Consider the following 144,179-nt stretch of genomic DNA (forward strand, 5'->3'; position numbering starts at 1 on the left):
CAAAATAAAACTGAAAGAGTTCATTAGATCCAGACCACTGTTATATGAGATGTTAAAAGGACTGGTTTAGAAAAAGGAGGATCAAAGCTATGAACACTAAAATGAAAACCGCATCACAAAAAACAACAACAGAAGCTAGGGAATTGAAACAAAGGCAAACTAAATAGGCAATGAGAGTGTAAAAGAACTATAGGTATGGGGAGCATATTGGGGGGAGGTCAGCAGGGAAGGGAAAGGGGGAGAGGGAGGGAGATGGTATAGGAATTAAGAAACATCGTAGGAGGGAATGGAATAGACAGAGAGAGGTTGAGAAGAACTATATGCACAACCAATGGACATGGACTTAAAGGGGGGGACAAGGGGAGGGAGGGGGGCCACCAGGTGGAGGGGAGCAGAGGGAAGGGAAATTGGAACAAATGTAACACTGTAATCAATAAAGTACATTTAAAAAAATAAATAAAAATAAATACTTTAAAATATATCTGTCTTTTATGGCACTTCAAGGTTTAGTTTTCCTTTCTTCATAAACTTGCAGTAAGTTTGTTTTTTCCTGATTAAAATGTGGATTACTTTTCTTTCAGAATTTACCTATAAGCTTCTGATATCTGTGTAAATCTAACCTCTGTAAAATTTCAGTGGTGCAAACAATTCCTTCTCCCTTAAATCTCAATCTTCTACAGCATGCATAATATATATTGCATACAAAAGAGGGAAATAATAAACTTAATTAATAATATCATTTCCCATAATTTGTCTATAACATGGTGACCTGAACTCTGGTGATGCTGAAAGTGGTAAAATTGCCAACGTTTTTTTTCCCCTCATCTTCAACTTCAGTGTCAGGTATTTATTTTGACATTGTCCTTTTCTTTATACCCAGTAGAATTCACCATCATTTTGAATATTGATAAATGGTGTTGCTTATATAAAATGATTAGAAGAAAGAGAACAGTTCTGGAAACATGCATATTAATTTCAGAAAAAAGGCAATATAAACCAGAGGTAGTAGAAAAAAATCAGAGAATAAAACAGGAAGAGAAATAATTATCAAACTGTCAGATGCAAGTTTTAGAACACAGAAACACGTCAAGATATGGTGGGGTTGAGGAGGGGCAGGGAAATGACTTGCTAATGCAAAACTCACATGAATACATAATTGAGAATAGGGAAAAATTAAGGTTACACAGAAAGAAGTGGTTATGACAGTATTTCTTTTTTAAGTCAAATAATAGTTTTATTACATATTTTATATTATTATGTAGCATTGATTCATCAAACTAATCCGTAGATTAAGCTAAAACTGGACAGTCAAGACTTGTGAAGATATATAAGAATTTTTCTTTACAAAACACACTATCATCTCATCACATTTGTTAAATGTTTATTTGTAAGCCTTTGGAAACATTAATTTGATAGCACAAAATTATTTATTTACTTACTTATTATTGAATTTATTGTGGTGATAGATAGATTAAAAAGTTGTGGCATATTTACACATTGGAATACTACTCAGCTGCAAAAAAAGAGAAGAGAGTCTTATCTTATGGAACAGCATGGATGGACCTAGAGAGCATTATGCTGAGTGATATAAGCCAAAGATAAAAAGACAAGAACCATATGATTTCATTTATATATGGAATCTGATGAACAAAATAAACTAACAAACAAAATAGAAACAGACTCATAGATACACAGAAAAGATTGTTAGTTGCCAGAAGGGATGGGGGTTGGGGGCTGAGTGAAAAAGATACAAGAATTAAGGGGAAAAAAAAGTCATAAACAGACAACAGTATGGTGATTACCAGAGAGAAAGGGGATGGGAGGAAATAGAGGAGGGTAACTGTGGAGAAAAATGGTGATGGAAGGCTTGACTCTGGTTGGTGAACACAATTTAGTATACAGATAATGACAGTGTTTCAGTGTTTCAAATGAGTATTTGAGCCTATTTAAATGGGCTGTTAAATGTATAACCATATCCTACAAAACATTGTTACTTTTTCATTTTGTTTCAGATAATGCTTTTAAATACTAACAAATCTCTTAAATTCTTTCAGAACTGAAATTCCAAAATTCCAATATTATGAGATGTAAGTATAACCGTAAGTTCTACTAATAGGTCTAAACCTAAAATGCAAATGTGGTTTCTGTATTTTGAGAGAGTATTTGTCTTACATATATCTAGGCCTGACCTCTTGATAAGTTGTACATTGACAAGGACCAACCAGTCTAAGAGATAAATAAGCTTTCAAATCTTATTGATTAGAATAATTTATTTTGAAATAACTCAAAACAATAGCATTAGCCAAGTTCCTTTGTTATGTGTAAGATAAAAAACAAAATGCAACAATAGAAATTTCCACTTGGAGAATTTTGTAGGTACATACAAGGTGGAAAAATTCACATCTTTCTACACAGTATATATTTTCTTGTGAACAGGAAGTAAATATATCCCTCTAACTAACTAGAGTTCCTGGGAAAGGACAAAGGTATACAAAAGGTTTTTTTTTTTTAGAATATGAAGCCATAAATGTTAGTCATTAATAATAGCTTTTCTTTTCATGTGCTATTTAGGATCAGTACTTATTTTTGAAATGTCTTTTAAGTTTATATTTCCATAGAAATGTCCTAGATTTCATGGAAATATTTTATGTTTGACAGTAAGAACCCTGTCTTGCTTTTTTAGTTCTGAACCATGATATTTGTGTTATTAAATATATATTTTTGAATGATTAAAGGGTGAATAAAAAAATCCATAAATGCTAAATAATAATTCCAGTCAAAACATAAAATACTCTAATCAAAACACAAATATAACAATAATATTTGTTGTGTATGGCTTTACTCTTAGTATATGTAATCTTTGCCTAAACCTTCATACTCATATGATAATCCAAAGAATTTGAAATTTGAAAATAGCGGTGATTTTCAAATGCATTTTTGATGTTTTCAATATAATAATAAAAGTGAATATTTCCTTTACATTTTTACTTTAATTGTACATATTTTAATACTTTGAGTATTAAATATTTTGAAAAAAAAGTCTATTATATCATTATGACTCAGTATCTCTTCAAGTTAAGGCCAAAAGACTTGCAAACACAGAGCTGTACATTAAGCCAATGGTTCCCAAACTTCAAGGAGCATAGAAATTAACCAGAGAGCAGGTAAAAAAGTCAAAATTACTAAACTCCTCCAGTAGAGATTTTGGTTCAGGATGTCTAGAATACTGTGATTTCCCAAGCATACAGATTACTTTCTGATGCAGGTGATACCTGAACTTATTATAAAATATACTGTACTGGAGATAAATTACATGACAGCAGGTACTGTGTCATAATTTGGTCCTCCCAAGAGTTGACCTAAGATTAGGATTCAAGTGAAAGCAGTTTATTTGGGAAATTCAGATTACACCGATAGAGGAGAAGAAACTAAATGCAGTACAGGGAAGGAATAAGAATTGATAAAGGCAATACTACTAGAGAGTGGCCAGCAGAACCTTAATCCCTATTATCCTACCAGAAGGGAAAGGAGCTGAGGTATTTATATACTAAATCAAAAGAGTCATTGGTAAAGACTGATCCAAAGAGATGTTAATTTCTCACCACTTTCTGCCTGCCTGGAGAGGGTGCTGGACTCTCTGCAGTTCTGGCACAAATGCTTTTCAGCACAGATGCAGAGTGGCAGGTGGGAGTCACACAGTGCACCTAGTAATGATATCTGATCATCATGGACCAGGCACTGACAGTGTCTACCACAGATTGTGTCTATATGTTTTATACCTCTCTCTTGAGTGTCTGAAATATAGTAGGAAATATGTATTTTCAAATAAATGAGCAATAAATAAATAAAAAATGAAAGCCACACAACTAGTAAGTGTTTTGCATTATGTTAAAATAAAACATGATGAGTGATTAAGGCAAAATTCTAAATTCTGAGTGCCATGGAATTCAGGGTAGTGAAATTTAAAGAATTTTTCCTCTTAGCTGATTGATCATTATCTTAATGGGCACTACAGGGTCTCTGTTCTAAGTTGGCACATCCTCCTATCACCCATGCCCTTTAGAAAATACCTTCAGGAATATTTTATCTAGAATTATTTTTAAGGATTTTATGGAAAGCTTTATGTTACAACACAAATGATGGCTCCTGGTGTATACCCTTCTGATTAAATATTAATTTATTTTATCATTTTTAATGATTTTAATATCCACATTGTTTAAATCACCATGAAGGCAAATAGGGAATAGCTAGGAATATCTTAGTCTCAAAAACAATTCAAATAAGTCTATATCTAATTGGCAGATATTTGTTACAATAATGTCTTGTCAATATTCACATGCTCACATTTTGTTACGCATACAGACACACACGTTCACATCCCTGATTAAGACCCATGCCATCGAATTCCTTGAAGGTGCTGATTCAAGTAGAAAATGAGATGGCTTTTCAGATTCTCTGTCTTATTTATGTGTTTCAGATTTCCTATTTATATCTAAAGAAATTGAGGTCATAAACCTTGGAGGTTAAAAATACTGAATATCTGAAATAGCTCACATCCTACTTGGAAATGGGGGGGAGAGAAATGAATAAGAAAGTAATTATGCTTTATGAAATGTGCGGGTTAGAACTCAAAGTCTCAAAAATACCAACAAGCTAATACAGAGGTGGCAATTAGTAAAGTTGCATATATGTTCATGGCAAATGGAGAAAGAAGTAAACTCTATGAACTAGACAATACATGTCATGCCCAACATCATTGAAATAAAATGCTTGTGCCTATATAAGTTCACCTTCACACAAACTACACACATCTACATACACATCTTATGTAGGCTGAATAATCCTTTACTATAACCAAGTTTCAACCTTAACTTTGTATAAAATGTTCTCTCCCTTAAACAATGCACTCACATAGTTTTAATTTGATATTACACCCTTAAATTGTAGTAATTCAATTATTTTGAATTTTCTGTTAGTTTTCCATTCTATCTATCATATAGTTAAAAATCTTCTCCTTGCCACATGTCAGAAAGTTTTAAGGAGAGTGCAGTTGGACAAAATCTGGAGCCATGAAGTTGCTTACATAAATTACTTATAGCTTAAATACTATACAGTGAAATATAAAGTGCATTATAGGATCTTATAGTCCAGTAACAGGGTAAGGAAAGTATAAATGAATTCTCCAGAGTGTGGTGAGACTCACTTAAAATGTAGAATACATGAGAGTGGGAACCCAATGGACATTACTTAGACATCTGCTGGAATAAATATTATGCACATATTTAATAAAATTTTAGCACCTTTTTCTTAGCAATGTTATCTTTACAAGATTTTCTTTTTTAATCAAACCACTTTGCAAAGCTATTGTGACTATCAATGGACATTTTGTTTAAAGCCTTTAGTAAAATGCATGACACATTATAAGTATTCAATAAACATTGCTTTCTGCTATTTTGTTAACATTATTATTATGCCCACCCAAAACCAGTGGAATCAAACTTGGGGATAATATTCAGAGAGCACTTAGCAGAAGATGAAAAATAATAATAATAGTTGACATTTATTAAAATAACAAAATGTTCCAAGAATTGTACGAAGTACAAAACTCATTTAATCCTGTCAGCAATTCTATTCCATTTCCAATAGTACAAATGAAGAACCCAGTCCTCTGAGATACAAAACATCTTTCTCAAAGTCCCACAGGTAGGAATGGCAGGGCTGGCATTTAACCCAAGGAATCTAGTGTTAGAGAGAGACTCTTAACCAATATACTATGCTGTCTTTTGATAACAAAAATAACCATCTAAATAGAAACAAGTGCCACATAAGGCAGTTAGAAAAGAAATGGATGAAAAAATTAAATGTGTGTATATATATATATTCCTTAGTCATATTTGGCTCATGACTTCACTATAAAGAGAAAAGAAAACTTAAAAATTAAATACTAGAATTTTTTATGCCAGTGGTACAAGTGCTACATTAATAAATGTGTGACTAATTTATGGCTAAATAATTTGTATAGTTTTTATACTACTGAGCATGTTCTGTCACTACAATTAAACTTTATTTTATTTTGCTTTACTATAAAAATAAAGCAAATAGATACACTAAATCAGTAAATATATATCACATACCATGTCTGTATAATACATATATAATAAATATAATTTCTGAAGTTTAAAAAGTTCATGTCCAGTGTTAATTTAATTATCTACTACATTGCATAGTTACTGACAATCACAATCAGTATTCTGATATGCTGCTAGAGAACTATCTATTCCTTATTTATAAGATGGTATATTCTCCTTCACTGTAGGGTGTATTTATGTTTCCATGTACTTCCCCATGGTTATTCTGCCCTTCTTTGTCCTCAATACCCTCTTCTAAATAATCACACAAAATAAGCAAGCACACACAGAACCCAACAACAAAAAATCATATGTAGGGAGCATTTTTTTGTTGGTTTTACTTATAGTATGCAATTGCACTTTAGATTCACATAGTTAAGTCAGTTGCCTAATCTGAATCTTTATTATAAAACCACATAAAAACTTACATTATGTAAATCATATTTAATTAACTTTATCATATTTACTAACAACCAAAATGAATACATTGTTAGGCAATATATTTTTCTCAGACATGGACATTTGATCACACAACACCTTAGTGGTCTGACTAAAGGCACTAAGCAAATTTGGGGCTGAAACAGGACACAGCCCAGGATGTCAGATGCCTGGCCTACTTCTCATCTCCTCAGGCCACAGGCTGAAAGCTGTAATGATATGCATTGCCACACCCATGACATGAATACTTAAAGCAAAAGATGCTCTTGTGGGGCCACACACTGTTTAAAGCAGTTTTATCTATTCTGAAATGAACAAAGAGAAGATGGGCTCTAGTCCCATGGGAGCCATGTTTCCTAATGTTTCCATTAGAAATAAACTACATTCAACTCTCCATAGCAACATTATTATGAACACGATTTTATGTGGAAAAATTACTACTATATTTCAGTTACATTGTGGGTTAAATAGGTTTTTGTGAGCTGCACTGCAGATATTATCACCTCCTATATTGTTGCTATAGAAAAATGAAATCTGAGTCTACGCTAAAAATTGAAAAAAATTGATCAACAAGGGAAATATCTCTAGTAAAGTCATTTTAATTCTTCTTACATGAAAATTTAACTATGACTGCTTTGAGACAAATGGATACTTTCTTGCATTAAGTGTTCCATATGCATATTTATCTCCATAACTTATCTATTAAAATATTATTTTCAATGTATTAGGCAGAAATAGGAAATGGCTAATACTTGACTATTTTGTACCTATAAAACTGGCAGTTTTACATAGTGTAATTTAATGCACAGATATGAAGCAACTTAACTCTATTCATTATTGTAAGCCTAAACAGAGCCAGTCATATTATTATACACTACTTTAAACATTTTGCTTAATTTTATTTTCATTTAATCATGATTTATTTAATATCTGTTGTATACCAAGCATATACTTTTTGTTTTTTTGCATAAAGGCAAAACACATTTTTATTTGATTTATAAAATATAGAAAGACATAAACAATAAATGTCATTAATAGTTGAAGAAATATGGCTGTCAATTTTGTATCTTTTTCTGGTTTAGAAATATATGTGTTTAAAAATTATATCAATAAATATGCTGCTATTTTAATTTATATTACATTTTCCTGTGTTATGAACTGCTATTAGCATAAAAACATTTCAATAACTGATAGCAATGCATGGTTATATCCAAACAATCTAATTATACTCCTGTGTTTGGATAGTTGGTTGTTTCTAATTTCTCTATGCAACATTATAAAATGAATACATATATAAATGCATGCATCTCGGATTCTAATCATAAGAAAATATTTTCTTTGAAATGGATATTTTGGATTAAAAAATCTATTTTACTTATTTATTAAACTTGAAATATTTATTGTAAAACTTCCAAAATGTACAGAAGTATGTGACTATGGAAGAAAAGTCAGAGAGATGCAGCACTGAAACAGTTCTGGCTTTGAAAGCCGAGAACGGGCTCTTTGGATCTCTGAGATTTTCAAGATTTTGCTAAGGTCTATACTGAGCATCTCATGCTTGAGAATGTTGTAGTTACTCTTGAGGGAGGCAGCTTTCCAGCAAGTGCCATACCAATAGATTATCTAACTTGTGAAAAGCACTTTCAAGTCAAGTGCAGAAATAGCCCACCTATCCACCAGGAGCGTTTCAAAATGTTTAGTCTGCTTATACTAAGCACAGTAATCCGAGGGGTATTTCTGAAGTCTTTGCTAATACTCTTGTCCTCATAATAGGTGACACAATGCCCCCTGCATTGTATTCAAAGATGGTTTTTTATTTTGTCATCACCAGCTCTCTTTTGCTAAGAGGCATAGACCTTTTTCCTATCATTCCAGGCCTTAAGTTCGTGAAGAAGTAACACAGCCTACTTGGTCTTCTTGTAACCTTCCATTTCATCTTCAACCAGCAAAGGAAGATCAGGAATTTCCTCAATAGCATGACTTTCAGACTTGACCAGCACTGGTAAGGAGGTTGAGGTAGCCAGAGCAGAGCAGGTGGTGTATTGCTGCTGTGTTGTGTTCACTTTGTGATACCAATGGTGCCAGGCTTTGGTTAGTGCAAACATGTGACCCCGACAACGCCACTTACCAAAGCACGCTAACTTTGTGACATTTTGTTATAGCACAATAATTTGTCACAGTAATTTTTGCGTAATACATTAGCTTATATATTGACTTTTTGATAGACATTTGTGTTTATTCTAAATCTACAGGTAATAAATAAAGTTGCTATAAACATTAGCTTACCACTCTTGTATGAATATATATTTTTGTTTCTCTTGGTTGAATTTATAGAAACTGTAATCACCCATTTCTATGGTAGTTGAGTGTTTAATTCATGAAAATACTAAACAATGTGCAAAAGTTTCTGTAGAATTTTAGGATTCCAACAAAATATATCAGAGCTCCAATTGCTTCATGTCCTAACACTTGATCTTGTCAGACATTTATCATTTTAATAATATTAATTAGAGTGAAGTGTTATATCAGTTTTTAAATAGTTTTAATGAAATATAATTTGCATAACATAAAACTCACTCATTTTAAATGTACAGTTTCATTTTTTGTACATTCACAAAGATGTACAAGCATCATTACATTCAATTTAGAACATTTGTGTTACTCCAAAAAAGAAACTCTGTACCTATTAGCAGTCATTCCCAATGTGTCCCCAATCCTCCCCTCTCTACCACCTAACCACAGACAATAACTGTCTCTATAGATTTGTTGATTCTGGATGTTTTGTATAAATGGAATTATGCAATATATGGCTTTTTGTGACTTGTTTCTTTCACTTAGAATAATATTTTCAATTTTTATCCATGCTGTAGCATAGGTCACTATTTTATTTATGTTTACTGTTGAGTAACATTCCATTGTGTGGATACACCTTATTTATCCATTTACCAGTGATAAACTTTGGGTTGTTTCAAATTTTAGACTATTATAAATAATGCTGCTATGAATATTTGTGAATAAGTTTTTTCATGGATGCATGTTTTCATTAATCTTGTACATATAAGTGACTGCACCATTTCCCATTCCCATCAACAATGAATGAAGTTCTAAATTCTCCATATGATTTTCAATACTTATCACTATGTGTGTTTTTTATGACAGACTTTCTATTTGGGTGTGAAGCAATATCTCATTGTGATGATGGTTTACATTACTCTATTCATTAATGATCTTTAATTATATTTGTATGTACTTACATGCCATTCTTTTATCTTATTTGGAAAAATGTCTATATGTTTGCCCACTTTTTATTTGGGTTACTTGTATTGTTATGGCTGAGTTGTAAAATTTATTTATTTTGGCTACAAGTTCTTTGTCGTATATATTATTTGCAAATGTTTTCTACCATTAACTAGGCTGTGTTTCATTTTCTTTATTTTCTAATTTAAAGCAAAATGTTTTTCATTATGATGAAGTAAAATTTATCTTCTTTATTGTCATGTTTTTTGTAGTGCTGTATTTTTAGAGTAAATTTTAAAATCGGTAGATGTGAGTCCCCCCAAATTGTCCTCTGTTCTCAGGAATGTTCCACTATTCTTTGTCCTTTGGATTTTGACATAAAATTCAGAATCATATTGTCAATTCTAAAAAAATAAATCATATAAAATTTGATAGGCATTGTCTCAAATCTATAGTTGAATTTCAGGACTATTGCCATCTTAAGAATATTATCTTTTGAATAATGAACATTTAATATCTTTTATTATATTTAAGTAGTATTTAATATCTTCAGTAATATTTCACTGTTTCCAGTGTGCAAATTTTTTTCTTTTTCGCTTAATTTATTTGTAAACATTTTATGTTTATGCTACTGTAAAAGGAATTGATTTCTTAATTTTATTTTTAGATTATTGATAGTGTATAGAAATATGATTGGTTTTTGCATACTCATATACTGACAGCTTTCTGAACTTATTAGTTCTAATAGTTTTTATTGGATTTGCAAGGATTTTCTATGTTCAAGATCATGTCATATACAAAAAGATATTACTCCTTCTAAATTTTTATGGTTTTTTTTAAATTTGTTTGATTGCTCTTCTAATATCTCTCATATTTATTTATGTCTTACTTTTAAAAATATTTTCTTTCTCCTTGTTTTGAATTTAGTTTCTTAAGATAAAAGATAAAAGTTTATTGACTTGAAATGATTTTTTTCAAATGTAGATGTTTAATAATATGAATTTCTCTCTGAACACTTCTGTATCTCAAAGCTTTGGTTTGTCACATGTTTGTTTTCAATCACCTGAGAGTATTTTCTAAATTCTATTATTTTTTGATCTTTCGGTTGTTGAATTTTAACTCTTCTGTGAATGTTCCACTGTTTCTTCTGTTCTTTGTTTCTAATTAATTTTATTTGTTTGAAGTACATACTTTTCTAATTTTTTTGTTTTAAATGTATTAAGGCTTATCTATTACTTAAAATATGGTGTCTAATGGAAAATGTTCCAAATGTTCGTACTCTTGAGAAGAGTGTTTTGTCTTGCTTTGCGGTGAAGTGTTTTATGTTTGTTTCTTTAGTATTGCCAATTTTTCTATAACTTACTCATCTTCTCTGTTATATGTGCTATTGAAAGTGGGTTAGTAAAGATTTCTGTTGTTGATCTGAATATTTCTGCTTTCATTTTCTCAGTTTTGCTTCATGTATTTGTGGGGGGAGCTATATTTTTAGTTTATGTATGTTTCTTATTATTGTACATATCTCATGAATTGACATGTATACTATCATAAAATGTCCTTAATTTCTAGAAATACATTTTTTATTTGATATCTATTTAGAGTGATATTAGTATAGCTGCTCCAACTTTGATATGGTCATTGTTTGCATGAACATTTTCCCCATTTTTTTCTTTCAACTTACTTGTGTCTTTAAATCTAAAATATGTCCCTAGCAGACAAAATATAGTTGGACCTTGCTTTTCCATCCAGTCTGTCAGTCCTCACCTTTGATTACATTGTTTAATTCACTCACATTTCATGCTATTATTGATACAATCAGATTTATATCTGCTATTTGACATTTTTTATTTCTTGTCTTTGATCTTCCTCACTTCTTTCTTTATTGCTTTATTTCATTGAGACAATACTTCTTAGTGTAGCATTTTAGTTGATTTCATGATTTCTCCCAATATTGTTTGTATTAATTTTTTAGTGATTGCTCTAGAGCAGCGGTCCACAGACTTCTGGGGTTGAGGACCTGTACTGGTTTGCGGCCTGTTAAGTACCAGACCCTAAGCAAGACCTCTGCCTCCTTTCTCCCTCCCCCACCCCGCCTTCCTCTTCCAACTGAAATTCAGTCCCTGGTGCCTAAAAGGTTGGGAACTGCTGCTCTAGAGCACACAATATTTACCTTAACTTATCAAATTATAATAAATTAATTCCAGCAGGCTATATAAATTTTATTCATTTACAGATTTATTCCCCTTTCCCCTTTTTGTGCTAATTTTGTTATACATTTACATCTACATATATTACAAACCCCCAAAACTCTGCCATAATTATTACCTTGTGTAATGTTACATCTTTTGAAGAAGCTAAGAGGAAAAAGTTAGAAAATAAATATTTGCAGATTTGATTATACTAATTTCTTCTTTAACATTTCTAGTTCTTTAACAATGTTTCTGTGAATTCAAGTTAATTATCTGGTGTCACTTTCTTACTCTAATATAGCTTTGTTCCCACCTACCTCCTTTGTGCTTTTATATATTTATACACACACTATTTTATAGAATTGTTTTTAAATTAATTGAGAAAAGAAAGAAGAAACATGCCATTATACTGTCTTTTTAAATCACCTTCTCATTACTTTTACAAGTGCTTTTCATTTTCATGTGGGTTTCAATTACTTTCTGTTATCACTAGGTTTTGGCCTAAAGAAGTTTCTTTGATATATTTTGTAAAGCAATTCTGCTAGAAACAATCTCTTATTCTCAAAATCCAGTAATGTTGGTACTTTCCTTCATTTTTATTTTGAGAGAAGTGAAAATTTATATGTAGTTGTAAGAAATTATACAGGAAGTTTTTGTGTTCCCTTTACCAATTTTTTCCCAATGACTGCATCTTATAAAACTATAGTACAATATCAAAATTAGATGCTGATATTGATATAGTCAAAACACAGATGAATTTTTACACCATAAATTTTCCTCATTTGTCTTTATATAGTTACTTGCCCTCACCTCCTCATTAAAATCTTACAAACACTAACCGTTTTATAAGTTTGTAATTTCAAGCTTAAGTGGAATTACTCAATATTTAATCTTTTGAAAACTTCTTTAAGGTGGCCTTTTCTCTACACCAAAATATTCTGGAATTTACTCCAGGCTGTTGTCTGTATCAACTCTAAATAGTAATTCATAGTATAGACATGCTACAGTTTGTTTAACTATTTAAAGTTGGAAGACAGCTAAATTGCTTCCAGGTTTTTTTTTTTTGTTTGTTTGTTTTTTTTGTACAATGAATAATGCTGCTGTAAGCATTTTTTGTCATGAAAATTTCAGCATTCTTTGGGATAAATGCTCAGGACTCCTATTGCTAGGTTGTATGATAGTACTGTGATTTCTTAAGACATTTCCACAGTAATGATGCATTTTACATTCCCTTCAAAAAAGTAAGTGTAACGTGATTTTTCCTGATTTTTAGCATCATTTTGTGTTATTGTTTTATCTATTAAAAATTATATGTATCTAATTTTCTGGAATATACAAAAATGTGTTCACCAACTGCACTGTAATTTTAGATTTGGCATTTATGTTTTCATTTCATTATAATCTACCATTTTGTCTATGTCCCATTTTTATAAATAAAGTTTTATTGGAAAACAGCTGTACCCATTTATTTACAAATTGTTTATAGTATTCTGTATGTCACAAAGGCAGAGTTGAGTAATTACAACAGAAACCTCTGACCAACAAAGTAAAATATTTACAGAAACAATATGCCAACCCCTGCTTTACATTTTACCTTTGAAATGCAATATCTTTTTTTAAAGATCCTGTTTATTTATATAGAGGGAAGAGAAGGGTGAGAGAAGTGATGGAAAGAAACATCCATGTGAGACAGAAACATCAATGGGTTGCGTCTCCCATGCCCCCAACTGTGAACCAGGCCTGCAACCCAGGCATACGCCCTGACTAGGAATCAAACTGGACACTGTTCACTTTGCAGTGCAACACCCAACCAACTCAACAAACTAAGCCATGCTATTCAGGGCATTCCTTAAAAGATTTTATGCAATACTTTTTGTATAGTATAATATTCTCTGTAAATTATCCCTACAGAGGGACTGGTTCCAAAACAGAAAATTAAAGTAGCTGCTTTCAGATATTATAAAATTCCTCCCTGAATCTATAAAACTAAAACAGTGTTAAAAGAAAATAATTTGGATTTCTTTTGTAATTTTTTTATGTCACATATCAAGTAATAGGTGAAGTATGAAAACAAAAATGAAATCAAAGTTTGAAACAGTCATGGAGGCATCTTTAGCTTTTTACCAAGAGATTTTTTTCCTCAATTAGTTTACCCAGGATTTATGTGAGAGAGTATTCAAATCTTTACTAGGCTCTGATTAGGAGTCACAGAGTAGCACTGTTCTGCCCTAATGTGATGAAATCCAAGCTGGAAATAATTGAAGTTTTGATTCTCATGATGAATGTAGAAATTGATAAGTTTCTGTTTCCCTAGGGTCCAAAGTCTATTCTTCTTCTGACACAGGTGAATAACATTTCTCTTTTACCTACTTTTTCAGGTATAATTCCCACATATTTCAGTTTAGGGAACATATTGGCTATAAATATTACCATTTTCTAGATTCTAATGCTATATTTTTTAATTCAAGTTAAAAATGAAAAGAAATCTCAACTTCACTAACCATTAAAGAGATGCAGATGAAAACCACGAAGAGATGTCACCTCACACCCCCAAAAATAATATTATCAATAAATCAGCAAACCACAAGTGCTAGTGAGCATATGAAGGAAAGGGAACCCAAATGCACTGTTGGTGGGAATTCAGACTGGTGCAGCCACTTATAAAACAATAAGGATCTCTTTAAAAAAAAAAAAAGTGGAACTGCCTTTTGACCCAGTGACCCAGGGATTCCCTGTTGGGAATGTACCCTAAGAATCCGAAAATCCCAACCAAAAAGAATTTATGCACCCCTATGTTCATAGCAGCAGTATTTACAATAGCCAAGTGCTAGAAACAGCCTAAATGTCCATCAGCACATGAGTGGGTATAGAAACTGTGGTACATTTACACAATTGAATATGACACAGCAGAAGAAAGAAGGAACTCCTGCTGTTTGTGGCAGCATGGGTGGAACTGGATAATATTTACTAAGTGAAATAAGCCAGTTAGTGAAAGACAAATACCATATGATCTGACTTGTAAGAGGAATCTAATGAACAAAATAAAAACAGAGGCATTGAAACATAAAACAGACTGACAGCTGTAAGAAGGGAGGGGAAGGCAGTGGCTAACTGAAAGAAGGTAAAGGTATTAGTCAAAGAACATACATGAAGGACCTCTGGACATGAACAACAGCATGAGGATTGACTATGGAAGTGGGAGGTAGGCTGGGTAGGAGGACACAAAGGCAGAAACTTGGAACAACTGTAATAGCACAAATAATAAAATATTTAAACAACACCAAAAAATAAAATAAAGTAAAAAGAAAATTAGTTAATGTACACAAATATAAATGTGTAACAAGTAAAGAAGATGATATGGATAGCTGCTACAATCCTTTTTCTATAAATGGCTATGAAGTTGTAGTTGATATTTTTAACTCTTTTATTCCATAGCCATTTCATTTTCTCTCAAGTCAGCATTTTACGTTATTGTAATTCTTCAACTGAAGATTTGGAATCATCCATGACTTTTTCCCCATTGATTTATGATTAAATTTTATCATTTGACATGGAAGAAATAAACATCGCAAAGTAAAAAATGTGTTTATACTTATAAAGAGAATATTGGAGTAAGCAGAAGGATAATACATTTTTAGATTATTGTAGTCCCAGAAGTCAGCATATTTTTTAATTTTATTTTTATTCATTTATTTTTAGTTAAATTTTCTGGGGCAATATTAGCAAATAAAAATATAGGTACACTTCAAGTGTACATTCGATGACACATCATCTGTATATTGTATTTTAAATTGTTATTTTTTAATTTCAGTTGACATATAATATTATTTTATATTAGTCCCAGGTGCACATCACAGTGATTAGACAACTATATAATTTACAAAGTAATCTTCCTGATAATTCAAGTATCCACCTAGCACCATACATAGATATTATAATATTATTGACTACATTCCATTGCTGTACTTTACATTCCTGTGGTTATTTTGGAACTCTCAATTTACACTTCTTAAGCCCTCCCCCTTTTTCACCCAACCTCTTTTCTGTGTTCCATTCAAAAAATCCTTGAGAGAGAGGAAAAGTGGGGGGAGGAGAGGGAAACAGAGAGAAAGTAGCTGCCACTTTTTTGAAGGATAAAACCACAACAAAGGGACTCACATAACCCACACAAAGAACATTCCTGCAGCACCTAGCTCAAGTGATCAGGCAGACTGTACCATTGAGCCACACAGGACACCTACTACATAAGGTCACCCTACAAAGCTAGAAAGATGTAGCAGAAACAAACACAGAGAGGTAGCCCAAATGGGAGTAAAAGAAAGATGCCCTAAATTAAAGTACTCTAGGTAAATCTTTAGGAAAAAAGACTTAAGTAAAATGGAGACAAACAATCTATAGAGTTCAAAACAGTGATTATAATAATGCCCAAGGAACTTAAGGGAAGAATAGATAAAATCAGTGAGAACTTAAACAAAGAGATAATAAGCATGAAAAAGGACATGGAAACCATAAAAAATAACCAATCAGAAATGAACAATACAATATCTGAAGTGAAGAATATACTAGAAGGAATAAAGACTAAGTTAGATGAAGCAGAGGACCGAGCCAATTATTTGGAAGACAAGGTAGCAGAGAACACACAATCAGAGCAGCAGAAAGAAAAAAAAACTTTAAAAAAGTGAGGATAGACTTCCGGCCAAGATGGAGGCTTAGACTGACACACTCTGTCTCCCTCAACAACTAAGAAAGAATACAACTACCTCAAAACCAAACATAACCAGAAATTCCAGAAAATAAAAATACATGGAAGCCCAATGTATGAAGTTATAAACCAGCAGTGCTCGTCTGGACGGGTAGAAGGGGCGACTGGAGCAAAAAAGTGGGCGGTGCTGTCTGTGCTAGCAGAAGGTATAGCTGTGGGTCTGTGAGAAACACCAGGGGAGCAATCCTGGCTGCAGTCGAGACCCGTCAGCTCACGATTCCAATGCGGAAGAAGGCAAACCTCCTGCCTCGGGCGGAGAGGCCCAGAGGGTGTAGAGACGGAGGAAGAGACTCCTGGTAGCAGAGAGTAACAGCAGGAATCCATCTTGGACCCCTGCCCCCACACAAAGCGCCACAGACCAGTGAAATAGGTCGCTGGTTGCTGGTCATCGGGTAGTGACGATTGCATGTGGCTCTGCTCACTACAGCCCTCCCAGAAGGCAAAGGTAAACAGAAAAATGTCAGGATGAAGCAGACCAGTGATGCAGCTCACCAGGCAGCAGATGAGGGACCTAGCTGATGAGCAAATAGGAAAACTTTCTGAGGCTCATTTCAGAGCTATAGTCATAAGGCAGCTTACAGAATTAACAAAAGATTTGGAACAAGATGGAGAAGGAAAGAAAGCTAGTCATACTGAAATGAACGAAAAATATATGAGACAAGTGGTGAGGAAATGAAAACCAGAGATCAAATCAACAAATCAGAACATAGGGAAGGAACAAACAGTCAACCAGTGCAGAAAGAGGAAACAAAAAGTGAGAAATACGAGGAGAGTCTCAGAAACCTCTGGCACAGCTATAAGCGAATGAACATTCGAATTAGAGGATTACCAGAGGACGAAGAAGAAGAACTAGAAATTGAAAAATTATGTGGAAAAATAATGAAGCAGAACTTCCTGAACTTGGGGAAGGAAATAGACTTACAGGTCCAGGAAGCACAGAGAGTTCCAGGAAAACTGGACCCAGGGAGAAACACTCTAAGACACATTATAATCAAATTGTCAAAAATTAAAGATAAAGAGAGAATCTTAAAAGCAGCAAGAGAGAAGTAAAGAATTATGTACAAAGGGGTCCCAATTAGACTGTCAGCTGATTTCTCAAAGGAGACCCTGCAGGCAAGAAGGGACTGGCAAGAAATATTCAAAGGAATGAAAATCAAAAACCTACACCCATGAATACTCTATCCAGTGAAGCTGTCATTCAGAATAGAAGGGCAGAGAAAGTGCTTCCAGGACAAAGTAAAACTGAAGGAGTTCATTAGATCCAAACCACTATTACATGATATGTTAAAGGGACTGGTTTAGAAGAAGGGGGATCAAAATTATGAACATTAAAATGAAAACAGCATCGCAACAACCAACAACAGACAATAGGGGATCAAAACAAAGGCAAACTAAGTAGGTAACAAGAGTGGGAAAAAGAATTATAGGTATGGGGAAGATATTGGGGGAAGGTCAGCAGGGAGGGGGAAGGGTGAAAGGGAGGGAGATGGTACAGGAATTAAGAAGCATAGTAGGAGGGAATGGAGTGCAAAGGAAGAGGTTGAGAATAACTATATACACAACCAATGGACATGGACTAAAAGGGGAGGACAACTGGAGGGAGGGGTGTCACTGGGTGGAGGCGAGCAGAGGGAAAAGAAATTGGGACAACTGTAACAGTATAATCAATAAAACACATTTAAAAAAATAGTGAGGATAGTTAAGGGACCTTTGGAACAACAAGAAGTATAAAAATATCTGCATCAAAAGGGTTCCAGAAAGAGAAGAGAATAAGAAATCAGAAAACTATTTAAATAAAAAATGACTGAAAATGTCCCTAACCTAGTGAAGAGAAATGACATACCAGTCCAGGGAGTGCATAGAGACCCAAATTCGATGAACCTACAGGGGCCCACACCCAGACACATCATAATTAAAATGGCAAAGGTTAAAGTAGCAAGAGAATGACAGTTACCTAGAAGGTTGCTTGCATAAGGCTTTTCATCTGATTTCTCAAAAGAAACATTTTAGGCCAGAAAAAATTGGCTTGAAACATTCAAAGTGATGAATAGCATGGACATACAACCAAGGCTACTCTATCCAGCAAGGTTATCACTTAAAATTGAAGGGGAGATAAAAAGATCTTCAACAAGAAAAATCTAAAGATGTTAATTATGACAAAACCTATATTACAAGGAATGCTACAAGGGCTTTTTTAGAAAAAGTAAGAAAAAAAAAGAGGAATACAATTTTAAAGAATAAAATGGCAATAAATATACACCTATCAAAAATCACCTTAAAGATAAATAGCTTCAATACTCCAATCAAAGCACATGGAGTAGCTCAAGAGAAGAAAATAACACCCATCTATATGTTATGTACAAGAGATCCACCTCAGAATGAAAGACACACACAGACTAAAAGTTAAAAAATTGGAAAAAGATATTTAATGAAACTAGAAATGAAAAAAACAACTGAGGTAGCAATACCTATATCAGACAGAATAGATTTTCAAACAAAGTCTCTGATGTAAGATGAAGAAGGACACTACATAATGATAAAGGGAGCAATCCAACAAGAGGACATAACCCTTTTAGTCATGTATGCACCCAATATAGGAACACCTAAATAAATAAAGCAAATCTTGATGAATGTAAGGGGAGAGATTGAGAGTAATATAGTCATAGTAGGAGATTTAACACCCCATTGACACCAATGAATATATATATATTTTAGGCAGAAAATCCACAAAGAAATTGCAACCTTAAATGACATGCTAGATCAGAGGGATTTAATTGATTTCTTCAGAATATTTCATTCAAAGCAGAAGAATATACATTCATTTCAAGTGTATATGAATTATTTTTTTAGGATAGACCACATGTTAGGATAAGCCTCAATAAACTTAAGAAGACTGAAATCATATCAAACATCTTCTCTGACCATAATGATATGAAACAAGATATCAATCACACACACACACACAACCTGAAAAACAAACAAAGATATGAAGGCTAAATAGCATGATACTAAACACTGAAGAGTTTAACAATGAGATCAAGGAAGAAATCAAAACATGTTTTGAAAGAAATGAAAATGAAAATGCAACCCAATATCCATGAAACAAACAAAAAAATAATAATAAGGATTTTTAAGAGGGAATTTTATAGCATTACAAGCCTACTTCAAGAAACAAGAAAAACCTAAATAAATAACCTAAATTGACATGTAAAGGAACTAGAAAGAGAACAACAAACAAAACCCAGAGTTAGCATTAGAAAAAAATAATAAAAGTCAGAGCAGAAATAAACAAAGTAGAGTCTAAAAAATAAAACAATACAAAAGATCAATAAATTTAAGAGATAGTTCACTGGAAAGATAAAAAAGATTGACAAACGTTTAACCAGACTCATTAAGAAAAAAAAAATAGGACTTCCGGCCAAGATGGAGGCATAAACAGACATGATGCATCTTCCTCCACAACTAAGAAGGAATAAAACTACCTCAAAACTAGAAATAACCAGAAGTTCCAGAAAATCAAAATACACGGAAGTCTAGCGAACAAAGATATAAAGAAGAAATACTCATCCAGACAGGTAGGAGGGGCAGAGCCAGGGTGGAGAAGACGCGGTGTGGTGGTGGCAGCTGTGGCAGCAACAGCGGCAGGGCAGCAGAAAGCACAGTCACATGCTTTAAAAAGCAGGGACACCTGGAGAGCAATCCCAGCTCCTCAACAGACCTCACAACTCACAGTCTCAGCACCTGGGAAAATCAAGCCTCATTGCTTCTGACTGTGCAGACCAGTGGGGATTGGGGTGGAGGCGGACACTTCAGGTCTAGCAGAGTCCACTTGTTTAAAGGGCCCCCACAGTCCTAGAATGTCCGCAGACCCACCTGCTCTGGAAATGATGGCCAGGACAGCAGCTAGAGGGGCGCCAGTCCAGTGCAGAAGAGGGAGAGGTGATTGGAAAAGGAGCAAGTGCTGGACTGGTGGCATTGTTCCCTCTCGGACCTTCCCCCACATACAACGCCACAACATGGTTAAACAGGTCATCCTGTACAGACGAATCCCTAAGGCTCCGCCCTTACAACATAACAAGAGCGACAGCTCTACCTGGGATGCATAGGCAAACAAACACAGAAGCCTGTCAGAATAAGAAGACAGAGAAGTATGGCCCAAAAGGGGGAATGGATCAAGGTTCCAGTGGGAAAACTAAGCGATGAGGAGATAGCCAACCTAACAGATGAGGAGATAGCCAACCTAAGAGACACAGAATTCAAACACTATTGATAAAGATGCTCACAGGCTTGACATATATGCTTGAGTATGGCAAACGCGTAAGAGAAGAAGTGAAGGCTATGCTAAGTGAAACAAAGGAAAATCCACACAAAACCAACGGTGAAGGGAAAGAAACCAGGGTTCAAATCAATGATTTGGAACATAAGGAAGAAAAAAACCATCAACCAGTACAGAAGGGGGAAGCGAGAATTGAGAAAAAATGAGGAAAACTCCCCAAATTTTGCAAAGGAGATGAATATACAGGTCTAGGAAGCATGGAACGTCCCGGGTGAGCTGGACCCAGAGGGAACCATACAAGGATGCATCATGATTGAGATGCCAAAGGTGAAAGATAAAGACAGAGTTCTGCGGGCAGGAAGAGAGAGGCAGAGAGTTGCCTGCCAGGGAGTGCCTATAGAACTATCAGCTGATTTCTCAGAGAACAGTTTGCAGTCAGGAAGGGACTGGCAAGCAGTATTTAATGTGATGAAAAGCAACCTACAACCAAGATTACTCTACCCAGCAAAGCTATCATTTGGTATGAAGGGGCAGATGAAGTGCTTCTCAGACAAGATGAAGCTAAAGAAGTTCATTATCACCAAGCCACTATTATATGAAATGTCAAAGCGACTTACTTAAGAAAAAGAAGATCAAAACTATGAACACTAAAATGACAACAAACTCACAAGTGTCAACAATTGAATCTAAAGAATAAAAACAGAATCCAACTAAGCAAACCAGAATAGAAACAGAATCATAGGTATGGGGATCAATTGGAGGGTTATCAGCTGGGAGGGAGGAGGGGGAGAAATGGGGAAATGGTGCAGGAACTAAGAAGCTTAATCGGTTGGTACAAAATATACAGGGGGAAGTTAAGAATAATACAGGAAAGGGTGAAGCCAAAGAACTTATATGCATGACCCATGGACATGAATTAGGGGGGTGGGATTGCTGGAGGGAAGAGGGTTACTGGGCAGAGGGGAGCAAAGGGGAAAAAAAACTGGGACTACTGTAACAACATAATCAATAAAGTATACTTAAAGAAAAATAGGATCCAAATAAATACAATCAGAAGTGAAAGAGAAGTAACAACTCACACCACAGAACTAAAAATGATTGTTAGAAAATATATGCTAACAAATTTGACAATCTGGATGAAATAGAGAAATTCCAAGAAACATACAATCTTCCAAAACTTCATCAACAAGAATGAGAAAATCTGACTAGATCAAATACAACTGATGAAATTGAAGTAGTAATAAAAAACTCCAAACAAAAAGTTGTCCTTACCAAAAGTCTTCAAAGGTGAATTTCACCAACCAAGCATTCAAAGAACTAATATTTATCCTTCTCAAGTTATTCCAAAAAAAAAAAAAAACCAAAAAAAAATCCAGGAGGAGAGACAATTCTCAAGCTCATTTTATGAGGCCATCATTGTGCTAATTATAAAATCAGATAGGGACACTACAAAGAAAGAGAATTATGTTAATATCCCTGATGAACATAGAGGTTAAAATCTTCAACAAAATATTAGCAAACCGAATCCAGCAATACATTAGAGAGATTATACGCCGTGACCAAGTGGGATTTATTCTGGGCTCTGGTGAGCCAGGCTGGGGAGCCCAGAGTGAGGTTGAAGCCCCTCAATCCTTAGCCAACTTTACAGCTGAGATAACTCTGAAATTCTGTACTGCCTCATGTGGCTGCAAGGCCAGCACATTTTGTGCCTCTGTCCTTCCTACCACTCTGGATGTGGCTTCTTCTGTAATCCTTGGTTATAAGACTTCTGTACTGCTAGTCTTCATTTGGTTATTCAGATTGTTTGTTCCATAATGTCATTGTATTCTCATTTAGTCCTGGGAGGAGATGAATGTTCCTTCCACCAATGCCGCTGCCATCTTGCATCCCCCAGGATCTGTGTGTCTTCTGTGGTGAGCTGTCTGTCCAGATCTTATGCCCATTTTTTAATGGGGTTGTTTGCTTTCCTACTGTTGAAGATTAAAAGTTTCCTTTTCCATATTTGGATACCAGTTCCTTATCAGATCTGTGTCTTGAAAACACTTTATCTGAGTCTGTGTCTTATGTTAAAATCAGTCTGAATACTGACATCCACAAATATGTCCTCCCCTCCCCTCTTTCCTGCTCCCCCTACCATCAGGGGTTTCTTTCTCTTCCACTAGGGGGGCCCTGACGCGTTCCCACCTAAATGACCTATATTCTCTGCTCTGGGTAAGGGGTCCTGTTTCTGGGCAGGCAATTGCTATTTCACTGACTGTAACTCACCTGACAGACTCTGACCAAGTGGACTCACCTGACCTGATACTGAAGGAGATGAGGACTCCCTCCCTTTCCCACGCTGAGCAGAGCCCCACCCACCAGATCTGGATGTGCTGGATATGAGGGCTGAGGACTGACACAGGGCTGGGGCAGAGGTCCCTGCTGGAGAACCTCCGTGCTTCAAGTTCTGCGGCCTGCCAAAGCCTGGAGCCTGATGCTCTGACGTTCTGTCGCCTTCTGTGAGGCCCCTTGAAAGGTCCCTTCTCACACAGGGTAATGGGTCCTGCTGTGGTAACTGGGATCTTCACATGGATAGAGCACATTCACAATGGTCCTTATGAAAGGCAGAGCCTCCCTACATCTGCTTTCCTGACAGAGAGGAAGGGGGTCTGTGCTTGGAGGGAGAGGGAGCAGGCCCGAATGTGCAGGATGGAACTCTCTTGTGTCCTGGATGGGTGGGCCAGGCTGCTGGGCTCAACTGAGTTATGGAGTAGGGTGGGCTAATGTGGGCTAGGGGTACAAGGGTAGGAGGTGTTACATGAAGCAGGGCATGGGCAGGATGGATGGGACCTTCCTGCTGGGTGTGTCACTCCCAGATACTTCATCTCTTTCACTCCCAGCCCCTCCTCCTCCTCTCTCCCTGAGGTATTGGCCCCAGGTCTTGGAAACCCTGCTGTCCCAAACAAGGCTCAAGTGCCCAAGGTGACCTGAGATGTAGAAAACTGTGCCCCAAAACATAAAATTGTGTTTATGTTAGACCAAGAATCTCCACTTCTAGGGACGTTTCCTAAATAAAGAAAGATATATGAACACATATGTTTCCCTCTGCATAATGATGGGAGTGAAAACTTGGAAGTGGCTCATGTTCCCCAGTAGGGGCTTTGGGAATTTTTATGTAGGGGGGGCAGAAAATACCGAGGAGGAAGAGGATGTCAAAAATTTAGACCTCATCTCCCAAAAAAGATAAGAGATTTGCTAGTCCCACCCCGAAGTGACCATCATGTGTGGTTTAGTGGGTGTCTTTCAGATTCTGCCTCTTTTATTCTGTTTGTTGGTCTCTTGTCACAAGAAGAATAATTTTCACATATGTATGTCTGCCTGTGGAAATTACATGTATGTGGTCTAACAGGTGGGACCCGGGATGCACACATTTGTTCCACACATATTACACAGAGGACACCTGCGGTCTCCATGTATCAGTACGTAGAGACTCCTGCGCCCACTTTAGCAGCTGTCCAGCGTCCTTCCTCCATGTGGACCAGGACTAGGGGACCCCATTCCTTCTCCATGGACACTAGTGTTTTCCCCAATTCCCAGCAATTACATCAGTGCTCTGATGGGTAATCTTGAAAACACATCTTTGGACAATTGTGCAAGAATTTCTGTGAGGTAAACTAGGGTGACCACTGCCAGGAAAAGGTGAGCAGCTGCAGGCCTTAGACGGGACTGGCACATTGTCGTCCCAGAGGAAGGGCCTTTCCCCCTTCACTCCAGGGGATCTGCTGGGCCTCTAATTCCTCACTTTGTCCCCAGGACTAGACTGCCTGTCTGATGATGACAGTGCTCTGTCCTCAGTGTTTGCAGTGTGTGTTCCCCCACTGGGGAGGTCGGGCATCTCTGATATGCAGAGACGTGGGCACCACCTGCCAATGGAAGTGTCTGTTTGCTATAGGTTCCTTTAGATAACACAGACTTCCAAGAGTTTGCTGCACCGCAGAAAGGCTAAACCTTATCTGCCTAGGCTTTGAGGGATGCTTCCCAGCTTGTGGTTTGTCTTCCCCAATGTCTGCATCTTCCTCATTACTGTTTTGTGCGCAGGAGGAGACAGCCGCTGCCTGACTGGCTTCTGACCCTGCAGTCACACTTTGGACAGTGGTATACCCTGAGATTGTACCAAAGGGCTTCTTTTTTACATCTGATCTCTAATCCACCTGGGATTTTCCTTTCAAAAAACAAAAATGTGTAAGCAAAAGGAAAAAAAAAAAGGCAACCCATGTAACATCTCTGATAATGGATCAGAGACACTGAGCACATCAGGGGTTGCCAGGGGCAGGAGGGGTGAGTAAGAACTTCTGGTGTGGGGTTTCCTTTCAGGGAGACGGAACATCCTGCAGCTACACAGTGGTGATGTCTGCACAGGGCTGATACAATTTACATTATAAACAATACCTTTTAGGAAGTATTTAAATTTAATAATGGGAGTAGAAGAGCCAGTTAAATGAAATGGCCCTGGACCATTACCCAGGAACCAGGGAAAGTTTGAAAAAGGATTCTTCCAGAATGTAACATCTCTGTTACATGCGTGCGCCGAGTTACTTGTTATCCAAGCGTAGCTGCTGCTCCTTCCCATTTATCGTCAAGGACTTGAGCTGGCCGTCTTCCTCAACCTCCACCCTTTCCTGGCCGTTCTCCACAATTCTCTTTGTAGTGATTTTTCTGCCGTTAACAATCTTGGTGGAAGTTGACACGGACTTGAAGTTGCCCATCCCACTACCACCACACGTGGTGGAAGCGAATGAAGTGAGGCCCCCGTGACCGAGTGGCCCCAAAAAGAAAATTCAGCTATCAAAAGAAGAAAACCCTCCTCCGAATGATGGAAATCCACCGAAGGCAGAGAAGAACGAGCCTGCACCGCGGCTCCTCCCACGCGAGCCCCGCCGAGGCCCAAAGAACTCGTCGAAGGGGCCTTCAAAGAAGTCGAACAGAAATGGATCCCGTCCACCAAAGAATACCCTGAACGTGAAGCCAAACTCGCTGAACGAGTCGTCGAAGTGAGTGCCACCTCCACCTCCATTCAATCCCTCTTTGCCATATTTGTCATAGATGTCCCGCTTTATAGCATCTGACAGCACCTGGTAGGCCTCGGCCACCTGCTTGAACTTCCTCTCCGCCTCCTCTTTGTTGTCGGGGTTCTTATCCAGGTGCCACTTCAGGGCCAGTTTCCGGTACGCCTTCTTAATGTCCTCGGTGGAGGCATGTCTCTGCACACCTAGCATTTCATAGTAACCCACCACGGTGACAGGCTGCGGGGACGCGTCCGAAGTCGCGGAGCCGGCGGTGGGAAGGCCCGGCGGACGGCACAGCGGACGGCACGGTCTCCTCGGCTCCTGTGCGGCGGGGCCGGCGGCGGGAAGGTCCGGCGGACGGAGCGGTCTCCTCGGCTCCTGCGTGGCAGGGCCGCTGGCGGGAAGGTCCGGCGGAGCCACCACGGTGACAGGCTGCGGGGACGCGTCTGAAGTCGCGGAGCCGGCGGTGGGAAGGCCCGGCGGATGGCGCAGCGGACTGCGCGGTCTCCTCGGCTCCTGCGCGGCGGGGCCGGCGGCGGGAAGGTCCGGGGGACCCACCATGGTGACAGGCTGCGGGGACGCGTCCGAAGTCGCGGAGCCGGCGGTGTGAAGGCCTGGCGGACGGCGCAGCGGACGGCGCAGCGGATGGAGCAGCGGATGGCGCGGTCTGCTCGGCTCCGGCGCGGCGCGGCCAGTGGCGGGAAGGTCCGGCGGACCCACCACGGTGACAGGCTGCGGGGATTCATCTGAATTCGCGGAGCCGGCGGCGGGAAGGTCCGGCGGACGGCGCAGTCTCCTCGGCTCCTGCGCGGCGGGGTCGGCGGCGGGAAGGTCCAGCGGACCCACCACGGTGACAGGCTGCGGGGACGCGTTCAAAGTCGCGGAGCCCGTGGTGGGAAGGCCCGGCGGACGGCACAGCGGACGGCGCGGTCTCCTCGGCTCCTGCGCGGCGGGGCCGGCGGCAGGAATGTCCGGCGGACGGAGCGGTCTCCTTGGCTCCTGCGCGGCGGCGCTGGCGGCAGGAAGGGCCGGCGGACGGAGCGGTCTCCTCCGCTCCTGCTCGGCGGGGCTGGCGGCTGGAATGCCCGGCGGACGGAGCGGTGTTCTCGGCTCCTGCGTGGCTGGGCCGGCGGCGAGAAGGTCCAGCGGACCCACCACGGTGACAGGCTGCGGGGACTCGTCTGAAGTCGCGGAGCCGGCGGTGGGAAGGCCCGGCGGATGGTGCAGCGGACGGCGCAGAGGAGGGCGCGGTCTGCTGGGCTCCTGCGGGGCGGGGCCGGTGGCGTGAAGGTCCGGGGGACCCCCCACGGTGACAGGCTGCGGGGACTCGTCTGAAGTCGCAGATCCGGCGGCGGGAAGGTCCGGTGGACGGCACAGCGGACGGGGCGGTCTCCTCGGCTCCTGCGCGGCGGGGCCGGTGGCGGGAAGGTCCGGCAGACCCACCACGGTGACAGGCTGCGGGGATGCGTCCGAAGTCGCGGAGCCGGCGGTGGGAAGGCCCGGCGGACGGCACAGCGGACGGGGCGGTCTCCTCGGCTCCTGCGCGGAAGGGCCGGCGGCGAGAAGGTCCAGCAGACCCACCAAGGTGACAGGCTGCGGGGACTCGTCTGAAGTCGCGGAGCCGGAGGTGGGAAGGCCCGGCGGACAGAGCGGTTTCCTCGGCTCTTGCGCGGCAGCGGCTCCTTGGGCTTTCCTTTCTCCCCTCTGCAACAACAAACCTTTTATTAAGTATTTAAATTTAATAATGGGAGTAGAAGAGCCAGTTAAATGATAATGACCTCTACATATGGCCCTGTACCATTACCCAGGAACCAGGGAAAGTTTGAAAAAGGATTCTTTCAGTATGTAGAGGGGGCCTTGCTCAGGTCTGGGATGCTACCAAGGCCGGGTGATGGAGGCTTCCAGTAGTGGATCAGCCTATTAGACTGTCCCTGCATTGAGGTCTCCTGGATGCACTTCAGGTTTCGAAATTGGGGTCTGGCTCAGCTTCCTGGGCTTCTGATAAAGTGCAAACAAACAAAATGTCACCCACATGCCTGCATTTCCATAAATCCTCCAAAGAAGGATTATAACCTGAGACTTCCAGTAGGCAAAGCCTGGGACAATACCCTGACACCCTCCGTCAGACAGTCCAGCACACAGGTGGCCTGAGGCCAGGCTTTGCTCCGGGCCAGCTTCCGCAGATGCTCCCTGTGTGTCTGGAACTGCACCGAACCCTCCACATAAGCTGGCCAGTACTACTCCCACAACCTATCCCAGTCTCCCTCAATTCCTCACCGTTGGGCAAAGACTCCTAAGACTAAAGTTCTCTTAATGTAGGTACCACATTCCAGGTGACAGTCAGAAATAATAGACTTATAGTGGAATGTAGCTGACCTCAATATAGGTGTTCTTTTCAGGCCATACACAGGCCCTGGTTGCCCATACTGCTGGGAGGTGACAAGCACAGCAGGGGCACTAGCGCCTCAATATTGGTACTCACCAGGTTGTCATTCATTAAGTCGTCGCTAGCTTTTCCGATGTCCGGATGGAGACTTTGCGTTGGATCTGGAGCTGTGAGAGGACAAAGTTCACACACAGACATTTTGAATGACCCACCAACAAAACTAAAGAGCCAGCATTACCAGAGAATACACACTCACAACCAAACCTGGAAACCCTTCCTGCAGCCATTCCAGCACATGTGTGTTCAGAGGCCATTTCTCCCTCCAGGCCAGCCACAGTTGGTGGTCCCTGTGTGTCTGACACACAACTCTCAACACAAGCTGGCCTGTAACTACTCCCGCAACGCAACCCAGTCTCCCTCAATTCCTCACCCTTGGGCACAGATGCCTTACACTCCAGCTCATCTGACCGAGGTCTCTTCATGTCACTACCACGGTCAGGATGACAGTTGGTGGTATTCGTCTTATCCTGTAATGTAAAAAGTTTATAAATGTTGCAAAAGGTCTATGAAAAGTCATAATAATAAAAAGAAAAGTTATGGAAGTTTTAAACCTGGGAAAAGGAAACCTCAGCTGCTTGGGTTCTGATTTTATAAAAGCATACCTTCATCTGTTCTACTGTGGAATTCTCTGAATCTGTTTTTAACCAATAAGACCTAGAAAAGGTTATCTGTAAACCAGTTGGCAAAAATTCCTTTTGCCACAAAGGACCCAGGAAGGGTCATTCAGGGCTGCTAAGTGCTCCAGCCTGGGCAAGTGAACATGTCTCTGCCAAGGGCGTGTCTCTCTAGGAGGCCAGTGGACATCCTGGAAAGAGAGGGCCTAGCTGCCTTTGTTTTGAATGATTGCTCTGTTTATGCTCTGAAAGAAAAAACTGAGGTTTCCCAGGGAAATTTAAAACTTCACATGAATAAAAGGGAACCAGAAAAAATGGAAAACATAAAAATACAGTTTTATGAAAACTCTATACAAAGTTTGTTAAAGGTTTATAAAAGTTCTAAAGAATTGTATAGTTTCAGTAACAGAAAGTATAATGAATGAAAATGCAGTTTTAAAAAGACAAGGATTTTCCTTCACGCTTGTATATTTTTCTCCTTACCTGAACTCTCCAGTATTTATCATTCTAAAGAAGTAAAAAGTGACATAAGGTTCCTTTGCATAAAACTAAGAAGACCAGTTGCTAATGGTGGTTTTTGTCAGCAGAGGCTTTGACTAGAATGTCATGCCTGAAGAAGGTTGTTACCAGAAAGCCCTAAGGAACTAAACTTCACTTTTAAAGCTAAGAAAAGCCAAGAAGGAAAAAGCCTGGCACCTTGGTTAGTTGTGCAGTTCATGGCAATCTTTCCAGGGAAGGAACGAAGGTTGCTTTCCTAAAAAATGCCTAGAAGAAACCTTAAGGCACAATGAAAAACCCAAAGGGCTTGGAAAAAAACAGGTGATTACAGGCAAGGCTAAATAGCAGGTGTGTGGCTCAGCTTCTGTGCCCTGATGGGCAAACTACAGGTCAACATAAAAGTTCCCTAAGTAAATGCCCAGCAAAATAAACTTAAAAACCATATGTAATCAATCATTGCTCTTGTTGTGTTTATGCAAATAAACAGGCTAAATTAAAACTGGACTTACTGCAGTCCCTTTACTAACAAGGAGGGTAATCTTAAGGAGAAAAATCATGACTCAAGGAAAATCACAATGCTCAGTAATAAATTATAAACTAGTACAGCTGTCTATAAAGTTTGTTTTCACTTAAAAGTGAAACCACGTCTGTGACATTATCAGAAATGCTTAATTTACAGGCAAGAAGAATGTCAAGTGCCTTACAACTAAATGTCGTCCCAATAAGACAGCATCTTCAATTTAGAGACTGGTTTGTGAACTGTGTTGTGTAAATTAACATATGTGTTCTTTCTGTTTTCATAGGGCATAAGCCTATAATCTCATTACCTGAGTAATTGTTTGTACATATAGGCCTCACTCAAGAAGCCCACCTGCATTGCCGCCTCCTCAGACTCAACGGTTTGGCTGAACTAAGTGGTTGGGTTGGTAAAGTATAGGGTAGTCTATAGGCTTCGTTTTGAAACTGATTTCTCTTTTCTATCCTAATGGCTTGGACAAAAAGGTCCAAAGGTCTAAGAGGGGGGAAATCCTAAAATATTCCCCTCAGCCCAAGCTAAGTATGGTGGGTAAAAGGGTTTTGGACAGGTGTGACATGCCCTGCACACCTTCCTCCAGAAAGCCATTTCTTTTCCTAATGTGGGACATTGAAAATTAATTTCTGCCTTATGTCATATAGTAGCTGTAGGTTGAATTATGTCTTTTAACCCTGTTGCCAAATCTGTTGCCTCCAGAACACGACAAGGATGCCAGCTTGTCCAACAGTGTCAGCCCTTGGAAACCAAGCACGCCTCTGCCCAGGACAGCTAACCGACCTGGACTCTGCAAAATTCTTCCCCATGTGGGAAGGCCACCCTCCCCTCCACCCCCACTCTTATTAGAAAGCCCTAGACCCAAGGGTAGGTAGGACGACGACCATGTTCAGCTTGAAGCAGCTAGAAAAGCACGAGACCTTGGCCCATTGTCCTCTATAAAATAAAGGGTCTTAAGTCTAAGAAGGGGAATTATACAGGGGCTTCATTCCATAAGGGCCTAGAAGAGTTTTGGTCCTAAGGTCACAATATCATCCTTTAAACACCTAGGACTCAAGGATTTGAACCCCCAAATAAAACCAGTGGGGAATGTTAAAGGGTATTTCTTAGATGTCCAGCCAGTAGGGTAATCAGTTGAACCTGGGTCTCGGGAACCAGACCCCCTCAGTTGCATGCTCCGACCAAGCAGAACAAGGAACTTAACCTAACTGTTATTCCTTTGAGCAGTGACCTATTCCTTTGAGCAATGACCTGGAAAATAGTGGAAAATTTTTGTCTGTACAAGCTGTATCTCTGTCCAAGTTCATGCACCCGAAATGCTTTATAAATCCCCCAATCCCTAACGTCGGGGCTGTCCACCTAAGTCAGGCTTGTGGATGGGTGGGCAGTCACTAGCCAGCTAATAAAGGCTCTTTAAATTCTAATTTGATTGTCTCCAACCATTTGGTTCTCGCACTTGCTCCACAATAACACACACACACACACACACACACACACACACTTACACACACACGAGGTTGACATAGATCAGCCCAGGTGGGATCTGAGTGGTGGCCTGGCCCAAAGAAAACCACCCTGAGCGTTTCTGTGTTACCTGTGAGTTCTTCTTTGAAACAGTCCAAAGCCTTCTGCGCTGAGTTTGGATCCTGCGGTGGCAGCGGCGGTCCAAACTCATATTCCTGCCTTTTTGAGGTTTTGGCGTCAAGGAATTGGGAGACAACAAAGGGACATGTTGTCTGTCCCAACTCTGTAGCCAAAGTGAGTCAGCTAGGGGCAGCTTTAGAATTTTGCTGTCTCACTACCGGGGTTCCAAGTTGTTTTGGTCTATGACTTCAAGAAGTGAGGTCACTGTCTGGGTCCCCTACCCTGAGGGACTACTCAGACAAGAGATGTGACTTTACTTCCTGATAAGTCCAGGGACCCTGCCTGAATATCCCTCTCTTGTACCTGCTCTGGTTTTAGCAACAGCAGCAGCAGAGCTGTGTCTTAGAAATGTCTCAGGACCACGTCTAGAGCCACTTGTTAAACCTGTACAGCCTCTCCTACCAGAATTTGTTTTCTTCCACCCCTATAACTTTTTCTTACTTTGATTTTTCTTTATTTTCTTTTGGTGTGATTTATTATTACAATTTATTATAAATTATAAATAAGTTTTATTTTTGATATTTTTTAAATTGTATTTTATTAATTAGGCTATTACAGTCGTTCTGGTTTTTCCCACTTTACATCCTCTCTATCCAACACTCCACACTTCCTCAGGCAGTCCCTAACCATTGTTCATGTCCATGGGTCATGCACAAGTTCTTTGTCTACTCCATGTTCTACACGGTCATTTACAGCCCCATGGTTACTCTGTCAATACTTATTTGTATTTCTTAATCCCCTACCTCTTCACGCATTCCCTCAAACGCCCCTCACATCTGGCAACCACCAGAACGTTATCTGGATCCTTAATTCAATCTCTGCTTTCCTTGTTTGCTACGTTTGTTTTTTAGATTCAGTTGTTAACAAATTTGTATTTTTTGCCTTTCTATTGCTCATAGTTTTGATCTTCTTTTTCTTAAAGAAGTTTCTTTAACATTTCTTCTAATAATTGTTTGGTGATTATGAACCCCTCGTTTTTTTTAATTTTCTGCGAGGCTCTTTATCTGCCCTTGAATTCAAAATGATAGCTTTGCTGGGTAGAGCAGTTTTGGCTGTAGATTCCTCCTTTTTGTGACTTCGGATATTTCTTACCAATACCTTCTCGTCTGCAAAGTTTCTTTAGAGAAATTAGCTGACAGTCTAGTGGGAATTCCCCTGTGGGTAATTAAACTCCTTTCTCCCTTTCTCTTTTTACTTTTAAGAGTCTTGCTTTATCTTTAACCTTTGGTATTTTAATTATGACGTGTCTTAGAGTGGGCACTTTGCATACAACTCTCTGTGCTTCTGGGACTTGCGTGTCTATTTCCTTCACCAAATCAGGGAACTTCCCACTTATTATTTTTTCAAATAGTTTCCAATTTCTTGCTCATTCTCTTCTTCTGAAACCACTATGATGTGAATATTAGATCTCTTAAAGTTGTTCCAGAAGCTATCCTCACTTTTTTGGTTTCTTTCTCATCTTGTTCTGATTGGTTGTTTTTTGCTTCCTTGTATTCCATATCATTGATTTCATTTTAGGCTACATCACTCTACTGTGGTTTCCCTGTAAATTGTGTGTTATTTCAATTAGTGTATCCTTCATTTCTGACTGGATCATTTGTATGCTTTTGAGGTTCTCACTATGTTCCTTGAGCATCATTATAACAAGTGTTTTGAACTCTGCATCTATAGATTGTTTATTTCCATTTAATTTAGCTCTTTTTTCTGGAGTTTTGCTCTGTTCTTTTTGGGACAATGTTTTTTGTTTTTTGTTTTTGTCTCCTCATTTTCACAGCCTCCCTGCATTTGTTTCCATGGATTAGGTAGCTACTATGATTCCCTGTTTGGGTAGTGTGGCCAAATGTGTAGGTGTCCTGTTGGGTCCAGTGGCACAGCCTCCCCTATCCCCAAGCTTGGTCCTCAAGGTATGCCCTTTGTTTGCACCCAGTACAACCTCCTCTTGTAGTTGAAACTTGTTTGCTGTTGATGGATCAATGGGAAAGATTTATGAAGGCCAGTCCACTGCAAGGATCGACTGTGACAACTTAACACCAACATCTGCCCTCTATGGGGGATCAGGTGTGCAAGGGCAGGGTGGTGGTGCTCCAACATGGTCTGTAGCTCTCCACTGGGTACACTGGCCCTGGGACTTCCTGGGGGGTGCAGGCCAAGTTAAGTCCTCACCTGTGTTTTTCCCAGGCCCTCCCTGAGCTATAAAACAATATGAGATGGTTGATACTTGTCCTGGGCTTGGAAATTCCCAGGCAAACCAAACTGTGAATCTAGGCTGGCTGCTGCTAGTGGGAGGCCTGGGGCTCACTGAGGCCAGCTCTTGCTTGTTTGAGATGATTTAGGAAATTGTCAAGCATATGCCAAGACCAACCATTCATATCAAAAATCAGCTTGGGTGGGCCCATAATTTATGCTGGGCAGAGTCTCTGGGGATCTTGAAAGCAGATCTAACAATGTTAGCCAGGTTGGAATCTCTGATACGGCACCAGCCCACTGGCCCTGTGCGTGGAGGGCCCAGAAAATGGATCATGACCTCTGCTCACCCTGATGCTAGACGACTCAGTTTCTCCCTGTATATCAATGGTGCCTTTCAAGCCGCGACTGCGGTGCTGGAGCCCAGAGGAAGCGAGTCCCAGTAAGTTAGTCTATGTGTGCATTCTTTAAGAGGAAATGCTTGAAGTTTCTTCCACCAACTCAATTCTTATTGGTTTCTACAGCCAGAACTTATGGGGTCTTAGTTCCCTGGCCCTGGCACACTGGGCTGGGGGTCCTGGTGTAGAGCTGGGACTCCTCACTCCTGAGATATCCCTCCCTGGTTTTTATCCACCACCCGTCATTGAGGGGTCTCTGTGCCCCTCCTACCAGTCTGGATGGCTGTGGTTTCTTTAACTGTGTAGCTGTCAGACTTCCTTTCAACTTGATTTCTGATGGCTCCGAGTGATGGTTGTTCTATATTTTAGTTGTAATTTTGTTGTGCTTGTTTGAAGAGGCAAGTCATGTCTGCCTGTGCTGTCATCTTGATTGAAAGTCATATTTTAAATTGTGCCATTCCTGAGCATGACGTACATTACTCATGTGGTGCAAGCATCATCACCACTATCTAGTTGCGGGTGTACATCACCCCAAAAGAAAACTCTTCCCCCAAAATACTAACTCCTCATTCTTTCCAACCATAACTATCTGTCTCTTACTCTTTACCTCTTCTGGATATTTTCTATGAATGGACTCTTATAATAGGTGAGTTTTTTGTCTGCTCACACATATTTTTTTAATCTAACAAAGCATTTTTGTTATTCTTAAAGGAATTGCCATTATATTACAGAACAGATATAATACAAAAGAAGTCCTTTAAGTACATGTGTGCATAATCTTGTAGCTGAAACTAGTTTGCTAAGTGTGATCCAGGACTTGACCCAGTCAAGACTATTCCAAAATATTTACAAAGACAGATGACCCCAAGCTCATGTTACAAGGCCAGCATTATCCTAATTCTAAAATAATATGAAGTCACTAGAAATAAAAATATTACAGGGAAATATTTCTAATGAACCAACAAGGGGGGACCCCAAAATACAAGAATTTATTTCTAAAAGTTGTGTATTTATTCTTACACATTTCATCTTCAGTCACCTTCAAAGTACATTCTAGTTGATGTAATACATGTATCAAGATGTATTATCTGCTGCTCAACAAAGTTTTTGAACTCATCCATTTTGATGTCTTTAATGCTTCTGTCATTTTTTGTCTCATGTCTTCCACACTGGTAACATATTTCCATTTGAGGATTTTTGCTCATCCAGGGAAACAAAGAAAAGTCTCTCAGGTTGAAATCAAGTGAATATGAAAGGTGGAACAGGGGTAATGCTGTTTTGGTCAAAAACTGCTGACCACTCAGCACAGTGTGGGCTGGTGTGCACGTAAACCACATATCATGAGATGGGAGAAAAAATCGAAAGACCTTCAAAATTGTTTTTTTCCTGAAACCGAATTCAGCCTCTAACAACAATGCCAGCTGGTACACGGATATAGATGGGTTCCTAGAACACTCCCGTAGTGAAAGAAACCTGTAACATAAGGGGTCTTCCTGCCAAAAGATAATTACATCTGTTGGTGTCCCCCTAGTAGATGTTCAAAACCTCAACAAAATATTAGTATTGTGTTACAGAAACACATTTAAAAATTATACACCCTAAGAGGGATATATTCCAGGGGTGCATGGTTGTATGAATCCACAAATCAATAACAGATGACATACCACATAACAAGGTGCTTCAGATATTTCATGGTACAGGAGGGACTAGGAAAAGGATTGAGAAATTCTACAAGAAGCAGTGACGGTTCTCACTCTCTCTTTCAATGACTCTCTCTCTCCATTTCACTCTGTCTTCTTTCTCTTTTCTCCAGGACTGAATGAATTCCTATTTCTTTCCTATTTTCTCTCAATACATAGTCATTTCATCTGCCTTTTTTCCCTGTACTCAATAAAGAATCAGGTTGGCCCAGCTATAGTGATGATCTAGCTCTGGTCAAATCAATACTTACCAGGGTTTTAAGAGCACACATATCCTCAAGAGATGCTAAAGGAACAGACTCAGAGAACACATGTGAATCAAGTAGAGAAGTGAATAAAATACCTATGTAATACACAGTGATAGGCCATGTCTTTAATATGTATTAGCTTACAAAACACACATTTATAATACTAATTAAAAATATAAACGAATAATTATACATATCTATAGCTACATAAAGAGAAAGAAATAAAATAAATCATGGCGAGTTACAGATGAACTCATAATAAAAAATAATCTTAAAGAATAATGAAATGGGTTCTTAGAAAGATTGAGAGACTTCCAGCCAAGATGGAGGTGTAGACAGACATGCTGCATCTCCCTCCACAACTAAGAAGAAATACAACTACCTCAAAACTAGAAATAACCAGAAATTCCAGAAAATCAAACTGCATGGAAGTCCAGCAAACAAAGATATAAAGAAGAAATACTCATCCAGACAGGTAGGAAGGGTGGAGCCGGGGTGGAGAGAACGCAGTGTGGTGGCAACAACAATGGGGGCAGTGACAGGCCATCAGAAAATGCAGTCACACATTTTAAAGTTAGGAGGAACATCTGGGGAGTGTTCCCAGCTACTCACTGGACCTAGCAGCTCACGGTCCCAGCACAGGGGAAAATCAAGCCTCATTGCTTTTGACTGTGCAGATGAGTGGGGGTTGGGCTGGAGGCAGAAACTGCCAGTCTCTCCCTAGAGTCTTCTTGTTTAAAGGGCCCTCACAGTCCTAGAATGTCCGCAGACCCACTCACTCTGGGAACGATGGCCAGGGCAGCAGCTAGAAGAGTGCCAGTTCAGTGCAGAAGTGGGAGAGGTGCCTGGATAAGGGGTGAGCACTAGGCAGGCAGCATTGTTCCCTCCCAGACACCTCCCCCACATACAGCACCACAACGTGGTGAAACAGGTCGCCCTGTACTGATGAATCTCTAAGGCTCCGCCCCTTACAACACAACAGGAGCGACAGCTCTACCTGCAACGTGGAGGCAAACAAACAAAGGAGCCTGTCAGAATGAGGAGACAGAGAAGTATTGCTCAAAGGGGGGAAGAGATCAAGGTTCCAGTGGAAGAACTAAGAGAGGAGGAGATAGACAACCCAACAGATGAGGAGATAGACAACCTAAGAGACACAGAATTCAAACACTATTGATAAAGATGCTCACAGGCTTGAGAGACATGCTTGAGTATGCATGGAAAGCACATAAGAGAAGAAGTGAAGGCTATTCTAAGTGAAATGATGGAAAATGCACACAAAACCAGTGGTGAAGGCCAGAAAACCGGGATTCAAATCAATGACTTGGAACATAAGGGGGAAAAAAAAAAAACAGTGCAGAATGAGGAAGCAAGAATTGAAAATAATGAGGAAAACTTCCCAAATTTTGTGAAGGACATGGACTTACAGGTCTGGGGAGCACACAGGGTCCCGGGTGAGGTGGACCCAGAGAGGACCACACCAGGATGCATCATGACTGAGATGTCAAAGGTGAAAGATAAAGACAGAGTCCTGGGGGCAGCAAAAGAGAGGTGGAGAGTTGCCTACAGGAGAATGCCTATAGGACTATCAGCCGATTTATCAGAGGACACTTTGCAGGCAGGAAGGGACTGGAAAGCAGTATTCAATGTGATGAAAGGCAACCTGCAACCAGAATTACTCTATCCAGCAAAACTATCATTTAGATGAAGTGCTTCCCAGACAAGGTAAAGCTAAAGGACTTCATCGTCACCAAGCCACTATTATATGAAATGTCAAAGAGACTTACTAAGGAAAAAGAAGATCAAAACTATGAACAGTAAAATGACAACAAACTCAAAACTATTAACAACTGAATCTAAAAAATAAAAACAGAATCCAACTAAGCAAACCAGAATAGGAACAGAATCAAAGGTATGGGGATCATTTGGAGGGTTATCAGCTGGGAGTGGGGAGGGAGAGAAATGGGGACATAGTACAGGGATTAAGAAGCATAATTGGTTGATACAAAATAAACAGGGGAAATTAAGAATAACATAGGAAAGGGTGAAGCCGAAGAATTTATATGCACAACCCATGGACATGAACCTGGTGGGGTGGGTTTGCTGGATGAAAATAGGGTACTGGGTGGAGGAGAGAGAAGGGGAAAAATTGGAACTACTGTAACAACATAATAAAATATACTTAACAAAAAGGAAAGTTTGAAATCAGACCTTTTTTGATGTTAATTTTTCCTATCTATCAACACAGGAAAGACTTCCACTTATTTGTATCTTCTTCAATTTCTTTCTTTGGTGTCTTATAAATTTCTGAGTAGAGGTTTTTACATACTTGGTTAAAGTTATTCCTAATATTTTATCGTTGTGGATACAATTGTAAATGGGATTGCGTTCTTAGTTTCCCTTTCTGAGAGTTCATTATTGGTATATAAAATTGCAATAGATTTAATTTTTTTATCCTGGTACTTTACTGAATCCATTTATCAGTTCTCGTAGTTACTAGGTGTAATTTTTAGGCTTCTCTAAACAAAGTATTATATAATGGGCAAATAATGAGGTTTACCTCTTCTATTCCATTTGGATGCCTGTTATTTCTTCCTTTCTAATTCCTATGGCTATGACTTCTATGCTGAATAAGAGTGATGAAATGGAGATCCCTATCTTGTTCCTGATCTTAAGGGAAGCACTTTTAGATTTTGCCTATTGAGTATGATGTTAGCTGTGGGTTTGTCATATATGGCCTTTATTATGTTGAAGTATGTCCACTCTATTCTTACTTTTCTGAGAATTTTTAACTTAAATTGGTGCTTGATTTTACAAATGCTTTTTGCGTTATTATTGAAATGATCATTTGACTTTCATGCTTCATTTTGCTGATGCGGTGTATCACATTTGTTGATGTGTAGATACTGTATCAAACTTGCATCTGAGAATAAATCCCAAGGAACAATAAGAGTAGGTGTGACATAGTTTGGCTGTTTATGAGCCAAGATCTTAGAAACTAACAGCAGTGGTGTTGATCGGTAGAATGGTGGGCACATATGAGGATGTCTGTCTAGCAAGGTTCCTTCCAGAACAACCCCTCTTTCACTTGACCCACGTGATCATTATGGAGATACCATCTCGAAGTCATGAGACCATATCCATATGACTATATTGAAAATGTGCAAGGATAGGAAGCTCAGTCAAGTGTCACCACAAAATCCCTGGTAATCATTATCTGGGTATAGCTACTTTTCCCCTTTGGGTGTCTGTACTACAAGATGAAACCTGTTTTTGCTTATATGTCTATTTGAAATGAAGAAAGTGGATTCGCAAGAAATGTAGAGACAATATGACTGATAAGAATACATGTCATTCCAAACAGGCTCTGGCAAGAGAGGGAAGGCTGAGGAGGCAAAGGCAGCAGATGTGATCTGGATGGCATGGATAGCCCAGCAGAGGAGACACCAGGGGAATCCATCTGTAAGCAGGTTATCTTACAGGTTCTTCAAGATACATCTGTACATTTATAATGAATTTCTCTCACTTTATGAAGCAAAATATTGTTGAGTTTATCTTAGTTACCAACAACGAGAGTAGAATTTCCACAATGAGAAAGAAAACCAGAATATAAAACTTCTCAGACCAAATAATGTATCCTATGGGCACTTTCAATCTCTCTCTTAATAAAGAGATGATTGTGGTCCCTTATGTTAATTTGTGTCTTAATTATGGCCCTACTCACATGGTCTGTAAAATTATTTTGAATGGACATAGTCCATATTGAACATGCCTGACTACATTGAAGAGGTAGTTCTGTTAAATAAATTTATTTTAAATGAATAATGTGTATATGGATAATGTATAAAATAAAAACAAAAATGCCACATTCAAAAATTTTCAATAAAACCTATGTTCAATATAAACTGAAGATTGTAGGAAAATTAGCCCATGATGAACCTAGAAAATTCTTGCAAAATGTGAAATAACTTGCCCATTTTTTTCTGTTTTATAATCATGCCTAACCAAGTCAACTAGAGCTATCAATAAAGTCATTAAAAGAGAAATTGAACTGAATTGATCCAAAAGTATTAGTCATGAAAATAATTCCACTGTTTCTGTGAGTGAGTATGTATGCCATATCCTTATAAATTTTCAATCTCTGTTAATGTTTTGGATCCTAAACACTAAGTCTGGAATATTCAAAAATTATCATTGTTCATAGACAAGTTCAAATATGTTCATTAGGACATATTTTCCAAAACTATTTGTTAAATGTAATGTAAGAAATAATATAGTCTTCTTTTGAAGGGTTATTACTATAAAGCAGTCATGTATGTTCATTACCATGCAAAATATTTGTATTTGTTTTTTTTAATGAAATATGTTATTAGCAACCTTCATTCAATCTGATAGAAATTTTGTAGGTCTTATTCATATAGTAGGATAAAAGCATTTTATTATTTCCATCAAATATTAAACCTTAATCAGAGTTCAGGATTTGTTTCTTACTCACAGGAGTCAGATGCATACAACTTCAAGGCACATGTGATGAGTAGGAGCCAATTTTTCCAAAACTCTAATTTTCAAGAAGAGTTACAGATTTTCAATGAGTCAGAAAGTAGAAGTGAAGAAAAGGTGAGAAAGGAGTTGATGTGCAACACATTAGTTTTCTAAGCAGACCTAGTTAGTTTTCACAGATTCTCAACTTCTTGATAGTTTTATCAATCACCAGTACCCAGGTCCTGCAAAAGACCCCAGTTAGTATTTACAAACCATTCAATCCTCACTTGAGTGGGCCATATAAAGTACATGTCAAAGAACCATTAGTGTTCTGTCATGAGAACTCCCTTGGATAAAAGCCAAAAGTCACATGTTATTTATTGCTTAGTTGAATGATGCTTGCTTATAGTCTTAGATTTAACCAGGTCCCTGTAGTAGGATGACCAATGTTCTCATAAATATGTTCACATAATAATCCCTTGATTTTGTGTTACCTTATTTAGGAAACTAGTGTTTGGCAATTTGACTCTGGTAGAGATCTTTAGATGACTCTGGATGATCCTGTGTGCCCTCAATGCTTACAAGTATACTTACAAGTATATTTACAAGGGAAAGCAGAGGGAGATTAGACAGCCACCCAAAGGAGATGGCAAAGTGAAGGTAGAGGTAGAAATGAGTGATCTGGCCACAAGCCCAGAAATGCTGTCCCACAATATGGAAAGAAACAAGAAAAAGGATTCTCTTGTAGAGCTTTAGAAGAAGTGTTGTCCTGGTGATACCTTGATTAGGACTCTGGCCTCCAGGAATGTGTGAGAATATATTTCTGTTGTTTCTTGCCATTGTGTTTGTTGTAATTTATTACAATATCTACAGAACTCCAGTACAGCCCCTACACTACTTTTGATACATGAACATTTCTTTTTTCAGTATCTTGAGATAAAATTGGTGCACGGGAATTCAGTAGAATGGTTCCATAAAACAAAAATTGCTAAACCAAAAAACCATGACCTTTTTTTAAGTAGAGCAGTAATTAAATGGAATTCTTGAATAAGTATGTAAATATGCATACTTATAGTTATGTGTGTGTATAAATATGTATATAAGTATTAAATACTTTCTCACAAGGAGCGTAAGTGGACTCATTAATTTTAAAGTCAAATCAGATTAAGAAATAATGTCTTCAGAATTTTTAATCTCTCTGTAACTACATCATTTTATACCAATTAGAAGAGAAATTATAAAGTGACCTGATAAATTTAGAGATATTTTTTCCTTTTTATTTCTCAATATATTTTAGACTTAACAGGTGTTGCAGTAGCATAAGTAAAACAATCTAGTCTTGGCACCTAAGTGCTCAGCAGTTAAGAGGAGTTGTATGCTCTAGGATGCTTGAAAGAAGGGATTCACCTGAAATAGACATTCCCAATGGTAGCATGTTGGCCATATAGTTAAGCATCAGGCAGATTATATTCCATATATGCATATACACAGGGTCTCTGATATGTTACAAAACAGCATTTCAAAACACTCAAGTGTATCACTTTTTTCATCTGCGTAGATGTCATGTATGCTCTTTTTGTTGAGAGTCCTTTGCTTCTATATTGTGAAGAGAAAGACAAAAAGTTAGGTCTATTATATCAAAGCAAGGATGACGGCCTAATCTTAATAGTCCTCTACCAGACAAACCAATTGGTGGCATGCCTTTCCCTGAATGTACACATAGCTTCAAGCACATAACTTAAAACTTTTAAAACCTTCATTTCATGATGGTGGGTAGTCAGAGAAAAGACAAGAAAAAAAAAATAAAGAAAAATAGCAAAGTCTTTATTTTTTGTTTTAACCTTAATGCAGATACCACCTAAGCAGACAAAAATTCCCACATTATTAACAGACTAAGAACTCTGAGTAGGCAAGCATGTACTGAAGATAAAATAGTAAAGAAACAAAACATAATTTCTAAAAATAAACAAACACTTACTTTCAAGTTTTTATATCCTATCTTCCTATTAAGCTATAACAAGTGTAAAGTATAACAGAGTTTTATTTTTGAGAAAATGACTTAGGAGAATATAGGATTTTAACACAAAGAAATTTCCATAAATTGATGAATCAAACTTTTTGTTATTTTTTAAAAGACAATTCCAATAGAAAAACAAAATTTCTCATTAGTTGTTTATGTGATTTAAACTACAAAGATTACAGAAATTATTTAGACAGTGGAAAATACTAACTTTTTAACTATTGTAATATGATTATGAAACCCTGATGTAGCTGTACAATGAAATGAGTACTGCTTTTCTAGCCATGACTTGTTAGGTTATAATTTTCAAGGACACTCTAGCTAAAATGAAGGTTCCTTTTTACAAAGAATACTAGATGTATAGTTATCAGATAAAATGGAGGCCATCTAATTGTTCTGAATTTCAAATAAGTGATAAATAATTTTAGGCATAACTATGTCCCAAGTATTGAACTACTATGCTATAAAGGGTGGTGCAAAAGTGTATCCACACTTTAATAGCTGGTAACTTGCTGAATTTTGTTTGTTTGTTTTAGATTTAACCATTGAGAAATAACAGCTGAAACAAGATTAAGTTTTGAACGAAGAAAGTTTATTCTGAAGTATACTGGAAGTATGAAAATGCAGTAGAAGTGCAGAGAAAGGACTGGCAGTACGGTGCAGTTTATTCGTGTGTGGATTAACTGGCCCTTTCTTTCTTGCAGGTACTATCACTGGTACCACTTACTTGAATGTACTGCAAGAATCAGCCATGCCACGTATTCATGAAGATTTTCATGATCAAAATGTTTATTTCTAACATTATGGAGCGTCTCCTCATTACCATTGTGAAGTAAGGGCCTGTCTTAATGAGAACCCGCCAAACAGATGAACTGGGTAAAGATGTCCTGTAGGATACCCTACGCGTTCACCAGACCTCACATGACTAGACTTTTTCCTTTGTGAATTTCTCAAGAATAATCATTATGCTAAAAAACCTAAAGTCATCAATAAATTACAGGTAGCCACTGAAAGAGAATGTGCCCATATACCAAATGAAATGATTCTTGATGTTTGTGTTTTTGTTATTTCGCATTGCCAGCAATGTCTAGACCAGAATTGTTATCAGTTTGAAAACAAGCACTAAGTATAAAAAAGTACATTTATGTAGTTTATTGTGAACATTGAAAGGGACTTTATTATCATTAGAATTGTGGATATATTTTCTTTTTTGGCGACCTGTATTTGTACTAAAAACTTGATTTGTCGTTTATCTGAATTTCAAATGAAACTGGGTGTCCTGTATTTTTATTTTCTAAATCTGCCAACATTAACAAGGTATTTTAGATATTTCAAGATACAGGAGGGGACTAGGAAAAGGATTTGGAAATTCTACAGGAAGCAGTGATGGTTCTCACTCTCTCCTTCAATGACTCTCTCTCTCCATTTCACTTTGTCTTTCTCTTTTCTCCAGAACTGAATGAGTTCCTATTTCTTTCTCATTTTCTCTTTATACAGAGTAATTTCATCTGCCTTTTGTTTTTCCTGTACTCAATAAAGAATCAGGTTGGCCTAGTTTTAGTAATGATCTAGCTCTGGTCAAATCAATACTCATCAGGGTTTTAAGACCACAGATATCCTCAAGAGATGCTGAAGGAAAAGGCTCAGAGAAGACATGTGAATCAAGTAGAGAAGTGAATCAAATGTCTGTGTAATCCACAGTGATAAGCCATGTTTTTAAAGTGTATTAGCTTACAAAACACACATTTATAATACTAATTGAAAATACATATATACAAAGACATCTACACTATAAAATATAACTCTATTTTTTCTCTACATAAACATATATACATATGCAAACACAACTATAATCACGCAAAAAAAAAAACACAGTGCCAAAAGAATTCCCAAAAATGGTTGTTGCTATGATTAAAATTAATTTTATCTTTTATATTTTCTACTTGCCACATTTTCTACAAATAACCCATTATTTACATAATGAATTGTAGTATTAAGTAACAGATAAGAGGAAGTTAAACATGTTTCTAAAAATTATGAATGCTGGAAGAGATGGTTATTAAACCAATGCTTAAACATTATTTTTTCTAAATATGAACTACAAGTTGCTCAATCGAATGAGCTCAAAAATTTTGCTCCAGATTATAATATTCTGAAGTCTAAAATTTTTTGAAAAGACTCAATATATTTTTAAAAGCTCTTAAAATTTGCTTCAAAATATATTTTGAAGTGTAAAAAACAAGATATTTTAAAAGTAACAGTGGAAAATTGAGACATTTAAGCAAAAATACATTACTTTGAGTTGTCTTTTAACTTAATTTCTATATCTTTTACAACTATAAAGTAGGACCCAGCATCTATTACTCAGCACAACATTTTAAAAAAGCTACAAAATATTTAATGTCATAGAAGATAATGAGTCTTTAAAGTTTTTATTATCTGTACAACAGTCTTAATAAGTATATTTGTTATCAACTTTAGGAACATCTATAGTTTTAATTTACTTTTTGTTAATATGTATAAATATGGCATTCATAAATTTTATAGTCAAAATATTGAAAACAATAAGATAACAATTACTAGTGATATTATATATGTTACTGTTATTAAAAATTATAAAAATACTTGTCAGTTTTTTTTCTTAATCCCTTTACATTTTCACCCAGCCCCCAAAAGCCCTCCCTTCTGATAGATGTCATTCTGTTCTCGATATCGTTGAGTCTGTTTCTATTTGTTCATTTGTTTATTAGGTTCCATATATAAGTGAAATTATATGGTATTTGTCTTCCTTTGATTGGCTTCTTTTACTTAGCGTAACACTCTCCCAGTCCACTTATGTATTGCAATATGTAAGATTTCCTTCTTTTTCATGGCCGAGTATTATTAGTACTACATAGTTTTTTAAAAAATATGTTTTATTGATGTTTTTGTTACAGTTGTCCCAATTTCCCTTCCTTCTGCTCCCCTCCACCCGGTGGCCCCCCTTCCTCCAGTTGTCCCCCCCTTTTAGTCCACGTCCATTGGTTGTGCATATAGTTCTCAATCTCTTCCTTTCTATTTCATTCCCTCCTACTATGCTTCTTAATTCCTGTACCATCTCCCTCCCTCTCCCCCTCCCCCCTCCTTATTGACCTCTCCCCAGTATGTTCCCTACACCTATAGTTCTTGTTCTGCTCTTGTTGCCTTTTTAGTTTGCCTTTGTTTTGATTCCTTAGCTTCTGTTGTTGTTTCTTCTGATACAGTTTTCATTTTAATGTTCATAGTTTTGATCCTTCTTCTTCTAAATCAGTCCCTTTAGCATCTCGTATAACAGTGGTTTGGATATAATGAACTCCTTCAGTTTTACTTTGTCCTGGAAACACTTTCTCTACCCTTCTATTCTGAATCACAGCTTTGCTGGATAGAGTAATCATGGCTGTAGGTTTTTGATTTTCATTACTTTGAATATTGCTTACCAGTCCCTTCTTGCATACAGGGTCTCCTTTGAGAAATCAGCTGGTAGTCTAATTGGGACTCCTTTGTACATAATTCTTTTCTTCTCTCTTGCTTCTTTTAAGATTCTCTTTTTATCTTTAGTTTTTGACAATCTGATTTTCTGCTTTTTGGTCAGCTGCATGATTAGTATTTCAATCATGATTCCTGTCCTCCTGACCATTTTCATTTATCTTTTCTTCTTGGGTGGGGCTGTCACACCTCCTATGCTATAGGGGCGGAGCCCGTGCACTTGTCACTACCATGAGACCCTTCTCACCATACTGTGGCGCTTTGTGTGTGTTGGGTGGTCCGAGATGTATTTTTGCTGTACTCTCTGTTGAGAGACCGGGAGCCTCCTCCTCCAACCCCATACCCTCTGGGCCTCACAGTCCGAGGCTGCCTTCCCTGGGGGTTGGAATTGCGAGCTGAGGGATTCAGTCTGCAGCCAGGAGTGGTCCCTGGGTGCTTTTCTCCTCCCCTTAAATACGGGTGTCTGTGCTTATGGTCTGTCACTGCAGCTGCCACAGCCAGTACAACTTGATCTCTCCGCCTCCGCTTCGCCCCTCCTACCCGTCAGGGCAAGCACCACGTTGAACCTCCACGTAGCTTTATTTTCTGGAACTTCTGATTATTTCTGGTTTTGTGGTAGTTATAGTCCTTCTTAGTTGTGGAGGGAGACAGAGTGTGTCAGTCTAAGCCTCTGTCTTGGCCAGAAGTCTATTAACTGCTTCTAAGGTCTCTCATTGGTGAATATATTCTCCCATTCAGTGGGTTATCTTTTCATTTTGTTGATGGTTTCCTGTGTGTGCTAAAGCATTTTAGTTTGAAGTAGTCCCCTTTCTTTATATTTTATTTTGTTTCCCTTGCCCAAGGATATATGTCAAAAATATTGCTGCAAAAACATCTTAGATTTTACTGTCTATGTTTTTTTTATAAGTTTTTTTATAGTTTTGAACCTTAGCTATAAATCTTTAAACCACTTTTTTATTTTTGTTCATGGTATAGGCAGGTGTTCTGGTTTCCTTTTTTGAATCTATCTATGCAAATTTCCCAACATTGTTTAATGAATAGACTCTTTTACCCCATTGTATGTTCTTGCCTATGTTGTCAAAGATTAATCAACTATAAAAGTGTGGGTTTATTTATGAGCTCTCGAGTCTGTTCCACTGATTGATATGTTTGTTTTTATGCATGACCATGTTTTTTTGATTACTTTGACCTTGTATTTAGTACATATTCCATATCAGGCAGTGTGATTTCTTCAACTTTGTTCTTCATTCTCAAGATTATTGTGGCTATTTGGGATCTTTTGTGGTTCCCTAAAAATTTTTGGAATATTTGCTCTGGTCTGTGAAATATGCCAGTGGTATCTTGATAAAAATTGCATTGAATCTATACATTGCTCTGGATGGTATGGATATTTTAATAATGTTAATTCTTCCTATTAATGAACACAGTATCTGCTACAACCTATTTGTATCTTCATTAATTTCCCCCAGTGTCTTATAATTTCTTGAATACAGGTTTTTTTCCATCCTTGGTTAATTTTTACTTTTTTTGTTTTTGTTTTTTGGTACAAATATAAATGGGATTTTTTTTAGTTCCCCTTTCTGATAATTCCTTATGGCATATGAAAATGCAACTGATTTCTGGATATTTTATGTTGAGTTACTTTATTGAATCCATGTATCAGTTCCAGTAGTTTCTAGGTTAAATGTTTAGGGTTCTCGATATACAATACCATGTAATATGCAAATAATGACAATTTCAGTTCTTCCACTCTAATTGGGATGCCTTTTATTCTTTCCTCTTATATAATTGCTGTGGTTTGTAGGGAACCTCTCCTTGTGGTTTAGGGAATTGTAGGCCTGAGCATGGCCTGCCACCAGCATTCCGGCTGTGCTTATCTTTAAGTCTCAACATAAGGCTGCACGTGGAACATAACTGAAAGCCACTCGGAGAGTTTCCTTGGGAATTGGATTTAAAGAATGCTTATTATGCTTTATAACTTGCTCTGTTTATCTTTTAATATAACATAAGCAATATCTAGCAAGAAATGTAAGAAACTTTGCACCTAATGCCAGTGTGGCATCAAGATGTTTGATAGACCCTGACACAGACTAGTCACTGTGCCTCTCTATACTGGTACATGTAATCTGTTATTGTCACCTGTAATCCAAATGCCTAAAAGCTATTGATGATTCATGAATTTTGACCTTGTATGTCTTATGTGTATCCTCCTCAATAAAAGGCATGAGGGAAGAAGGTCTAATTGCTATTTTCCACTATAGAGGCAGACACTTTCCTTCCCTCAGACATAATAAAGTGTCCTAGGTAAAGTTTGTTCTGCTGTTGTCATGAAGACTCTGCTGGACAGAGTAGCTTCCAACCGAGCCTAGGGTTTGTGAGGCACATCTGCCTCAGTGGTTAGAACTTCTAGTATTATGTTGAGAAAGAGTAGTGAGGGGACATCCCTGACTTGTTCCTGATATTAAGGGAACCAGTATTAGTGTTTGTCCACTCAGTATGATATTGACTGAAGAGCTGTCATAGACGAACTTTATTATGTCAAAGTATGCCTCCATCATTGACAGTTCGCTGTGAGTGTTACCATAAATTGATGCTAAATTTTACAATATGCTTTTTCTGCAATTACTGAAATAATCATTTGACTTTTATGTTTCATTTTATTTATGTGTTATATCATCCATTATCGATTTGTGGATTTATACCATCATGCACCTCCAGAATACATCCCATTTAGGGTGTAAAGTTTTATAATGTGTTTCTTTAACAGATTACTAATATTTTGTTGAGGATTTGAACATCTACTAGGAGAACACCAAATGATGTAGTTATCTTTTGGTGGGCAGATCCCTTATGCTACAGGCTTCTTTCACTACAGGAGTGTTCTAGGAAACCATCTATATTAGTGTACCAACTGACATTTTGTTAGAGACTGAATTCAGTTTCAGTAAAAAAAAATTTTGAAGGTCTGTCAATTTTTTCTCCCATTTCATGATGTATGATTTACATGCACACCTACACACACTGCGCTGAGTAGTCAGCAATTTTTTGACCAAAACAGCATGACCCCTGTTCTTACCTTCCCTATTCACCTGATCTTACCCTGAGAGATTTTTCTTTGTTTTCTGGATGAACAAAAATCCTCAAATGGAAATATTTTGCCAATGTGGAATATGTGAAACAAAAAAATGGCAGAAGCACTAAAAGGCATCAAAATGGATGAGTTGAAAAACTGTTGAGCAGCAAATAATACATCTTGTTACATGTATTACATCAGATAGAGTACTTTTAAGGTAACTGAAGATGAAATGTGTAAGAATAAATACTGAAATTTTGTAAGTAAATTCTTGTATTTTTGGGTCCCCCCTCATTGATCCATCAGAAATATTGCCCTATAATTTTTTTTTCTAGTGTTTTCATCTGATTTTAGAATTAGGATAATGCTGGCATTGTAAAATGAATGGGGTCATCTGTCCTTATGAATTTTTTGGAATAGTCTTGACTGGGTCAGGTCCTGGGTGACACTTAGCAAAGGAGTCTCTGACATAAGATTACACACACATGTACTTAATGAACTTCTTTTACATTACATCTTCTTTGTAATATATATGGAAATCCCTTTAAAGATAACAAAAATGTTATTTTTGATTAAAAAAAACACAAATATTTGTGAGCAGACAAAAAATTCCCCTATTATAAGATTCCATTCAAAGAAAATATCCAGAATAGGTAAAAGGTAAGAGAGAGAGAGCACATCATGGGATGCTAAGGTTGGAAAGAATGAGGAATTAGTATTTGGGGTGCAGGGTTTTCTTTTAGGGTGATGTAGCCCTGCAACTAGATAGTGGTGTTGTTGCTTGAACCACATGGGTAATGTACATCATGCCCAGGAATGGCACAATTTAAAATATGACTTCCAATCAAGATGACAGCACGCAGGCAGACATGGCTTGCCTCTTCACACAAGCACATCAACATTACAACTAAAATATAGAACAACCATCACTCGGAGCCATCAGAAATCAAGTTCAAAGGAAGTCTGACAACTATGAAATTAAAGAAACCACATTTATCCAGACTGGTAGGAGGGGTGCAGAGATCCCTCAACTATGGGTGGTGAGGGAGGAATATCTCAGGAGTGAGGAGTCCCAGCTGTACACCAGGACCCCCAGCCTAGTGTGCCAGGGCCAGGAAGCTAAGACCCCATAAGTTATGGCTGTAGAAACCAATAAGAATTGAGTTGGTGGAAGAAACTTCTGTAGCATCAAGAAGTTCTTCTTAAAGAATGCATACACAGACTAACTTACTGGGACTCACTTCCTCTGGGCTTCAGCACCAGAGTCGCAGCTTGAAAGGCACCATTGATATACAGGGAGAAACTGAGTTGTTTAGCATCAGGGTGAGGAGAGGCCATGATCCATTTTCTGCCCCCCCCCCTCCACAGGGCCAGTGGGCAGGTGCCATATCGGAGATTCCAACCTGGCTAACATTGTTAGATCTGCTTTCGAGATACCCAGAGACTCTGCCCAGCATAATTTATGGGCCCACCCAAGCTGCTTTTTGATATGAATGGTTGGTCTTGGCACACGCTTGACAATTTCCTAAATTCTCTCAAACAAGCAAGAGCTGGCCTCAGTGAGCCCCAGGCCTCCCACTAGCAGCAGCCAGTCTAGATTCACAGTATGGCTTTGCCTGGGAATCTCCAAGCCCAGGACAAGTATCAACTATCTCAGATTGTTTTATAGCTCAGGCAGGGTAGGCCTGGGAAAAACACAGGTGGGGACTGACCATGTCCTGCACCACCCAGGATGCCCCAGGGCCAGTGCAGCCAGTGGACAACTAAAGATCACGCTGGAGCAATGCCACCCTGCCCTTGCACACCTAATCCCCCATGGAGGGCAGACATTGGTGCTAAGTGGTCACAGTCAATCCTTGCAGTGGAATGGCCTTGAAAAATCCCTCCCACTTATCTGCCAACAGCAACCAAGATCCAACTACAAAAGGAGGGTGCACTCATCTCACACAAAGGGCATACCTCGAGTACCCAGCTTGGGGTTTGGGAAGGCTGTGCCACTGGACCCAATAGGACATCTACACATTTGGCCACACTACCAAAACAGGGAATCATAGTAGCTACCTATTCCATAGAAACAAACGCAGGGAGGCTGTGAAAATGAGGAGACAAAGAAACATTGGCCAAAAAAGAAAAGAAAAAAAAACTCCGGAAAAAACAGCTAAATGAAATGGAAATAAACAATCTAGAGATGCAGAGTTCAAAACACTCGTTATAAGGATGCTCAAGGAACATAGTGAGGACCTCAAGAGCATACAAATGATCCAGTCAGAAATGAAGGATACACTAATTGAACTAACACACAATTTACAGGGAAACCACAGTAGAGTGATGCAGCCTAAAATTAAATCAATGATATGGAATATAAAGAAGCAAAAAACAACCAATCAGAACAAGATGAAAAAGAATCCAAAAAAGTGAGGATAGCTTCTGGAACAACTTTAAGTGATCTAATATTCACATCATAGTGGTTTCAGAAGAAGAGAACGAGCAAGAAATTGGAAACTATTTGAAAAAATAATGAGTGGAAAATTCCCTGATTTGGTGAAGGAAATAGACATAAAGTCCCAGAAGTGCACAGAGTTGTGTGCAAAGTGTCCACTCTAAGACACATTATAATTAAAATGCCAAAGGTTAAAGATAAAGCAAGACTCTTAAAAGTAAAAAGAGAAAAGGAGAAAGGAGTTTAGTTACCCACAGGGGAATTCCCACTAGACTGTCAGCTAATTTCTCTAAAGAAATTTTGAAGACTAGAAGTTACTGGTAAGAAATATCCGAAGTCATGAAAAGGAGGAATCTACAGCCAAAACTGCTCTACCCAGCAAAGCTATCATTTTGAATTGAAGGGCAGATAAAGAGCCTCCCAGAAAAGAAAAAAACCAAGGGGTTCATAATCACCAAACAATTATTATAAGAAATGTTAAAGGGCTTTCTTTAAGAAAAAGAAGATCAAAACTATGAGCAATAGAAAGGCAAAAAATACAAATTTGTCAACAACTGAATCTAAAGAACAAATGAAGCAAACAAGAAGAGCAGAGACTGAATCATGGATACAGATAGCATTCTGGTGGTTGCCAGATGTGAGGGGGGTTTGAGGGAATGCGTGAAGATGTGGGGGATTAAGAAATACAAATAGGTAGTCACAGAGTAACCATGGGGCTGTAAATTACTGTGTAGGACATGGAGTAGACAAAGAACTTGTGCGTGACCCATGGACATGAACAATGGTTAGGGATTGCCTGAGGAAGTGTGGGGTGTTGGATAGAGAGGAGGTAAAGATGGAAAAGTCAGAACAACTGTAATAGCCTAATTAATACAATATAATTTTAAAAATATCAAGAATAAAATTCATTTATAATTTATAATAAATTGTAATAATAAATCACACCAAAAGAAAATTAAAAAAAATCAAAATAAGAAAAAGTTATAGGGTTAGAAGAAAACAAATTCTGGTAGGAGAGGGTGTACAGATTCAACAAATGGCTCCAGACATGACCCTGAGATATTTCTAAGAGACAGCTCCGCTGCTGTTGCAAAAACCAGGGCAGGTTTGAGGGAGGGATATTCAGGCAAGGTCCCTGGACTTATCAGGAAGTAAAGTCATGGCTCTTGTCTGTGTAGTCCCTCAGGGTAGGGGACCCAGGCAGTGATCTCACTTCTTGAAGTCATAGATCAAAAAAACTTGAAACCCCAGTAGCCAGACAGCCAAATTTTAAAGCTGGCCCTAGCTGGCTCACTTTGGCTAGAGAGTTTGAAAAGACAAGATGTCCCTTTGTTGTCTCCCAATTTCGCGATGCCACAACCTCAAAAAGGTAGGAATATGAGTTTGGCCTGCCGCTGCCACCGCAGGATCCAAACTCAGCCCAGAAGGCTTTGGCCTTTTTCAAAGCAAAACTCAGATGTAACACAGAAAGGCTCAGGGTGATTTTCTTTGGGCCAGGTCACCACTCAGATCCCACCTGGGCTGATCTACGTCAACTTTGTGTGTGTGTGTAAGTGTGCATGTGTGTGTGTGAGTGTGTAAGGGGTTCATGGGGCAAGCCCTGCCCTGAGTGGGAGGAGGAGAGAAGCCTGGTTGGCTGATCATGTTTACACCCCAGATCAAGGTGGGCAGAGTTAATGTGGAGTGTGGGTGGCATCCTCTGCCTGAGGTTTACCCTGAACTCTCAAGGAGAATCTCATTTCCCCTGGGTGAAGATATCTGCAGACACAGGGATGAGCCTGATTCTCAAACAGAAGGTCCAGCGGGCAGAAGCCCCAGTGACTAGGGCCAGGCAGGGCTTGAGGACTCCCAACCAGCTACTGGTCACTGTCATTGCAAAGTTCAACCCAAGTATTAGAGCAACAACATGTGGTCATTGAAGACTCCCACTTGGCCTCCACCAGTGACAGGGAGGTCTGTCAGACCACCAATGACCAGTACAGAAAAATCGTGCCTGACAACACCCAGAGACATGTGGAAGCTAAAAACATAGAAAACCAAAGACAACTACCCCAAATCTACCCAGGCTCCAACAGAAGCTGAGCCTTTCTGACGGTAATATGGAATATGTTGCTAAAGTTAACGTAATCTGGTCCAGTGAGTTGGAGTCCAAGAAGTTAGACCCTATTGGTGAGAAAGTGGAGAAGATCGGGGTAGGAAGGTGATGAAATTGCAGGAAAATTCATGAGGAGAAGTTGGTGTGATACAGACAGTGGCACATTCAGAATTGGACCACAAGAAAAGATTAGGCCTAAGACAAATCATCTGCTAGTGTGTCAGACAACAGAGAGGGCATCCTGGCGTGTGTCCTGGGCTACAGCTTTTGAGGGAAATGTTTCCAGAAGTCTCCCAAGTCCACAGAAATGTGACTGGTGTTGAAAGGAACCTGAAACAAGGTGCCTATGTTCTTGGAACTTGGCCAAATGATCTGGAGTCCCCAAATTCAGAGTTCTTAGTTGGTCAGTTGGGGAAGAACATGGAGGGCGCTGAAAGGAGTTGCAGGGAATCTATGGGGAGGAGTCAGTGCCAAACACACAGGGGCCACCAACTGTTGCTAGCCTAGAGGGAGGGATGGCCTCGGACCACACCTCTGCTGGAATGTCTGCAGGGAGGGTGTCCAGGTCTGGTTCTGTGTGTGGTTTCTTTGGCAGTGCTGGTGGTTTTGTTTTGATGATGAGTAATTCAAAATGTCTGTGTGTGATCTTTCACTTCTAACAACTCCAGATACAGTCTTCAACAGCCCAAAAGCTGTTGAAGCCACCTACATTCCACTACAAGTCGACTATCTCCAACTGTCATTCGGACCATGGTACCCACATTAAGAGAACTCGGTTAGATGAGCTGGAGTGTAAGGCATCTGTGCGTAAGGGTGAGGAATTGAGGAAGACTGGGATGGGTTGTGGGAGTAGTTACAGGCCAACTTACGTGAAGACTTGCGTGCCAGACACAGAGTTAGCACCAACTGTGGCTGTCCTGGAGGGAGGGATGACCTCTGACCAAACATCTGCTGGAATGTCTGCAGGGAGAGTTTCCGGGTTTGGTTGTAAGTGTGGCTTCTCTGGCAGTGCTGGCTGTTTACTTTGGGTGGTGGGTCATTCAAAATGTCTGTGTCACTTTCTCCTCTCACAGCTCCAGATAGAGCCCCAAAGCTCCAGCTTGACAATGGAGAACCTAGCAATGACCTAATCAATGACCACCTGGTGGACACCAATATTGAGGCCCTTAGCACCCCTGCAGTGCCTGTCATCTCCCAGCTGTCTGGGAAACCAGGGCCAGTGCATGGCCAGGAAAGAACACCTCTATTGAAGCCAGCTATATTCCACTGTAAGTCGACTATCTCCTACTGTCACCTGGAATGTGGTACCCTCTTTAAGAGAACCTGGTCAGATGAAGTGGAGTCTAAGGAGTCTGTGACTGAGGGTGAGGAATTGAGGGAGACTGAGATGGGTTTTGGGAGTACTTACAGGCCAGCTTATGTGGAGAATTCTGTTCCAGACACACAGGGAGCACCTCCTGAAGCTGGCCCAGGAGAAAAGCCAGTCCTCAGACCACCTGTGTGCTGGACTGTCTGACAGAGGTTGTCCTGGTTATTGTCCCAGGCTTCAGTTGCCTAGAAGACTCAGGCTGCATTCCTTCTTTGGAAGGTTAATGGAAATGCAGGCATGTGGGTCACATTTTTTTTTTTTTTTGAACTTTATCAGAAGCTCAGGAAGCTCAGCAAACCCCCTGCTTCTAAACCTGTAGTACATCGAGAAGAACTCCATGCAGGGACAGTCTAATAGGCTGATCCTCCACTAAAAGTCTCCACTGACTGGCCTGAGTAGCATCCCACACCTGACTATGGCCCCACCATATCTTCTGGAAGAATGCTTCTTCAAACTTACCCTGGTTCCTGATACAAAGAGAAGGTTCACTGGGTAATACATCAGAGACATTTGTAGAGCTGATTATCATTCAACTAGCTCTCCTACTCCCATGGCTAAATTTAAATATTAAATAAAAGATACTGTTTATAGTGTAAACTGTGCCATTCTTGTATATGAAGTACCTTCATGATGTTGTGCAAGCATCACCACTGTTTATCTGCAGGATGTTCCGTCTCCTCGAAAGGAAACCCTGCACTAGAAGTTCTTACTCGCCAGTCCTGCCCCCGGTAACCACTGACGTACTCACTTTCTCTGATCCATTATCCATGATGGACATTTCCTATAAATGGGGTATTACAATAGGTGCCTTTTTGTCTTTGCTTACACATTTTTGTTATTTGAAAGGAAAATCCCAGGTGGATTAGAGATCAGATCTAAAAAAGAAACCCTTTGCGTATGTGCACAATCTCAGGTAGAGACCACTGTGCTATGCTGACTGCAGGGCCAGAAGCCAGTCAGGCAGCGGCTGTCTCCTCCTGCACACAGAACAATAATGAGAAAGATGTAGAAATCGAGGAAGACAAAATACAAGCTGAGAAGCATCCCTCACAGCCCAGGCAGAGAATGTTTAGCCTCCCTGTGGTGCAGAAAACTCTGAAAGCCCATGTTATCTAGAGGGACTCAGAGTAAACACAGATGCTTCCATTGGGAGGTGGTGCCCACATCTCTGCATGTCAGAGATGCCCGACCTCCCCAGTGGGGGCACACACACTGCAAACATTGGGGACAGAGCACTGTCACTATCAGACTTGTAGGCTAGTCCTGGGAACAAAGTGAGGAAGCAGAGGCCCAGCAGATCCCCTGGAGGGAAGGGGAAAGGCTCTCCTTTTGGAGAACAGTGTGCAGGACCCGTCAAAGGCCCACAGGTGCTCCCCTTTACCTGGCAGTGCTCAGGCTGGGATGTTACCCCACAGAAATTCTTATCCTATTGTCCAAGGATGTATTTTTGAGACTACCTACAAGAGCACTGATATAATTTCTGGGAATTGGAAAAAACACTAGTGTCCATGGAGAAGGGATGGGACTCACTAATCCTGATGCACATGGAGGAGGAAAGCAGGAGAGCTGCTAAAGTGGGTGCAGAAGTCTCTATGTGCTGACACATAAAGACTGCAGGGGTCCTCTGTGTAATATGTGTGGAACAACTGTGTGCATCCAGGGTCCTTCCTGTTAGCCCATATACATGTGATTTCCACAGGCAGACATACATGTATGAAAATTATTCTTCCTGTGACAGAGATAGACAAACAGAATGAGAGAGGCAGAGCTTGAGAGAGTCCCACCAAACCTCTCATAATGATTACCTCTGGGGCAGGACTTGCATATTTATTTTCTTTTCCTTGAGGTGACATACAAATTTTTTATAATGCATGTATGACTTCTATAGTTTGAAGAATTGAGTAAAAAGGAAAAAAGACTCATGAACATGGGCAACAGCCTGGTGATTGCTGGGGAGAGGAGTATAAGGGAACTAAATGATGATGGAAAAAATACAATAAAGATTAAATAAACTAGAAAAATATTAAAGTCATATATTCAATGTTATCCATTTATCACTCATTTTTGCAGTAAAGTACATGATTTAGTTTATAATTTTTAAAGGATTTGTGACAAAAATTAAGATTAGTTATAGTGCAATAATGAATTCTAAAGCAACTCAGGATCAAGACAAGAACAAAATCCTTCCAGGGGGAGAGCCAGGACAGGCTTTGTCACCATTCCAGTCTTGTGTTTGTGTGTGCATGTTGTATGTCCTATTGATCTCCTGCTCTCTATTTCCACCTCCACACATGTTCTGACATACATTTTTTTTTCTTCAAGTAGTAGAGCTTAACTGGTATCTGTTTCCAACTGGGCTCTGTTCCAGTCTTTCTGCACATGCTGACCAAGAGGTCTCTTCAAACACAAACCTGATCATATATCACTTTTATAAAAAAGGAAAAAGATTCCAATGTTTTCCAGAGGTTTCAGAATAATATTCATCTAGTTTATCCACACTGTACTTCTATCATTTGTGCCTTATCTCATACCACTTGATCCATCAACTTTTGACCCAGCCATAAACAATGATTTGCAGATTATGCATTTCATGAGATCACTTACCACCAGCACGGCTGTTAACATTATTTGGAATACACTATCCAAATACAACACACAATTTGTGCCCAAATAACTTCAATTCATCCCTAAAAACTAAGCTTTTATTCTCGGTGAAGTCTCCATTGATCCTCAGCTCTTCCCCTCTAGTGTTTCTACCCTGTGATCCAATAATTCTCCACATATACATTTATCATAATGTGGCTTATATTAAACTGTTATGTTTAATTTCCTTTTTGACTCCAGCTACTAGATGTTAGGCTGCTGATGACTAAAACTGTGTTTAAATAGTCCTTATAATTTTAATGTCAGGCCAACTCTGGGCTTTTAAAGTTTCCTAGTAAATGCTCATTTGATAAAAATAATAATCAAATTGTTAAATGAACCTTTAAAAGTAAGACATTAATATAGCACATATGGCATCATCTTTTCTCTTTTTCTAATTAAAATGACTATGCACACAGAAGTTAACCCAATAATTTACTAGAAATAAAAAAATAAATAAATGGCATGAAAATATAGTGACATATTTCATCACATGTATTTTTCAAGTGTATAATCCTAACTTATTGCTCTCTCAGAAGCTTAATTGTGTCTTCAAAGCTTTGTCAAGGACCAAGAAATAACGTTAATTCTAATGTTTGCAAATATCTGATATTACACCTAGTTTTTTGATCTTGCCTTTTTAAATTACAATTTTATTTGAACTTACATGTATTTATACAATACCTAAACTCAGAAAGCCCCAGTTTAGTAAACTGCTCTGGATTTTGAGTCTTGGCTGAGTTAAAAAATGCTCTATTGGAGAGATATTCATGGCTAAAAATAGTACACTGGCAGTTTAAATGAGAAGTAAAAACTTTGGTTTCACACCAGTGGAAAGAAGCTTCTCAGGCAAGGTGACTCTGAAGGAGGAGTATGAGAAATGGATGGAGGAGATAAAAACATAGGCTGTAAGTCCCAAAATATGATTTCTAATACAACTATTGAGGCTGTTAGTAATTGCAGTTACAAACATATTTATAAAAGAAGTACTAATACACAAAGATAGACACATTAAATTGCCCCAGCTATGACAAACTGCAGCACTCATACATCGTATACTCTTCCTATTGAAATACTATAAGCAGCCTTGTCCCCCAAATACTTTGTCCCCAGTTAAATACATTAGTAATTTATAACATCAGAATACTTCATTATTGCCTTGGAAAACTTAAAGTTTCAATACAAAAAAGTCATAGTATTTTATTTTTGCATCTTTTTTTCCCCCTGATAACTTTATTTTATTTAAACTTTATCCCATGCTAATCCACTTTTAAGAATTTATTTTCTTTTATCACTTCTAAAAGGAATTATGTTTTACTATGGGTAGCTGGAAAGTGGCTGCAAGGCAAAGGCTTATGTACTATGCACTAGATTCCAGTGAAGTGCAATTCCAGAGAGCAGAAATGAAGGCAAAGGGGATTGACACAGCAAAGAAGAAAAGTCAATTCAAGCATCAATTATTGATATAAATTGTGACTGGTTATTCAATGTTGCATGATCATATTCAGAAAGGCCACACACACAACTTTTGCTTTGGGCAGTCTTTGGAGTTCAGGGAAGAACTCACACAAAGCTGAACACAGTAGCCATGTGCCCAGATGTAGGAAGTGACAGCAGAGAAATTATTTTGTATAATAGAGATCTATGATGTTGAGATTATCTGATGTGGCTGAAAAGGTATCTGATACAAAATATCTGAGTTAATCCAGATTCCTGTTCTTGGGACTGCTTCACTAAAATCAGAATTCTGCTCCTTCTTTCTAATTATTGCTTTCAAATTCATTGCCTACTACCACTAATATACTCTATGCAAAATTATAAAATGTATCATAGGTGATGTGATTATTTAGCCCTCTCTATGAATGATGTAGTATATTCCTTGAGAAACTGGGCATCAGGAAGACTTCTGATTATAAAATAGTGACATGATTAGAACTGCTATACCATGATTCAGTCACATCATCCAGGGTTTAGGATTTCTCAGTTATAAAGCTTTGGAAGAGGTGGGGAAATTGCCCACTGTTTTCCTTTGTCACTCAGCCCATCAATGAAAAATGAGTTTCATCAATCCATGAATTAAAAATATCGCTGGGGGGTGGCCTGCTACATTGCATGTTGGGAAGTCTTTAATCTGTAAAATATCTCAAGACTAGAGCTGAAAGAACAGAAAAGAAAAAAGGAAAGAACTCATGGACACAGACAACAGTATGGTGATTGTGGCAGGGAAAAGAGTGGGTGGAGGTAGAAGAAGGTATAGGAGGGATAAATGGTAATGGGAAAAATACAATTAAGAAAAAGAATATCTGTTTGTTCTTAATAAAAAAGAATAGAGCAGCCTCATTTTCACCTTAAGAAGATTATATGGAAGATTAAAACCTGGCAGTTAATGTAAAAGAAGGCACTTAGTGCTCCATACTTAGGCCAGATGTGTGGCTATTTCTGTTTTCAAAATTTGAGATTCAATGGACATGGCACAAAATGTGACCTATTTATCATGTGCTCAGTATAAATTGGAAAGCAGGAGATCATTAAAAGTATATTACAACTCTCTATGGAGAGTACATGAGAAAGGTAGATATTTGACTCCTGGGGTCTTATCTCTAGACATATGTGGGCACATTTCTTTGAAAATATTATCTCTGTTTTATCTTTCCAGGTAGTATACCCTCTATTCTACCTTCACACATCACTTATCTCCAGCTGTCTCTGTCACAGTCTACAAATCATTTTGTCAATCTTTCACTTGAGCTCAACTGAATTTTAAGATCAATGAACTTACTTGCCAATTTGACAGGGCTATCAGTTGTTCCAGCAATTAATTAAGCCTTACAAATTATTTTAACCCAGACTACCAGTCTCTACACCACTTAATTGCCATTCAATCACAAGTTAAATTTGCCTGAAATTAACACTATATTCCACAAGGGAGACAATTGCATCCAGTCTGTCCAGTTGCTAATTTTCTGAACATTTCCTTAGGCATAGCTTTGAAAAAAAAAATTAAACCTCTACAGAAGAACCTGAAAGCATTTGAAAATGCTCTTTACTTCTTCAAAGCCTAATTTGAGATCAAGCAAAAAGTGTTTGGAGGAAGCCTTTTTTTCTGCCTTTTTGATATTTAATGGAGGAAAGGGTAAAAAAATGCAAACATCCAAACATCCACATCTACTTTTTCACTTGTTTGGTTCATTGACTTTATCTTACAACATGATAGCCAAAAAAAGAAAAACTAGCAATGTGAACAACTTTGTAGCTGATCTTCACACTTAAATATCATTCATTATGGCAAGCCAACTTGGAAGCTAATAATCTATCCACCTGTAAAAATATATTTCTATCTGCTCAGTACTAGCAAGTATTCTTCACTGGGATATCTCTAGCAGACACATTGGTTTTGTGATTGTATGGCAAAATAGAAGTATTAAAGATTTTTAAGTTATTATTTGTGCTCATATTTTTAGTTCACTGCATAATGCATGCAATAGTGATCTGTCTTTGAGACAGCTATTTAAAAATGACATGTTTTCATTTCTAAGCACTGAAATGTACATGTTAATCAGTTCCCAGCAGGAGAGTACCTACTTTCTCATTCTTTTCTCATGTGAAAGAGTGAGTTGTCATGAGAGAGGTTGAGAGGGCAATTATGTTATAGAGAAAAATTATCTTCCTTCTAGAATTGGAGACTAACTTTCCAGAGGCTAGGAGCTGGTGAAGGGAATCTATTTAATAAGTGCCTAATATATTTCTGTTACTGTACTAGCTGCTTTATATACCAATTCCTTAATCTTCAAAGCAACTTTGAAATGTAGCCACTTACTTTTGTGTGTGTGTGTGTGTGTGTGTGTGTATGATAAAACTGAGGCTCAAAAAGTTATAAATCATGTGGTTCAGCAGGGTCTTAGAATCCATCAAGGGGGTTATCTCTTCACCAGCTTTGCCTCTTCCAAACCATTTGCTACACTTCTAATCAGGTTATATGAGCTTTCTAATACTCCCTATTTACTAAATCATAAAGTCGTTTTATATCTTATTTTCTAGCATCATCCTTCAACTTTGTGGACTTTGTACTAAGTTACATCAATAATCACTCTAGCTTCTGGTGTGGGGGTGTGGGAAGACCTCTATGATGCTTTTTATTCCAAACTTTGGCACATTCTTTACTCCATGTCTGGGAGATCTGATGCTTGCCTCCTGAATTCCCTACTCCAACCCTATGGTCTATGTCTCCTGACTAGTTTCCCCTATCCTTCAAAATTCAGATCAGGTTTTACATTCTTGTTGAGGCTTTTCAGGACCTAACCTTCTTCAGTTTCCTTCTCAGTTGTTTTCTTAGCCTCTGTGGTTGTGTTTTTATCTATTGATGGGTCTGCCATACACAGAGTGTTGGATCTTTCAAATAGAACCCTGAATTATAGCTCTAGAACCAGTACTTCCTAGGTACTCAGTAAAATTTGACAAAATGGATGGATGAATTGGGTCAGGCTGAAGTTAGTGCAATGTAAATTTCATGTAATATGCTTAGTTTAGAAGAAAAATCATTTTCCATCTAGGAGAGATGATCATAAAATAGATATACCTGAAAAGAAGTGAGTAGGTAAAAAAATCTGGTGAACATTGATTTTAGAAGAAGCTTCAAAGAAGTCATGATGTCTGAGTTATATACTAGGTTAAGTTTCCATTATACAACAATTCGCTACATTTTAGAGTGGTAAGAATGGCAATTTTGCTCAAATTAATTTTTTTTTCATTAATTATTTTGGCCTCAAGATAAACATGTAACCTAAATTATACTGAGCCTGGCAATCTGTTAATAATAATTTGATGAGTTTGTTGTATGTGTGGTGGTGGATATAGGTAGGGAAATGGATGGAGAAACAAGAAAAGAGTGATGTACATTTCATCAAATAAGTCTCAGTAAATGAATTAATAATTGAAGTATCTTAGTAAATCCTATCTTATGGTAATGGATTTTTTTTTGCTTACAGTTTTAGTCTTTTGGTAATCATCAATCAGATGCCAGTGATTACTTACTAAAAATCAGAAAGTTTTTTTTCTCTCTCTCTTTTTTAAATAACCTCCATTATCTCAAAATAAGCTTTATGTTTTCATGAATCTACTACAAATATTTTGATTGCCCAGTGCATTTTAGAGTTTCAGCAGATAATATTTGTTTTTGAACATTTTCTTTATTTGAATACATTTTGGTTTTGATTTAAAAGTTTTCAACAATTTATAATCACTTCTGTGTGTATTCTCTTCCCCTAGAAAGTTAGTTCTGTTGCTGACATTTTATTCCTGCATTATCTTATGAAAATTATAAAAAAGAAAACTTGCTTCTCACTAAATCTCATTGCCTTGCTATTAAAGAACTATATGTTTTCTTTTTAAAATCCAATTGTAGTTTTTGAAATTTTTCATTATAATGTACTTCAAAGATATTTATATTTGTATCTTGGTAAACCAATAATGATGTCATAAAGCATACATCTAGAAAGTTGCTGCTGTTGCTGAGGTGCATCCATGTGAAAGTTGGTAAAGTTACAACAATATAAACTACCCTTAGGAAGAGAAATTTTGTTTGAAGAGGATGGGCCACAGTTAGTGTTTCTGAGAACAATGCAGCCTATGCTTATCAAAGTTTTCTCCAACCAGCTCCATAGAAGATGAGTTGTTAGGCAAAATGACTGCCAACAGCAGCTTGGTTAGAGCCATTTCCACTGCGTTCTCTGTTGAACCTGAAGAACTCAATGTTAAAGAAAAATCCAATCCAGATAATTTATCTCTTACTATTGTATTTTATCCCACTTTCACTTCATCTCTCCTCTAAGTAAAGAGAATATATAACTAGAGCAGTAACCCATTCTATATATGGATTTGGGGGGGGGGGATACATCTTTTAAAACTCAATAAATAAGAATTATTTAATAAATGGGCATTATTTAGACAAACATTGCTTTTGTCTGCATACTAGCAAAGTTGAAATTTAGCTACAGATATTTAGAATAAACTATTAAGTATATTAATATTAATAATATTAAGTATATTAAGTATACTTAAAATAATATTTTAAAATTTAAAAATATTAAGATATTTTTAAACTAGCCAACATTAAGTGGTTTTAACCAGTGTTTATTGTGTTGTTAATTTTTTTCAAGGAATATAGCCTGAATATCAGAATATTATATTTTAAATACAATAAGGATTGAAAGAATTTTGAGATACATCTCCCATCTCCTCTCTCTCTCTCTCTCTCTCTCTCTCTCCCTCTCTCTCTCTCTCTCACACACACACACACCCACACCCACACAAATTGTTCAACCAACATCTTAAACTATAATATAAACTGTAATTAAAGCTACCTCTTTTCTGCCTGTCCTACAAACTCTTTTTTGCAAACCTATTCCAATGTCTAACAACCCTTGCCCACCAGGAAAGTCTTTCTTTTGGTTAACTTAAATCACTCATGCTGTAATCTAGAACAATTTATAGTTTCGTCCTCAGTCTTCCTTAGAAAGAGAATTGATGACAAGGTAATCATTAAGTTATCCTCATGCACCTTCTGAAGCTTTTTGTTTCTCTACACAAACTTTACTGGCATGAAGTCCTCACAATCATTTGAACATAAGCATTTACTAAATGCAGTTAGAAAAATAAATAAGTAAGGTTGTTGACAGGAGTTTAGGGGAAGAGATTTTTAAGTTAGTGTCATTCAGGAGCTAAAAATAAAAGCTCAGTGTCCATAGGTTGTAATGCGTTTTCATTATGTTGGGAACCCCCTGCACCAAGATAACCCATTTTCTGTTTGTTTCAGAAGTCTTAAATTACTCAATATCTTTCCAGTCACTATGTATTTTTCCAATTTCAAATTTGTTTTTTAATGCTATGCTCATTTTAATGAACATTCCATTAATTTGTATGCAACATTTGATATATTATTTTAATTTACAACAATAAATAATTTTAAGCATGCAAAGATGTATGATATATTGGGTATTACTTAATGAAGGTGGTCAATCATATTATCCATACATTACTGTCTACTACCTATTTTTAAATCCTATTTCTTTTTATGATGTCTTTTAAGGAAACCCTTAAAAGTTTATCATAATAAATAGGTTTTGTTTTTGTGCAAACACTCTGGTAGTTACTAAGATTATAAATATGAAAATAAATTTATTTTCAAAACTTTATTTAGGGCTCACACTAATATAGTTTTAATAACACAGTCTTATTAAATATAAAGCATGAAAAAACTCCTGTGCTACTACTGCTGTCTGACTGTTCATCCATGCAACTAAAAATGCAAAAGCAAACTACACTTATGCCACAGTTTGAGTTCACTGGGAAGCAGACTCCAAGGCAAAGCTTAGTCTTCCAGATGTTCACTATAGACAAGCAGTCTTTGAGTCAACAACATGAAAAGAAAAAAAATAAATAAATAAAAAGGAGGCAGGATTAAACCAAGAGGCTCAGCCTACCCCATGGAAAAGGTTGAACTAACATGGCCATCAGAGACCTTCAGGGCTGGGCTGAAATTGTTTGGTTTTTCTTCTTCCTCTTGGTCACTCATTTAATATAAGCTGTCTCCGCAAAAGCACAGTTTTGGGCATGATGAATCTCTCTGTAGCTGAAGTAAATCCTGGAGGGGATAATACTAAAACAGTTTTCCCAGAAGCTAGGGGAACACCCCCTTTGTTGAAGGGGGAAATTTAGTGGTACATTTCCAAATACACCACCATTTATATAGTCATATTCCAAACATTGTTTTAAGTTGGTTACATATGTTAACTCATACAAAACCATAAAAAATGAGATCACTTATATGATACTCATTTTGCAGATATAGAAACTGAGGACATGGAATGTAAGTGGCTTTCCCAAGGCCACACAACTAAGTCAGAGGCAGAGCTATTGAATGCAAGCGGTCTCACCCCAGACTCCACTACCAAGGAGCTCTTAATTGTTCAAATCCAATTTTTCAAGTTTTCAATTCATTACTATATTATGTATCTTTCTGAATTTCCTGGCATGGTTCAAATTATTTTACTTCTCAAAACTCTTTTTTCTTAAAGTTAACTCATATTTTCCTATGCTAGATTTCATGTCTACTTTAATGAAATGTTTCTGGTGACTCTTTTTCATCTGTCTAATACTTAAATGTTGATGTCCTTTTATTGCTTCTATCTCAGGTTTATATTTTTACTCACACTACATCATCTACTCTGAATATACTTCAAGCATATTTTATCCAAGGGCTGATGAAAAAATCTAAGCAGTTTCAGTCCCTGACTGCTAGGAAGAGCCAGGGGTTAATACCCAAAGGGTACCTGTAGCAAGGGATAAGGGTAAAACGTGAGCTAGAAATTTTGGGAACATTAGAAACAAGAAGGAAGACAATTAAATGTTAATTGAATGATGATAGAATTCAAATTGAAGACCAGGAGGTAACAGTGCAAAAATTATTTAAAATTAAATTCCTCACTTTGAAATCACCCAGTTGTGGTAGCAGACTGGCCTTTAGGAGTCAAAACCCAGAAAAAGAATCTAAACATGGAAGGGATTGATGTGAACTATTTTAATCCCAAGATTAAAAATAATAATACCTTTAATATAACTATCAGCAATTCGATATTAACCTGCTCTTTTAATGGGAACACATGTTGAAATTCATCTGTATTTTAAATAAGGGTTAAAGGAGCCCTGCAAGAACTTAAATTCTGTACTGTCGATTTATGAGGGAAAAACTTAGCTGTATTCTTATCTCATTAGTGGTATTTTAATATATTCAGAATTATATGTAAAAAATGTATTAAGATTCATCTTGTAAACTTCTAAACAAAATATGTTGTGGAGATAATTTAAATAAAACTTATACAAAAATATTGAAACTTTATGAGTCCCTAGACTTAATTTTTTAACACCATAGATTCTCTTGACATGTACAGACATTACATGCTGTTCTACTTTAAAACATTCTTTATCTCATCTAAATATGCTCCCAATTAATTCTTTCTTAGGCTTTATAGAGCTTTGTTTATTGCATCATCTCTTCTATATTGGGGAAATTTTAGTGTGCACATTATTTTTTATTATGTATTATAGTTTTACAAGTTTGATTTTCAAAAATTTTGATGACCCACTTAAGTCAACAAATGCAGAGTGACAATTTTCAGATTGTTAAAATATTAATGTGAACAAACATTCTAACATTATATAAAACATTTGGTGGGTTTTTCTTTTTATTTCTTTGACACTGTATCTCTAACAAATATGTTCATTAAAGTTAGGAATCAGTTTTATAAAGTATCATTAAGACAGAGAAGTAATAACACTATAATATAGAAAATTCTGAAATGTCCTGATTATATTGTCAAAGGGACAGTGCCTAAAACTGAGCCATTCATGTCTCCAGGGAAATATAATGTATTCCTATTTTCCAAGCAACTTTCTAGATGTATAAAGGTGAACAAGATAAAGTGAATGACATGAATAGAAAGAGGAATTTTAGATAGCAGATGGTGTATTTGGGGAACTGTGTCAGATGTGCTGATAGTAAGAAGAAATAATATTGGGGCCAAAATCTGAAGGATCTTTCATGCCATGCTAAGTGGTTTAGAATGTATCTGTTAGAGAGAAAGCTAAGTGAAGACTTTAAGCTGTGGAATAACATGACCAGGTCTGTATTTCAAAAGATACTTCCACTAGAATTGATTACAGAGGGGGAATGCTGGTGAAAAAAATTAAAAGCTCATTATGTGCCTGGGCATGGGGATTCAAATATTAATAATGCATGATGTCAGCACTCAAGAAATGTAGTGTTGTGAAGAAAATGCACTTAAAAATTCAAATATAATAATGTTTTTTTCCTAAAGGAATAAACACTGTAGGGTGTGTGCTTTACTGCCTAGTTTTGTGTATGTATCAGGGATCCTGGTGGGGAGGGGAGCTCATGAAGGCAAGGGATAGTCAGGCCAGATACTCAAAAGTGGTACCTGAATTGGAACATGAAAGAACAGATAGAAGATTCATAAGGGAGCAAGACTTAGGATTAAGATCTTAACTAGCAGAGGTAATAGCATATGTAAAAACAACAGGTATCAGAAAAGGTAGTGCACTTGGAAATATCAAATAAGTAGGCATTGCAGAATCGAAGTAAAATTTTGGAGAAAGCAGTGGGAGATTATGATAGAAAAGTTAACAGGAACTAGACCAGAAAATGTTACTATCCAGCTGAGGTTTTTTATTGCTGCTGTTGTTGCTATTGTATTGTCAGTATTGTTATCTTTCCTTTTCTGTTGTTATCACAAAAGTTTCCATCAAGCATACATATTTTAATAAAAATTGTATATATTAAGACTGTATGACATGATATCTTGATTTACATATATAATGAAATAGTTACTACAGTCAAGTAAATTAATACATCCACTTCTGCATATGGGTTTTTAAACTACATTATAAGAAAGCGGGATTTTATTGATTAAAAAAAATATTTTAGAATGGTTTTCTCTGCAGACGAAAGTAGCCAAAGATTTAAGTCAGAATATGTAAGAGAAAAATTACAAGGGATCTAGAGAATTAGAACTAAATGAATGAAGAGGACAGAAGGGGAAATTATATGTAAATTTTAAAGATATTTACAGGGTAGAAATTACAGTATTTGGTGATCTCTTGGATGTGAAGTTTTAAGTGAGAGAGGATTTCTGATATGTAAATTAGCACACACTCATACAGAAGGCAAGTAGGGAAAGCAAAAGTGTACTGAAGATTATTCATTACTTCAGACATACTGAATTTTTGGTGCTAATGTGACAGAACGAGGAGGCACAGAAAGTAAAAATTATGAAGCCAGGCAAGAAATTGGGTTTGATATGTAAATTTTGGGTTAAAGTCTGAGTTTGTGCCTTGTCTCAGCATTGCTTTGACTCTCAACCCTAGATGACTTCACTGATGATTAATATAGACTGGGATTAAGAACAAATATTGATCAATGGGAGAAAGTCTGAAAGTATATAAAGAAGCCACTCCCCCTTAGCAGGTAGGATTTGGACACGATTTAAGGTTCAGCTGCTGTATACCCAAAGGCCTAAGGGTGATTGAAACATTATTTTGTTTTGTGGCCCTTTCTTGATCATTGTGCTCAGTGTTTTTGCCAACTTCCTCCCCAGCTAATGTGGTGGAAGTGCTGCTGGTGGTGATAATACATGCAGTGGTACAATTTAAGAGTATTCTAAATATAGCTTTCTAGACTTAGAAAAAAAATACTGCTACTTTAAATTTTCTAAAGTCAGACTTGATCTCATTAAATCCCTTCTCCTGTATCCCAGAGTGCATGCCTAGCTTATTACATACATACTCGTATTCTGGATAGAATTCTATGAAGTGATTGGATTTAAATAACATTTTTTCCCTAAACCCAGGGTTTTAATATTATATGATGCTATGAATTATTGTCCTTACTGCTATAGAGATTTGACAATACCTAAAGCAAAGTTTCTGAGTCACAGAGCCCTGAAACTGTGGTGAGGAATATTCTTGAAGGCAGAGGGAAAGGGACAAGGGGTTTAATATAGAAAATATTGATAATTTAGTTTAGAAGCATAACGTAAGTTAATCTTGACTAATTAAATAAGAGGAGTCAAGAGACTGGCAAAAGTCATAGTCCTGGAAAAAAAGAAAAGGTGAATTTCCTCTTCAGAGAGCAAGCACAGTGAGAACGATGTCTTATAAAAGATTTAAAAACAGAAGCAAAATGCAAACCCTTATCTAGGTCCCATCTAGGATGTATGCCCATGGAGCCAGTCTTTATAATCTATTATTTTAGCCATTGAGCCATATCTTTGGGGAAAAGTTACCTAAGACATTTTTCTTTAGAAAACACATTACTTAGAAGAATAAAAAGTCATGCCAGAATTAAATCTCAAAATACATTTTTCACCTGGGATCTTATATAAGAAATATAGTTCTCCATGTTTCTTACAACAGCTTTGTGGTGAATGACAGATTTATTTCCACGTGGCCATTTATTATAGCAGAGGATATAACATAATAAAGGACATCAGAGAAAGTGATAGTGTATGGAACTAACAACTTCTATCTAAGTACATAGTATACTGCTAGTCTAACTCACTCTAAGGGAAAAATTAGGAATTGATTTGCTGGTCTTTTTGACTATCTTTACTAAAGGTCACCATCTCAGACAGATTTTTCATATAGCATAACAGTTCATTCAATAATATACGCTGAATTTTTCAAGTGTTGCCTAATTTGTACCCTTAATAAAATAAAAATTTGAAATTGGGCCAATGTTGTACTATATGACTCCTAACACTTTTTTGGTACACATATTTGCCTTTTTCTGACAAAAAATAAGCAAGAGGTTACTTTCATGAAGTCATTTCATATATAACATAAATGTAAATGTGAAAGATGGCAGCCAAGCAGGTGGAAGCTGAGCTCACTTGCTCATGCCCCCAGCATGGATTTTCAACCGATCTCCCAACAATTGACTTGAAAAATCAACAGATTCTTAGTTGATATGAATTTCTGACGCCAAGGTGGGCAGAAGAGGCTTTGCATGGACAGGTAAGAGAATTTACAAGTTCAAAAGGAAATACCCTGCTCAAGGTGCCTGAAGCAAAAGAAGAGCAGAGGAGAGAAAGCACGGCTTGGAGGCTCCTGCCCCTCCTGGAACAGGCGGCCAGGTCCCACACTGGGAATGCCCAGTCATAATCAGGAGAGACTTGGGAGGATATACGGAGTCTGGGAGACTCGGGCTGCCCACACACAATGGGCAGCAGGTCCATGGCTGCAGCACCAACCCGGAGAATCCAGGAGAGAAATTCTGGCTCCTAAACCTGTCAGAGGTATTCGGAGGCTGTGGCCAGCCGTAACCAAGAAAGACTTTTTGCCTTTTGGGGAAGTGGAGTGTGCAGAGAGCCAGGCAGTGGCTCAGAGCTGCAGTGTGGGTGTCACATAGGGATATCTTTTAAAGAGGGGGAGCGAACGCATGGTCGAGTAGGGAACCTCCGCATGCCTGTAGTTTCCCTGCCAACAAAGAAGCCACATTCAAAGTGGAGTGCATGCCCACTGAAACCAGTTGACCAGGAAGAAGTAGAAGTCTGCATGGTGAAGGGCTTGCGGTTGCAGGGCCCCACACAGCATGGCTGGCGAGCAAGGGCACTGCGCATAGAATGGAGGGTTTGGACCTGAGCCTCCTGCAAGAGCAGTGAGCCAGGAACAGGAGGGGCTAGAGCTGAGCACCTGAGATTCCTTGCAGGCAAGCAGGGCCACCAAACCGGGAAATGCAAACCTATGGGAAGGGGAAGCCATGCCTCATGCCTCACCTGCAGGATTGCAACCCTGCAGACCAATAAGGCCAGGTTCAAAAACCCTCTGCTCGTTGCAATTCTGCAGGGGAAAGAAAGAGAATTTCCAAAGGAGCCCTTTATGAACTTCTATCAGATGCTATGCTGGCTCCTCCTCAGGCTACATTCAACTGAAAACAGCAGAGCAGAGAGATCAGAAATTGGTGCAGCAAGAGGTATTCATGGCCCCGCCCACCCTCGACTCTCACACAGAGTTGCCATCAGCAACATGGAGGAAACAGCTGACCCTTTTACACAGATTGCCCCCCCCAAATGAAATAGACAGCTAATTCATCTGAAACTATACAATAGTGGAAATAATCTGGGACAGACCAAGACCTTTGGTTGCAGGGTAGGGGAACATAACTACCATCTTCCCTTAAGGCTGAACAGTGCCTCCCAGGGGTTAATCCAGGATTACCACCCTCCTGATCACAACAGAGGCCCCCCTCTGGAGGCAGGTGGAGGTGGTATAATGCACTGCTGCTGGACATTAGATGAACCACCACTGGGCCTTTTGCTGATAGAAAGCCAACAGGGCAGAACAACGGGGACCAGCTAAGCCTGAAGGAGACTGCCACAGACTGTGGATTGGTTATAGCCTTAAAAAGGCTGCCTAAAGCTAGACTGTGACACCAACTGACATCAGAGATGGATCCTGAAGGAGAAAACAATAGGCCAACCAACACTAGACTCTGCTGAGATGAATTCCACCTTGGTCTTATTTTATTATTTGCACTATTTTTCTCCTGCATAGGTATTCACTTTCACCATGCTTATTCAACATAGTACTGAAAGTTCTAGCCACAGTGATCAGACAAGAAAAATAAGTAAAGACATTCAAATTGGGAAGGAAGAAGTAAAACTGTCATTATTTGCATGGGACATGATAGTGTACATGGAAAACCTTATAGTCTCCACCTAAAAAAGTATTCAACCTGATAAGTGAATTTGGCAAAGTAGTGGGATACAAAGTCAATATTCAAAAATCATTGATACTTTGTACACCAACAACGAACTATCAGAAAGAGAAACTAGGGGGAAAAATCTCATTTATTGTAGCAACAAGAAAAATAAAGTACCTAGGAATATATTTATCCAAGGGTATAAAACAACTATACTTGGAAAATTATAGAACACTGAAGAAAGAAATTGAGGAAGATACAAATAAATAGAAGCATATACATTTTTCATGGATTAGAAGAATTAACACAATTAAAATGTCCATACTACCCAAAGCAATCTATAGATTCAACACAATCTCTATTAAAATACAAATGGTACATTTCACTGATCTAGAACAGATACTTCAAAATTTTATATGAAACCAATAAAAGATCCCTAATAACCTCGGCAATCTTGAGAAAGAAGTATAAAGTTGGAGGCATCACAATACCTGATATAAAATTATACTACAAGGTCACTGTAATCAAAACAGCCTGGTACTGGCATAAGAATAGACACATAGATCAATGGAATAAAATTGAAAACCCAGAAATAAACCCATGTCTCCATGATCAATTAATATTTGACAACGGGGGCACACACATACAATGGAGTAAAAATAGTCTTTTTAATAAATGTTTTTGGTGAACTGGACAAGTACGTGAAAAAAAAAATTAAACTAGACCACCAACTTGTACCATACACCAGAATAAACTCAAAATGGATTACAAGAGGGGAGGAGGAAAGATGGCAGTGGAGTAGGTAGCAGTGTTGTCTGCTTGCTCCCATCGCGGAAGGACTTGTAGTACAAACACGGAAAGGAGTGAGTGCAGGTTGCAGATAGCATGGACAGGGAAGGGAGTGTGGGAGTGGTGTGAAAGAGGGCAGAAAGCTCAGCCTGTGCTCTCCAAGGGAGTCGCTGGACCTCCCAACCCAGCGCTTCTGCCACACGGTACCTGAAAGGGGCAGCTGCTGACTGGCTCATTAGCCTAGATCTGCTTGGAAGCTTCCCCCTGCTATGGGTGCACTGACAAGCAAAGTCCCAGAGGGAGTCAGTGAGGTTTGGTTAAAACAGCCAGTATGAACTGAGTCTAGGTGGGGATTCCCTAGGCTGGCAACCCAGGGATGACTACTCTGCACCCTGGGTACATGAACCAAGACTCCACCAAACAAAAAAGCAGAACTGAGCCAGGAAGAGGGGCCCATACGGGAAAGCTGTGGTGGAACTGTAGACTCAGTAGGGATCCCAAGTGGCGCATGCAGGTGTATAGGCAGGGTTGCAGGCCGGTGCTACAGCTTGGAGGCAACACAGAGACTTTTTTGGAGGAGCAGAGACAGGAATTCAGGCCGGGCAGAGACGACTGGCATGCACTCACTGGCCCATCAGCAGAACAGTGTTGCTAGACAAGCCTGAGGAGGACTGAGGGTGCTGCAGGATGAGGTAGAAGAGGACTCAAATAAGTGCGGTTCACAGCAGAGCAGCGGCAGGCCCACAAGTGAGACACTAGCAACCCCAGAATCAAGCTAGATCTCCTTATAGCAAGCCTGCCAGAAAAGATTTGAAACACATGGAATTTTGACCAGGGACAGATCCAGAAAAACAAGAATGCACCCAAAGGTTTTACTGGGTAAAAACTCTTTCTTTAATCTGTTTCTTACCTTCTCTCCCTCCTATTCTTCTTAATTTTTTGTTTGTTTTGTTTATCCTCGCTCTCACACTAAACATATAGCATATAACTGCTATATAAACCTAATACTATACACTTCCATTTCCTTAATTCATTCTGCATTCTTCCCTTCCTTTTTCTTTTAATAAGTATATTTTATTGATTATGTTCTCACAGTAGTTCCAATTTTTCCCCCTTTGCTCCCCTCTGTCCAGTACCCCCCTTCCCTTCAGCAATCCCACACCCCTCAGTTCATGTCCATTAGTTGTGCATATAAGTTCTTTGTCTTCACTCTTTCCTATATTATTCTTAACTATCCACTGTCTATTTTGTATCAATGGATTATATTTCTTAGTCCCTGCACCATTTCCCCATTTCTCCCCCTCCTCCCTCCCAGCTGATAACCCTTCAAATTATCCCCATACCTATGATTCTGTTCCTATTCTGGTTTGCTTAGTTGGATTTTGTTTTTATTTTTTAGATTCAGTTGACAGTTGTGAGTTTGTTGTCATTTTAATGTTCATAGTTTTGATCTTTTTTTTTAAAGTAAATCCCTTTGACATTTCATATAATAATGGCTTGGTGATGATGAACTCTTTTAGCTTTCCCTTGTCTGGGAAGCACTTCATCTGCCCTTCCATTCCAAATGATAGCTTTGCTGGATAGAGTAATCTTGGTTGTAGGTTGCTTTTCATCACATTGAATATTGCTTGCCAGTCCCTTCCTGCCTGCAAAGTGTCCTCTGAGAAATCAGCTGATAGTCCTATAGGTACCCCCTGCAGGCAAATCTCCGCCTCTCTCTTGCTGCCCCCAGGACTCTGTCTTTATCTTTCACCTTTGGCATCTTAGTCAAAGATGGTGTGGTCCCCTCTGGATCCAGCTTGCCTGTGACACTCCATGTTTCCCGGACCTGTATGTCCATCTCCTTCACAAAATTTGGGAAGTCTTCCTCATTTTTTTCAATTCTTGCTTCCTCATTCTGCACTGGTTGACTGTTTCTTTCTTCCTTATGTTCCAAATCATTGATTTGAACCCCAGTTTCCTCCCCTTCATCATTGGCTTTGTGTGTATTTTCCTTCGTTTCACTTAGCATAACCTTCACTTCTTCTCTTATGCATTTGCCATACTCAAGCATATCTGTCAAGCCTGTGAGCATCTTTATCACCAGTGTTTTGAATTCTGCATCTGTTAGGTTGTCTATCTCCTCATCCATGAGGTTAGCTATCTCCTTTTCGCTTAGTTCTCCCACTGGTACCTTGATCCATTTCCCCTTTTGGGCCATACTTCTCTGTCTCCTCATTCTGACAGGCTCCTGTGTTTATTTGCCTCTGCATTGCAGGTAGAGCTTTCACTCCTGTTACATTGTAAGTGGTGGAGCCTCAGGAATTTGTCAATGCAGGGCGACCTGTTTCACCATGCTGTGGCACTGTATGTAATGGAAGAGTCTGAGAGGGAACAATGCTGCCCGCCCAGCACTCGCACCTTTTCCAGGCACTTCTCCCACTTCTATACCAGACTGGCGCCTCTTTCGCTGCTGCCCTGGCCATCGTTCCCAGAGTGGGTATGTCTGTGGGTGTTCTAGGACCATGAGGCCCTTTAAACAAGTGGACTTTGCTGAGAAACCAGCAGTTTCTACCTTCACAACAACCCCTGCTGGTCTGTGCAGTCAGAAGCAATGAGGCTTGATTTTCCCTGGTGCTGAGACTGCGAGCTGCTAGCTCTGGTGAGGAGCTGGGAACACTCCCCAGGTGTCCCTTCTGCATGACTGCACTTTCTGCCAGCCTGCCACTGCTGCCACTGCTGCTGCCACCACACCACATCCTCTCTACCTCGGCTCTGCCCCTCTTACCTGTCTGGATGAGTATTTCTTCTTTATATCTTTGTTTGCTGGACTTCCATGCTGTTTGATTTTCTGGAACTTCTGGTTATTTCTAGTTTTGAGGTATTTATATTCCTTCTTAGTTGTGGAGGGAGATGCAGTGTGTCTGTCTATACCTCCATCTTGGCTGGAAGTCCCATTTTCAACATACAGTGTAAATATTACTTACTGTCTCGCATAGCCTTGACCCTATTTACTACTACAGTAGTTCTTTTCTATATCGTGGTTCACTTATTGTGGCCTCACTTTATCGCGGGATTTTTAAAAATATAATTAGTTATTGGGGCCTTTTCACTATATCACAGGATTTTGCGGGACTGTATATATATGTTGTTAAAGTTATGAATGTTTAAGAGTGTAGGATATGTTTAAGAATATAAGTAGTGTTTATAAAAGTGTGGAAAAGGTTAATAAGGGAGTGGGAAAGGTTAATAAGGGACTGGGAATGGTTTATAGGTGTTTGGGAAGGGTTTATAAAGACTTAAAATAAATATAAATACTGAAATAAATGTAAGGTTCTTCGCGGATTTTCCCCTATTGCAGGGGGTGGGGGGGTGTCTAGAACGTAATACGCTTGATAAGTAAGGGAATACTGTATTATTATTCGATCACTTTCCCTTTCAAAAATCATCTTGCTTTCATTTAAAACAAATCTTATTTGTTTCTCCTATAGTATAATAGTTTTAACCTCTTTACATTTATATTAATACTGCCTCATTTGCTGCTGATAATGGGGGTGGGGTATATTGAGGAGGGTGTGGGGTTCTACCTGGGTTGTGTGTTTATGTTTTAACAGCATCTCCACAAAAGAACTCAATGCAATGTGGGCAGAGTGACTCTCAATCAACTAGCCAGAGAGAAGTGTCCACTGAAGAGTAACTGAAATACAACCAGACACCTTAAACAAATGGTATAAAGGGCATCCCAAGAGCATCAGGCTCAGAAGACAAAGAGATTGCACCACTGAATCCCTCAGGTCTCCTATATAGAATCTCATACGATGAAGGCAGGAAATCAAAGCAGACAAATCAAGGAAAGAAAAACAACAAAAAACATCTAACATGGGGAGACACAGTAACAACCTCCAAAGGAAAGGAAAAGAGGAATCCCCATATAAAGAGATAGATGGAACAGATGTAAGCCAACTATCAGACATGGAATTCAAAAGAATGGTTATATGGAAGCTCAATGAACTTAACAAACTCAACAAAAACTACAATAAACTACAGGGGGATTACAAAGAACTCCAGGGAAGCTACAAGAATTTATGGAGAACTGCATGAGCATAAAAAAAGGACATAGAAACTATCAATAAGAACCAATAAAAAATGAAGAATACAATTTTTAAACTGAAGAATACAGTAGAATCAATCAAAATCAGGCCAAATGAAGCAGAAGATTGAGTCAGTGAGTTAGAGGACAATGTAAAAAAAAAAAAAAAAAATTCCCAGACAATACAACAAAATGAAAAAAGACTTAAAAAGAATGAAGCCATGTAAGAGAACTGCTGGACAACATGAAACAAAAAAAACAATTGAATCACAAGGATACAAGAATACAAGAAGGTGAAGAAGAGAAGCATGGGATAGAAACCTGATTGAAAAAGTAATGACAGAAAATTTTCCTAATTTGATGAGAGAAAAAGTCATGCAAATCCAGGAAGCACAGAGTGTCCCAATAAAGATGAACCCAAAAAGGCCCATTCCAAGGCACATCATAATTAAAATGGCAACATTCAAATACAAAGAGAGAATCCTAAAAGCAGCAAGAGAAAAACAGCAAATAAAATACAAGGGAGCTCCAATAAGCCTATCAACTGATTTGTCAACAGAAACACTACAAGCCAGAGGGGAATGGCAAAAAAAAACCTTCAAGTATTGAAAAACAAAGGCCTACAACCAAGAATACTCTACCCAGCAAGGCTCTCTTTCAAAATGGAAGGTGAAATAAGGAGTTTCCAAGACAAAGGAAGTCTAAAAGAATACCTCTCCACCAAACCAGTATTGCAAGAGATGCTAAAAGGAATGCTTTAAGAAAAAGAAGAAAAAAACAGAGGGAGAGGAACACAGGTACAAAGGAAAATGAATAAATACCTTTCAATAATAACTTTAAAGGTAAATGGATTAAATGCTCCAATCAAAAGACATAGGGTAGTGGATGGATATGAAAACATGATCCACATATATACTATCTACAAGAGACACACCTCAAAACAAAAGATTTATAGGGACCGAAAGTGAAAGGATGCAAAATAGTATTCCAAGCAAATGGACATGAAAAAACAAGCTAGGGTAGCAATACTTATATCAGACAAAACATATTTCACAGCAAAGGCCATTAAAAGAGACAAAGAAGGGCATTTCATAATACTTAAGGGAATAATCCATCAAGAAGATATAACCCTGATACACATATATGCACCCAACACAGGAGCACCCAAATTTATCACAAAAATACTAGAAGACTACAAGAAGAATATCAACAGCAACACACTCATAGTAGGGGACTTTAACACCCTATTATTAACAATGGAAAGATCTTCAATGCAAAGAAACAACAAGGATATTGAGGCATTGAACAACACTCTAGAGCAAATGTACTTAACTGATATACATAGAACTTTCCACCCCAAAGAAGCAAAACATACATTCTTTTTGAATGCACATGGAAAATTTTCAAAGAAAGACAACATGGTAGGATACAAAACAAGCCTTAACAAATTCAAGAAATTTGAAATTATATCCAGCATCTTCTCAGACCACGCTGTATTGAAACTAGAAATCAACCTCAAGGAAAAAAATAAAAGACATTCAAACTCATGGAGAATGAATAAAATTATATTAAATAATGAATGACTTAAACAATGACATAAAGGAAGAAATCAAGAAGTTTCTGGAAACTAATGATAATGAGCACACAACAGCCCAAAACCTATGGGACACAGCAAAAGCAGTCCTGAGAGGAAAGTTCATAGCAATACAGGCCTACCTGAAAAGGATAGAAGAATGTCCAATAAAAAAATCTAACCCTACAGCTGCAAGGATTAGGACGACAACAACAAACAAAGTCCAGGGTGAGTAGAAGGAAGGAAATCATTAAGATCAGAGCAGAATTAAATGACATAGAGACTAAACAAACAATTCAAAAGACCAACAAAAGTAGGGGCTGGTTCTTTGAAAAGATATAAAAAATCGACAAGTCTTTACCCAGCCTCATCAAGAAAAAAAGAGAGGAGATCCAAATAAACAAAATCAGAAACAAGAGAGGAGAAATAATGACCAATATCACAGAAATACAATGGATTGTAAGAATTACTACAACTGTATGGCAAGAAACTTGACAACTTGGACAAAATTTCAGAAACATATAATCTTCCAAAGCTGAATCAGGAAGAAGCATATAGCCTGAACAGACCAATAACAAAGAGTGAAATTGAAACAGTAATCAAACACACTTGGCACACAAAAGCTCTGGACTGGATGGCTTCACAGACCAATTTTACAAACATTTAGGAAAGAATTAATGCCTATGCTTCTCAAACTATTCCAAATAATCCAAGAAGAGGGAAAACTTCCAAACTCCCTAGTTCCAAAATCAGTTCAGGAGACAACAAAGAAAGAAAACTACAGCCTGATATCGCTGATGAACGTAAGTGTTAAATCCTCAACAAAATATCGGCAAACAGGATCCAGCAACACATTAAAAAGATCATATACCATGATCAAGGGGGATTCATCCCAGGGATGAAAGGAAGTCTTAATATCCACAAATCAATAGATATAATATACCACCTAAACAAAATGAAAGACAAAAATTACAAGATCATATCAATAGAAGAAAAAAAAAAGCATTTGATAAAGTACAACATCCATTTATAATGAAAACACTTAGCAAAATGGGAATAGAGGGAGAATACACCAACGTAATTAAGGCTATATACGAGAAACCTGAAGCTAACATCATACTCAATGGACAAAAACTGAAAACATTTCCCCTGAGATCAAGAACAAGACAAGGATGTTCACTCTCTCCACTCCTATTCAACATAGTGTTGGAAGTCCTATCCACAGCAATCGGACAAAAAAAATAAATAAAAGGCATCCAAATTGGAAAAGAGAAAGTAAAATTGTCATTATTTGCAGATGACAGGATAGTGTACACAGAAAACCCTATAGACTCCACTAAAAAACTACTCAACATAAGCGAATTTGAAAAAATAGCAGGGTAAAAAGTCAATATTCAGAAATTAAAGGCATTTCTGTACACCAACAATAAAATATCAGATATAGAAACTAAAAGAAAAAGAAAAGAAATTCCCATTTATTATAGCAACAAGAACAATGAAGTACCTAAGGACAAACTTAACCAAAGAGATAAAAGACTTGTATTTAGAAAACTACATAACACTGAAGAAAGAAATTAAGGAAGATACAAATAAATGGAAGCAAATACCATGTTCATGGATGGGAAGGATCAACATCATTAAAATGTCCATACTACCCAAAGCAATTTACAGATTCAATGCAGTCCCTATTAAAATACTAATGATATATTTCACAGACCTAGAACAAATACTTCAAAAATTTATATGGAACCCAAAAAGACCCTGAATAGTCAAAGCAATCTTGAGACAGAAGAACAAAGCAGGAGGAATCACAATACCAGATGTCAAACTATACTACAAAGCCACTGTGATCAAGACAGTCTGGTACTGGCATAAGAACAGACATATAGGTCAATGGAATAGAATAGAGAACCCAGAAATAAACCCAGATCTATATGGTCAACTAATATTTGACAAAGGGGGAAGGAGAATAAAAAGGAATAAAAAGAGCCTCTTCAACAATGGTGTTGGAGACCTGGACAGGGACATACAAAAAAATGAAACTAGACCAGCAACTCATGCCACACACCAGAATAAACTCAAGATGGATCAAATACTTAAGTGTAAGATGTGACATCATAAAAGTCCTAGAGGAAAACATAGGCAGGAAAATTTTGGATATCCCATGTAGCAATATTTTCACCGATATATCTCCTAAAGCAAGGGAAATAGAGAAAATAATAAACAAATGGGACTACATCAAACTAAAGAGTTTCTGCTCAGCAAAAGAAAACATCAGCATGAAGAAAAGGAAACCAACCATTTGGGAATATATATTCGCCAATGATATCTCAGACAAGGTATTGATCTCCAAAATATATAAAGCACTTACACATCTCAATATCAAGAAGACATACAGTCCAATTAAAAAGTGGGCAAAGGACCTGAACAAACACTTTTCCAAGGAGGATACTCAGAAGGTCCATAGACACATGAAAGAATGCTCAACATCGCTAGCAGTCAGAGAGATGCAAATTAAAACCACAATGAGATACCACTTTACACCAGTCAGAATGGTCATCACCAACAAATCAACAAACAACAAGTGCTGGCGAGGATGTGGAGAAATGGGAACTCTAGTACACTGTTGGTGGGAATGCAGACTGGTATAGCCACTATGGAATACAGTATGGAATTACCTCAAAAAACTAAAAATGGAACTGCCTTTTGAACCAGCAATTCTACTGCTTGGATTTTATCTGAAGAATATTGAAACCCCAATTCAAAAGAACTTATGCACCCCTATGTTCATAGCAGCACTGTTTACAATAGCAAGTGCTAGTAACAGCCTAAGTGCCCATCTATAGATAAGTGGATTAAAAATTTTGGTACATTTACACAATGGAATACTATGCAGCAGAAAGAGGAAGGAACTCCTGCCATTTTTGACAACATGGATGAAACTAGAGAGAATTATTCTTAGTGAAATAAGCCAGGCAATGAAAGAAAAATACCATATGGTATCATCTGATACAGGAGACTAATGAACAACACAAACAAATGAACAAAATTGAACAAGGAACAGAATAACATTTATCAGGGCAGAGGGGGGAGGGCGAGAAGGGGGATAAGTAGGGGAAGGGTCTAGTCAAAGAACATGTATAGATGACACATGAACATGGACAATGGGGTGGGGAATGACTGTAGGAGAAGGAGTGGGCTGGGTGGGGGGGGAGCAATGGGGGAAAATTGGGACAACTGTAATTGAAAAACAATAAAAAAACTTTTTTAAAAGCAGTCCCTCAGGAACTTCTCTAAGAGTTTATTATCCATGTATAAAATAAAGGCCAATGAAATTGTAATAATAAATAAAAAGTACATAAACAAACAAATAAATGGATAATAGACTTAAATATAAGTCATGATACCATAAAAGTTCTAGTAGACAGTATAGGCAGTAAAATTTCTGATATGTCATCTAGCAATATTTTTGCTGATATATCTCCTAGAGTAAAGGAAATAAAGGGAAAAATTTAAAAAATGAGACTACATCAAATTAAAAAGCTTCAGCATGGCTAAAGAAACCATCATCAAAATAAAAAGGGAACCCACTGTACAGAAGAATGTATTTGCCAAATAAATATCAGACAATGGTTTAATCTGTAAAACACATAAAGAACTCATACAACTCAACATCAGAAAGACAAACAAAACATGGGTAAAGGACCTAATTAGACACTTCTCTGAGGAGGACATACAGATAGCCAATACATATATGAAAAGGAGCTCAACATCACTACCCATCAAAGAGCTGCAAGTTAAAACTACAATGAGATATCACCTCACTCCTGTCAGAATGGCCATCATTAACAAATCAACAAACAAGTGCTGGCAAGGATGTGGAGTAAAGGGAACCCTAGTGCACCGCTGGTGGACATGCAGACTGGTGCAACTCCTGTGAGAAACAGTATGGAATGCTCTCAAAACATTTAAAATGGAACTGCCTTTTTGACCCAGGGATTCAACGGCTAGGAATACAATGTCTTTCCAGAAGGTATCCATCCATGTAATATGAAAAACAGAGACATTTCTTGAAGATACAAGATACAAGAAACATTGTACATATAACAATGGCAACTCAGTCTCCTTCAAAGTAGGAACTTTGGCACTTCCACAGTTCTCCCAATCGTCATCAGCTGCCCTGTCATAGTTTCCAGAATCTCATCAACAGTCTGAAATCACTTCCCTTTAAAAGGTGATTTTAGTTTGGGGAAAAGCCAGATTTCACAGGGTGCAAAATCTGGGCTGTAGGGAGGCTGAGGCACCTGCATGAGTTGATGTTTCCCTCAAACAGGGAGTTAAGATGGTTGCACAGGCCCGTTGTTGTGATGAAGCTGCCAATCACTAGTTGCCCATAGTTGCAGACTTCTGAATGATCCAAATAGTTTCTGTGGAAGAATGTTCAAACTTAATGCAAAATTTGATGGAGATTCATTGCTCAACTTGCTCAGTCATTTTGTATGTGATGGCCACACACTACACATGTTCACTCAATGATATCTATCACCCTGACTGACTAGTACAGTGAAGTCATCATTGTTCATACATGCACATGCCAGTCCTTTTTTCTTGGCTGCCAGTTAACATCGATGTTGCACAAAGATTCCCATTATATTAACTATGACTAAACTTTTTCCAGAAAGTTTTCATATACCCTAAGAGTTCCAAAACAGCAATTCACCTCTACATTCATGGCAGCGATATTTACAATATCCAACTGCTGAAAACAGTCTAAATGCCCATCGGTAGATAAGTAGATCAAAAAACTATGATATATTTAAAGAATGGAACACTACACAGCAAAGATAAAAGGAACTCCTACCTTTTGTGGTAACATGGATGAAACTGGAGAATATTCTGCTAAGTAAAATAAGCTAGTTGGTGAAAGAAAAATACTGTATGATCTCACTTTTAAGAGGATTACAATGAACAAAATAAAGTAATAAGCAAAGTAGAACCAGAGGCATGGAAACATGGAACAGAATGACAGTGGCCAGAGGGGCTAGGGGAGGAGGATAATGGTGGAAATAAGACGAAGGGACTAGTCAAAAACAAGTGTGAATGACCCACAGCCATGGAAAACAATTTGGTTATTGACTGTTGGTGGCGGATGATAGGTGAGGAGGGCAAAGAACAATTGGGACAATTGTAAGAGAATAACAGAAAAAAAAAAAAAGGAATAGAAATAAAAAATATTTTTTAAATGTTAGAAATCTGGAATGGTAATCAAGAATATGCAAATAAATGTTAGCTTTTTGCATATAGAATGTGAATATTTTACTTTCCAAAAACTGTAAATAATCTATTTACTATAAAGAGGTAATCTTCTGCAAAGTTGTATGCTCTATCTGGCACTGACTCCCCTATTTCCTCAAAGATTACATGCTTTTTGCCACCCTAAGATATGGGAACAAAGCCATTAACTTAATTACTCTATTTTATCTCAAAGTGAGTTTTCTCAAGTCTGGAAAAATGTTGACTTCTGATAAGGTCTGACTAGAACTGGAATCATTCTTTTTCTAAAGATTTTATTTCTTTATTTTCGAGAGAGGGAAAGGAAGGGGGAAACAGAGGGAAACATTTATGTGAGCAAGAAACATGAATCTGCTGCCTCCTGCATGTATCCCACCTGGGGACTGAACCCACAACCCAGACATGTTTTCTGACTGGAAATTGAACCTTTGATCCTTCTCTCTGCCAGATGATGCCTAACCAACTGAACCACAACAGTGAGAGCTAGAATTATTTTTTTTAAGTTATATTTTATTGATCATGTTGTTACCATTGTCCCAATTTCTTTTTCCTTTGCTCTCCTCTTCCCAGTAGCCCCCTTCCCTCCAGTAATCCCACCCCTCCTTAGTTCATGCCCATGGGTCATGCATATAAGTTTTCTGGCTTCACTCTTTCCTATATTATTAACTTACCCCTATCTATATTGTACCAACCAATTATGCTTCTTAGTCCCTGCACCATTTCCCAATCCCCCCCCTCCCCCAGCTAATAACCCTTCAAGTGATCCCCCCACCTATGATTCTATTTCTGTTCTGGTTGTTTGTTTAGTTTGTTTTTCTTTTTCTGTTTTAGATTCAGTTATTAATAGTTGTGAGTTTGTTGTCATCTTAATATTCATAATGTAGATTATTTTTTTCTTAAATAAGTCCCTTTAATGTTTCATATAATAATGGCTTGTTGATGATGAACTCCTTTAGCTTTATCTTGTCTGGGCAGCACTTCATTTGCCCTTCCATTCTAAATGATAGCTTTTCTGGATAGAGTAATCTTAGTTGTAGGTCCTTGTTTTTCACCACCTTGAATACTTCTTGCCAGTCCCTTCTTGCCTTCAAAGTGTCTTTTGAGAAATCAGCTGGTAGGCTTATAGGTACCCCTTTGTAGGTAACTGTCTGCTTTTCTCTTGCTGCTTTTAAGATTTGCTCTTTATCTTTCATCTTTGGCATTTTAATTATGATGTGTCCTGGTGAGGTCCTCTTTGGGTCTAGCTTGTTTGGAACTCTCTGTGCTTCCTAGACTTGTATGTCTATTTCCTTTGGCAAATTTGGGAATTTTTCTTTCATTATTTTTTCACATAAGCTTTCAATTTCTTGCTCTTCATCCTTTCTTTCTGGCACCACTATGATTCGGGTGTTGGCACATTTAAAGTTGTCCCAGAGGTTCCTAAGCATCTCCTCTTTCTTTTCAATTATTGTTTTCTCATTCTGTACTGGCTGACTGTCTTTTTCTTCCTTATATTCCAAATCATTGATTTGAACCTCGGTTTTCTTCTCTTCACCATTGGTTTTGTGGGGTTTTCCTTCATTTCATTTAGCATAGCCTTCAATTCTTCCCTTATGCGTTTGCCATACTCAAGCATATCTGTCAAGTCTGTGAACATCTTTATCACCAGTGTTTTGAACTCTACATGTGTTAGGTTGGCTATCTCCTCATTGCTTAGTTCTCCCATTAGAACCTTGATCTTTTCCTTATTTTTGGCCATACTTCTCTGTCTCCTCATCTTGAGAGGCTCCTGTGTTTGTTTGCCTCTGTGTTTTAGGTAGAGTTGTCACACTTGTTACATTATAAGGGGCCGAGTCTTAGGTATTTGTCATTACAGCTGACCTGCTTTACCACGTTGTGATGCTGTGTGTGGAGAAGGGGTCCGAGAAGGAACAATGCCACTTGCTTGGTGCTCGCCCCTTTTCCAGGCACTCCTCCCACTTCTCTATGGGCTTGGTGCCTCTCTAGCTGTTTTCCTATTTATTGATCCCAGAGTGGGTCGGTCTGCACATGTTCTAGGACCATGGGGGCACTTTAAATTATCAGACTCTGCTGAGAGACTGGCATTTTTTGCCTCCACCCCAAACCCCTCTGGTTTACACAGTCAGAAGCAATGAGGCTTTATTGTCCCCAGTGCTGAAACCGTGAGCTATGTGGTCTGGTCTGGTGCTGGGAGTGCTCCCCAGGTGTCTCTCTTGACTTTTCTAAATGTTTAACCGTGCTTTCCCCCAGCCTGCCACTGCCACCACTGCTGCTGATACCACACCATGTCATTTCTGCCCCAGCTCTGCCCCTCCTACTTTTTTGGATGAGTACTTCTTCTTTATGTCATTATTTTTTGGACTTCCATGCAGCTCGATTTCCTGAAACTTCGGGTTGTCTCTAGTTCTGAAGTAGTTGTATTCCTTCTTAGTTGTGGAGGCAGATACAATGTGTCTGTCTAGACCTCCACCTTGGCCAGAAGTCCTGGAATTATTCTTAAAAGCAAGACTTACTTTCTAGTTTTAGTCACCCTAGTAACTGTATATTCACTCAACACCAAATAAAGTTTAAGAATTATTTATTAAACACATATTACAGCCCCACTTTCTATATCTTAAACATAAAAACAAAACAGAGCAAAACTTATAAAGTAGTATGCCTATATCAATAAGGATGACTTTGTCAGTGATGGATGTAGAAGGTCCCCTAATTTCCCCTGCCTACTTCTAGTTCTTTGGACATTTTCCTATTTTCTATTATCTGATGCTTTTCTTTCACACTTAGTTTTTCAAGAGAAATACAAACATCTTTATAAAAGTCAATACTGAAAGATTTATTTTTCTATCCAAACATTTTTTAAGAAAATATATTTTTAATGTGTTTCTGTAATAGTTTTAATGAGAGAATTAACCAAAAACAGTTTTCTTTTTTGTTGTGGTGCAGTAGTGGAGTGTTTAATTTTTGACATCACATATAATGTTTTTGTAGTAACTTATAAGAAGTTGTTTTTATTTAGTTTAGTTTAATTTTTACTAGAATTTGAGAAAGTAGAACAATAACCTCATACTTTGACTATCTGAAGCTGAAATCTTTTGTAAGAATTCACCCTACATTCCTATTTTGTAGGGAGGGGTTTTCTGAAGAAAACATTTATTCTGTCCTCTAATTACTTTCTTCAATGTATCACAGAGAGATTGCTTTTATTCAGTAGGTAATATTTTAAAGGCTAATCTTTGTATTGTTTTCTTGCACTGAATCTCCGTAATGATTACAAAGTATGAGCTTGTTCTGTTCTTGTACCAATATTGTATAATTCACTTAGTACCTAGGGAAAGAATTCCTTTACTAAGCACACTCAGGGACTGATATACTTTAGTCTAAATTACTTTTAAATATAAGGTATATAGGCCTACAAGGACACACAGTTATGAAATACTGCTGTTCACTCCCCCAACCAAGAATGTAAAATACAAACTAACATTTACAGAAATGGGCATAAGAATATATACTTGTACTATTGCTAAAATGTATTTACTTTCTATTGCTCCTCTCTAAGATTTTTTTGCCCTATTATTCTAAACACAAAGCTTGTTAATTTGAACCAAAGAGGATTTTTTAAAATTGAAGATCATATTGAGCAGTATTGGGTATATTGAGTTAGAAACAATAATATATTTTATATACATTGCCCTTTGCAGTTACAAATCACTTTTAGTTATGGTGTCACATTTGATTTTGTAACCGTCAACCCAGAAAGTGCTTTCAAATAACACATCTGTTCTAGGGCATGTCATAGGTAGGGGTGAGGAGGAGGATGAGCAAGGCAGGGGCTAAAAGAAAGTGGAAGTATAGGGCCTGGGATCTACATGTAGATATTTTGAGTAACCTCCTGCAATGTGATTCTTGTGGATTTCTAAATTATTTGTAAGTCAATGGACCACAGTAGTAGTTTGCAAAATATGACCCCCAACTCAGCCTCACCTCATCAGATGGGATTTAGTGAAATGTGAATTTCTAGACTCCATCCAAAGGTACTGAATCAGAAAGCCCCAGGCTGTATGGCATTCTGTCTTCTAAGAAGCTCTGCAGGAGACTCTTACACATGTCAAAGTGTGAGAATCACTCATCTATAGCCCTGGTTCACAAAATTTTGAGAGGATCAGAGCACTTGCATTAGTGCCTGGGCTTTTTATAGACCTACCAAATTAACACCTCATAGAGGAAGAAATCTTTACAACTGAATTTTTGAAAATTCTACATGTGAAGCCAACCAACACATGTTAAAGTTTGAGAAGCACCAATATGGTCTCATTTGTAAAGTTTGTAATGAACTAAATTTCTGTATTTTTCAGCTTATGGCCTATTCAGTCTTCTCTCTCAAGATCTCTGCCTCCCTTTTCTTTATCCCTACATTTTGTACTGTAGTTAGAAAACACTTAACTCCACAATGCCCCCTATACACATGAGATCTAAAGTCACTCTAACATTAAACAATTGGTCCTCTGGCAATCCATATTCATCCTTCCAGATAGTAGCTTCAGATAGATCAAAATATGAATAGATACTAATACTGACACCTAGTGCATTATCTCTATTTCAAATCCACCCTCCACATCGTAGTCATTGTTCCACCCAAAGTTTTAATATGACCCCGTCTCTTCCCTACTCAAAAACACATAATGGCATTCTTTATAAAATCTAAAACCTACATATCTGCAAGAATACTTGAGATCTACTCTTCATTTAACTACTACCAATCCATGCCTCAGCTTTGCTATATAATTTTATACTCAGCTATATGTGGGGATTCTCACGCTGAATTACTCTTTCATGCTCTGGATCTCTTGCTCAGTTTTGGCTCCTCATAGAATTCCTTTCTTCCCATACTCATACTCCAAGCTAAACTTGACTTAATTTTTAAGGATTGGGAGCCTCTCTTGCCAGCAGAAGCTGCGCTGTCTTAACATGTCTGAAAAACATAATCACCAATAATGAGTTCATTTAATTCTCAGTAAATACTGAACCTTAAGATTCACCCTTACCACTTCTCATTGTTCCTAAATCTATTACTAGGCTCCAATAGTAGCAGACCACAGGAGAACAAATACCTACCACAGCAGGTTGATCTTACACCAAGTTGTAAACTGAGATAATGCTCTATACACAACAAAACAATTCCAAGATTTTAATAAGTATCATACATTTCACATTTGTAGAAATGGCAGGTGAGGGTGGATATTGAGAATGGATTGTAAAACTTATACCAGTAAAAAAGGAAAATCCTGGTGGATTGTGTCAAATTATTGATAATGCTTCTTAATTTGGTACATACAGGATGGGGCAAAAGTAAACTTACAGCTGTGAAATGCAAAACATAGTTTATTCTTTCAAATGAAAGAACAAGAAAATTGTTTAAAAGAAGAACTAGATGACATAGAGGCAAGCAATTTATCAAATAGAGTTTAGAGTAATGATTATAGGGACGTTCAACAGCATGAAAAAAGACTTAGAAACCATAAAAAAGGACCAGTCAGAAAAAAAGAATTCAATATCTGAACTAAATAATACAGTGGAAGGAATATACAGTAGGCTAAATGAAACAGATGATTGAATTAGTGATTTGGAAGACAAGGTAGGAAAAAGAAAAAACCTAGATAGAACATAAAAAAAAAAAAGAACCAGAATTTTTAAAAAACGAGGAGAGCTTAAGAACCATGGTGGACAGCAAGAAATGTAACAACATCCCCATTATGGAAATACCAGAAAGAGAATAGAGAGAGCACAAGGGATCAAGAACATATTTGAAGAAGTAATGACTGAAAACTTCCCTAATCTAATGAAAGAGTAAGACACATGAGTCCAGGAGGCTCAGAGAATCACAAACACGCTGGACTAAAGAGATTTACATTGAGACACATCATGATTAAAATGACAAGGCTTAAAGACAAGGAGAGAATCCTAAAAGCAACAAGAGAAAAGCAGATAGTTATCTATAAGGTAGCATTAATCTGACTTTCATCTGATTACTCAACAGAAACATTTCAGGCCAGAAGGCAATATCTTGAAATATTCAAGTTGATGAAAAGCAAGGACCTACCACCAAGGTTACTTTACCCAGCAAGGCTATCACTTAAAATCAAAGGTGAAATAAGGAGCTTCCCAGACAAGAAAAAGCTAAAGTTGTTTGTTAACACCAAACCAGTACTGCCAACAAATGTTAAAGGGCCTGTTTTAAGAAAAGGAAGATGAAAAAAGAAGAAGAAGAAGAAGAAGAAGAAGAAGAAGAAGAAGAATATGAAGAAGAAGAAAAAAACTAAACAGAATAAAATAGTCTAACAATAAGATGGTACTAAATAAGCATCTATCAACTCCTTAAATGTAAATTGATTTAATTCTCCAATCAAAAGATATAGGATAAATAAATGAATAAGAAAATAAGATCCACATATATGCTGCCTCCAAAAGGCCCATATCACATTGAAAGATACACACAAACTGAAAGTAAAGGGATAGAAAAAGATATTCATGCAAATGGAAAGGAAAAAAAAAAAAAAAAAACACCTGGGGTAGTGGTACTTATATCTGACAAAATAGACTTTAAAGTAAAATCTATAGTAAGAGGCAAAGAAGGACACTACATGATGGTAAAGGGAATAATACAACAAGAGTATATAATCATAGTAAACATTTATGCACCCAACATAGGATATTTATGTGAAGCAAATCTTGATGGACATAAAGAGAAAGATTGACAGAAACACAGCCAGAGTCAGAGAGATCTTAACACTCCTTTGAGTTCAAGTGATAGATCTCCCAGACACAAAATCAACAAAGATACAGTAGAGTTAAACAACACACTAGATCAATTAATTTCATTGCTATTTCAGAACATTTCATCCAAAAGCAGAAGAAAACACATACTCTCACAGTGCAAATGGAATGTTTTCTAATATGTACCACATGTTGGGACACAAAACAAATCTCAACAAATTTAAGATTGAAATCATATCAAGCATCTTCTCTGACCACAATGCTATGAAACTAGAAATCCATTACAAGAAGGAAACTGAAAAACACACAAAGGCATGGAAGCTAAATAACATGTTATTAAACAATGAATGGACCAACAACAAAGTAAAATAAGAAATAAAAAGATACCATGAAACAAGTAAAAATGAAGACATAATGATCCAAAATCTGTGGGACACGGGGAAAGCAATCCTAAGAGGGAAATTCATAGCATTATAGGTCTGTCTCAATAAACAAGAAAAGCTTAAATAAACAATCTAAATTCACACTTAACAGAACTTGAACAAGAACAACAAACAAAGGCCAATGTGAGTAGAAGGAAGGAAATAATAAAGATCAGAACAGAAATAAATAAAATAGAGTCTAAAAAATGACATAAAAGATCAATAATTACAAGAACTGGTTCTTTGAAAAGAAGAACAAGATTGACAAAAGTTTAACCAGACCCATGGAAAAATATATATATAGAGAGAGAGAAACCAAATAAATAAAATGAGAAATGAAAGAGGTTAAATAACTGACACCAAAGAAATACAAAGGATTGTAAGATTATGAACAGCTATGTGCAAACAAACTGGACAACCTGGACAAAATAGATTAATTCCTAGAATCATACAACTTTTTGTAACTATATCAGGAAGATCAGAAAATCTGAATAAACAGATTACACCTAGTGAAACTGAAAAAATAATAAAATAAATAAATAAATAAAACCTCCCAACAACCAAAAGCCTTTGACCAGATGGCTTCACAGTTGAATTTTACCAAACATTCCAAGAACTAACACCTCTCCTATTCAAATTATTTCATAAAATTCAAGAAGGAAATCTTCCAAACTCACTTTATGAGGTCACAATTATCCTAATTCCAAAGCCAGATAAAGACACTACAAGGAAATAAAATTATAGGCCAATATCTCTGATGACCATAGGTGCTAAAATCCTCAATAAAATTTTAGCAGACCAAATATAGCAATGCAACAAAAAGATTGTACACTACAATCAAGTTGGATTTATTCCAGGACTACAAGGTGGGTACAACATTCACATATCAATAAATATGATTCACCACATAAAAAATATGAAATGTAAAAACCATATGATTATATCAATAGATGCAGAAGAAAACATTTGATAAAATCCAGCATCCATTTATGATAAAAATATCTAAGCAAAGTGGAATTAGAAGGAACATAGCTAAACTTAATAAAGGCCATGTATGAAAAACCCACTGCCAGGTTCATATTCAACAGGCAAAACTACAAGTGCTGTATTTCCCTTAAGGTCAAAAACAATACAAGGTTGTCCACTTTCACTTCTCTTATTCAGCATAGTACTGAAAGTCCTAGCCACTGCAATCAAACAAGAAGAAGAAATAAAAGGCACCCAAATTAGAAAGGAAAAAGTACAACTGTCATTTGCAGATGACATGATACTCTACATAGAAAACCCCCAAAATTCCACAAAAACACTATTAGAACTGATACATGAATCCAGCAATGTAGCAGGATACAAAATCAATATCTAGAAATCAGTTGCATTTTAATATGCCAATAATGAATTAATAGAAAGGGAGATTAAGAAAACAACCCCATTCGCAACTGCTCCAAAAAGAATAAAATACCGAGGAATAAACCTAACCAAGGGTATAAAAGACCTGTACTTGGAACATTATAAGACATTTAAAAAAATAGAAAAAGATACAAATAAGTGGAAGCCCATACCGAGTTCACAGATAGAAAGAATTAACATCATTAAAATGTCCATACTATCCAAAGCAATCTATAGATTCAATTCAATTCCTATCCAGATTTCAATGATGTATTTCAAAGAACTAGAACAAAGATTTCAAAAATGTATATGAAATCACAAAGAGCCCTTCCTGCATAGCAACAGTAATTCTGAGAAAGAAGAAATTTGGAGGAATCACAGTACCTAATATCAAACTATACTACAAGTACATAGAAATCAAAACAGCAACTGACATAAAACCAGAAACACAGATCAATGAAACACTATAGAGACTCCAGAAATAAAATCACAACTTTATAGTCGATTAATATTTGACAGAGAAAGCAAGCACATACATTGGGCTAAAGATAGTTTATTCAGTAAATGGTATTGGGAAAATTGGACAGATATATGCAGAAAAATGAAACTAGACCACACATAAGAATAAATTCAAAATAGATCGAACACTTAAATGTTAGACCTCAAAACATAAAAATTGTAGAAGAAAACATAGGCAGCAAAACCTTAGACATTGCTCATTGCAATATTTTATTGGATATATCTCCCCAGACAAGGCAAACAGAATAAGAAATAAAAAAATGGGACTACATCAAACTAAAAAGTTTTTGCACAACAAAGAAAATCAGCAAAATAAAAAGACTACCCACATAATGGGAAAACATATTGGCTGATACATGGGATAAGTGGTTAGTATCCAAAATTTACACAGTAATTACAAATTCAGCACACAAAAAAAATTTAAAAATGCACAAGGGATCTACATAGATAGTTCTCCAAAAAGGACATACAGATAGCCAATAGTCATATAAAAAGATGCTCAACACCACTAATCATCAGATAATGCAAATTAAAACTACAATGAGATATCATCTCACAGGGGTCAGAATGGCTATCATCAATAAATCAACAAACAACAAGTGCTGAAAAGGATGTGGAGAAAAGGGAACCCTTTTGCATTGTTGGTGGGAATGCAGACTGGTGCAGTCACTGTGGAAAGCAGTATGGAGATACCTCAAAAAAATTATAAATGAAACTGCCTTTTGACCCACCAATCCCACTTCTGGAAATATATCTGAAGGAACCCAAAATATTAATTTGAATGAACATAAGCACCCCCAAGTTTTTTGCAGCATTATTTACAATCCTCAAGATATGAAATCAGTAGATGAGTGGGTAAAACAACTAGAGGACATTTACACAATGGAATACTACTCATCCAAAAAAAAAATTTTTTTATCCTTTGTTACAATATGGATGGACCTGGAGAATATTATGTTAATTGAAATAAGCCAGTCAGAAGAAAACAAACACCATATAATTTCACTCATATGTGGACTTGAATGAATCGAACTGACAAGGAAAATTGGAACAGGATGACTGCTAATGGGGGAGGTGATGGGGTGGAGGGATTGAAAAAAAAGGAAAAAAGGACACATGAACATGAACAACAGTGTAGTGATAGCTGGGGGGAGGGTATATTAGGGGACTAAATAGTAATGGAAATATACAATAATGATTAAATAAAAAAACACAGCTTATTCTTGTATTATTATTTATTATTGTATTATTATTATTTATTATTGTACTATGTTTTGTATGAAAAACTATAAACCTACTTTGCCCCATCCTAAATTAAGTTGAACTGAAGTGGTAATGTCCTTACTGCTTGCTCCATTATTTGATTGAAAAATTGATACCAATGATCACCTACTTTAAAGAAGTTGAAATGGTGGAACTTTCTTGGTAAACTATAAATGAAGGAATCAAATGGATCAGGAAGAGAACATGGATTTGTTACACAGAACTGCTCTTCCACACAAAGCTCTATGGATTGACTCCTGACACCATAGCACTAGAGTCATGGTCCTAGCATTAAAATTCAATATTTCTCTTTGTTTTATTCCACTGGATTATAATCTTTCAAAAGACTACAATTATTCAGCTAATTTATTGAATACTAAACCTATATGATATCTTTTAAATGAGGCACCACTGCTTGCTTTGTTTTTGTTTCAAGCCACATTATTAAATATAAGTTCTATGACCAACGTTTAATATTAAATATTATTTTAGATATATTCTTAGTTGCATTAATAATATACATTAGCTATTATTCATTGTTAATTTTGATATTTACATATCTTGATTTATTATATCTCTATTTTAAATTTCCTTATGTATTGTATTATATGGATATACAAGATGTGTATATATATATATATATATATATATATATATATATATATATATTTGCCAGGCTTCCTGTGGATTATTCTTTATTTTACTTAGTGTAAACTTCATTTCTTCCTTTTTTTTTTTTTTTTTTGCCATACTCAAGGAGCTCTCTGAGCATCCTAATAACCAGTGTTTTGAACTCTTCATCAGATAGGTTGGCTATCTCTGTTTCACTTAGTTCTTTTTCTGGGGTTTTGTTCTGTTCTTTCATTTAGGCCATATATCTTTGACTCCTCAATTTAGCAGCCTCCCTATGTTTGTTTCTGTGTATTAGATAGAGCTGCTTTAACTCCATCTCAGTAGTTAGGTCCTATGTAAAAAAGGCACCTCTAATTTTGTGGGGCTAAGCCTTAAGTAATTGCCAGGGCAAGGCAACGCATTTCACTAGTTTACAGCTGTGTGGCGAGGGCTCGGAGAGGGGACAATGCTGCTGCCTGGCTTCTGGCAGTTCACCCAGCACTCACCCCATTTCCAGTCACTTTACTCCCTTCCCCTGTGCAAGTGGAACCCTTTCAGCTGCTGCCCCAGTGGTGAATGCCAGAGGGTGTGAGTTTCCGCGAAAATCCAGCAGTTTCTTCTGCCGCCCTAACCCCCACTGGTTTTTACAGCCAGAGGTAACGGGGTTCTGTCTTCCCAGTCTAGAACCCTGGACTGTGCAGTCTGGCCTGGGGCTGGGATCACTCACTCCTAAGGTATCCCTCCCACCCGCTGGGCCACCACTGCTGCTGCTGCTCTCCACCTGTCTCCACAACTCTGCCCCTCCTAGCCATGTGGATGAATGCGTCTTCTTTAAATCCTGGTTGTTGGACTTCCACACAGGAAACCATCAGAGAAGGGAAGGAAGTTGGGATTCAAACCAATGATTTGGAACATAGGAAGAGATGAACATTCAACCAGAACAAAAAGAAGAAACAAGAATTCATTAAAATGAGGGTATGCTTAGGAACCTTTGGGACATCTCCAAATGTACCAAAAACCAAATCATAGGGGTGCCAGAAGGAGAAAAGGAAGAGCAAGAAATTGAAAGCTTATGTGAAAAAATAAGGAAGGAAAACTTCCCTAATTTGGTGAGGGAAATATTCATACAAGTTCAGGAAGCACAGAGTCCCAAACAAGTGGGACCTGAAGAGGACCACACCAAGATACATCATAATTAAAATGCCAAACATTAAAGATAAAGAAAGAATCTTAAAAGCAGGAAGAGAAAAGAAGAGAGTTACCTACAAAGGAGTTCCCATAAGACTATCAGCAGATTTCTCAAAAGAAAGTTTGCAGGGAAGAAGGGACTGGAGCAGATTTCTCAAAAGAAAGTTTGCAGGGAAGAAGGGACTGGAGCAGATTTCTCAAAAGAAAGTTTGCAGGGAAGAAGGGACTGGGAAGTATTCAAAATGATGAAAAGCAATCTACAACCTTCTATAGATGAGAGGAGGGAAAATGCATATGGGTTCTAAACCAATTTGTAATGTCTAGTTGTCATATAACTACTATAGACCCATTAGATTAAAATACAGTCTTCTCAATTCTCATCATTTTTTTGTCCTTATACTCTGAACAGAGGATGTACATAAACAATAACAACACCAAATACTGTAATCACAAGAGCAATTCTGAATTGTGCCTATTTTACTTTAAAATATTGGCATTTTCTTTTCAATTCAGCAAGCAACTTCCAATTCCTCATTTAACCAGCTGTGTAAATTTACCTAAATCATACATGTTGTTGGTATAGTAAACATACAAATTATTGTCCGAAGAAGGAAAATCTGAGAGTGAAAATGAGCTCTATTAATAACCATGTCAGGGCACCAACATGTACTAGGATTATCCTAGGAAAACTGATACATATCATTGGTTTGGCTCAGTGGGTTGAGCGTCGGCCTGCGAGCTAAGTGTCGCTGGTTCGATCTTCCAGTCAGGGCACATCAGAGAAGGAAAACTCTTGATTCCAAAAAACCTCCGCTGCCTTGCGGCATACCTCTTCAGGGAAAGGCTAAGGGAGTAAACCCTGACAGAAAATCCGGAGCCGGAGTCCCTAAGGCGGTTTGACGTTGTAGTCAACACCGGCAACTCCTGCGGCGCACCTGAAGCCAAGCTGTATGGACTCCGTCTTTCCCTTGGACCCTTCAGCTGCGAAGAGAGGGGGGGTCTGCTGCATGGGCAACAGCAGACCCTCCATATCACCCTGCCCAGGCTCTGTAGCTTCAGCTTCACTGGAGAGGACACTCTTAAGAAGCTACACCATCGTCTCTCGAGACGGACGGCTGCCGACGACGGGATTTGCTAGGCCCTGGCTGGTTTAGCTCAGTGGATTGAGCGTCGGCCTGCGAGCTAAGTGTCGCTGGTTCGATCTTCCAGTCAGGGCACATCAGAGAAGGAAAACTCTGACTCCAAAAAACCTCCGCTGCCTTGCGGCATACCTCTTCAGGGGAAAGGCTAAGGGAGTAAACCCCGACAGAAAATTCGGAGCCGGAGTCCCTAAGGCGGTTTGACGTTGTAGTCAACACCGGCAACTCCTGCGGCGCACCTGAACCCAAGCTGTATCGACTCTGTCTTTCCCTTGGACCCTTCAGCTGCGAAGAGAGGGGGGGGTCTGCTGCATGGGCAACAGCAGACCCTCCATATTACCCTGCCCAGGCTCTGTAGCTTCAGCGTCATCGCATGATGTCGATTCAACACGGGAGGAGACAGATACCATGTCACTCCCGAGTCGGACTGCACAGCCATTCTCGGCGGTGCAGATAGACTCTTAAGAAGCTACACCATCGTCTCTCGAGACGGACGGCTGCCGACGACGATATATTTGCTATTTAAATAGTTTCTAGTTTTTCCTTGCAAACAAAATTATTTTCATGGTCATCCTCTTATGTGTTTTCTGGTGTGCATGAACAAAATTTGTTGATGGTTTCTCTCTTCCACCTAAATAAAAATTTATAAATTTCAGTGTACATGAGGTTTAATTTTATTAATTTCCATGACGATTATATTTCTTACCAATCTAAAATAGTATAATGCTATTGTTTGTTTTAAGTATTTTTCTTAACACTTAACAACAAATAGTTGAGTTTTTTTCTATGCTACTGGTTATATTTCCCTTATTGTGATGTGTGTTCATATACATAGCCCATTTCTCTTATCTTTTTTATTGCTAAAATTTTTTTATATTCTGTATGCTATTATTTTGTCATTTATCTGTGTTACAAATGTCTTCTAATTCCTGACTGATCATTAATGTCATATATGATATCCTGTGTCCTATAAAAACAAGATTAATTTGATTTAATCAAAGCTATCATAATGTCTTCTGTTTGCTTTGAGATCAAAATGACTACCACCTACATATTTTTTCTTAAATTTCTGTCTTTTATTTATCTAGAAGCTACACTTCAATAAAGTTTGAAGTAGAGATCTCACATTTTTAAATATGAAAAGTCATTATCCAAGCACCATGCCTTAACTAGTTCATCATTACCCAATGATTGGTAACGGTGCCCATATAATATAACAATTTCTTATGTAGGCTTTTTTGTATTTATGTGCTTTTAACTCAGATAAATAGATTTATAGATCTATGCATAAAGCCACATGTAATTTTATAATTTATAATAATACCTATTATAATTAATTCTTGTGTCCCTTTATACTTATATATATATTCTCTTAACTATTATTGTTTTTAATTTCCATTTGAATTTTAGAATATTTGATTAGCTCCACAAAGATCAGTTTGGGTTATGGATTAGAATTACATTAAAGTTATAGAATATTATGAAAAAATCTGGCATCTTTATGAAATGTATCTTCTTTTTTATGAATATGCTATAGTGTTCCATTTACTCAGGTCTATAAAGTTCTTTATAATATTTTTTCATTGATACTTTATAATGTCTTAATAAAAATCCTATTTATATTTATTTTCTAATCAGTCATTCTTGATGTATATAGTTTAAAATTTTATACACCAACAAGCAGTAAGTAGCCCTAATTAATTATCTAGAAATAACTGTATTTTTGGCAAGTAAGAAAAAATCCATATTTTTATAATTTACCTGACTATACCTATTTTAAATTGATGTAGTAGCTAGAACTTCCAGTAAAATATTAAATTATAAGAGTAATAATAATTACTTTTCTTTTTATTGAAAATATTTCCAAAATATTAACATAGGTCATATTTCCTGTGAGATATTGACATGCATTTTTATTGAGGTGTATAAGTTATATTCTATTTTTAATTAACTACATAGTTTTTTTTTTTAGCATGAATGTGTATTGCATTTTATTGGGTGTTTTTTTCTGTATTTAATAGGATGGTAACATAAACTTTTCTCTCATTTTGTTTATATGATGAATTATATTAATAGTTTTTTAATGTTGAAATTTTCCTGCAGTTCCTTGATAATGTATGCTGATCATTAGTTACTACCTTTTATAAATTCATGCCAAATTTAATTTCTTAATGCCTGTTAAATAAAATTGATGCATAATTTCTTACTCTTCTTTTTTCCTAATTTTTGAGAAGCTATACTAGCTTCATAAGTAAATTTGATAGCTCTCTTTCAGTTTTTTCTTTTAAGTATCTAGTATAAAATGATGTCTTTTTGTACGTTGAAAGTTTAGAAATCCTTTCCTGTAAAGCTACTTGGGCCTTGTAGCACATGTCTGCCATGGTACAAACAGCATTCCTTAAGCTCACTTGAGCTACAGGTGAATTTGATAGTTTTCTAGATCATTTTCTCTATTTTTTTTTTCTGTCTCCAAAACCATAGAAATTATCTTATTCCATGCACAGATCCAGACAAAAGGTGAGGAGGAGTTAATTTTCAACTAATGGTGTGGTGTAGGAAGTTGAGAGGTAAATGCTGAAGTCCTTTTGCCTATAAGAGGGAATAATGAAAATCCTGAGAGAAGAGATTGGTTCCTTTGAGTGGAAGTGACTTAGAAGATTCCACTAACAGTATTAACCAGCAGAAGTAATCCTCTCATGTTGTCTAGAAAAGAGTCACCTCTTTTTGCCTGGACACTACTAAAATAACCCACATAGAAAGTTATTTTTTTTTTTTTTAAAAAGATACTTTCTCCAAAATGTCACCTCCTGTCTTTTCTATTGGACCCTAGACAATAACTAGTATCAGATCGTTGCACAACCTGCATGGGGCATACAAGAAAAGAGAGATGCAGCAACTGGCTAACAAGTAACAGCTGAAATGGTGGAAGTGAATAGGTTTGGATTTTTATAATGCTGAAATGGAAGGTATGTATAAAATATGAGCCTAGAGAGGGTAGATTTTAAAAACACAAGAGAAATATTATGCTGTACCTTAGAATTTAATATCCTGACAAATTTGGAGTCAATTTTAAAGCTCTGCTGAGATGGCTCTTTATATTTAGACATAATGACAGCCTTCAGTAAGTTGGTAGAGATGTTTGATCTTGCTAGCAAAGTATTGAAGAATGGGTCAGAAGGCACATGAACTTAAACATGCCTATTATACTTAACTAGAGAATCTATCACCTGATAATAACCTGAGAAGAGACCAGAGCATTTTCCTTTCACCAAGGGTAACATTTGTGGGGGCACCACTGTCCTTGAAAAACATCTTTGTGGCTATTCTCAAAGAGCAGAGTTGGCAAATGAGATTTTTGTCTAGTACTGGGATTCCTTGTTATCAGTGAAAAGAATGAAAAATAGGTAGCATTTGACCTAGCAGAAACTATTGGTTTGGGCATAAACAATGATGCTCTTAGGACAAGATTGTGTGGGCAATGATTAAGTACCATTGTTGAGTCTTATATGAAGAAAAAAATCAAAAGCTGGTAGTCAAAAGGTTCATGGTTGTTGCCGCAGTAAAAAAAATAAAAAATCATTAACCTTTCAGCAGTTACCAGATCTGAGACAGTAACACTGAGAAGCCATTGATTGAAAAGATTCGGAAACCTTAAAAGGTTTTGCACTGTCACCAGAAAACATGTAAAACACATTTTTTCTCCAATTCTTGCACAAAGGGATATGCAATTACTTATAATTAAAACATCTAAGAAAAGGAGATACCTAGATATTTTGAAAGCTGTTAGATTCAGAGTCTAAATTGTCACATATTACAGAATGTCGCTAGAATTTGCAAGACCCTGAACAAATAGTTTAGAAAGGTCTAGTTTATATAAAGAAATTTATATTAAAATTTTATTATAAAATATATAAGATTATTTGAAATATACTAATTTATCTTTAAAGTCTTATAATAATGAGTAGAAAGGAGGTGCTATGGTTTCGTTATTTTCCAATCATTGCACCTGAAAACACCTTGCAGTATCTATTCCTGTTCAGATCCAGAAACTATGGCCTTCATATACTTTATAATCAAATATACTATTCCTGGCCCAGTTCATATCTTCCACAAGTAGAAAATGGAAGTGATGCTATTATGAATACATAATGTCATGGCTATTCAGAACCTATGTCTATTAAAGCAATACAGAGGTCCTTGATTCTGAAGTCCCCGAATACCATTTATTTAATGTTTCTTAGATTATTACTTATGGCTCTGCATAACATTGTAACATCTGTGAACACTGCCTTCCAATGACCCTTTCAAAAATGAAAATCTCCCAAAAGAATAAAACATAAAATATAATTCATTTTTTACTTATATTAACTTATTGCTATGCATTTTATAGCAAAAATGTAAATCAAGACATTGTCCAATTTTGTCTTTTCTTGAAGCCTTTAGGCCCTAATGACTGTATTCTAGAATGTAGTCTCTTCTAGTGTTTACTGCACCTGCCTCCAAAATACTGTGATCAACACAGGCAATTTAGAGGAGAAGAATAGTATAATTCAAGCAAAACCTGTCCATTTCTCATCCAGCATGGCCTAAGACCAACCCTCAAAAGCATAATGTCACAACCTGGGAGAAATTTAATAACTTTTAGGTGTTGTGAGGCAAAATTCTAAAAAGTCTGCAGAGGAGATATGAGCTCGTGGAGGGATCAGGCAATTAAATCCCTTGGTACTAGAAATGCAAAGATTTTACAGGGGAAAGAATAGCTGCCTGCTGCCACTCTACTCCCCTCAAGTGCTCTGGAGTGGAGGTGGCACTACTATTGTAACACAAAAAAGTGAAAACAACTCAAGGGCCCACACAGAAGCTCAATCCCAATACTTGGCAAAGGAATGTGGGTAGCTCAATCCCCTGAATGTGTTTTGTGTCCACCATGAAAATGTCACCCAACACCAATGAAACAGTGACTACCTGACAGCCCAATCTCTGACAATTCCACAAAAGTAACCCTCTGCCAGACCACCACATGGAAATAGATTCTGGATGACTTCAGAGGTTCCCATCTCAGAGCTCCCTGGGACATTTTATCAGTGCTCTAAGGGTTGTGGGGATGGGGGTGGTTAGAATAAAGAAAACAGTCAATGGTAGGAAAGATTGACACTGAGGTTCCTATGTAGGATTCTTAGATAGCTAGTTCCAGGCACCAGAGTGTCCCAATAATAATAATAAAAAAAAAACCAAACACATGATACCTGGTCTTAGCCTGGGGAAAACATCGCATTGCTGACACCAGCCCCAGACATTGAAGTCAAAGTGTGAAGTGCCATGAGGTATGGGTCTTGTTCAGGGGCCTCGCTTACTCAGGTATAAGGGCAGAACTACATAATTTTTTTTTATGTCTTATTGATTATGCTGTTACAGTTGTCCCAAATTCTTTTCCCTTTGTTCCCCTCCACCCAGTAGCCCCCTTCCCTCCAGTTGTCCCCCCAACTTAGTCCATGGCCATTGGTTGTGCATATAGTTCTTCTAAACATCTTCCTGTCTATTACACTCCCTTCTACTATGCATCTTAATTTGTGTACCATCTCTCTCATTTTCACCCTTCCCCATTGCCACTGACCTCCCACAAAATGTTCCTCATACCTATAATTCTTTTCCACTCTTTTTAATTATTTAGTTTGCCTTTGTTTCGATTCCCTGGCTTCTGTTGTTGGTTGTTGTGATACAGTTTTCATTTTAATGTTCATAGTTTTGATCCTCTTTCTCCTAAACAAATCCCTTTAACATTTCATATAACAATGGTTTGGATCTGGTGAACTCCTTCAATTTTACTTTGTCCTGGAAGCACTTTCTCTGCCCTTCTATTCTGAATGACAGCTTCACTGGATAGAGTAATCGTGGTTGTAGGTTTTGCTTTTCACTACTTTGAATATTTCTTGCCAGGCCCTTCTTGGCTGCAGTTTCTTTTGAGAAATCAGCTGATAGTCTTTTGTTTTGTTTTTTTAAATTTATTTTATTTTACTTTATTTTTGTAATATGTTTTACTGATTATGCTGTTACAGTTGTCCCAATTTATTTTCCCTCTGCTCCCCTCCACCTGGTGGCCCCCCTCCCTCCAGTTGTCCTCCCCTTTTAGTCCATGTCCATTGGTTGTGCATATAGTTCTTCTCAACCTCTTCCTGTCTATTCCATTCCCTCCTACTATGCTTCTTAATTCCTGTACCATCTCCTTCCCTTTCACCCTTCCCCCTCCCTGCTGACCTCCCTCCAATATGTTCCTCATACCTATAGTTCTTTTTCCACTCTTGTTGCCTTTTTAGTTTGCCTTTGTTTTGATTCCCTAGCTTCTGTTGTTGGTTGTTGCGATGCTGTTTTCATTTTAATGTTCATAGTTTTGATCCTCCTTCTTCTAAATCAGTCTCTTTAACATCTCATATAATAGTGGTTTGGATCTAATGAACTCCTTCAGTTTTACTTTGTTCTGGAAGCACTTTCTCTGCCCTTCTATCCTGACTGACAGTTTTGCTGGATAGAGTATTCCTGGCTGTAGGTTTTTGATTTTTGTTACTTTGAATACTTCTTGCCAGTCCCTTCTTGCCTGCAGGGTCTCCCTTGAGAGGTCAGTTGATAATCTAATTGGGACTCCTTTGTACATGATTGTTTTCTTCTCTCTTGCTGCTTTTAAGATTCTCTCTTTATTTTTAATCTTTGACATTTTGATTATAATGTGTCTTGGAGTGTTTCTCCCTGGGTCCAGATTTTCTGGAACTCTCTGTGCTTTCTGTACCTGTAAGTCTATTTCCTTCCCCAAGTTTAGGAAGTTCTGCTTCATTATTTTTTCACATAATTTTTCAATTTCTAGTTCTTCTTTGCCCTCTGGTAATCCTATTATCCAAATGTTCCTTTGCTTATAGCTGTCCCAGAGGTTTCTGATCCTCTCCTCACTTTCCTTACTTTCTGTTTCCTCTTTCTGCACTAGTTGACTGTTTGTTCCTTCCATATGTTCTGGTTTGTTGATTTGATCTCTGGATTTTATTTCCTCACCGGTTGTCTCATATGTGTTTCGTTCATTTCAGTATGAGTAACTTTCATTCCTTCCCTGTCTTGTTTCAAATCTTTTGTTAATTCTGTAAGCCACCTTATAACTATAGCTCTGAACTGAGCTTCTGAAAGGTTTTCTATTTGTTTGTCTGCCAGGTCCCTCATCTGCTGCCTGGTGAGCTACATCATGGGGATTTCAGTCGTTGTCTGCTTCATTCCGACAGACTTGTGTTTAGCTTTACTTCCTGGGCAGGTTACAGGGGGCAGAGCCCTGTGCACTCATCACAACCCAGCGACCAGCGGTGATCGGTGACCTTTTTCATTGCACTGTGGTGCTTGTGTGGGGGCAGGGGTCCAAGATGGATTCCTGCCATTACTCTTCAATGAGACTGGGATCCGTACCCCTGCCCTCTGGGCCTCACCGTCTGAGGCAATGGGGGAGCTGCCTTCCCCAGCATTGGGATCGCGAGTTGCTGGGACTCGACTGCAGCTGGGATTTTCCCCCTGGTATTTCTCACAGTCCCGCCACAATGCCTGCTGCTACCACAGAGAGGACTAACATTTCTCGCCCCTCCTACCTGTCCAGACAAGCACCGCTGGTTTATAACTTCATACGTTGGGCTTCCATGTAGTTCTATTTTCTGGAATTTCTGGTTATCTTTTGTTTTGAGGTAGTTGTATTCCTTTTTAGTTGTAGAGGGAGACCAAGCATGTCAGTCTAAGCCTTCATCTTGGCTGGAAATCCAGCTGTTAGTCTTATTGGGATCCCTTTTCACATAATTCTCTTCTTTCTTGCTGCTTTTAAGATTCTCTCTTTACCCTTAATTTTTGACATTTTGATTATAATGTGTCTTGGTGTGGTTCTCCTTGGGTCCAGTTATTTTGGAACTCTCAGTGCTTCCTGGACCTGGAAGTCTATTTCCTTCTTCAAGTTAGGAAAATTCCGCTTCATTATTTTTTTCACATAATATTTCAATTTCTAGTTCTTCTTCTTCACCTTCTGGCAAATTTATAATTCGAATGTTTGTTTGCTTATAGCTGTCCCAGAGGTTTCTGAGCCTCTCCTCATTTTCCTCACTTCTCATTTCCTCTTTCTGCACTGGGTGACTGTTCCTTCCTTATGTTCCGATTTGTTGATTTGATCTTTGGTTTTCTCTACCTCACCACTAGTTTTGTATGTGTCTTCATTCATTTCAGCAGGGCTAGTCTTCATTCCTTCCCCATCTTGTTTAAGATCTGCTGTTAGATCTGTAAGCATTCTTATAACCAAAGCTCTAAACTGTGCCTCACGAAGTTTTCCTATCTGCTTCTTTGTTAGATTAGATATTTGGTGTTGGTCAGCATTGTAACGAGGATCTCTATCATAATCTGTGCCACTCTGACAACTTTGTGTTTACCCTTGTTTCTTGGGAGGGACTGTCACACCTCCTATGCTATAGGGGGCAGAGCTCCGTGCACTCATCACAACAGGGCAACCCTTCTCACCACACTGTGACATTTTGCTTGGGGCCAGGGGTCCAAGATGGATTCCTGCCATTCACTCTCTGCTGAGAGACCGGGAGCCTCCTCCTCCATTCCCCACACCCTCTGGCCCTCACAGTCCAAGGGAATGGGGGTCTACCTTCCCCAGTGTTGGAATTGCAAGCTGACGGGTTTGGTCTGCAGCTTGGGATGCTCCCCAGGTACTTCTCACCTCCCCTTAAATCCAGGTGTCTGTGCTTACCGCCATCCCACCGCCATTGCTGCAGCTGCCACCGCCAGCACAGCTTGAACTCCCCACCCTGGTTTCACCCCTCCTACCTATCTGGACGAGCACCACTTCTTCATAACTTCATATGGTGGACTTCCATGTAGCTTTATTTTCTGGAACTTCTGATTATTTCTGGTTTTGCAGTAGTTGTATTCTTTCTTAGTTGTGGAGGGAGACAGTGTATCAGTCTAGGCCTCCATCTTTGCTGGAAGTGTCTCCTCATCTTGACCAGCTCCTGTGTTTGTCTCTGCATCTTAGGTAGAGCTATCACTCCTATTATATTGTAAGGGATGGAGCCTTAGGGATTCATCAGTAATGGTCGACCTGTTTCACTACGTTGTGGTGCTGTATGTGGGAGAGGGGTCTGAGAGGAAACAATGCCCCTTGCCCAGCAATTGCCCCTTTTCAGGCACTTCTCCCACTTCCTCACCAGACTGGCGCCCCTCTACCTATTGCCCTGGCTGTCGTTCCCAGACTGGGTGGGTCTGTGGATGTTCTAGGACCATGGGGACCCTCTAAATAAGTGGACTCTGCTGAGAGACTGTCAGTTTCTGCCTCTGCCCTAATCCCCACTGGTCTTCACAGTCAGAAGCAATGAGACTTGATTTTCTCCAGTGCTGGTACTGTGAGGTGCGTGGTCTGGTGAGAAGCTGGGAGCGCAACACTAGGTGTCCCTCCTGACTTTTTAAAACATGTAATTGTGCTTTCTGCTGGTCTGCCGCTGCTGCCACTGCTGCTACCACCACACTGCCTCCTCTCCGCCCTGGCTCTGCCCCTCCTACCTGCCTGGATAAGTATTTCTTCTTTATATCTTTGTTTGTTGGGCTTCCATGCAGCTTGATTTTCTGGAACTTGTGGTTGTTTCTAGTTTTGAGGTAGTTGTATTCTTTCTTAGTTGTGGAGGGAGACACAGCATGTCTATCTACCCCTCCATCTTGGCTGGAAGTCCCAACTCCTGAACCTATATAATGTTTTTGAGATAAAGTTCCAACCACTACTAACTCATCATGTAGTATTCAAGAACTAACATTTGTTGCAATATAACAAAATAAATAGATAATAGTATTAGTAAATATATTTCAACGATTCATATTTATTAATTAGTCCACCAAGTGTTTTTTAAATTTCTATTAAAAGGCAGACCCTGAGTAAATAAAAGTACCTATGTGGAACTTAGATATTATCAAGGAAGACAGACACTAAACAAATTGTATGAATGAATTCACATATATAATTTATATAATAAAATTAACATAAAAGCCCTGGCTGCTGTGGCTCAGTGGATTCAGCATCAGCCTGTGAGCCAAGTGTCCCTGATTCGATTTCCAGTCAGGGCACATTACTAGGTTGCACACCAGGTCCCCAGTTGGGGGAGCAAGTGAGAGGCAACCACACAGTGATGTTTCTCTCCCTCTCTTTCTCCTTTCTCCTCTCTCTAAAAATAAAACAAACAAATTATTTTTAAAAAAGTATAAAATATGTAAAAATTAAGTTTGGTAAGAGAATACATGATAAAGGCTAATAATTCAAATAGAATGGCTAAGGACAATCTCTCTGAGAAGATATCTGAGAAGAAATTTGAATGAGTTAAAGGATATAATAATGTGAATATCTGGGAGAAGGGAGAACATCAAGTATAAGTCAGGTTAGGGGAGGTTGATAAAGGCCATTTTTGTAGGTTTGATTGTTATCTTTACTTTTTAAATTATTTTTCCAGTTCTTGGGGTGTGATTGACAAATAACAATTGCATATGTTTAGATTATACTTGTGAATTTTATAGTATACAAATTGAGTTAATTGGTGAGTTTAAAAAATAACAATGAAAGCTGCATGAGAAGCACATGGAGCAACTGCGAGAGTAGGAGATGAGGCTTGAGAAGTGACAAGAAGATATGAGGTCTTATACAATTATGAAGACTTTATATTTTGTGTTCTGTTAGGAAACCATTAGAGGATGTTTAGTGGAGAAAATTATGACCTAAATTATATTTTTGACACTATCACTTCCATTGTTTTATAAAGAATAGAAAGTTGATGTTAAACACAGAATCCAGAAGATTAGTTAGCAGGCTAAACAGCCTATGTGAGGAATCTATAGAAGTTCATTAGAAATTAACAGTTAAAGTTCCCCAGTGCTTTTCACAAATAAGTATTTTATAATTATTTGCTTATGTAAATGTTTTTAAAAGCTATTAAATATAAGTTTAGTATATACATATATTGTCTGCAAAATTGTCATGCTTTATTCATTTAAAAAACTGATTAAAAACTGAGTTTATAAAAGGAATAACTGAAAGTAATCCAATAGTGTTTATACATTTTGGAAAGAATACATTTTGTAATTTAGAAATGATTGATTCTGCTGACAGAAAGATTATTTCCATCTTAGGGTAAATATATTATCCATTATAGGTTTTCAAATTTGTGAAGCCAACAATCAGCCATATTTCAAAGTGTACTCTAATGAGAAGGCTATATAACAAAACATTCTGAAAACAAAAACAAATACAAAATTTTGTGTGATATATACGTTTTCTCAAAATACAATGAAAATAACCTAACATGGAGGAAATTAGCCAATCCAAAATACAGCATGCAGATATTGAATAATCATGTTCTTCACCACAGATGATATATCTCACTGTATCTTGCCAGCACTTAATCATTTTTATGGAATTACAATTTGGTTTTCAGTAACTGTGATTTACTTAATGTGGGCTGATTGATGCCACTGAGAATTTGTTTAGTTAATGGAACATTTTAATTTATTACAGAAGGCATTATAAATTTGCTTTGAATATCTGGATTCCATTACTCTTGATTGCCAGTCAAAATTTTAAATGAAACAAAAGTGACAGATAAACTCACTTTTATATCAGCTATACTGATATACTAGTAGAGTACATGTTTTAAACTAAAAACTCAAGAAACTAGTGGCTTTTACACTTGCTTCTCCAAACCCTTGAGTAGATATTGTTTCTCAGACACATATAGTACTATCTGTGAGGTCTTTTTCAGTAAAGACTCACAGGGAAAAAGTGAGATGTTTCATAATGTAGTTCATCAGTATGCTACCAGCACCCAGCACTGGCTCTCCTTTCATTTGGCCAAGATGGCACAGATCTCTGACCTGTAAGTGTCTGCTGGAGGTAAGAAGTGAGTTGAAAGCAAATTGGCTGATGGCCTATCTTGATGATTGTAGAATAGCATGTATGGGTCAAAGCAGCCAGGAACAAGTGAAGTTTAGCATTCTCCATTAGTGGGCATTTATTTAATTCTTGCTATCAAGTTATATCCATTTTTATTTAATGCCTGACTAATAACCATCCATTTCTGTACAGCAAGTGTTTGCTCATACCTTTAAGTATTTCTTTTGGGCTGTGTGACTTAGCTTGAAAGAATGCCATAGAATTAGCCCTTCTCAGCATCAGAGACTTTCAGGGTTTAGTAACATTTACAAGTACTTGTAAGTATTTGGGCTAGGTACTCACTGCCTTACCCACCAGATGCCTTCTTGCTATAAGTCTCTGTGCACTGGGTGGCTGGGTGACCACTGTGGGCTATCTGGCCTTCCATTCATCTGTTGGATGTCAAATGAAGACACTAGCAGAAGGCTAAGGTTGAGTGTCTTGGAAGCATCAGAGAGATTGTAAGATATTTATTTCCCCAATATTCTGTCTACAAGGCCACAGGAGGTTACAATGATTATTGTCTCCATCTACGGCTTTAGTACCTGTGCATGCCCATCTCCCACAGAAGAAAGAAAAGGGATCCCTTAGTTCTGACAACCACACACTCCCTTTACCCCTTCAACTCCAAGTTGATAATAGTTCACCATTATACTTAGCCAGAGGATGTGCAATATCTTGTTAGCTTTTCCTTAACCTTAGTCATGCTTTTTCAAAGAATTTACTTGTAAAAGTATTTACAATATCCATATTTGAGTATTCCATCTGTTTCTTGCCAAGTCCTGATGATCCAGTGAATTTGTTGGTTGCTTGAATCCTCATTTTGATACCTTTTCTAAATGGTTAACTTGACCATATGTTTGAATGAGTATAGTAACAGAGAACTCACTACTCCTTAAGACAGCCTATTTCTCCTTAAGCAACTTATAACTGAATATAACTTCTTATTTATGAGAAAATATCAGTAACTCTTTGGGTAACTGTAGAGAAAATGTTTTCATGTTTTTGCATTGTTAGAGCTTTCTGAGCATGGACACCTGGAACCTAGGGTAAAGGACAAGATTTGGAAGTTAAGAAGTGATTAAATAGATGGAGGGCTCTAGAGAAATATATTCATCAAACACTGGAGTCACAGGTTTACATTTTGAAACATAATAAAAAGAGAAATGATTCATTTATATAGAAAAGAGTAGTAAACTATAAACTTATTTCTTCTCTTCATGGAGAATATTTCCTTACAATTTCTTCTCTTCATGGAGAATATTTCCTTACATTAATGAGATAAAGTTTCTTCCACATTCTCAGGAGTGGAGAGAGGAGTTCTACAGTAACCTCTATGTAAACTCCAGTTTCATAATTTTGGGATCTTTTTCTGTGGTACTCATACTTTTATAAATACATGCATAGCCATTTGGCTCTCATCACATTAACTTAAAGAAATTAATGGCATATGGGGAGCCCACACAGTTATTGTTATAAGTAATAGTAAGTCTGTCTTAGATCCAGAAATATCAGGTTTTCTTTCTGGACAAAATAAACCAATATAGATATTAAAAATGTATCACTGTATCTTCCATCTTGAGATTATACTATAAACATGCAGAATGGAACACATTTTCAATAGACAACAATTTTAGGTTCTGATTTTGTCCTAAATCTTCTTTTGCCCAGTTTTGAAATATCATGGATTTAAAGTCTCCTCACCTTCTTGGTTGCTCTCTTAAAGAAACTGCACTTAAACACTAGAGTAGGTCTCAGCAATACAAGATATATTACTCCTCAGGTAACTATGTAAGAGCATCAGTTTGGGGAAAAAATAGAGAATATCAAGGTCACAAAGACAATTTTAGTGTCTCTATAATGTATCATCAACAGGAAAAATCAGTTCTAATCATTTTTAGTTTTTCAGCAACTAAGATCAGAATTGTTATTGCAAGGGGGGAAAAACTGTTTTGGACTCGATTGGATTATGTTCTCATCCTTGGTAAAAAGAAGGTGATTCATTTTGACCTTTTATCCAAGCACTGTGTAAATGGGAAAGAATTCGCTAAAAGGAAATAAGGATGATGTTACTAGAAGACATATATTTATAACTAAGTGGTCAAAAATGTTAAGATTTTTGCAAGTAAAAGAAGGAATGTGAACAAAGATTCAAAGGCAATGATGTCATCATATTTTTGAAAAGTAGGTAATAGGCTGTAAAAGGAAAATAAGAACTGTGGGTAGATAGTTCAATTAAAATGGGATACATTTTCTTAATTTTTTTTCCTTTTTTTATTGTTCACTTTTTTTTGTTTGTATTTGTTTTGTTTCGTATTATTTCCTTGGAGCAGACAAAATTAAATGATATATTAAAAGTGCTGAGAAATCCAATCAAGAGAACCTCCTTAGTGGAAATATACTTTTAATAATAAACACAAATAATGACAAAGTACACTTTTAATAATAATGACAGAAAACAAAAACAAAAAACTGAGAACATTTGTTTTTACTATAGCTTTACTAAAAGAAATACTAAAAGCAGAGGAAAATTTTCTCAGCAAGATACAGAGAAATCTAGAAAGAAATGAAGAATATTGTACAACTAAATATGTGGATAAATTTAAATAAGAAATATCAATACAAAGCAGTAACAGTAAATGCTGTACAAACTAAAATATAAGTAAGAATATATACTTAACAAACTATACCTAGTTATTTGAAAGAGAATTTTACCACAATGTAACAGAGTACATATTCCTTTGACATGCACATGTGACATTCACCAAAATTGACAATAGGATGGGCCATAAAACAAGACTAACTTATATATAGTAATTCAGAGTAATCATTAGAAATCAATAGCAAAAATGAAAACTAAGTCATGCCCAACTCTTTGAAAATTAAACAATGTAGTACAAAATATTATCTTGTTTAATGAAGATATCACAAAAGAACTAAGCAATATTTTGCACAGAATAATCATAATGCATAATGTCAAAGCTTGAATGAACTTAAAGCAGTACTTAGCTTTAAATAGTCACTAAAAATGAAACTTTAAGAAGCTTATAAAAAAGATGAATCAAACCTAAAAAAATTAGAAAAAAATAAAGAACAGAAATAAAAAATATAACGAACAAGAGGCAATAAGAGAAAACAAGGAAGTCAAGAGATGGTTCTCTAAAACAATTGATAAAATTTTAGCAGGAGCAATATGAATAAACAAAACACAAGTTATAATAACAAGAAAGACAAAGGTGCTATTACTATAGGTATTGCAGAAGTTAAACACCCAATAGAAAAATATGAACACTTTAACTCCATTAAAGCTGAAATTTAGAACAGGACAATTTTTCAAAAATATATCCCATAAAAATTGAAAAAAAGAATAGAAACCCTAGCCATGGCTGTTGTGGCTCAGTGGATAGAGCACCAGCCTGTGAACCAAAAGGTTGCAGGTTCAATTTTCAGTCAGGGCACATGCCTGGGTTGCGGTGCCAGGTCTCTGGTTGGGGGTGTTGAACAAGAGGCAGCCACACATTGATGTTTCTCTTCCTTTCTTTCTCCTTCCCTTCCCCTCTCTATATAAATAAATAAATAAAATCTTAAAAATAGCAAACCTTAAATACTTATTTTTATTAAATAAATTGAATCCATTATCTGAAATCTTCCCTAAAAGAAAATTGCAGTCTAGGCTGTTTATATCCTGGAATTTCTCCCAAAATTAAGGAAGCTATATCACCATTTAAAAATGTACCATGGTGACATTGGAACAAAATGATATGTTTTAAGTGTATAATTCTATAATACATCATCAGTATTTTTCAATTGTGTGTTTACCATATAACGTCAAATCTCCTTTGTCACCTGTATTTGATCCTCTTTACTCTTTACACCTCACCCCCAACCCTTTTTCCTTCTGGTAACCACCATATTGTTATCTGTGTCTATGAGCATTTGTTTGTCTTTGCTCATTTGTTGCTTTCAGTTTTGTAACCCACACATGAGTATAATCATATGGTTCTTGACTTCTTTCTGTCTGACTCACTTTGCTTAGCATGATATTCTCAAGGTCCATTCATGCTCTCACAATGACAGAATTTTATCTTTTCTTATGACTGAGTAGTATTTCATGGTATATATGTACTGCATCTTCTTTATCCAATCATCTATCAAAGGACTCTTCTGTTGTTTCCATGTCTTGGTCACCTTGAATAATGCTGAAATGAATGTAAAGGTACATGTATTTTTACAAATAACTGTTTTCATTTTTTTTTGTTATATTTCCAGAAGAAGAATTGCTGGGTCATATGGTAACTCTATCCTTCCTTCTTTGAGGAACCACCATACTGTTTTCCAAAGTGGCTGTACCAGTTTACAATTCTCACCAGCAGTGAATAAGAGTTTGTTTTTCTCCACAACCTCTTCAAAACTCGTTGCCACTTCTTTTATTGATGCTAGCTATTCTAACAGGTGTGAAGTGGTATCATATTGTAGTTTTGATTTGCACTTCCCCAATAGCTAGAAAAGTTGAACACCTTTTCATATGTCTGTTGGCCATGTGTACATCTTCTTGAGAGAAGTGTCTGTTCAGGTCCTCTATTTTGTAATTGGATTGTTTGTGTTGTTGTTATATGAGTTCTTTATATATTTTGGATATTAACTCCTTATCAGAGTTGTTTGAAAAAAATCTTTGCCCATTTTGTTGGTTGCATTCTTATTTTGCTGACAGTTTCTTTTATTGTAAAAGAAGGTTTTTAGTGTGATATAGCTGCATCCATTTTTCTTTTGCTTCCCTTGCCTTTGAGGTCAAATTCATAAACCTCTTTCTAAGACCAAGGTTGATAAGTTTAGTATCTATGTTTTGTCTATGCAATGTATTTATTCAGATTTTATAGTTATGTCTTTGATTCATTTTGAGTTGATTTTTGTGTATGATGACAAATAGCAGTCTAGTTTCATTCTTTTTGCATATGAATTTCTTTTTTTCCCAGCACCATTTATTGAAGAGGCTTTCTTTTTTCCAGTGTACTTGTTTATATAAGCTTTCTCCAATGATAGTGAAAGGGGAATCTTTGATGATTCATTTTCTGAGGTTAACATATATTAAGTCCCAAAACCTGACAAGAACATTACAAAGAAAAAAAAATGTGCATACAACTTCCAAAAATAAATGCAAATACCTAACAAATAATGATAAAGATAATATTTCAAACAAAGAGGAATTTAGTTTAGAAATAATATAACATTCAATATTAATTTTAAAAATTAGGATTGATATATGAAACATTATCTGTTGCAGCAATTATAACAAAACCTTAACTGTTATGTAATGTACATAATGGGAATATAAGCGTTTCCTGTACAATTATTTCAACTTATTTGTATATTTAAGGTTTTTAAATAAAAATATTTAAAATATATAGAATCATAAACATCAGTCACTGAAATTCATCACTAACTATAGAAAAATAAACAGAAGAAAAACTTATGAACATTTTAATAGTTATAGAGAAAATATTGGATAAAACTGAACATACAGGATTCATGGACATGGACAAGAGTGTAGTGATTGCTGGGGGTGGGGTGGGGGTGTATAAGGGGACTAACTGGTAATGGAAAAAAATTCATAAGATTAAAAATAATAATAAATAAATAAAAGTAAAAAAAATCTTATGAAATAATTAAAGGCAATGTTTTTAATTTCGTAAAGAATTTCTACCAAGAAAAAATATTAAAATATTAACTATATCAAACATCCTATATATTAATGAATTTGAATATTTTCCTACATGGTTGAAGATATAATAGATATAAAGGGAAATAAATTGATGTGTAATATGACCACCTCCATTACAAATTGAACAAGGTCCTGGTGAGTGCCATAAAGAAATAAAAAGAATAAAAGAGATAATTCTTTAGGAAGAAATAAATTTGTCACTTTTTGCAGACACTGTGATTGTACTCTAGGAAATCCAAAAGAATGTTTGAGAAAAATATTACAATTAATTATGGTATTAGTAAGGTAACAGCCTACAGTGTTATTTCCATATACCAGTAATAAAAAATAATAAAAAAGGCTAGCATATTTTTATTTCAATAGCATCAAAAACTTTAAACGAACTATGTGTGAGATTTCTACAATGTATAGGTCTAAGTAATATTATAGGATTTTTCCATTGTTGGTGATTTTTGAAAAAATGTTTAAATTTATTTGAGTAACATTGGTTAATAACATAAATTTCAGATGTACAACACTATAATATTACATATGCTTACTCTGTTGTGTGGATATTTTTAAAAGACCTGAATAAGTTGAGGAATGTTCATGGCCTTGAAATATTCACTATTTTATAGTTGTCAATTCTTTTTTTTTATTATAGTTGTCAATTCTGACTAATATGATCTATAGATTTAATTAAATCCCTATTAAAATCACTTCAGGTATGGGGTGTGTTTGTGGTGGGTGGATATCTGTGGATTAATGGGAAATAGGAAGCTGATTCTAAAGTTTATTTAAAATTTAATAGATCAGAAATACCACAAAAACATCTGAGTTCTTGCACTACCAGATAAATATTTACTGTAAAACTATAATTATTCAATGTAGTAACAGTGCAGAGAGAAAAATAGACCAAAGGAACAGAGAAGAGTCCATAAATAAGCTAACACATAGTCATCAGTGATTGTATTCATTATATAGTCTGCCTAACAAATTATCTCAAAATATAGCAGCTTAAAACAACAACACATTTATTATTGCATATATTTTATGTGTCAAGAATTCAGGAGAGTCTTGGCTGGGTGATTCAGGCTCAGGGTCTATCATAAGGTTACACTCAAGCTGTCAGCTGCAAGGCTGTAGTATTGGCTTCTAAACCAAGAAAGTCAGAAGAAGAAGAAAAAAAAACTATATGCTGTATAATTATACTTACAACATAACATCCCAAAACAGTCAGGTGACTTTGGTAAGAGGCTCCAGTTCCTTATGACATGAGTCTTTCCATACGCTTGCATAGTAGTTGGCTTTCCCAGCAGGTGCTATGAGATAGAGAACAAATAAGAAAGTTCAAAATGGAAGACACATTTCTTCACAGCTTAGTATCAGAAGAGATATCTGAAAATTTGATGCCTTACATGAAGAAACCCCAACCCAAGGTAACCTTAAATCTTCCCTTTAAAGGGCTGATCTTTGTCAATGTTTAAACATTAGGGTGGAAGTAACATTTAAAAACTAGCAGTAGCTACCTGTGCTTAACAGCAATGTAAGTAGTTATAAAAAGAGGAGAAAACAGTGGATACCTGTGGTAGCCGAGGGAGTGAAAGAGGAGTCTTAGAGGGGAGAAAAAGGAAGTCAAATAAGGAAGCTGAGGTTTCTAAAAATACCTTTCACAAATTAGCCCAAGGCTAACCTTTCTTACACTGTACTATCTATAAACCAGATACCTTAAATTATAAACCACAGAGGGTTACAAAACACATAATTACCTTTACACTATTCTGAAGAAAAATGTGTAAGAAAAAAATACATAAAAGATTGAAAATATCTGCCTCCAGTCCCCTAACATTTAAATCAAAGAATCAGGTTTATGAGTGGTACAACCAATCCCAGCTGTGGGATGATTTACAGGTACAGAGGTAATCTATAAGGCACTGCAGCAGGCCATCAGAAGGAGATTTATAAATTAAAATCAATATGTGAATTTTACTCTGAAGCCTGTAGTAGTTAGTGCTGATTGCAGAGCTCTGGTGAACGGCCTCTTAAACTGTTTTTGCTCATAGATCACAGCATTTTCTACCAGCAAGATTTTGGAGCCACTGTGGCAGAATTCTAGAGGGCAAAGTTATTCTGTGAAAGACTAAACTTGAACTACTTTGTAAAATATACACATAAACACACAGTAACATAAGGATGAGCTTCGGAGACAAAAAACTATTTATTGTTCTTTTATATATTTTAAATTCTTTTGTTTTTCATTATTTATTTTGTTTTGTTTTAAAATAAAGCCTGAATAAAGTTGAGTAAGTGAACAGATGGATAAAAAGCAACCATCATCAATATGGCATTTTAACTTGCATATGATATGCAGGTTTATCTTTATTCTCATGAAAAGCAGCACTGCAAAATGATTAAGTGCACCTACTCTGGAGCTACACTTCCTGGGTTTGAACACAGGATTCAAACAATAGGGCATTTGACAAGTTATTTATCTTCTCCTTGCCTCAATGTCTTTGTAAATAAAATAGGTGATTTTACATACTAGCCCTTCTCATCCCTAGTCTCATACTTCAGATATAATCAACTTAAACACTAAAAATTTTAAACACTAAAAATAACATTATTTTACATGATATATCATGACATACCTTGGTGTTTTTCACTTAATATATTTCTTCAATCCTTCTATATTTGTATGTTAGAAAGCTAAAGGCAAACATTTTAAACAGATGTGTACTAATCCATGTATAGATGAGCCATCCTTTCCATTTTTTAAAAAAATTTTATAGTTTATTTGAGTGAAACTAACAACATGCTAGGAAGCAAGATCTCAGATGGTCTGAGCCATCCTTTTTAAATTTCAGAATAAAAATTGATTTGCATACAATTTTTTGCTACTTAAAAAAGGATGAGAGGTGGAGCAGTAAATATTCTTATACTTACCCAATTGTAGAAAAAGATAAGTACATCTGCATAATGAGTTATTAGGTATGCTGTTGCTGGGTCAAGGGTTAGAAGCCTCAAAATGAAAATCTCACCATCTATTTTAAATTGTCTTACCTCTCATTTTCTATAAATGGAGGAATCAGAAATTATGGATATTGAATTATATATAATGTAAGAGTGCATAAGATTTTGGAAAGCCCTCTTTAGAATTTAACAAGATCTTCTTTCATTGTTGATATAGTCCTTTTCCTCTTTCTCCTGGTTTTTAGCTATGTTCTCATTATCAGTGCATTTTAGGTAAAGAATTGTTGCCTTGTGCAGTACTAACTAAGTATTTTATACTTATCAAATATTTCTTTGACTAATTCAGCCTAGCAATTTTTAAAGGAAACGTAATAAATGATCGCAGAAAATAAAGTTATGTTCCAGAGGAACTTGGACAACACAGATAATATTTGTTTATTTTTGAATTTTGCATTTCTCATACAAAATGTTTCCAAGGACACGTTAACAAAAAGACAATTTGTTAAATGAGAGGGTTTACAACAGCTAATACGAAACCTTAGAGCTTTGTGTAAGTAAATAGCCTGTAAACCTCTTCTTTCTTTTTTCTTTTCATTTTTTATTGACTCTATTAGGATGACAATGATCAATAAAACCATATAGGTATCAAGTGCATAATTCTGTAACATATCATCTTCATACTGCATCATGTTCTCACCACTCAAAGTACAGACTCTTACCCCCAGCATGTATCCCCACTTTGCCCTCTTCCACCTCTCCCATCCCCCTTCCCTCTGGCAACCCAAACATTGTTGTCCCTGTCTATGTGTATTTTTTCTTCTTAATCCCTTCACTTTTTTTTCATCCAACTGCCATCCCTCCTACAGCTATCAGTTGGTTCTCTATCTATAAGCCTGTTTCTATTTTGTTTGCTAGTTTATTTTGTTCATTAGATTCCATTCATAAGTAAAATTTTATGGTATTTGTCTTTCTCTGACTGCCTTATTTCACTTACCATAGTATTCACCAGGTCCATCTGTGCTTTTGTAAATGGTAACATTTTCTTCTTATTTATTCTGAGTAGTATTCCATGGTGTAAATATACCACAGCTTCTTCATCCACTCATCTACTGATGGCACTCGGCTACTCCCAAACCTTGGCTATTATAAATAATGCTGCCATGAACATAGGGGTGCATATATTTTTTTCAAATCAGTGTTGCAGGTTTTTCAGGTATATCTCCAGAAGTGAAATCACTGAGTCATAAGGCAGTTTCATTTTTAATTTTTTGAGGTAACTCCATGATGTTTTCCACAGTGGCTGCACCAGTCTGCATTCCCACCAACATTACACAATGGTTCCCTTTTCTCCACATCCTTGCTAACATTTGTTGTTTAGTAATTTATTTTTTTTTACTTTTAATTGTATTTTCCCATTACCATTTAGTCCTCTTATACACCCTCTGCCCTGCAATCACCACACTGTTGTCCATGTCCGTGTGTCCTTTTTTCTTTTTGCTCAGTCCCTCTGCCTCCTAACTGCAGCCCCTGCTCCCCCCGACCCCGCTTAGCTGTCATCTGCTCTCTACAAGTCTATTTTCTTAATTATTTTAGTTTGTTCATTAGATTTCACATATGAGTGAAATCATATGATATCTGTCGTTCTCTCACTGGCTTATTTCACTTAGCATAATGTTCTCCAGGTCCATCCATACTGTAGCAATATTGATTTATTAATAATAGCCATTCTGACAGGCATGAGGGATATCTCACTGTGTTTTTAATTTGTATTTTTTCATATGAGTATTGGGCATCTGTATGTTCTCTTTGTAGAAATTTCTATTTCAGATTTTTTCACGTTCTTTTTTTTTAATTAGGTTCTTCGTTTTCTGGGTGTTCAGCTGTATAAGTCATTTATAAATTTTAGATGTTAACTCCTTATCAGATATATCATTGGCAAATGTGTTCTCTCATTCATTGAGTTGCCTTTTCATTTCATTAATGGGTTCCTTTGCTCTGAAAAAGCACTTTAGTTTGATGCACTTTTATTTTTTCTTTTGTTTCCCTGGTCTTTTTTTTTTTTTGGATACTTTTTATAAGATTTTATGCTATCAAAGTGTCCCTTTGCCATTTTACACAGTTTTGACTATCTCGAAGTCTTTAAGTTTTTCTCCAGTGACATCCTTTATCTACTAAGATAACCAACTCCTTTTAACTTCAGGTCTCTTTGATGAAGAACTTAAAAAAAAAAACCCAAAAACTGGGGCATGGGGGTGGTAGGAACATGACACCATTATTCTTTCAAGGACTTTGGTTTTTATTTTCCTCTGCTTTTCATGCATGTGAGAAAAAAATATTCTGAGACATCCTGCTGCACTTCTGTTTTTCTCCTCTTCCTCCATTTGCTAAGTATATTTATATCTCTCCTAGAGAAAAGAAAAAACACACAGAACAACTACTTTATTTCAAAACTAATCTCCAGGTAAAGTGTTTTAGATTACCATGAAATAGTTATCTGAATAATTTTACAAATTATTTTCTGAGTGCATATCTAGGCCTTAATGACACAACTGAATGATAGATTTGATTCTGTACTTCTTAAAGTCTCAGTATTCACTTTAGGCTTTCAAGCTTCTTTATTTTGCCTAGAAGTAAAAATTAGAGAATTACCAACTTTTACTTCATCATCCGTACTCAGTATACAGATTACTAAGTGCTTATGATAGAGAAATTAGGGTTTTTTTTTTGTATCTAGATTTAATCTACATAGTATACATAGTTTAATTTAAAGGTGGCCCTACCCAAAACTTTGAAATATGATTTCAAGACAAACTTTTTGTGACTTTCTGTTAGTGTGGCATCTTTAAGTTAATTAATCTTTGAGTTTAATTGATTGCATCTACATTTACAAGAAATTTTTCTACTTTCTCTAAATATGTAGACCTATAACCTGAGTGTTATTTGTTGTTAAGAAGGATATAGCACCTAAATATATAAAGACACTCTTGAAGAACATATAGGAATAGGTCAACAGTCATATAGTTATAGGAGGGGATTCAACACCCATTTGATACCAATAAATAACTCTCTCAGAAAATCAACAAGGAAATGGCAGCTGTAAATGACACACTGGATCAGACAGAATTAATTGATATCATCAGGGATTTTCATCCCAAAGAAGAATATACATTCTTTACAAGTGTACATGGAATATTTTCTAGGATAGACCACATCTTAGGGCACAAAAAAAAAAACTCAATAAATTTAATAAGATTGAAATTTAATCAAGCATCTTCTCTGATCGCAATGGTATGTAACTAAAAATAAATCATAAGAAAAAAAAACAGAAAAACACACAAAGACATGGAGGTTAAATAACATGTTACTGAACAATAAATGGGTGAACAATGGGATGAAGAAAGAAATCAAAATATACTTTAAAACAAATGAAAATTGCAACACAACAATCCAAAAGCAAAGGCAGTCCTAAAAAGGAATTATAGGTCAATCTCAAAGGGGAAAAATCAAATAAACAATATAACTTTACATTTAAGTGTCTAGAAAAGGAACAACAAACAAGGCCAAAAGTGCGCAAAAGAAAGGCAATAAGGATCCGAGCAGAAATAAATAAAATAAAGTCTAAAAACTACACACATACAAAAAAAAAAAAATCTATAAATCCAAGAGCTGGTTCTTTGAAAACAGAAACACAATTAACAAACCTTTAGCCAGGCATATCGAAAAAAAAAAAAAAAAAAAAAAAAAAAAAGAGAAGACCCAAGTAAACAAAAGCAGAAATAGAAGAGGAGAAGTAACAACAACTTAGTGATACAGAAGATTGTAAGAAAATATTACAAATAAAAATATGCCAATAAATTGGGCAACTGATTGAAATGGATAAATTCGTAGAAATATACTGTCTTCAAAAATTATATGATGTGTAATTAGAAAATCAGAATAGGTCAATTACAGCTAGTGAAATGGAGACAATAATCAATAAAACTCCCAACAAACAATAGTCCTGGATCAGATGGTGTCAGAGTTGACAATTATCAAACATTCAAAGAACTATCACATATCCTTCGAAAACTATTCAAAAAATTCTAAAGCTGGAGAGATTCCCAAACTCATTTTATGAGGCCAGCATTACCGTAATTCCAAAACCAGTTAAAGACCCTACAAAGAAAGAAAATCATAGGCCAATATCCCTGATGAGCATAGATGCTAAAACTCTCAACAAAATATTAGCAAACTCTACTCTGCAATACAGTTAAAGATCATATATAATGATCAAGTGGGATTTATTCCTGGAATGCACAATGTAATAAAAATGAGACACCACATAAAAAATGAGGTATAAAAATCACATGATTATATCAATAGATGCAGAACAAGCACTTGATAATATCCAGCACCTATTTATGACAAAAAGTCTCAGCAAAGTGAGAATAGAGGCAACATACCTCAAGGTAATAATGTATACAGCCAATATCATACTCAATAAGCAAAAACTAAATGTACTTTCCTTAAAACCAGTAACAAGAAAGGGATGCATGCTTCTACAACCCTTCTTCAACATAGTACTGGCATTATTACATACCAATAATAAACTATCAGAAAGAGAAACTAAGAAAATTTCATTTGCAGTTGCATCAACAAAGTTAAATAAAATACACAGTAATAATTTTACTGAGCATGTAAAAAAAGTGTACTTAGAAAATTATAAGACACTGAAGAAAGAAATTGAAAAAGATACAAATAAGTGGAAGCATACACCATGTTCTTGGATAGGAAGAATTAACACCATTAAAATGTCCAACTACCCAAAACAATCTATAGATTAAATGGAATTCCTTTCAAGATAACAATGCCATATTTCATAAAACTAAAACAAATATTTCATTAATTTATATGGGACCAGAAGAGACCTCAAGTAGTCTCAGCAATCTTAAGAAAGAACAAATTTGAGGAATCCTGCTATCTAATATTAAACTATACTACAAGGCCATAGTAATAAAAACAATGTGGTACTGGCTTAAAAACAGGCATAGATCAATGAAGCAGAATAGACAGCTGAGAAATAAACCCACAGCTTCATGGTAAATTAATATTGAAAAGGAACCAAGAATATACAACGGGGTAATGATAGTCTATTGAATAAATGATGTTTGAAAATTTAAGCAGATACATGCAAATAAAATTAAATTAGACCACCTTCTTACACCATGAACAGAAGTAAATGTAAAATTGATTTAAGATATAAATTTGTAACTCAGAACCATGAAAATCTAGAAGAAAACATAGGCAATAAAATCTCAGACATTACTTGTAGCAATGTATTTTCTGAGATATCATCTTGGCAAGGAAAAGAAAAGAAAACATAAACAAATACATAAAACTAAAGAAGTGCTTGCACAGCAAACACAACTACAACAGAATGAAAGGACAACCCACTGAATGGGGGAATAAATTTGCAAATTATACTTCAGATAAGGGGTTACTATCCAAAATGTATAAATAATCCACACAACTCAACATGAGAAAATCAAACAGGACTATTGAAAAATGGGCAAAGGACCTGAATAGACAGTTCTCCAAAGACCACATACAGATGGCTAATAGGTATGTGAAAAGATGTTCCAAGTCCCTAATCATCAAAGAAATGCAAATTAAAATCACAATGAGATATCACTTCATGTCTGTCATAATGACTAATATTAATAAATCATTAAACAACTGTTGGTGAGGATGTGGAGAAAAGGGATCTCCCAGACACTGTTGGTGGGAATGCAGACTGGTGCAGCCACTTTGGTGAACAGTATGGAGATACTCAAAAATTAAAAATGGAACTGCCTCATGACTCAGCCATTCCACTTCTGGAAATATATCTGAAGAAACCTGAAACAGTAATTTGAAATAAAATATGTACCCCTGTTTTCATTGCAGTGTTATTTTCAATAGCTAAGATTTGGAAACCCAAGTGTCTATCAGTAGATGAGTGGATTAAAAAGCGGTTGCACATTTACACAATGGAATACTACCTGGTCATAAAGGAGAATGAACTCTTACTTTTTGCTATGTGAAATAAGCCAGTCTGAGAAAGACAAATATCTTGATTTCACTTATATGTGAAATGTAATGAATAAAATAAACAACAAAATAAAAACAGACTCATAGATACTGAGAAGAGACTGAGAGCTGTTAAAGGCCAGGAGATTTGGGGACCTGGGTGAAAAACGTGAAAGGATTAAGTAAAAACAAGCAAACACAAATAAAAACACTCATAGATACAGACAACAGTATGATGATTACCAGAGAGAAAGCAAGTTTGGGGAAGTAGAAGAGTGTATAGGGGACTTAACTGGTGATCAAAACAGAATTGACTTTTGGTTTTGAATACATGATACAATATACAGATGATGTATTTTAGAATTGTATACCTGAAACTTAAAGAGAATAAAATAGAAACAGCAAAAAAGAGAATAAAATAGAAACAGCAAAAAAGAGACATTTTAGGTTTAAATGATCAGTTCTTAATTGAAAAAGTTAACATTTGTCTAGGAAAAGTAAATAAATTATTATTTTATTTTCTCTTCTAGATGTAATATCATTTTTCACCCAATATCATAAAAATATTAGGATAATAAAGTGTGCAACAAATTATTTTTTAATTCTCAACATTTCATATTTTTTCTCCATGTTTGATCTGACAACGAGAATTTTTTTTTTTTTTTTTTTTTACTAACCTCATTTGCAGCCTTCCTGCTGAGATTATAATTTTCTAAGGCTGGAGTTAGATATTATCAGTTACTAGTGTTTTTTTTTAACTAGATAGTTTGAGTAGCTTTTAAGGCCCTTAAATGCTAATTATATGTGTTATATTATGTTACTGTGATCTCTCTTGTTAACAGTGACTAGCAGAATTTTTTGAAATAGACCAATATCTTGTACCTCGTTATAAAGCTTTTATCTTACTAGTAAGTTAGATATTTGATTTAAGTATCATGAAACTGTTTTATAACCTGGGGGAGAGCATTATAAGACCTTTTAAATTTCTTTACAAAATTGGTAAATAAATATAGAAACTGTTCATTTGTTATTGTGATTACAGATTTTCTATAGTGATGCAAAACTAAAAATTAGAAAAACTATTATTTACTAAATGTTGGTATTTAAAATTTATAAGTTTCTGATTTCAAGCATGTCTTTCCAATTTAATTAGAAAGATAAAAGATACAGTTTTAGATTTTTGAAACTGCTAGGTTATAGCCAAGATTAATAACAAGACTTAGTGCCAACTTAGCATGCTTGAGCTGGGGTGGGTGGGTCAAGAGAATAATCAGGGCCAAAGTTAAATCCTCTGTTGCTGAGTGCCTAACATGGATGGGCATCGTTTTATATAGATAATTTCATTTAACTGTCACAATGTATTTTCATATTACCCTTGTTTCAAAAGAATAAGAACTGAGGCTTTGATGTACTCAAAATACTTTTATTTAGAGCTTACTGTTTGCCAGCAATTGTGCCAAGAATTGTTGGGGGAACCAAGGATAAGAGTACATCCTAGAACCAGATATGAATTGTGGCATTTTTTTTCTCAGAATCCTACCTTTTAACCACTGTACTACACTGCCCTGATGCAGACATTAGTGGTAATCAAAAGGTCTTAGCAGACTTGAACCCCCTTTGAATATGCTTCAGGAAAATTGAGAGAGCGTGTGAGAGCCAGGCATCGGAGTCTGGGCCATTACATCCCATAACAGAGTTCTCTAGGCTTTTATGAATGGTAGGTGCTACTATATTTGTCTCAATAGAGATAGGCCCAAGAATTTGCAAGGGCAGATACTAAGTATGTTTAACTAATGCTCCTCAGTAGAAAAAGCCTGAAGACACACTGTATTAACAATACCTCACAAGAAATAAAATGATTTATAAATATACAGTAAAATATTTTTTGATTAGCTATCTGAGATTATGAGAATATTAAGTGCCAGTTTATGTAAAATAAGTTGAGCCTTTAGTTGCCAGTATTAGTAATGACTTTTCTTCTTTCAGTTGTGTTATCAAGCAGTTTTTAAAAAATATTTTGCTATCAAGATGTTTACTGTTGAAAGTTATATTTTGTTTTACTTTTTAATTTTGAGTTTCTAACACTTGTATTTTAATAAGCAATAAATATATGTACAATATTTTTCTTTTAATTGTAATAAAATGATTATATCATAGAAATGCTTTGGCCCAAGAAATATGCATAACAGTTAAACGGCCAAGGAGAATGAACTGGAATGCATGTGCATGAACAATGATGACTTTGCTGTACTAGTCAATGGGGGCAGTAGACACTATTGACTGAGCATGTGTACTGTGTGGCCATCACATTCAAAATGACTGAGTAGAGCAATGAATCTGCATCAAATTTTGCATTAAGCTTGAACATTCTTTCACTGAAACCATTTGGATAATTCAGAAGGCTGCAGCTATGGGCAATTGATGGTTGGCGGCTTCATCATGATGGCATGCCTGCTCATGCATCACATCTCATGCAGAGTTTTTTGGCAAAACATCTGATTACCCAGGTAACTTAGCCCCTCTACAGCCCTGATTTGGTACCCTGTGACTTCTGACTTTTCCTAAAACTAAAATCACCTTTGAAAGGGAAGAGATTTCAGACCATTGATGAGATTCAGGAAAATACAATGGGACAGCTGATTGCTATTGGAAGAACTGTGTGAGTTCCCAAGGTGTCTACTTTTAAGGGGACTGAGGTTTCATTGTCCTATGTGTAATGTTTCTTATGTCTTGTATCTTCTTCAATAAATGTCTATTTTTTTACAGTACGTGGTTGGATACTTGTTTGACAGACCTTGCATACATACTTATATGTATATGTAAGTTTGGAATATGAAAATGATGACATTACAAATTACTGAAGAAAATGACCTAGTCAATAAAGGGTGTTAGACAATTGACCCTTTGGTGTGAGATAAGGATCAAATTTTATGGGGATTTTTTTCCAAAGACAAAACTAAATTCCAGTTAGACCTAAACATAAAAATAAAGTCAACACAAACAAGAAAAATAAAACTATGAAAGTATTATGAATAAAATATGGAATAACCAGAACATGTACTCCATAATGAAATCTTGATACATTTATTTTATTCTTAGTTATCCTGAATCAATCTGATACATTTGACAACATCATAGAGAGCAGGCTCACAGTTGTAGGGGGTGGAAGGCTGGTAGGGGGCTGTAGGGATTGAGCAAAAAAGAAAAAAAGAGAAAAAAACTCATGGACACAGACAATGGTGTGGTGGTTGCTGGGGAGGAGGGGTAGAGGGGGATAGAGGAGGGTACAGAGGAGGGTATAGGGAGATAAATGGTGATGGACAGAGACTTGACTTGGGATGGGAGATGCACAATACAGTGTAAAGATGACATACCATAGTATCATGCACCTGAAGCCTGTATAATTTTATTAACCAGTGTCACCCCAATAGATTCAATAAAAAGAAAACAATATATAAGCATTTTGCAACAAAATATGCCATAAGTGAAACAAAATACAAGGAACGAACTAAGAGAAAGTATTTGTAACATATAAAACAGAGGTAAATACTATAAATATATAATTAATATATTCATACTGGTTAATTATGGAAAACTCTGACTCCAAAAAACCTCCGCTGCCTTGCGGCATACCTCTTCGGGGGAAAGGCTAAGGGAGTAAACCCCGACAGAAATTCCGGAGCTGGAGTCCCTAAGGCGGTTTGACGTTGTAGTCAACACCGGCAACTCCTGCGGCGCACCTGAAGCCAAGCTGTATTGACTCCGTCTTTCCCTTGGACCCTTCAGCTGCGAAGAGAGGGGGGGTCTGCTGCATGGACAACAGCAGACCCTCCATATCACCCTGCCCAGGCTCTGTAGCTTCAGCTCCACTGGAGAGGACACTCCAGCGTCATCGCAAGATGTCGATTCAACATGGGAGGAGACAGATACCGTGTCACTCCCGAGTCGGACTGCACAGCCATTCTCGGCGGTGCAGATAGACTCTTAAGAAGCTACACCATCGTCTCTCGAGACGGACGGCTGCCGACGACGATTCAAAAGTCACATATTATACTTGATGAACAATATAGGCATATCAGGTCAAAGTTGTATTTTCCTAAGACTTGTAAAATGGGAAGTTTATATATTTCTTTACATAAATTTTTTTTCATGGACCTATGGGATTACAGCTAACCAGGAAATCAGATTTTAATATAAAGGAATTAAATTTCTTATTCACACAAATATATGGCTAAACCAAAGAAAACTCCAATTTAGACAGGCTGCTAGAACACAAACCTTGTAAATATTTTTTTAACAACTTCTTACCTGTGGAAACATGGGTCCCATTGTTATATATTTACTTATTCTGTAAACTGTAGAGAAAAATAAGATTGTCTGGTGAATGACCCAGTCAGCCTTTTTGACTTGCCTATTAACAGACCAGCCAGAACTAAAGATTCAGCATCCATCCTTCCTCAACCAGAGAGCCTGCACACAGACCACTCATCTTCCTACTGAAACGAGGTTTCCCAAGGTCTAGGTTTAGGGTAATTGTTTTTTCCCAAGACTCACCTGAATTATCTGGCACATAATCTCAGACCACTTGGTGTCTGAGCCCAAATGCATATTCCTTCAAATAAGACCACTTTCATTTTAAAGCCCACACAGAGGGAGAGCAGGGAGATGGGGTCACTCTGATAGTGCACAGCCCCACAATTGCTTCATAGGATGACAAAGAAAGACACTTGGACCCAATGGCCCTTCTGCTTATGAATTCCAGTCTATATCAGGCAATTCTCCTCATATTTGCCGAAGACCTTTGTTCAACAGTGATGATAATTAATCAGGTTCAGAATCTTTCAGGCGATCCATGCAAAATTCAGATGAAAATCCAGAAGCATATATACACAATAACAAACAAAATTGCTCTCTCACTAAACTTGAAAGCATGACTCTTTTATGCTCTAGATGAAGCCCTGTGGTCATCATTAGATCATTTCAATGTTACATTTGCACACCCGGTGTCCCAGTGTGCAATTGCATGGACTGAGGCAAGATGAGAAAATACAATATGTATAAATATTTAAAATGTTTAAATCTGAGTAAAAACTTTTAAGTAAAATATGTCATATATTCCTACTTTGACAGGTATACTTTATAACAATATTGAATGCCAGGTTTGAATTTAGAATTTTCTGAATCTATAGATTCCAGGTTAGCAAGATGGAAATATAATGAGGTCAGATCTTTGGGCCTGCCCTGGCCTTGTCTCTCTAGCTCTGGCTTAGTCTCATACTGCAGGAGGCAGGTTGGCATGGGATGGGGATAACCTAATTTGAGGACATTCTCTCCAGTTGAAGCAGACCCTCAGAAAGCTGACATCTAGAAACTCTTTGTGAACCTTACTCCCTACAGATGCGTTGTAAGTTCTGCCTGAAAGGGGATCTGGATGGGCAGCTTCACATCTACTTCAGTGGCCAAGCCATATATAGCCACCTTCACTGACAAGACCACACATATTCTGGCTTTTATTGATAAGAAAAACAACAAGAAGGGGACATTTTCTGGAATCCTATCCCATGGTATGTAAAGCTATACCTGGGCCCAACTACATTGCTCTGAAGTATGTCAGGTGAAGAGAAGACTCATAGAATCCTTCTTTATGTTAGTTCTGACCTGAATCATGTGATGCTACTAGTTTGTTTCAAGTGTTTTGCGTAATAGCTACACCCAACATGCGGCATGGAGGGGGTTCAATGGTAATATCCAGAAGAGAGAAGATGCATTCACTCAGGGGGCAAGGGTAGTTCACTTGCAGATGGGTGCACTGGCTGTAAGAAGTCAGGGGAAAGGGGGCAGAGGAAAAAAGAAAGTAAAACCAAGTCTATACATTCTGGAGACCTTGGTAGAACACAGCTTCAGAATCTGGCAAACTGACACAGGGACTGGGCAGAATCTTAAGAAAGTTAATGATGAATTTTCAGAAGAAGGCTGTGCCTACATAGTTTACATTCTCTTGCAACTCTGCTAGAAGCTGTGGCTTGAAGTAGTGTCTAAAGAAGTTAGATGGAAAATTATTTCAAACATCTAGGGAAAACAATAGGTGAGAAGCTATAAACCATTATTAGAAAAAGGAAGGACTATCAACAGGACTGTGAAACAGGAAAAGAGCTCATCCAGAAAACTGGTTGTAAAGGAAAAGATAGGGAACAGCTAGAACACTGGGTCTGGAAGGACCCTTGGATTAGATTCTTTTTCAGAGATGATTTTCAAGTGCTTTTAAAACAGGGTGCCACTGTATTCTCCAGGTGTCTTGGAGAGAGATTCAAGGGAAGAAGAGAGACAATTATATATAACATCTTGTCAATGATTTTAGAAAATAACATAAGAGACTAATTCCCCAGCATGAGACTTTTTGGAACAAAAGAAGACTAAAATTAGGACAAAGTTTCCTCTGCAGATGGACCCTTGATGCCAAAACCAGGTCCTTATTCCTCAGCTCAGATCTGTTATAGTGAAAAGGACTCTTGGATGCTTACTGGAAGAGGAAGAGGAAGGTGGAGTCCCTCTGGTGGGACAAAGTCTTAAGATGCAAAGGCTGCATATATGCATCAGCATCACTCTTTACATGATGCTGAGTGATCCAGGACATATGCACCTGCTAACTATTCTGCCCATGAGTTTGAGCCTTCACCAGGTGCTGTCACTGTTGTTTGCCCCACACCATTTACTTAACACATTTGTTATGTAATTTTGAAGAATTTTCCATCTGAGCTTGACAAAATGATATTTATATATAGCACACTGCCAATTAAAATATGAATACTACTTACAGAACATGTCTTAATACTATAAAATTGCAAAAACCCTAAACAATACAGGATAGGCCAAAACTCGGTCTACAATTATTTGTATGGAAAATAATGATAAATAATTAATAAATAATAATACAAGAATAAACTGTTTCACATACTCACAACTGTAAACCTACTATTGCCCCATCCTGTATATGCCTTTCTTTATATAGCAATAACTTCCTAGTAATATATTTTGGAAGCCTATTGGTTTTACGGTGACATTCTTGATTCTAAGTCTGAAAGAATGACACTAACTTCAATACCTGAAAGAATAAATCTTTTCAGCTGACAAGCTTTATTTTGCATCAAAAGAACACAAAGACAACATTACACGAAGTCTACAGTTGAAAGTTCCACTATTCATCTCTCGTTCCTCAGGGAGAAGTCAACAAAGTAGCCTCAGTAGGCAGCACTGAATAATTATCTTGGGCAACCCAGATAAGACTTCCCTAGTTTTGATACCTTACTCTGTCGTGAGGATTTTAAAATATTCAGGATCAATTTTTATTACCATGTAAAACAGTAAAGCAAAACCTAATTATTGGATTCAGGATTTTGAGTTTTGCTGCTTCATATTTAGACAGCCTTTCTTATATGCTCTTGGGTTATGGGACCCAAGGAGTTTCTAATCATGTGTACATATATGTTTTCTGTGCATAGAACCTGTCATGATTCATTATAATGTCTGAGCATCAACCAAAGTCTCTCCTCTTTTGTATTTTATACTTTTGATTTGCATATCACTTAAACAAAGAAATTCATGGTTAATATAAGCTGAAAATAGCCTTTCTATTTAATTTTTTATCAATTCACAAATACAGTGGCGAGAGTTCTTATTATATGGATATATAATAAGAGCTAAATTGAGGTTTGGGCCTTCTTTCTAGCTTTTCTGTCATAGTTCTGCTACCATCTATGCTGGTGTGTCTCATTTTTGTACTGACAATGGAATTGATTTACCAGTTGGAAAGAGCTTCAAGTTGCTTAAATAACATGTCCATCAAGTGTTTGGGATGTCAACTGTCCTTCTCTAGCATTGCTTCCTTAGTCTTGCTTTGCAACACCGAACACATTATTGTCTAACAATAATGCATGAATAGTTTCTTAAAAATGAATTAGTTAGTATATTACTCTTGTAAATAACAAAGCACTCACTCTTAAGAACTGGCAGTGATACTGAGACAGTCATTGAGGTCAGTTGGGAAGACATTAAGAAGGGAAGAGCAATGTTTTTTGTTAGTTGAAAATATTGCCTAGAGACAGATGTCTACACACACTTCTGCTTGAACCAACATTACTTGAGCATCCCTGCCACCCGTCCCCTTGAAAGCACAAGGTATTTCAGATCTTAAGCTTGCTTACACATTTTGATTGACCTAACTTTTCTTTTTCTGACTATTCTCTAGTCTAAAATCTAAGTTCCCCTGAATGTGTATAGGGCAATCTTAAAACTTAAAAATTGGATTATTTTATTCTATTGTGGCCCATTAAAATACAAAAAAAAAAAAAAAAAAAGAAAAAAGTATGTCAGATTTTTTGCTATTTAAGTTTCAAACACTGAAAGAGATTTTACCAAAATGACAAATAATGTGCAAGGACAGTCCTGAAGGAGTGGAAAAAGGCTGCCACAATTGAACATGTCTTAACCAGAATTGTGATCAGGTGCTGATCAGAAAAGAGCAGCAAATACAGCCAGAGTAATTTCTGGAGTGAAGGCACAGCTCTTGAGGTGAAGATTATTATGCATTGAAAATATCCCTTCTCATGGATGTTTTTCTCTTTTGCCTCTAGGAAGACAAAAAGAATCAGCTAAACAAGAAGGGCAGTGCTCACAGGCAGCAGGTTATTTATGAGTGCCTATTATGGTCCCAAAGCAGTTAATCTGATTTCTCTCATGCTTAACCAAAATTACAAAGTGAAGGAAGTGTCTTTATTTCAATTTCTTAAAAGAAAAAACTTAGGTGATCACAGTTTAAATAGTTATAAACACGTTCAGAATCAAATCTAGGCGTTGCTTTGATGTTGCTAAAGAAAATTGACATTTTACACATTGGTTTTTTTAGATTGATGCTAACTAAATCATAATGGCAACTTTTTGTGCCTTCTTTTGATTTTATTGATTCTTCCTTAAAAAAACAAAAGAAGTTTGTGTTCACTTCATGCATTTCCACTTTTTGCAAAGAAAAAACAAATATCTAAAACCTTAGAGTTAAATTAATAAGCAAGATTCACTTTAAACAGAGCTTTTGTTTTTTGTTGACATCATAGAGCATACTGAAGTGATAACTTAGAGATTCAAAAAATATTTCATTTAAGCTTCTGATTTTCATGATCCTCAATAAGTTGAAAATTGTAATTCAAAGAAAATAAAATATATAAAAAAGAATGACTTTTGTAATGGAATTCATTTTTTTGAACCCATGTTTTTCCTTGAAAGTACATCTAGACATTATAGGGTGATATTAATCAATACCCAGTTAAACTCCAAAATGGTTAAAATGTGCTTTTATGCTTTGTTATGGAAAATGCAGGAAAAGGTCCCATTTTTCATATATGACCCTACAATATTATACTTTATAAGAAAGGTTATTCCATTTTCAGTCTAAACAGCAATCTCTGCTTGCAGCTGTTCTATTTGAGTAACCTGATTAAAAGTGAATGATAACTTTTTTTCCCAAGTCTTTACTGTACTTATGATTGCTTCAATAAATGGCCACAATCTTTTTTCTCCAGATAGGATATTTTCCCTGAAGAAGCTCATCATCTTTTAAGTTTTGATTCTTAAGACTTCTCTTGCAGGCTGTTAGTGAAGATTGTTTGATCATAGCATCTTTTATAATCAATGGACCACCTCATCATTAAACCAAAATAAATGGTATATATAGCCCTATCCATTGAAAAGAAAAATTGTTTCATTAGAGGATTTGAGAGAAAATATATAAATAAATAGAACACTGGAAGAAAACTGTCCTAGAAATATTTTTAAAGACCTACTCTCAGATATCTATTTAAGAGATAATGTCCATGGAAAGAAATGTTGTCCCTGGGTAATGTTTTGTTGCTTACAAGTAAATATTGAGTTGAGGCCAAGGCATCTATATTCTAAACTACAAAACTGTTACATCATTAACAGTAGCTGAAATAGTTTTTCAGGTTCTGAAGTACAAAGGCAAAGGCCACATTAAAAAAAAAAAATACCTCAGAATTGCAAAGAAATGTAGGGTAATCTAATCTACACAGATATAGCAATGTCTTTTATGAGTCCCCTATAGGAAATCACCCAGCCTTTCCTTGGAAATGTGCATAAATAGAACTCTTTGTAGCCCATCCCATTATTATTTAGCATTAATGGCTAAAAGACTTTTTCATATGTTGAGCAAAAACATACTTTCCCATATCTTCTTCTCCTGTTGGTATCAGTTCTGGCCAATCACATGGTACTATGAAGTCAAATCCTTAGGTAATTCTTCCTATACTAAAAAAAAAAAAAAAAAATCTGTTATGTCAGTCTTCCCAAATATGTCTTTCCAAAGCCAAGAATTTCTCAGTCTTTCAATTCTTGAACCAATATCCACTTTAATATTAGACAAATTGAACACAATGTCCCTGCTGAGGTTCAGGGAAATTCTTGCTTTCCTTCAACTCATTAAACCAATTATGGGTAACTTTATGTTTTAGCTGCCTTGTTGTACTAAATTTGTCTGTTTAGCTAAGAGTAATACTAAAGTGTTACTAATTGTTCTTGCTTTTTCAAACTAACTGTTATTAAACCATGCCCTTTTGTAATTACTACAGCAAAAAATTAAACACTGTATAACTTTTTGTTGTTGATTATGGTAAGAAATAATATTTCTAATTATCTACTTTGAATAAATAAATAAATAAATAAATATGTTTGTGTATATATATCCATATAGTTGCCTTTCAACATAACTTTTAATCTCCTCCAACATCTAAATTCTTTGTTTACAAAGCAGCTCTATCATAATTAACTTATCTAGTATTTCTTCCCATGTATGAGAAGGTTTCCCCTTTAATGACTGACACTATATTTTCTGAATCCCGCCCCCGATTTAGTCTGTCACATATAGTACACCCATTGCTGAGATGTTTGTAGTATATCTTCAACTCTTGCAGCAAATTGTAATTAGCCTTGAAAATTATAGTGCTATTATTTTACAAGAAAAATAACTGGATGATGCTGTAGGAAGAAAAATAAAAAACAAAAGTTACATAAGGAAATATATACCCTTCACTAAACTTTATGGAAAGTCTTAAAAAATCATTTGCTGCAAAGGGTACTACTGATTCTGCAAAGTGATTTGGCATAAGACAATAGAACATAAACAGAAAAGGATTCTATCTTGGTTTGCACTTCTAAGTAAAGAGTCTTTGGGAAAAAAACAATATTTTTTGAAGCCTGCTTTACTCATCTGTAAAATGGGAATATTTTTAATGTCAGGTTGGTTGCAAAGAGTAAAAAGAATCATATTTTTATTTATTCATTTTCTATTGTGTCCTAAGCACTGTAAGTAGGTATGCACAACAACTATGTGGCTTATACAGAATATGTGAAAGTCTTATCACTGTGTCTGACACACAACATGCATTAAATACATGTGTATGGTTTCTCCCCTTCATTACATACTGAAATTATAGAAGAATCTATCCTCAATGTTCAGTTATTATGTCAATCTGCATGCTGTATTGCCCATTGAATTAAAAAAGCATAATAACACAACCTTGATTTGCATTATAAAAATAATCAGTTATATGACAATACTGATTCTAACATAGAGTTTGAATAATCCAAAAGTTTCCTTTCACCTATTAATCCATATAGTTTATTAGTTAGGCATAAAATACTTCCAAATATAAACACCTAGTTAATTTTATACTCAGAATTCTTTACAAAAAAAGGCATATACTGACCTTTATCAAGGTCAATTTACAAAATTCTAAAAAATTGCTTTAATGGAAAGTTAACAAAATGTTTAAAGAATACTTCAAAATAATTGCTGAAAATACTTGTACTGAATTTAAATTAATGAGTGTCATGATCATACGTATTGCATTTAATCTTCATTGCTTACCTAGCATATTGTCTAGCAACTTTTAGATATGAATATACGTTTGTGAAATTAATATATCTAATGTCAAAATAAAAAATAATTAGGGCTGCATTCATAGGTAAAGCCAAATCTTTAGGTGAACAATGCACAAATGTGTGAAACTTAAAAATAGTACTTAGGGAAAACCTTGTTTTAACAAAGAGTGATTTTTATTTTAGAACAGAAATGTAAATATGATCCCAATTTATTTTTATTTCTTTTTTATTGTTGTTCTATTACAGTTGTCCCATCCCCCAACTCAGTCGATAGGTCTCCCGTGCCCCGCCCACCCTACCTCTCTCCCGAAGTCAATCCCACCTTGTTGTCCATGTTCATGGGTCATATATACTACTTCCTTAACTAGGCCCTTCCCCTTCTTCCTCCCTTTCTCCCCCTCCCTCTCCCCTCTGGTCACTGTCATTCGGTTCCTTGTTTCCATGCCTCTGGTTCTATTTTGCTCCTTTGTTTGTTTTGTTCATTAGGTTTCTGTATTAGGTGAGATCATATGGTATTTGCAGGGAATTATCTGAATTTAGTATCTGAATTTTTCTCCTTTAATGTTAACGTGTGCAAGATGGAGTGACGTGAGGAATAATGAAGACTTAGCCTCTGTTACTGCAGAGCGAGAAGACACTGTGAAATATATTGCGAGACAGAGAATATAGGCTGCAGCCAAATGCATCGGGCTGCAGTCATAAGACAATTGCTCCAAAGCTTTCACTGCCTATGTTCATTGTAAAAACTTTTTTGCTTTATCTAGAAGCTTGCTTATAGTTTCCTATTGGCCTTTAACCTTACCACATCCCCCTTTTTACCACGTCTGTCAAGTTTAGATTATAAATCTGGAGCTAGGAACTAACTGTATTATTTAGTAAGATGGTTGTACATATGCACTTATTCTCCCCACAAATATTTTTGTGGGGAAGTGTTGTGAGCCAAACACTGTGTTAAGCACTGGAATGTGATAACTAAAGAAATCTGTTACCTATTCTCAAGGTGCTCATGATCTATTGGGAAAGGGGAAAGCATAGCCACTATAATACAGTGTGACACTTGTTAAAAGTACCATAGAAAGTCTTCTAGAAAAGTAGAACCCGAGAGTCTATGAAAACAAGAAACATCTAAGAAGAAAAAAAAACCTCTAATGTGAAGCCTCAAACGCATGTACAATTTAACCAGGTAGATAGAAATAGGTAACAGATAACTTAGTTTCTTAAAGGCATTTTCAATTTTTATATGGCTAGAATGTAGAGAGTAAATTTGGACTGACTAAAACTAATGCAGGAGAAATAAACAATGTCCCTATTATGTAAGACTCTGTAGAGTAACTTTAAAGAACCATTGCTAATTTAAAGCACTAAAGAGATAAGACTTACAAGACTTGATCTTAAAATCAGCCTCTATGCACAGCAGAAAATGGATTGAAAAGGGGTAAGATTAAAATCAAGGATAATAATTAGGAATATTTTATAGTAATCCTGGTAAGAAATAATGGTGCCCTGACATTAGAAAGAAGTAAGAGGATTTGACAGCTTATTTGATAAATTAGCCAGTGGAAGAGTTCATTTATTCAGTAGAAAAACCTAATAGCCATTGCATACTTTCCTACAAGAGGAAAAAATATGATAACTACAGATTTTTATGAAGAAATTATAGATATCTTACTATTGGTCATATATATATATATATATATATATATATATATATATATATATATATATATATATATATATATACCCCTGGCTGGTTTGGCTCAGTGGATTGAGCGTCGGCCTGCAAGCTAAGTGTCGCTGGTTCGATCTTCCAGTCAGGGCACATCAGAGAAGGAAAACTGTGACTCCAAAAAACCTCCGCTGCCTTGCGGCATACCTCTTCAGGGGAAAGAAAGGCTAAGGGAGTAAACCCCGACAGAAAATCCGGAGCCGGAGTCCCTAAGGCGGTTTGACGTTGTAGTCAACACCGGCAACTCCTGCGGCGCACCTGAAGCCAAGCTGTATTGACTCCGTCTTTCCCTTGGACCCTTCAGCTGCGAAGAGAGGGGGGGGTCTGCTGCATGGGCAACAGCAGACCCTCCATATCACCCTGCCCAGGCTCTGTAGCTTCAGCTTCACTGGAGAGGACACTCCAGCGTCATCGTAAGATGTCGATTCAACATGGGAGGAGACAGATACCGTGTCACTCCCGAGTCGGACTGCACAGCCATTCTTGGCGGTGCAGATGGACTCTTAAGAAGCTACACCATCGTCTCTCGAGACGGATGGCTGCCGCCGCCGACGATTATATATATATATATATATATATAGTATTCCTCTCAATTACCCTTCAAAATAGTTATTAGTTACAGCATTTGAGAAAAAGAAAAAAAAAAAAAACTACCGGAGTTTATATACACAGCATGTGACAGAGCTGGGACTCTAATCCAAAAGTGTCTGATTCTAAAGTTCACACTTATCTCTACACTTTGTTACACTCCTTCATTCTTAACTTCAAATTTAACAATTGTACAGTATTAAGAATATTACACAAATAATTTAAATTGCCCCCAAGTAAATCTGTTTCTTTTTTAATGTGCAGACTAATGACAAATCAGTTAATGGATATAATGGTGAAGTTTGAGGTTGAAAAAAGACTGGAGTTTATCTGATATATGAGTTTTCTAATAAATCTTGCCAAGGGATGCCTCAGGCTATTAATTCTCCAAGTGTGGGCCATGCAACACCATCATCTGAATCATATGGGTTGATTATTAAAATGCACATTTTGGGGCTCCATGATGCATTTAGGGTATAATTCAGAAATCCTGAAGAAAGAAGTGATGCTTTCCATTCTAACAAAATCTCCAAATTATTGTTATGCTAAAAAAAAGTTGAGAACCCCTCTCATTAGCTCTAGAAATATATATTTAACAAGGTTATTTTTTGTACAGAAGAAAGAGAATAGGCATAAAATAGTTTTAATATGTATTAAATAAAATTATGTGAACAAACTTGTAACATATTACAAGTATGGAGAATTTTACTTTTCTGTTGAAAAATGTATAATAGAAAAACATGAGACATTAAAATAAATTAAATGACAGCAAATTAAACCTTGAGAAGCAAAACATTTTTCTAAAGGCCTTCTTCCAAGGTTAATTTGTATTGTTATTTTTAGAATGTGTTCCTATATTGAAAAGAACTGACATAATTTTCTACATTGAAGTCTAGGAATAATTTAGCCTCTTACTTTAGATAATGTTTTATTTAGTTCCTATTTTTATTTCATAAGAACAAGTACTTTGAAAATCACTAAGAAATGCTGTTTGTTAGTTCATTAATATCCATGGTTTAAATGGATGAGAAACTGCAAAAAAATAAAAGAATATAATAAAGAATAAATAAATATCTAGAAATTTAAAATCTTTTGTAAACAATTTTCTAAGCAATTTACTTCCAATTTCCCATGTAGGTATGTAGCTGTGACCATTATGATATATTTCTATACTTAATGTTTTAAGATATCAATATTTCTATCAATTTTGGCATGATAGCTATTAGGTTTACTTTTCTAGTTGAGATTCTGAAAAGGAAGTAAACTTACAGAAGAAATGTACAGGCTATATGTGACTTTCTTAGTTTTAACTATATTTGACCTACCTGAGTCTTGCCTTTTCTAACTCACATGAAATAATATACCAATCTATTTTTTTGACATCATACACTTATTTTTACTGATTATTTTCTCTCTAAACAGTTTTGTAGAAACTACCTTCAGAGTTTTAGTAAAAATTTTGAAAATTTTTGCCCTCTCTGAGTGTTTATCTTGAACATGGGAAGAAAGCAGAATAGCAAAATGAACTCAGGATGGCAGAGCCTCAGAAATTCTACACTTTTGAGCTCAGAGTATTTCAGTGTGAAACAGATACTGTATGTTTTATGAACAATAACATTTAGATCTATAAAATAAAAATAAAAGTTATTTTGAAAGAACTCAAAATGTTAATTTAACACTTCATCTTCTACCATATACTATGGCACTCAAGGGCACTGTAGGTTTGCCGAGAGCTAGGACTTCTTTAGGAGTGTACTTGACAGAAATTGCAGGCAGATGAGTTGAACACACAAAACTCAGTTATTTATTTTACATTTAGAAATCAGCCTTCCAAGCATACCAGCTTTTAAAAATATGTATATCATAAATTATCTCAATGTCCTATAGTTACTTCGCGAAGTGATGCTTTTCAAAGTCATTTGTTATTCAGAAATTTCACGGGTGCATTCTATTAGCTATAATTTATGTCTGCCAATGAAACCTGAAGGGACAACTTGACACCTTGACATTTAATGTTGCGGTGAGCTGAAGCAAATTGGTGGTTTCATACTGCTTGTGCAGTACAATAATTTATGTGGCTTTTGCACATATTGAACAATAACATTTGAATCCATAAAGAAAATGAAGAAACAATAGTTTAGAGGAACTCAGTCAATAACATGTATCTTACTGAGTTATTACCCTGAAACTAAAAATACATATACATTGCCAGATCTATTTCCAGAGCTAGCTTAGTCTTTTCAAGTCTTTGGCTAACCTGGGAGTAACTTGAAGGTAGATATAAAAGAACTGGCTTGATCCTATTAATTAGTATTTCCAGTGTACTTAATTGCAGACCTCTGTTTTACAAAGGCTTCACATCTAGTTTGCATACAAAGTTTAACATGCGAGTTTTTAAAAATTGACTGGTTGAAATATCTTGATTAATTCCATTATTGCAGAGTAATTTAATAATAAAAAAAATCATATCTTCCATGTCAAGTGCTATAATTCATACATACATATCACATAATTTAATATGAATTTTATTAAAATGCATGAATTTTATTTTAAACTTTATTAAAGAACATATTTAGTAGGTATTGTGATAAATTTGTAAGAAAAATTGTGAATCCTTATCTCATACAACTATAGCAAGTTTGTTTCAACATAAATTCTTCACAACAACTCATTTTCTTGATGCTTACAAGGGAGGAAAAAAGTTAAGTTCACATTAATCTCTAGAGAATGAAAATAGATCTTTCTCTATTGCTACTGTGAAAAAGCTAAAACTTTTCATAAATAAACAATTAAAAGTAGGTTCAAATCACTTCTTTAATATTTTTAAAGAGCACATTCAGATTGTCAGTTTTTTAGTGACCTCTAGCTTTCTCCAATCCCTCATTATAAAACTGTACTTTAAAAGGTTACAAAGATTCCCAAGTCTATTTGATATCATATCATTAAATATCATAAAATAGCATAATACTACAAAAACAATTTCAATACATTAGGTCTACAAGCTTGGTTTTGCACGTGAGCCTCAAGGACAAGCTGAGGTCACTGAATATCACTTACAGTTCAGACAGTTTGAGCTGTTGATGAACAATGTGATACTGCCACATTCTTCCTGTGTTTTAGTTTGTGAACCCTGATGTTGCAACTTCAGGAGGCATATTAGTTGGAAGATTCTATTCTTCACATTTTCTTTCAGTTCATGGTACATCTAAATGCCTAATACCCATGAGGGAAACTCCCCCACCCCCAGTTCAGAGGCTTTGGAATAGATATCAAAGCTAATATCGGATAGGAGAGCGGAAGGCCGAAAAGGGCGGCCATTACTTAATCATCACTACTGATAATTTAATCATCATAGTTCTTGAAATCTAAGCACTAGATTTTTAACTTAGCTATTTTGGGAGTTTTGTATCACTAGAAAAGAGAACACAGCAAAAATCTTCAATTCCATAAATAGAATGACAGTTCTTTCTTACGACAATAATAGGATATGTGTAGCTCAAATACATTGTTCTTTGTATTAGAAGAGACAGAATACAGAGAGAAAGAAAATAAATATGTAAAAGTTGATTCTTTCATATGGACAAGAGGGCCTTTAAAAAATATCTATACAGACTGACCTTGGGGGGGTATATATATATATATACACAAACACACATGCTTTAATATGGTTTCTAAGAAATATATGTAAAAATTATTCTTAAAATTTATTAGGAGTTAACTGAAGACATTGTCATACATGTTTTTCATTAAAATCTCATACTATTGTTACAGAAATAGGGGAGTCCAAAAACAAACCCCAGAGTTTGCGGCTGGGAGATAGGGAGAAGGAAGCAGCTTTCAGGATGCCCTTGCATGCCTGGGGCTAGTGGCTGGAAACTTTGTTGCAAAGATCCGCTTTACTTCCAAGACTCAGGAAGATGGGAGCAATCTTGGACTGTGGGCTGGTACGGAAGAAGCAGACAGAGCCTACCTAGGGTTCTGTGAATGGTCAGGACGGTTTGCTACACCCACTGCTGAGAGGACGCAGGGGGAGAGAGGAGGAAGGGAGGAAGGGAGAGGAGCTGTGGACATTTTTGGGCTGGCTCTGGCTCTAGGAGGCTCTCTCTCTCAGGCTCTCTCTTTGGCCCTCACTCTCTCTGGCTTTGTGGGCTCCCTCCATGTGGCTTGGAGAAGGGGTCTCCAGGCTGCTTAAAGAAGAAGCTCTCACCAGGCGATTTTGAGAAGGAGAAGAGATCCACGTGTTTACACGAAGAAGGCAGTTTACAAGGAGGCTGAGAATCCAGGCGGTCCTGCATTGAGAGCTGGAGGGCACCACAGCACAGAAAGGACCTCCCCAATCAGAACTGAGTGATTGGCAGCTACTGGTAAAGCTGAACTGTGTCTAGGAAGTAGGGAAATGGTGTTTCTGACCTTCCTAAGACTGGCCAGGTCTGGGAGGGGGAGGCAGGACTATGTGTAAATAAACAATTCTTTTTCTTTTCACCAAACTCTGGTATTAAGAGTTATAATTCTGGTGGCGGGCAATCGGGCCCCTAACTAAACAGCCCGTGGGTTCTGTTTCAATCGGAGCAGCCTAGGGTTTCTGTTACACTATTTCTTATCAGGGACTCTTGTTTGAGACTTTATATACACAAATTTTCAAAATGCAAAAGGTACTGATTTCTCCAAAATTTAAGCCTGAGACATTAAACACATTATTTCTGCTAAGCATAAAAATTTCAAAGAACTTTTAGATCATCTATAAATGCAAAAAGAATGAGAAAATAGGTTTGGAGTAAATGGTGAGAATACACACACACACACACACACACACACGTGTGTGTGTGTGTATGTGTAAATAGAGGAAAGTAAAAGCAGAGAGAGAGTAGTAAAAATTATATGAGGGGACAGGTAGGAATGAAAAAGATCTTATTAACGATGTCCAACCAAGGTACTTACTATAGGAAACATTTTACTGTACTGTTTTCTTTTATTGCACTCAATTGCCTTCTACTGGTATAATAAATTTCTCCATCTTGAAAGGTAGATGGGTGGGTGTGAAGGAAAACTAGCAATTCTCTAGGCAATTTCCCAGAAAGTCTGAGAGATGTGATTGATAACAACTATCATAATTACATCCACACTTTCTTGGATAGTCATTAGGTTCTAGGACACTACACATAGTAGTCGCAATATTCCCAACAGTTTTGCAAGAAAAGTATTATTATTTCCCAATTTGGAAATGAGGAGACTAATGCTCAAAAAAGAAAAGTAGCTTTTCCAGGACACATAACAAATAAATGAAAGTAAGGCTTTGAATTAAGATCTTACTGCCTCTGCCAGTCGATTCAATCCACACAGCAGCAGCAGGAGGAGAATTTGAATGCCTTGCATTACAATACCATGGAGTGTTTTTTTCCATTACAATGCCCTAATCAATGGTGCTGCCATTTAGACAATATAAGGATGAGATTAGTGGTCGTGATGCAAATAAAATTATCATGCTCTCTTCAGACCTGGTACAGGTGGTATTATCTACTACCTTCCCAGCACAAGCGGCACTTAGTTCTTTGTCCCCCCACCTTTTTTTTAACTCTTAAGATCTATGCAACAAGTCTGATATTTTAACAACTAAAAAATACCTGATGAAGAAAGAGCCATAGGAAACAATGAAACCTATTTTAGAACAAAGGAAAAAATCAGAATAATAGCAATATCCTAGAGAACCTACTTTGTTGGAGGGGAAATTGGATAAAGTAGAAATTGATACAAATTCTTTAGTGCAGATGTTACAGACCGAAAGGGGGTTCTTTCACGTGGGGCCTTGGTGTAAAACCCAACAACTAATGTTGAGGAGAACGGGTCTTTATTTACAATATTCCAACCTGGGGAGGGCAGTGAGCACTTCAGCTCAGAGCCCTGTTTTCCCACGGGACCCAGCACTTCCCTTGCTCCCCAAAAGGCTAGAAGCCAAAAACATGCCCTGAAGTTCCCCATCC

General features: G+C 36.9%; 1 pseudogene; it reads right to left on the bottom strand.

Moving 5' to 3' along the window:
- Positions 1 to 25,491: 25,491 nt before the first annotated feature.
- LOC150013003 (dnaJ homolog subfamily B member 6 pseudogene) lies at positions 25,492 to 26,294 on the bottom strand (annotated as a pseudogene).
- Between the last annotated feature and the right edge of the window lie 117,885 nt (positions 26,295 to 144,179).

The sequence above is a fragment of the Furipterus horrens genome, unplaced genomic scaffold, assembly GCF_987537825.1.
Source record: "Furipterus horrens unplaced genomic scaffold, mFurHor1.1.pri manual_scaffold_4, whole genome shotgun sequence".
Classification (NCBI taxonomy): domain Eukaryota; kingdom Metazoa; phylum Chordata; class Mammalia; order Chiroptera; family Furipteridae; genus Furipterus; species Furipterus horrens.